General features: G+C 39.7%; 4 protein-coding genes across 4 annotated transcripts in view; all 4 read left to right on the top strand.

The window, feature by feature from the left end:
* MMP2 (matrix metallopeptidase 2) overlaps window positions 1-5,916 on the top strand; it is a 29,544-nt gene extending 23,628 nt beyond the window's left edge. The window contains exons 11-13 of the mRNA XM_032121840.1: window positions 1,265-1,424; window positions 4,042-4,151; window positions 4,898-5,916. Coding sequence (XP_031977731.1) covers window positions 1,265-1,424; window positions 4,042-4,151; window positions 4,898-5,001 — 374 coding nt within the window. The 3' untranslated portion in view covers window positions 5,002-5,916. The remainder of the gene's footprint in view (window positions 1-1,264; window positions 1,425-4,041; window positions 4,152-4,897) is intronic.
* Window positions 5,917-30,736: 24,820 nt separating this feature from the next.
* Window positions 30,737-60,711, top strand: LPCAT2 (lysophosphatidylcholine acyltransferase 2). The gene is made up of 14 exons (XM_032121831.1): window positions 30,737-30,908; window positions 35,572-35,711; window positions 36,736-36,953; window positions 38,181-38,293; window positions 40,903-40,963; window positions 41,978-42,036; window positions 43,228-43,262; window positions 45,194-45,248; window positions 48,417-48,499; window positions 49,026-49,151; window positions 50,267-50,420; window positions 56,839-56,937; window positions 58,669-58,810; window positions 59,083-60,711. Exons 1-14 carry the CDS (start codon window positions 30,789-30,791, stop codon window positions 59,325-59,327), a joined length of 1,650 nt encoding a protein of 549 aa, XP_031977722.1. The 5' UTR covers window positions 30,737-30,788; the 3' UTR covers window positions 59,328-60,711.
* On the top strand, window positions 51,242-53,012 carry CAPNS2 (calpain small subunit 2). Its single transcript, XM_032121832.1, has one exon. It carries the CDS (start codon window positions 51,718-51,720, stop codon window positions 52,585-52,587), a length of 870 nt encoding a protein of 289 aa, XP_031977723.1. The 5' UTR covers window positions 51,242-51,717; the 3' UTR covers window positions 52,588-53,012.
* Window positions 60,712-80,147: 19,436 nt separating the features above from the next.
* Window positions 80,148-142,697, top strand: SLC6A2 (solute carrier family 6 member 2). The gene is given in 16 exon segments (XM_032121994.1): window positions 80,148-80,172; window positions 80,175-80,217; window positions 80,219-80,592; window positions 101,881-102,012; window positions 105,781-106,018; window positions 114,092-114,230; window positions 114,958-115,092; window positions 119,014-119,117; window positions 119,828-119,952; window positions 120,704-120,816; window positions 123,370-123,498; window positions 126,229-126,328; window positions 130,535-130,635; window positions 132,656-132,823; window positions 134,554-134,625; window positions 136,210-142,697. Coding segments are annotated over 16 exon segments (2,022 nt in total). The 3' UTR covers window positions 136,234-142,697.
* Window positions 142,698-144,179: the final 1,482 nt, after the last annotated feature.

The raw sequence follows: 144,179 nt of genomic DNA, 5'->3' as shown, positions 1-144,179 counted from the left end.
GATACAGGCAGCCGTGCAAGCTGCCTCCATGGGAGAGGAGGAGGACAGGAAGCTCTGCTCTGTCTGTCACACATATGGTTCAGCTGTAGTGGCCAAATGAGCAGAGCTGTGAGACTGTTTTCAACATGAAGAACTGAGCCAGCAAAAATGAGGCCCAATATCTACTAAAAACATGACTAAACATCTCCAGTCATGTAAAAACCATATGGCAAAAGCTGCTGTACATTTCTATACAGGAGAGAAAAAAGTAATGATAATCTATTCCACATGGCTCAGAGGCCATTTGCTTTAGTTTACATCGAGGGGGGGAAAAAACTTAAAGAATTCAGGCAAACCAAAACACTTCAAATATTGCATATATTATATATAATTCTATCACATCTAAACCTCTCCCTTTCTTTAAAAATTCCAGGAAAACGTAGCTAACCTGCTTTTTAAAAAAATAAATAAGAACTATCAAAAAACAAAGATTGGTTTGAAAATAACACAACTGTCTTAAAATACTTACTAGTTAGTCCCACACTTTACTCCTGAATGGTGAATCAATAACTTCCAAGAATCTCAAATGCTGAACTTTATACTTTTCTAACATTAATACTTTAGTTACTTTCTTTCCCACTAGCATAGAATCAAAGAAATGTCCTTTCATGAACAAATCTTTCCATGGCTTTCAGTGAATCCAGTGAGGGTATTTACTAAGCAAATTACGATTCCATGTAAAGAGCACAGAGCCACTACTACATAGTCCACTAGTACATATCTGGGGAGACACTAGAAAATGTTGTGTGACAAAGGACAACAGGAATTCTGAGCAAAAACTTCCTATTAATCACTCAATAAAATTGGTCAACAAAACAAATAAAGGGCGAACATGAGCTTCTGCATTTTAATATCAGGTGCCCCTGCCCAGTTTCAGACAATTTTCATCGTACAAAAAATTTCCTGTATAAACTACTTGTTTTAGCATAACCCAAATTTACCCACAACAGTGTCTGCCTCAAAGTAAGTCAGCTAAGAAGGTAGGAAGCAAGAGAAAAGAGATGATCTCTTTTTTTGAGGCAAAGAGCACTTCAATAGCAAAAGCAGTGGTAATCACAGTCCACTTGCATTGTAATCTAGTGCTTCACAGATGGCAAAATACTAGAAAGACCAGTGGTACAGTTAGTGCAATAAAAAGTCACATGGCAAAGCAAAAAAGAAGAAATACCCTTTTGTTAGGGATTATTAAACAGTGTTTGTTTGCTTTGTTTTCTCCCCTACTTAGGAAATGAGTACTGGGTTTATTCAGCCAGCAACTTGGACAGAGGCTATCCAAAGAAACTCACCAGCCTGGGACTGCCCCCTGATGTGCAGCGTGTCGATGCAGCTTTTAACTGGGGCAGAAACAAGAGGACATACATTTTTGCTGGAGACAGATACTGGAAGTAAGATGCACTAAGTGGCGGTGGGATGCCGTTAGCCGAGCTGTCTCTAGGGCTGAAAGCACGCTGAGCTTCAGGAGGCAGGGACCAAACACAGGGGGTCATCCTCCGGGAATGTAAAACAAGGGCTGCCAGGACAGTGCTGACAGCAGCAGGAAACTAGCACGTATCTCAGAAAACAGCCTCAAAAACAGCAATGGAAGAGGTCTGGGAGTGTGTGTCAGGCTGGCCACCACTAACAACTCATCCCTCTGCCCCCATGTACCAGCACCTGCCCCACATCAGTCCCTGGCTTTTAAGAGGGGCAAGTTGTCCATACTGTCAGCTCACAAATACTGAGGGAAAACTCTGCAAGGAATTCCTTATAAATGCACTGATCTCCAATCACTTGAATCCAAAGACTGACCAGATTGCCTAAGAAATTCTTTCACTAAGCCATCAGGTTTAGAGGCACTGGCTTTAAAGGAAAGAGCAGTGTGACTACCAAAGCATGCTGGGGATGACTGTAAATCCTTTCAGCAGCTGATCTACCATCAGTTACACCTTTGCTCTACTAATACAGTTGGCACTGAGGAAATCTGAACAAACCACAAGTTTATCTGTAAGTACTTTGAGAAAAATCTTAGCTTCAATTCATTTTGACAGTCTCTCAATCCTTTTCATGTTTACAGTGAAACCCAGGTGACCTGCTACCATGCTCTTATCTTCCTAGATTAAGTATGCCCTTAAAATGTCTCAAGGCTATTACTGTGGTAGAAATAAATATCCCACATTACACCTGAAGAGTATACTAATTGTATAGTTGTATTTAATAGAATTTCATTATCATAATTGCCAGGAAGATCTGGCACAAAAGACCATCTTAAAAAGCAGAGGAGGAACTTTGTGAGTTACCTCTGTGCTATCAAAATAGCATCAGAACAAAGCAAAGGCACTGACTCCTGCAGTCACTGTCAGAGGCCTGTTCCAGGAACAGGACTTTACTTCAGGAATGCAGACATTACACAACAGGCTGAAAGTGGACCCATTCATTAACTGACAATTTAGAGGAAAGTTAAACATCAGAAATAGCCACCAGAAATCTAAAAGATTCTCCAACCTGTAAGGGTTCCTTCTGAGAGATGTTCTATATATAAGATATCAAAAGAGGTCTCAGAATAATTGAGTCCATTTTATGTGAACATTAATTTCATGTTATGATTAAACTGAATTACTTACTTTATTATATCCTAACGACTGTGGATTCCTGTAAGTAAAAAAAATACCCTTTCACAATTGCCACTTGATCATAACTTTCAATTACTTTAAGGACAGTAATCTTCTCAATTATCTAAAGAAAAAAAGAACTAAAAAGCTAAAGAATGATATTCATTCTTTAATGTCTTATTGTGAAGACCATTTAAACATTTACAAGTAGTAGTTCTAATACAGCCATCTGCAACACTTCAGACTCCTACTAAAACCTACAGGCTATGAGTTAAAAAGCTGCTGGTCTGCTCTGCACCGGCTATTGTTTTGATTAACTGTTCTGCAGGGCCTCCAAGTAATTCATCACTCTAATCACAGACAGTATTTCCATCGAAGTACCTTATCAAGTGCAGTCACTGCAGAATGCATAATTTATTGTTAAGGAAACAAAATAGGATTAAGTGATTTCTATCTGTGTAAAGAAGAAAGCAAGCAGTTGACAAATATTTCAGAAAGAAAAAAATGCAACTCCATCGAACAGACTCTATAACCCTTAAGTATGTGGCTGTTACATTTTATACAAGGACTCTGTCAATGGAATCAAAGTAGTTACATACCATAGTCCTTCCTGTGCCATTATCACACTTACTTTAAATGCATTTTTTGGAAGCCTTCTCTCTCCTTCATTCCAGCCACAAGCTATTTTAGTGTTATTATAACAAGACTGTTGAGCATAGCAAAGTTTTGTGAGGGAGGGGAAAAGGAGCTGGCTCAGATTCCACAGCTGAAGTTTTAAAGCTACCCAGCAAGGTACTAGATTTTCTTTAAATAGCCCAGAAAAAAAAATAGTAAGGAATTTAAATGAATCATTTAAATTGCTTTTGACCAACCTACTGCTAGTTAGTACTGGTGTAATTTTGGGTATAATCCAAGTAGTTCCATAGAGCAATGAGGGAAGGCAACCTGAGATCCCTATGGACATGGACAAATAGAAAATGGGAACATAATTGCTTTTCTCCCTCCAGTACTAATCAAAGACAACCTCTCTGAAGTCTCCTGCTCCTGAAGAGGTGCTTGAGCACCTGAAGGGTCATTGGTTCAAACTATATCCCATGTCACTGCTGCTCAGTATGCCTCCACTCCTCCCGCTCAGCACCGATTCCCATCCAAATTACATTTCTGGAAAGAATTTTCCTTAGAAATTGTATTTTCAATTCAGCAATAATTGCATTTTCAAAGGAAAGATGTAAAATTTCACAAGATTTAAAAGGAATCAGGAATAATTATAATGAAATAGAAACCATGTTACGATCTCAGTTATTATATTTCTGTTTGTTTTATGTAGTCACATTTGCTGAGGACTCTCTGAAAAATTATATTACAATTTAAGATTAAATGCAGATTTGTAATGTAGAGATATAATTTCCTTCAGGTACAATGAAGAAAAGAAGAAAATGGAGCTTGCCTCCCCTAAATTCATTGCTGACTCTTGGAATGGTGTTCCAGATAACCTCGATGCTGTCCTGGGCCTTGGGGACAGTGGTAAGCTGTAATTCTCATTTAAGTCACTAACAAGTTCTCTTATTTGTTTGCTGCAAAACTTGTTGGAGACTAGTTTCTTGTGGTCTATGAGTAGGAGCCAAATGGAGCCACCCAATGCCTGATGCACAGGCATCAGGATGTCCTAACCCCAGGATGCATGACTGAGCCAGTCCTTGTGACTTGGACATTTCCCAGCTCCTTGATCCTCCCCAGGTTCCTCCACACCAGCACACAGTCCCAGCACCATTTCAGCACCATCCTGCTCTAGCACAACCAGAACTGAAGTATGACAATCTCCCTGATCACAGGCATGAATGGGTTTTATGTCACAGTTTTTCTTAACTTCCTATCAACTCCAGCTGAGATCCTGGCCCATGGTTTTAACGGGCCTTAAATTTTGCACAGATACGCACTAAAGTCTGAAAGCAGCACTGGTGTCACATGAGTCTTGACTCAGTCACGTTTTCAACATCTATTTTGCCAGCAAACATTTCATCCCAGAAAATTCTGGCTCACAAACTAGTAATCTTATTAAGGCTCAATTTAACAAGAGCCCTCTTCTACAGGATGGGAATTTTAATGTCTTTTAAAATACATCTTTTTAATAATACAAATACACATTAATATTTTGGGAAAATAAGTCATCCGGTTCATTAAGCTTCATGAAATCACAAAGACAAAAAAATCTTTGATCAAGAATTATGTGCTCCATAATCTGAGCGTGCTTTTTTAATTTATTTTAACAGGATATACCTACTTTTTCAAAGATCAGTACTATCTACAAATGGAAGACAAGAGTTTGAAGATTGTTAAAATTGGCAAGATAAGTTCTGACTGGTTGGGTTGCTGAACTATATGAGATATTAATAACCAAATATTTACTTTTTTGTTATATGCCTTATCTGTAATTAGAAATAGATCTGAATGCTAATTACTGGACCAGTCTGGTACTGGCACCAAAACACTAAGTACCAGTACTGTACACATCAGATAATTTAAGAGTCTTTGCCTCCTCAGTATACAAAAGATGTTTACGTATATATTCTGGTACAATTTTCCCGTTGTCATGCTAGTCAGAGTAGTGCTATGAACAGAACAGCCATCATTCTTTATTCCCTTGGTGCTTAAACAAAGCAATGGAACCTTTGGAGACTGGATCATGCCCCTCTGTTATTCACATACCAGATAGGCTCAAGTGAGATGTACCAGCAGTGCACTTTGATTTTTATTTTTTTTAAATACAACTCTGTTATAAATGGATGGTTTGTCTTGATGTTTTTCACCCTCTTATGAGTTTGAACATTACTTCCATTTATTTACATATTAATACAGAAAGACTGTCAAAGGCACAGGTTGCCTCAGGATCTGCTTTGTGTTGATGCATGATAGAATCATGGCAAAAAACTGTGTTAAAGTATTGTTTTAAAGTACTTTTTATTTTAATACATTAGTTAAATTTAGCAATTTGCTTCATGCACTTTGTTACTACTATATAACTTGTTTATATGGATGGAAACTACTCCGATTTTTGAAGACAATGCGTTATACATAAAAGTCAAGTATTGTTTAACATGGGGGTTTTTTCTGTTCTTTATAATATTGGGGGGTTTGTTCAATTAGGCTTTTTGCTTATGCATTGGGCAACAGAAAATGTTCTTTTCACAATCTGATAGAATGTTTCTCATTAAAAAATAAACCAGAAAAGAATGTTCCACACATGAAGTGCCAACAATACCAATAAAATCAAATTACACTGTCAACACTACTCATGGCCAGGCTTCCTTGTATCACTTGAAATTATAAATTCAGTAGTATGTTTCAGTGCAGTACCTGTCAAAGGCAAAAACATTACCCCAGTATATAAGTGCATAGAGGGTTTATTTAGAAACCTAGGTTATTTTCTCTGTTGGTTCTAAGGTGCAACTGCAGCAATTTAATTGAAGAGATGATACAGCTCCACGTCTGTGTCAAAGCCCACTACTCTCCCTGAACAGTTTACACTCCTGTTTGTCATCCACACTCTTTATCACAGGCTGCCTCACCACAGCCCAGGCAGGAAGGGAGGATGTAAGTATCCTATGAGGATGTAAGCTTGAGAAACAGAGATGCAAACCCTTATCCTGCCCATAAGATCAGACACCATCTGGCCAAGGCTCTTATCCAGCTCCATGCACATGAAACACTTCAAAATCCTCTATGGACTGCATGAGGCAAGGTTCTTCTGAAAAACATCTCTCACTTTGAGTCCATGATTCACAGAACTGACCAGTAACGACCTGAGCCCATGATCCATTGGTTTCTTCTCAAGTCCTCTACAACTTCATGTTTGTTTCCACTCAGCACTTTCCTGTTCTAAGCAGAGGTTTTCTTACTGTGATATTCTGAAAATATACTTCTTCTAAAATGGCTGCATTTGCCAAATCACCTTTCAATTGCAACCATCCAGATATAACTCCACTTTAGGAAGCTGTCAATTACTACAGACAATCCTCACCTAGATAGGCCAGCACTATTTTTACTTATGCCAAAAGAAAAGATGGCTTATCTCCTCCTCAGAATACTCATTCTCTTTAGAAATCATTAATCGCCCTCACAATTAGTCTTGCACCAGACACAACAAAATAAAGCACAAAACAAAGTAGCTGTAATTGCAAAATGTTAGTATTGCAGTTTTTACAAACACCTGGCAACCTTCCCACCATAGCAGGATCCATTTCAGGGCTGTATGACCTGTCCTGATCATAAACATCTTCCTGCACTAGTGCTAAAAATATTCTCTAGCTTTAATGACTGCCAGGCATTCATTTTGAGCACTACAATAATTTAAGCTCTGTTTTAAGAATCCCCAATAACCATCCCCTGAAGATTTTTATGTTCTTATGTCAGTACTCCCCCAGCATGCCTACCCTAGCATCTGTATTTAATATGGAAAGGGTTTGAAACATAGATATAGTAGAACATTTGCAATGGGCCTTACAGCTCTGAACTTGCTAAATCACATTTCTACTGATTACTGAAATAGTTTCCTTTTCCTCTACAACTTACGCATGTTTTGCAACATTGGCAAATCTACCATCTTACGTTCTGTAGTAATAACACCATAATCCTACAAAACTCTGCACATCTGGTGGGTTTAAGGAGCTCTGCTCAGCTTCTCCTTTTGTTCTTGCCTATGTAAACCCATTCTCCAATGACTAAATCACTGGCAGAAAACCAGAAATAAATTTTCTATCCTTAAACCAATGCTCACTTCTTTCAGTTCCGTTTCAGACTGGCGACTTTAAGATTAACACGAGTCATTTATAAACACATCTGTTTCTGTTCATCAACTGTAACATTTGCCAGGTTATCACTTACGTATGTCAGACAAGCTGGAAGAGTACACTGACCTTCTCATTAGCCTTTCACATCTGACCTGGGAAACACTAAGTTACAAAATGTGTCCTGAAAATGTCTTTGGGTCTAATTCCACTTATTGAGAGCCACTTCTAAAACCTCCCTCTTCTTTCCTGTTTGTAATGAGTTAACCATGAGATGGAAAGTCCTGCAGCTCAGCATATACCTGGCCATGTCCCATGCAAATCTGTCCCACTCACTTGCTTCCCTGTTTAACTCTAGATCTGTCCCAACACTATGGACTTTTTTGATGATCCCTAGACCCTTGGCTGAACTGGATTACCCTTCCTAGGCCTCTCTTTTCACCTCTCTTGGGCACTTTGAGACTGTGCCCTTGTCAAAAAGGACACCACCCTTGCCTTTCCTGCCCTCAACACATTTCTCCCAAGACATTTTCAGAACAGAACCAAAAGTCTTTACCTACCTTCTTTAAAGAGGAAAAAACAAAGGGGAAAAGCATAAGAGTTTATCTCAAAGCCATACAAACCCCAGTACAAATCAAACCTTTATTGAGCTTGTTTTACTTCTTTACTTTTATTAAACTGAAATCTGGTTCACATAGGACTTTTTGGTGTCAGGGTAGAGTTGCACACATGCTGCACTGGAGCTTGTTGCAACATGGAGACAGTTCAGACACTCTTGCTCCTTGAGTTGAAGGAAATCTTCTACCAGTTATGAGCAGGATGGGCTGCAGGCCCCCAGCAGGGCAGCTCCAGTCCAGTAGAGCAAAGGGCAGTGGTTTAGCAACTGCTCCATCACAATACAGAAAAAGCAGCCAAGGCTATAATGAAATGCCACAGCTTAACCACCCAATAGACAGAGCAGCCTGAACTGTGAATCATGCTCAACAGTTTGTGTTTCACTAACACTTTGTATTTGCTAAAAATACATTTTCTTCCTGCTACTCTGTCTTGATTTTACAAAGCAGCAGTTACTCATAAACTTATGCAATTGATTGTAACTGTGCTGTTCTTAAAATCGGGAAGTAGGTCCTTTGGGTCCATTTTGGACAAATTATTCACAAACTTGTACATGCATGTTTTTAGCAGCAAAGACTAAGTGAATGAACATACTTCTGCTTTGGGGAGAGCTAAAGTCAGCAAACAAGCAGGCATTGGGCTCTGTGGAATCACAGAGATCGATACGTGCAAGGGGAAACACTAGTTACAGACCGGTTATGTAAAACACTCAAGTATTAAGGTATTTCCAGGTAGAGAACTGTAGTAAGAACAAAAACAAAATCAGAAAAAACCCTCAAAACAACAACAAAGCCAACAACTATGTCTTCAGAACAAGATTCCTTACCTTTTCAGAGAATATCCTTCATCAGACATGTTATTTCTGGTGTTTTTTGGGAAAACAAATTCCCGGTCTGGACCAAGTGGGAATAGATTAAGCGAACCAATAGTCTCTTCTAGGCTTGAACTGCCTTAGGCCATGAAATTATTTTATATAATTTAAGAAGTATATATAACAGCTTTTTTCTAAATTACATATTAAATATATGCCTGTATGTGTACATGCATATGCACACACACAAAAATAGCTCAAGGCTATATTAGAATATCTTATTTAATATAGATGTCAGAATAGAATATTTGGGCTTTAAGGGACCTATGACAATCATCTAGTCCAAGTGTCTGAAGACTAATTGGCCTAAACCTGCTTAGCACATAACACCATTTGTTTCCTTCTCCAGAAAAGATATCACAGTCTGAGCAAAGAAAAACACAGTGAGATAAAATACAAATGTTCAAGCCTGCAGTGGTGTTCTTCCCTGGTAGCACTACTGGAAATAACAGCCAAGAAATCCAAGATTATCAGTAGTTCATTTGTTTTATTGCTCAAGCACTTTCTCCAGAGCTGCAATAGCTTCATGAGGCCACACCAGCACTTGCAGGTTGGTCAGCCTAACCAACACTGGGAAAGCTGTATCCACACTGCCTGCTTATGTTATCGCTGGATCATTCTTTCACCTCATTTTGCAAATCCCCAAACTCCCAGGATGCTTCTAAAGTTCAGCTTCAGCCAGATTCCCCATACTCATGCTCAGAATCTTCCAGACAACCAACGAGCCAGCCTGGAAGAGGGACACAAGAATAAAAGGCCCCATGACACTACAGGTCTGCATTTCCCTTGCAAACCCTGCTGCAGATGCTCTGCACAATGAGCCAGGGGGTGACAAAACAGAATCTGTTGAAATTTCAGCTGTCTTTTACTGCCCAGTCCTTTCCTCTGGGACTTCTCAGAATTACTCCCAAATGACTGACTGACTTACTTTGCTGTTAAGAATTTGTTAGCATTGCCAAAATAAACTAAAGCTGTAAGAGGATAATTGTTTTAATTTAGATTAGCCTGGCGTTTGGCGGTCTGTCTCTGGAATTATGTGGAGGTGGTCTCAGGAATTCACAATATTAAGCTATCCAAGTGGGCTTATTTTCCACGTCTCTTACCACTGCTTCAACCTTGGACTGCTTCATGCCTTTATTCTGCCTTGCCTATGCCTATTACAGCACAATACTGCTGCCAAAAGGGCTGAAGCTTGAAAGCAGCTTCACACTCTGCAGTTGGGTGCCAAGCAACGATGCCGACCCAGCACCTCCGCTGTGCAAATTTTCTAATTACCACGAGCCAAGGAATTGGGAAATTCAACCACAGGTCTCCCATCCAGTGTCACATCATACAGTTACTTCAGCCATGGAGACATTTCTACTGTGGTTGCACCTAAACAATTCCAGCCAAGGCCTCTCTCCACTGCTCTCCTTTTCAACTCCCTGAATCTGACTTAGTGGAACCCCCCCACAGCAGAGTTCACTGCCTCAGGACAGCAGCAGAGGAGTGAACAGGGCAAACCAAGTAGAAGCACTTTACCAGAGGCAACTCCTGCATACAAAAGGAAGACAAGGGCTCTGCTTCCTCTCTGTGGTCAATGCACTGACTGTTGAACCCAGGCCTCGAAAGAAAGTGATTTCTCACTAGCTGAAGACAGGGCAAGGCTCATTAAATCCTAGAATTTTCATGCTTTTCTTTTCCATTAAGAAAATGTATTTTTCAAGGCCACTAACAATTCTATTCCTCAGCAGCTCAAAAGAATGGAGTAGGAGGACCTACACTGAAAATCCTTTTGCTGTTGTTTCCCATATTGTCAAAGGGGCTTCTAAAGTCCTCATCTGTGGGACTTCATCCATTCTTACATCTAGATGCCTTCCTGTGTAGCACTGCACAGCATTGTCTCAGTCCTCAAGCTCTTGTCTTGTATCACTGGTTATGTGTGTAGAATTATGGCTTGATGCTCAGATAGGTAAATTCCAGTTCCTCTCACTTTCATGCAGTATTCTTCAAACTGTGAACATCTTGAAGCTAAAAGGGAGTAAGTATCCAACCCAAAAGGTAGGGCACCTGCCTACACAGATCTTCAGCTTTTACGTTTTGCTTCAGCTTTTGCTTCAGGCAAGTCCTTTGAGAAAATGCATAATATATCAAAGCGCTCATGGCCTTTACAGGTTTGTCTCGGTTTCAACTCCACTTTTATCACCTCTTCTCTCGTTTGTTCTTTCAGCTTTGTTTTTTACATAAACAACTAGACACTTGGATCAAAACAAAAGAAATCAGAAGAGAGGAGTTAGTCATCACCTGTAAAGGGTCAGGTCAAAACTACTCCAGGAAACAAGAACTTTCCCCCTTCAAATATTTTTTCTATAGACACTCTTCATTTTTGCATGCAAATTCTGTACTATGGACAGAAAAATTGGGAAATATCAGACACCAGAAGTTTCAAACAGATCCTGTACTTAATTTATTGTGGTTTTCTTAGTGAAACCATGAGCTTAAATAGAGCTTTTCCATTTAAATCACAGCATCTCCTTGGAAGTTACACATCTGCTACACAGACTTTTCATTTCTACTTTTGATTTCAAGTTTAGAAAAAGCTTAAAAATACTAATGTCCCAGCATACTTTACACAAGGGTGACCAAATCCACTGGAGACACTGTGTTACAGACAACGTTCAATAAAAAAATATTTGCACCCTGTAAGTAAGTTCAGAGAACTTATTTGCAGTAATTGACAGAATGGATGACTCCAGCCTGGATTCAGTCAGGGAAAAATCCCATAACTAGATTCACAAATGTGAGAAGTACCCAAAAACACAGGAAAGAATACTGCTAAAATTGAAAGCTGTGTGGATGCTGAAACCTCACAGGGACTCTGGGTGTGAAAAATTAAAATATTTTTTTAAATTATTCTAGTCCATGAAAAATTCTGCTCCATAAATTCTAGCTAAGCAAAACTCAGTGTGGTCTCTGAAAATTAAAACTAACATCACATAAATATTGCTAACATATACTCTGTTTCTACGGCACACTGGCAGCTTTAAGTATTCCTGAAAAATTTGTGTCTATTCAAAGGTTATTACACACTGGTAGTGAAGTCCTGAATTTATGGGGAATTTTTCTTTTATGAAGTTGAAGTGGTCTAATGTCAAGGGAACACATCCTTTCTCAGATTTTTTAACTTTACAGGTAAACACCAAGCTCAATTCATCTTCTTCATCTCTCTTGGGAATATTTCATTCCTCCTCATTAGTATTTTAATCACTCCTGGCAAAGGCTATGCTCTATGGAACCTCAAGGGCTTAAGAACACAAATTACAACATCCATTTAGTTGCTCATTTTTGAAATTAACTTGAGCTTTCTTCATGTGTTGAACTGGCCTTGGTTTCTCTACTGACAAAATTAAAGATAATGATTGGCATTTTGTCTGCAACTTTACCATGAATCCTAACTACATATTTTGCTATGTAAGTGCCAATATCTCTCAAAGCCATAAAAGAATCCAAACTCCCAATTCTGAATGCCCCCTTCAGCACACCACAACCCCATAGGAGAACCTACCTTCCTACATTTCCCAATCAAAATTTTATGAGACTATAGGTCCTCTTGGGTTTCACACTCTTTGTGGGAATACATTTGAGTTTTTCAAAAGTGAAAAATCACACTAAATAGACCAATGGGAAATGCACTGTTGGTTTGGGGTATATCTGGAATGTTATGATTAGCAAATTATTCAGAATTTCTATTCCATTTTCTTGGAGAGAGATACGATAAAATTAACTGCAGCAGAGAAAGCTCCTTGAAACAAAAACCAGTGTTTCAATACCTCTATCTCCATATAAGACTGTTTGCCAAAGCTAAAATTCTTAGGAATGATATTTAAATAATGGAGTATAATCTGAATAACTGTGACATGAGCTGAGCTGATGTAGACACTACAGGGCACGCTGTGAAAAGGCAAAAGGACTCTGCAAAAATTATAGTGGAAATAATACAGCCAAAGTTCGTGAGCCTTACTTTCTCCTAAGTTTGGAATTAGGCTCACTAGCCCTACATACAATCCCAAAGTAGGCTAATTCAGAAGAACATTCATGAAATGTGGATGTAAACTAGAACCATTCCTGGAGTTCAAGGGGATAAAAGCCTCTGAGCCAAGTGGCTTTACAATAACTGAAGGCTTTAAGGCAAACCGAGGGAGAGTTATTGCCGTTGACACAGCATTGCTTCCAGTTGGATTTTCCTTCCAGACTCAGCAGGCAAACATTGGGAAAGGGGGGTTATTTTGAAGCTCCCCGCTGTCGGTGCGTTCCGCGCTGCCCGGGCTCAGAGCGGCCCCTGCGGGCAGCGCGGCCGCACCGCACCCGCCCCGCGGAGCGCCGGCCCCGGACCGGGACAAGGCTTCCCCGAGCCCAAAGACACTCGCTCCGCCCTCCCAGCACGGCTCCAAAACAACTCCTGCACCAAAGGCAGCACAGAAAACTGCTGCTTCCCTCTGCGTCCTCGATAAGCTGTAAGAGACTGCCAAGCAGGAGGCTTGAAGGATTTTGTTCTCTTTATGCCCGTAATTTTGGGGTAGTACCAAGCTATTAAAAAAGATAAAGGGTGTTTAAACATCAAAAGGAAAGCATGTTTCGTTGGGAATAAGTGTGAAAATTCTTTTACAGAAGCATTTCTGTAAAGAGAGGGAGAACTGTTGTATCATGTCCCACACCTCTCATACCCACTGCCATATATACACTCCGTATTCCTTTAGGGGAAGCTTTTTCCCTGAGTTTGTCTGTCTCTCCCTCCTCATGACCCTCAGGCTCGGCATTTTAGTCACCATCCCTTAAAGCCAAAGGAGGAAAGTCTTCCAAAGTGGCACAGCCTTCAGCCAGGACAGGGCAGGAAACGATTGAGCCAGGTTCAAGGAATTTCCTCATTGAAGGAGGTAAGTCCCCCACAGCAATTCCTGCCAGTCTGAAGAGCAAATATTGTCTTTAGAGCAGCACAATGTGCTGCCAGTAGACCTCTGGCCACATCTCAGCGCTATCTCAACCACGCACTATGGGTATTCCAACCTATTATCTATATTTTTTCCAGACTTGCTAAAGTCTTTGTTCTTTAAACTGATACCACCTGAACGTAATTTTAACAGGTCACCTTAGTGCAGTTCTCTGGTATAATTCAACACCTGAAATGGTTTATTTAACTCTAAAATTTTCTTTAAAAAGTAATTTTTTTGAGCTCTTGGCATGTGACAAGTACATCAACTTCCCCGCTCAGAGAATGGGAAATTAGGCAGGCCTTGCCTCTATGGATAAAACGTATGGCACAACTATGGTGTCACAGTGAAAATATAGCCTGAAATATCTTGGTGTGCTTGAGAACACAGGAGATGAGTGAGAAACCTTGCTAATTAGGAGTGATGACTGCTGCACACTAACACCCCTAACACACAGCTTTGGGAGAGTGAACAAGGAGGATGGGCAGTGCCACCCAGTCTCACATTAACAGTGCAAATACAGAGCTACCAGCCAGTAACTCCACAGGATTAACCCAAATGTGAGAATGGCCACAGCAAAAGAGCAAGGGAAATGGTAAATGAGTAGGTAAGTAGCCACATGGTTCATCTTCACAGAGATTATGGCTCTGTTTCACCCTTGGGAAGCCAGCACTGGCCTCACCTCTGCTGTGCCATACCACCTGAATATCACTCAGCACTCACTGTTGGAGAGGCAGCAACACAAAGCTACACTCTGAGTCCAAAAATTATTCTTCTTAACCAGACAGCTGTTACAGCTGCTACTGCTCTTAGGCAGATACCAAAACTTCAGGCATCATGGAAATATTAATGATGTATTGACAGTACAAAATAAATATGCAAGCAGATCAAAACTCTGAGATGAACTACCTTGTCATTAGAGAAGCAAAGCAGAGGTTTTCCTTCTGCTATTATTTACAGGGGGGAAGGGGAGGGATCACCAGAAGAGGAATAATCATAAGCAAGGTAACAGATAAATTATTACTAAAGACAGAACTACTGAACTACTGAATTCCATTCCAGCACCTGGGCATGTTTCACACAACTATGGAGAGTTATCAGTATATAAAATCAATTCAAAACATAGACCATGCTCCTGGCAGGCTCTTTACTGCAGCAGATGCCAATAAACAGAAATTTAACTGTACCTCGATGGCATTTCATTATCTGGAGCTGAAGAACACTACTAAATACTTCACATTTATACAGATTAATCTATTCTCACTTACTGTCTATTATCCATCACAATCTAATCTACGTTGGCAAGACCTCTTCATTTCCCTGATGGGATGGGTGTGTACCACTAACATGAACAGGTTTTATCTGTATCATAGTACTGATGGCTATTCATAAACACACTTGCAGTTTATCAAAACATGAGGAGGAGTAGTAGTAGTACTAGTAGCAAAAAACATTGACCTGGAGATAAACACAACAGCTTTGTATTGTGGATAAAGAAGGAATGTTCTTTTCTTCCTATTTGCAAGGCACTTTAAAATAGCTCAGCATTCATGCTGTTTGGGGAAGGGAGGGTTAAAGTGAAGGCCCCTCCTCCCCCCTCAGAGTGTTTTAGAATAATAGATACTCTTTTCAACATAAACATGGTACCTAAAATTCTGATTTTGCATGTGCTCAGTAGTGCTTTTGTAGCTTTTACTTTTGAAGGAGCATTGTGATAATTTAGCCTCTTCTCCTTAAACGTCCCCTCAGATTTCAACCACTGATTACTACATTGATCCCCATCACTTTTACCCTTGATTTACGGGCTATAAACAACGGAAAATTTACCACATTCAATGACTGTCTCCTTAAGTAGTTCCGTTTCCACAATGCCATGAATGACAGCTTATTTTTCATCCAACATGAAGGATATGAGGAAACCACAGGACATGACTGGGTTCCAAATCATGCTGTTTACCAACTATGTGCAAACATACAAACCCTGGTATCCAAGTGTCTCTCCAAAGCCCTGTATCAGACCTCCAGAGCCCAGGAATGGCACTGTTTATACATATGCACAAGAATTTCATATCCAGTATAGAATATGCTTTCAACGAATTTGTCCATAACACTCTTTACTCTTCAAGATTATTGACTGCAGATGTGTTTTTGAAAACATGCTTCAGGTTTGTTCATTGATGGAAACTTTGTTTTATAATATTCACTAACTCAGGCTAACTCTAGTGCCCTAAGCAGAAGCTAGAACTACTTGGTCCTAGAAGCAAAGTATTTAAGAAGGTTAAATTCCCATTTTCAGAAGTTAAATTAGAATAAATTAAGTAACACAGCTATTAATTTTTTTTTTTTTTAATTGTATCCATGATATTACTGTGTCCATCTTTTCAGGACACGTTTGTGGTCTGGACTTGTTAAGTTCCAGTAAGACTCAGAGCCAATTAAAGGACTCCTCATTAGAGGAAGAAGGAAAAAGCTCTTGTTTTCATCAACTTGCAGTGTTGCATGTGATCCACAGACAGTGAAATGCAGAACTTTAAAACAGACAGACTATGAATTACTCCATAGTAACACACGTTCATTTTACCAGTTACATCATTTGCCCACAGCAAAAACTACTTCTAACCTGTCCAAGGCTTCTGACACAAAGCAATGCAATAAACTTACATATAAGTTGATTTACACTTCCTTTTTCTTAGAATTATTTGTGAAGGCAGCAGCATTTTTTTTCCCAAGTTTCTGTACCACATTTACTCTAAAAAACAACAAAACCCGTTTTCATTAAGCACATTATAGCCAAGCAACAGAGACAGACAAGGAATTTCCTGAAGAGCTAAGCAAAAATACAAATACAGCCTATTGGCACAGGCTTCCTCAGTCTAAATATTTTCAGTCAAAGCAGTGCTGTATGCAATTAAAAGTAAAATCAGAATAAATCTAAATATTTTTATGTCAGGCAACTTCCATTCTAAATTTTAAAAAAATATTTTAAAATTATATGTTCTTAAAAGTCAACTTAATGGTAACAGGAAACCATGAAGAAAAAGTCACTGGAATTCAGAAAATGGGATTATTATTCTCAGGATACACATTTTTTGCAATTAAAACTCTTCTATCTCTTTATCAAGAGGTTGTTCAAGAGTTTTAAGTAATAATAACAACACTTTCTACATCAAGATATGCTATACACGTGAACTAATTAACCTATGGGACACTTCTGTAAGGTGAGGAGTTTGTTGTGGAGCTGGGGAGTCAGCTGGCATAGGAAGAGGCACCAGATCCAGAACGTCACCTTCTCTGAAGAACTGCAGAGCAACCACAGGCATCTGCTAATCCCTCCCCCTTGGAAGATTTGTATGGCCAACAACAGGCAGGGCAGAGTAAAAGAAAGCATGACTGTACTCATAATTATGGAGCTTCTTCATTTTGGTGTAATTATGGACTGCTAGTGGTACACTCCTAGTGCCAGCCCAAAAGCCAGCAGCACCAAAGAATCTCACTGGGGTCCTGACTGCCTTTGTAGGAGGTGTAGGAATAACAGAATACAGCCTCTCTTTCAGAAAGACAAGATCAGAGTACCCAGTGTACGGCATTACTGACAGAAATTACACAATTATTTATGGGACTTCTATCCAGAAAACATGATAAGAACTTCTGCACCTGTGGCAGTATGTTTTACCCTATTACATAAGGCATTCCCAAATGGGTAAGCCAATCAACCCAGAGTGCAACTGTGCGGCCCAAAACAGCAATTAGCTTTTTCTGGATTTCAGTAAGACTTCAGCACTTGCTGTACCAGAGCTCTGCCCAGTGGCATTTGATTAGACCATGTCACAGGACATCAGTAATCCTTTACATTGCTCTAATGAAGCACAACAGGCTTCATGCACAACTGTGCATGCTAAAATCCCCAGCCTTTTATCTCAAAGTTCTTTAAACATGTTTATTCTCCCCTCAGGTACTTTTAAACTCAGCCACAAACTTTGTGCTCAACCATGCTATGACATAGTCTGTTTGTTTTAAGCTATCTAAGGATATTCAGAGGCCTTGACATCCAATTCAGTTTATTTGTGCAAAGACAGAACATTTACTTTGGGACAGAGAACAGGAAGATAAAATCTCAAAAAACGCAAAGAGTTCTCCAATGTTTCCATTCTTCCACCATTAAACTACTTTCTTCCATGACATTATCTCCATGGGAGATGTGCCCTAGCTCTGTGTTAAAGCAAGCAACTTTGCTTTCATGGGTAGGCATTTCAGTTTCAGCCAGAGAGAAATGTACCTAAACCAGCTTGAGAACAAATCCAACCTCACCAAATAAACCGTAAGCAGATTTAAGAACACTGCAACTTCAGCCTTCTTCTAGTGCATGCAAAGCTAAACAATCACATCACTTAATGTAATTCAGGTAGCACTACTGTTACTGTACAAGTCCCTTACAGAGATCCTCTTGAGAAAAAAGGAGGAGAGAAAGAGAAAGCTCTGCATGACAGATAAAGTTCTCTTGCCTGAAAAAACTACGCAAAAGCTCTCCGGTGACGTGGAAAAGAGCAGTACAAAAGCATAAGCAGAATATAAAACTGGAGACTCTGCCTTTCATTCTGAAAATAGTCAAGGGGTATTTCTGCATAGGATGGAGTCACAAACTAGTCCTGTTACAATCTACCCTTTTCACTTGCTTCCTGCTTGGTTCCTAAACTGGCCCCTAAGAGATGCAAAGGAAACTTGCTGAAATGACTACTCAGGAAAATCAGTTGTATTTGCAGACATTTGTAAAAACAGTTACAGATACATCTTCAAACTTTCAAGACTTTAAGCCTGATATCTTGGGAAACTAAAAGTGGTGACTGGGAGAGTTGGTAGAATTACTGAGGAAGACTTCAGTCAAGAACAGTGCTGGTCTGGCATTAAGGTAAGGAAGTCCTTTGACATAAGAGACAGCAGCTCTGAAACACAACTGCCAGCAAAGCATTAACACCTCCAGCAGCCAACTTTAATGCATTAATGGTTACACTAACCCCTGCCAACCTCTGAGCAGCCTTCTAAGGTATACCTCAGGGTAAGGTAAGTGGATAAAAATGCTATCAAGGAAGATACAACTAGAAAGCATTCTTATGGAGAAACGTAAATGCCTTCTACTAAAGAGTGGTAAGCGCTCAGAAATAAATCCTGTGCCCTACCATCTCTGTTGAGAGTGAAGCTATAAAATCTGGGGCAAGGCATAAAACAACGAAGAGGCAAAATGAGCTTATTAGCACCCTTTCATGGGTTTTGGCTTCCTCCCTTCTCTCTTATTTTCAAAACTTGAACATACATAAAAACATAGTGAAAATCAGCTCTCTAAGGCACTCTTGCTGGATGGCCACAACTGGCAACCCAGCAAGCACAGAGAGAAGTTTCAGAGATTTTATTCCGTATCTCATGGCCTAAACTGTGTTTTAGTTTGCTTGTAGGATTTACTACTGCAGTGGAAAACAGTTTTTAAAGAAAAGGCAAACACTGCTATTTACATGGAAAACACATCTCTCTGCCTACTGAAGCACAAGCTCTTAAGAAAAGTGTTTATTGAAATTTAAATACAATAAAAGCAGTGGTTCAGTAGATTTCAGATATTCATGGCAGTACATTTTCTTTCAGAGGTTCTTGGTTTTGCTTTATCATTCCTGACATTTCATACAGCACGTTATAAGCTTTTGCAGGGGAACAGCACTTTTATCAGAGCAGCAAATTGCACAGGTGGAAGAGGTTGATGCTAAACATTATTAAAAGAACTTCCTTTCCAAAACAAGAAATGAATGCAAAAGCATAAAATCATGTGGGAGCACAAATTCTTTAGAAAAACATCAGAAATAAATATGGGATATTCTGGTTTTTAATAAGAAAGTCACCTGTGCATCTGCCTGTTAACTCTGCTTACTATACATGTCTTCAATGGTCAGATGAAACACTGCACTGTGATTTAACAAGACAGTACATGTAGTTTAGAAAACTTCCCAGATTTCTGTCATTTATATGTCAAAAGACTCCAACTGACATGACTACAGCACAATTTTCCAAGACCATTTCCACGGAGTTCTAAGGCCCCATAATAAAATCAAAATCAGATTTTATTTAAAATACAGACATTAATATTCACTTTTGTAACAACACTGAGATTACCACTACTTCTAAATTCTGATAATGGCAGTTTCTGGAAATGATTTGTTGCTCTGCCTCTCCAGCCCATTTGGTGACTGCTTTGATATATAAATTGTTTGCAGAACTATACATACTGAAATTCTTCAGAGAAAATGCCATCCTTCTTGTTTAAGTTCATAACTGTCACAGGCATCTCCCAAATATCAATACATTTTCAACTATTTACATTGGGGTAAATCTCCACAAGGTTTTTTTTTAGTTTGTGTTTGTGGAGATTTTTCTATTTCTTTTTCTGTTGGTTTCTCCCCATCTATTGTAACTTTTCAGTTTCCACAACAGTGGTGCACTGTGTTTATTTCTAAGTTCTTTCATGGGCTATATGAACTATTTTACTGGCACACATCCTTTTGAATTACTGTCCTCTGTTAAATTAACACATTTTATGTTCACTTTCTGCCAAAATGCCTAGGGTATACAAACCTTCTTCACTCTACATGTTTTGTTTGCAGACAGCAATGAAGCTAGCAGTTTCCTTAAAATTTCAAGTTAATAAATCTCTGAGTAATTAACTGACAAAATGTCTACACTATACAGTTGGACTACCAAGGCGAGGACTGGCACTGCACAATTTAGCTTTCCAAAAATCCCAGATCCTTAGTCTTGGAAAGCCTTGTGTTTACCTAATGCCTCTTGATAAAGCAGCCTGATCCTCTTCCTGCTGAAATCAGTGATGGACTTGCCAGTGACCTCAATAAGAACAAGGTTCCAACACCACTACCCCAAGGCTTTATTATTTCCAATTGTCTCGGTACACATCACAGGCATTAAGAAATGTGTCTCCACCTCAAAAGTAAATCCTTTGGGTGTGCAGCAGTAGATAAAGCCACTTTGCACTGAGATAGCACTTTCTGTTTCAATACATTTTACAACTGATTATGCCTTTCAATCCCTTCAGTAAGATAACCACTTCATATTACAGACTGGAAAACCAGCACGGAGTTGCTGTCGTTTGCCCAGTGAAGCGTGGGTGAAATTCCAACACCCAGCCCCTTCGGGTCCATGCCCCTCTGCTGCTGGGAAGGAAGCTCACAAGTCTCTGTAACTAATCACCATTTCTCTTTATGAGAACTGAGCTACAGCTCCATAATCCTTTGTTAACATCCACATCTGTGATCTGATTCCACAGAAGAAAAAGAGGTTATTTTTACTGTTTAAGGGCCCAATCTCAGTTTGTTGAGCCTGTCTCACATATCAGTGTCCAAAAGCTTCTCCAAGCCAGCTGGGTAGACCTTAGGCAGTGTTTCTAACCCCACAGCACATTTCCAGACTCAAACCTTCTTTGAAATATGGAATGAAAAGCTTGGGCAAAGCACCTGCAATCAGCATCTGAAATGTCCCTGTTACATGCACACACTTCCTCAGAGCTTCCTCTGCCTTTTGGCTGGCCACAGACTTTGGCTACAGTCAGCAGAAAAAGCAGAATGTTTATTCTTCAGGCACAACTAGCAGCACATCTCTGAAAACTGCCAAGTTATAGTATTCGCTCCTTTTTTTTTTTTGCAAGACTCATTGTTTCCATCCTTCCTGCCCTTTTTCTCTAGAAAAAGATTTCTTTTAACCTGTACTCCAAAGCTCAAAATAGATCTCTGCTTTGGGCTTCATAGCAAATTTCTAGGCTGGTCTCTATGTCAGATCAACCTTATTTTATGAGTACCTGTGCAGAAGAGACACTGCTGTGGTCTTCAAGGGTCCTGACTGCTAAACAGCAGGAATACTTAGTCTTGCTTTAAATTACCCAGTATCCTCACCTTCAACATTTGAAAATGCAGTGTGGCTCAGGGCAGATTATATTAGCATTAACTGAGCTCACACACCTGAATTTTCCTGCTCTCTTTAACAATCTTGCAGCCACACCTGTCATATTAATAGCATTGGGATGGCTTCAGTGTTAGCACTTAAAAAAGCAGAAACAGATTTGAGTAAAGCACATACCTGTTACCACTACAGAAGGAATAGGTAGGAGAAATCTTCCTCCAGTTGCTAAATAAAAAAGGCTTATGGCATGCCTTCCACTCCCCCCTTAATTCTAGTTACCAAGTTCTTACTCTCATCAGATACCTCAGCTGAGTCACAGTTAGTGGGTTGGTTGGAAATGCCTCATTTACTCTTGCTTGTTCACTCTCAACTCCTCTTTATTTCTTGAAATTATATAAAAAAAGAATTGACCCACCTGCATACTTACTCTCCTACTATTGTGGTGTACTTAAAACTTTAAATAATATGACAAAAATATGACTTAAGTATCTTTCTGACATATGGATGGAGTTCTGGAGGGCACATTTTTGTGGTAAGAAGAGTTTGTTTTCCTTAGCTGGAAACACACGAGTTATACATTAGCGTAAGGCAGATTATATTTACAATTGAATGTGCCCTGTTAAGATTCTCATACTCCCAGATGCACAGCAGAGCCAGGGCTGCATCTGCCAAAGCAGTCAGGAGACACTAATGAAGCACACAGAACTCTGCTGCTGTCCGGAGGAAAGCTGAGAGTAAACCAACAGACACAGTCACATGGGCTTGTTATATAATTTTGGTCTTTACTAAAATAGCCAAAATGCCTGGCTGTACTGAGAGAATATCTGTGAAGGAGCTTGTGTTTACAATGGCGCTCCCAACCTGGGAACTGCTGACTGTAAGACACCCATTAAAACACCCTGGTTTTGGAGTTGATTTAAAAAAACAGTGAAGAGGCCATAAACCTCATCTGGTGATTAGGAAAGGGACGGGGCAGACTCTTAATTTCTTAAGCAGGGCAAATTTTTCTTCCCAAAGCTCCTATCTGCATCTCTCCCCAGCTGTGCCTGTTGCCCAGTCCTGCTCCTGTTTGCATCACAGTTGCCAGAGCACACAGCCAGTGCTGTGCTCAAGGACAGCTCTGCCCTTGTGCTGGTGCAGCCCCTGCAGGCATCACTGGAGGAGGGGTGGAGGTGAATTGTGAAGGTTGCTACAGGCAAGATAATATCAAAATAAATAAGCTATCAGTAGCCCTGATTTCTAACAGCTCCTTTGTACTGCAGGCCTGAGGTAATCAACAGCCGGGCAAGTGGCCAGGCAAGACTGAGTCTCTGCAACCAAAGACAGCTGAAGTTGTTGAAAGACAATATAAAGGTGTTTTTGTCTCAGGTATCTGAGACAGCCCCAGAACTCCACTGAGATTGCAGAAGGAACCTCAAGAGTCATGGACTTGTCTTATTATTTGAAGATGTCACAGTAGTTGATGCTCTTAAACTCAGTTGGATGCTGTACTAACACACTGAGCAAATGCCTCAGTGCGTTACTAGAGACTTTCGGCATTTATTTATTTTTCATATTAAGATACAGAGTGAAAGCATTCTTCAGAGGCCATACTACCCTGTAAATTATTAAGAATTTGTTCTAATACTGACAGCTTAAAAATTGCATGGGCTGGGTCATGGAGCTTTAGAGCTGAAAGAAATCCAGTTCCTTCAAACACAGGAGCTGGAATGAACTCAGATAACATCAAGAGGGACATAAAATTTAGTACACTGAACCAGTTGTTCTTTTTTCTTACTCCTTATTCCATGTAAGACTCCTGAAATCATTCTTATTATACAATCTGAAACAGAAACTATTTAAAAGAGATAGTGGATATGAAAGTGAAGAAATATAAATATTGGAAATGTAATAGCATGTTAATAAACTACAAAACTGTCAACGCAAATAGAGAAATCACAGTTCTTACGGCAGCTCTCCATAGTGATATTATCACCACAAAAAGGCTTGTATTTAAATGAAATAACATTGTATTTAAAGGGGAGGTTCAAGACAATAGATACTTCAATTCAAGAGAAAGATTAAAGTTAAGAAACGGAAGGTTCTGGTTACCAAAGAAAGTTTCATTATGAGGAAAAAATAAACATACAGAATGTTTAGGCTATGGGAAATTCTCCTGAATGCTGTGTTCAAAATCACTTTTTTATTCTGTGCTTGACATTTGTCTGAATTTAATACCTGTATGTGTACCATGAAGAAAATACTGGGGGGGGGGGGGGGGGGGGGGGGGGGGGGGGGGGGGAGATATTATAAATAACTTTTCGACACCTAGTTTCTACTCATGGTAGGATCTGCAGTGGCATGAAATAAACAGAGCATAGCTTAAACTTCCCATAAACCAAAACAAAAGACATCACAATATTTTATACAGATCATATACATATATATCAGTTTTCTGACAGCAAGCTGGTCTTTATGACATTTTGCAGTGAGGTACTGAACACTTACTAGAGGCTGCATAAAGATGACTGGGGATTTATCGCCCTCTTGTGAATAGAGGAAAAGTTACAATCTTCCTGAAAGTGAACGTGCAGTTGTTGCTGCTACTAAAGTAGTAGTAAAAACAAAGCTGTATAATTAGAAAACAGAAATTCAGATTACTAAAAAGATAGGACCGCTGGTTACTGCAATAATGTATAATAATTTTATCAGAAAAGGATAAATTGCAAAATTAAAAATAATTCTAATTCAAATCAGAACAAGCAAGATATTTTTCTATGTAAGCAGGAAGACAGTAATCTAAATTCCACAAAATCACTGCCTAAAGAACTGATGTCAGATGCACAGACTAGCTCAAAGGTGTGTTAACGCTCCCTGATTGCAACCCCAAAACATCCTTCAATTTCAAATGGAGCAGGAGGATGAAAACACCTATTTTTGCCATGCAGAAGATGTGGCCTTTTAACTACAAAGAATAACCGTGGGTGTAAATCCAAATTTGTTTGCAGAGGCCAGTGATGTTTGCAGTCAGGAGCAGGTGTGTTTTGGTCCAGCACTCCACAGCAGTTCCAAAGAAAACAGGCTAACTCAACACTGGGAAGCCATCACACTTCTACTGAGTTATTTTTACAGAACTTCCTCTTTGTGGTACTCCTTTCTTCCCTGTTGCTCTGCACCCACTCAGGGTGTCACTGCTCCTCTCCTTCTTCCTCTCTGTCTCCTGTCCCTCTCCTTTCCCAAGAGACCATTGCAATCATGGCAAAAGCCATAAAACATTCAGGGAAAGTCACCTCCTCGCCTTCATCTGACAAAACTCCAAAGCCAAGGAGCTGCTGGACACTAGGGTTTCCATTTCACACCCTGCCCTAAGTATGGGCAGCTGCATCATCCCTTCCTTCTACCCTTCCCTTCTTCACTAACTAAATGCTCCAAAGGCAACCCTTCCAACCTAAACAACTCTGCGACTGCCCACTCCCACACACTTCCCTACGTTCCTCATCAGAGTGTGACCATGCCCTACCAGTTTCCTCTCAGGCTCAGCCTAGGATATAACCACATAGCCACAGGCTCTCCCAGGCAGGCACGGGCCCTTCCCGAGTGCATGCACAGCACACCCTGTGTGTTAATACAAATTCATTCTGGTCTTCTGTCACCACACCTAATGACAAGATGGCTCTCTCCCGTACATCTGCAACTAAGAAACCTCACCAAAACTCTCTCCTGAGATTATTGTCAAGGCACGGTATCAAGAAGCCAAGTGTCATTTGATCACGAGTAACAGAGGACCCTCACCTTGAGAAGCAATAATAACACTGTCTTAGAGGAATCTGAGAGCTTCTGTTTGTTTGTGCTGCCTTCCCTAATTTAAAATAAAGCAAGCATAAATCCTATACAAATGAAGGCATCACCGAGTCCTACTAGCACAACATAATAACCATTTCCCTGAAAAGCTATGTATTAATACCACTTAGCATAATAAATATTTAAAATGATACTGCAGTAAAGAATATAAATTCACCTATGTCTTTCCTCTTCTTAGTAGTGACTGTTATTAAACACAGCTTTATAGCTACTATATTTAAATGCAATTAGTTCCATACATTTCCAGCTTAATAAGAAATAATACATATTCATTTCTGCTCATTAACAGTCAGTATATAACTCTTAGCTAATGAACATTCAATTATGTTCTCTGAATACATTGTGGGATAAATTCTCTTTTTGTTGCTCATATCAGTTCACTTCTATTCAGTTGCTGCTAATTAAAATTCTTTTGCCTCATGTAGACAAACCTGGGTTTTTTGGAGTCCCCAGAGACTTTTTTAAGAGTTCTGTTTTATCTTTATGTACAGTCAGCTCCCTAATTAATGCTTTAAATAGAGTAAACTTTACTGAGGCTCCTGGGTTCAGTTCAAAGGAAAAAAAACCCCAACTGTTAATTTTATATCTCATTCTCACACAAATCACTGGAGTCTCTCTTTTTTCTTGTAAATCTACTTTTTTCTTTTGTTTTTTTCAAGTGAATTCAATAATCAGGGAAGGTGCCAGTTTGAGAGCACTGGGAGTTGGAGATGCCCCATCATCAGTCTAGAGCTTTCCTTACCCAGAGGAACAGAAGAGAAATTCTTGTCAAGTTGTCTAGTTCTGCAGCCAGCTCAGGTGAGGAAGGAGGATTCTCCAAGGGGACATACCCAATGGACTCCCTGAGATAATACCACCTTTATTTTCGCTCAGCATCAGCAAGAGCCAATGCTATTTTTTCCTAAGTTGTTATCAGAGCTGCCTCAGCAATCTATCTGCCTGTCTAGGACCAAAAATCTAAGCAAGTCCTACCTACTCCACTGAGACTAACACCACATAAGCTAAGCATTTCCTCAAGTGCCTCCCTTTGCAGAGGTCATTATCAGGTATGACTTGCTAAATGAAGCTATTAAGTTCTTGCCTCTGATTTATTAGCCTTATGTCCATTAAGCATTGCAAAGAGAAGGGAATTCAGCAGAAGAAGCTTCAGGGAACTTTCAGTGTGAAGTTTTCCTCTTTGCTGCAGCACACTAGGACTCTTTTACCTGCACTTACGGGCTGGCATGATTAACACACTGGGGACAGCAACTTCTCTCTGATAAAAACAGCTAGAAACAACTCTCAAATTGAATGAAGCATTTGAAAACTTACCAAGCAAACACTGTGAATCTTATGTGCATCAATATAAGGGACATAACACAAACACAGAAAGTCTAACATTTAAGGAAGAAGGGACAGAGGCAGAGAAACGAATGTCTGTAAGAGAAAACATCTAGGAATACCCAAGAGAAAGATTAGCTTTAGGGGTGTTTCAATTCTATTTAACATTAAATGGAAACTCCAAGATACATCTATCTCTGCACATGTCTTAGAAGAAAAGAAAAGGTATGTCTGGGTTTGTGTATATATGCATGCCCCATGTGTGCCTGCTTGGATGGGTGCATGCATGCAAGTCAGCACCTCCTCCAGTCCCCAAGTGCCTGAGCACTGTGAAATGAACAGTCCAGAACTGCCTTCCTTGCTTGAAGTCTCACTAAACCTGTGAATTCTACCAAGGGATGTGCAGAGCTGGATTCCCAGGAGACTGAAATGGATTGACAGAACCCTAATGAATTCCACCTTGTGTTCTTACCACAGTGCCATTTACGTAGCATGAGACTGAGGTTGTATGTTGCATGGTCAGGGCATAAAGACCTTTGAGGATACACAGCTTACCAGGATAATGTTGGAAGACTATCCCAGGTGGAGAAAGACAAATTTCATGTGACTTGTATTACACTTTTTGGCTGCCCTGATTGCTGGAGAGAACTGTGCTGTCAGCTGGGCCCAGATGGGCACTTAGGAGGCTGTTAGTAGACATTGTTCCAGGAGGGAGGCACAAACTGAACTGGCATTAGGGAACCATGGCCTAGACAGCAAGCAAGCAAGAAAGCAAGCAAGCCAGAAAGAATGCCAGAAAGCCAGAAAGCAAGCAAGCAAGCAAGAAGTTATTAAATTGACAACAGAAACACACAGCAATCTATTGCTGTCCTCGTACCCATTACTCACAAGTACTTCACATTTAGTACCACAGAAAGAAATTGGAAAATCAGAATAGCACCTTGCACAAAGAAGGTTTTTAGCTAGTCCTTGAGAGAAGTTGTTTTTCTTACAAGCAGTGAACAGATGCTCCCCAACTGCTGTGTGCAGCAGCATTACACGGCCGGGCCAGGAGATGGCAGATTTTTGTCAGACACCAGCAGGGAGCAGGTCAAACCCGAGCAGGTTTTCAATTTCTGTATCAAAAATGCTTTCGTACACATTTTTTATAAAGGTAAAACAACAGCCCTGATCAAAAGAGTTAAACAGATAAATGTTAAAAAGGGCAACTTCTTTTAGACTCTGGTTCAGATTGGGAATTACTGACAGAAGAGTTTAAAAAAATGTTTGCAAATATTTCATATTCTGCAGTATATGCTTTTGCCTACCGCACATTTTATGATAAGAAGGTAAGCTGCAGTATATTTACACAAAAATGAGGAAGAGAGTAAACTGTCCCAAAGGCAGCTACAATAAGACAAATGTCTTAGTCCATTTAAAACTGTATATATACAATTTATATTAAACACTATAAAGCTGTGTCTGTTTATGAGAGAGAAAAAATCCTGTCATACACTATGGAAATGTGTACTGGGTTTTCATGATTCATTTGGATTGTATACAGAAGCTACACCTGCTCCAGAACCACTTTTCTACAGTTTCTAAGCAGAATCAAGGTATAGGGTAAACTCTTGAGGAAAAACATACATTGTCCTAGTGACCTGAAGAACTAAAGCTGTAGCTTCAACCTAGAAAAATAATGAGTAGTAAGCTAACGCTACTATTCCCTTGATGTCCATCTTCAGCACTGTATGAAGCTTTTGGTGAAAGAAAGATTCCAGATACCAGCTTTGCAAAAGCTTGGTGGTGTTTTATGTTAGTGCTCCATTGATCCAGATTCAATTTACCACAGATTCATAGACTAGAAAGGAATTATTATTCAAAAGAGATGCTGACTCCAATTTAGCCAAAGGTTTACATATGGTTGCACCTTCACACATGTTCTGAACATTGAAGCATTTTTTTCACTGTGCTTGTATTTTGGTACATGTGATGTTAAGCCTTTTAAATGGTGCTATGGCTAATCAGGCTTAGAAGAACAAAAAGTTTATAATCAATATTGTTGTTTTTAACAAATGTACAAGTCACCAGAATCATTAATCTACATATGAAAAGCATCATGTCTGCAAAGCCACAGTGTGAGTCATGGGATCAGGCTAGTGACAAAAAAACCCCAGACATTAGTATATAGTGATATAATAATATAATTTGTCAGACACAAATTAATCCTTCCTGCCCACTCAGTTGCACTGGTCAGTCCTCCTAGCAGTAGTATTTCCAGTTTGGGTACCTCAAGAAAGATGTGGATTCACTGGGGAAAAGCCAGAGGAAAGCTTTAAGAATACTCAGATATGTAGAAACTATGACCAGGGAGAGAAAATCTAGGAACATTAGCATGGTGCAAGCATAAGAGAATCATAACACTACACAAGTGTGCAAAAACTAGCTGCAGAGAGGAAAGGGAACAGTTCTCACATCCACTGAGGATGGATATCATCTGCAATGAGAGAGATTCTTCTCAGATACAGAAAAAAAATCATTCCAAGACTTTACCAAGGAAGTGCTGGAAAGGATCAGCTAGGGAAGTCATGAGGTTTTAAAAAGAGCTTGTAAAATCATCTGCCAAGAGTGATGGAAGTAGAATTGATCATTCTCCTCTGGAGCTCCCCCCAGCCTTACTTTCTCTTATGATTGTGCTGATCCAGTTTGTTCACAGCTCTGGGCTTTCTCAGAGGACAGTGCTGGTTTCAAGGACTGGCTATCACAAGGAAATCCTGGAAACCAGCCAAGAGAAATCCTACACTCATCAAGCTTCCATCATAGGCAGGCTTCAGTTAGTCCAAATATATCATTATGACGACTCCTTAAGCACCTGCAGTTGCAAAACACAAATAATAGTTTTATAATAATTAAGTTTTATGAATGCTGATGGTATCTTTGTGGAAGCAGAGACGTCAAAGTGGGAACTGAACTATGTGACATTTATAATTAGTTTCATTGCAGCAACATGAACAGTCCAGCAACCAACAGACAACTGTTGTACCAGGAAGTACCAATATTTTTGTGGAGAAATGGAAAAGCACCATAGCAGAACAAAGTGTTTGAACCAATGTCACGCAAGAGGCCAGTGGCCGGAGCCCAGCACTTGCACAGACAGACTGGCGGCTCAGCCCCACCAGTGGACAGGATTTCTGTGAGAACCCAAAAGCCGGCTTCCTGAATATGAGTCAGGGTGGAACTTCCTCTTGGGTTGAAACCAGCAGCAGCGGCATTTACACCGCCAGGCAGGCCGGCAGAAGGTGCCGGAGAACGGCGTTTTAGAGCTGCTCCTGGAGCATCCCTCAGGGCAGGCGTGCGGGAAGGGATCCCACGGGCATCCGGCGCGCAAAGAAAGGCTGCAGCGGATCTGTAAATCTCACAACCAGAATTACTGTACCAGCCTTATGCAGTGGTGAAAATGCACTATTCTCCTAGGAACGACTTCTGCCGTGTGCCATGACTGCGCTTGCCCCTCTCCCCCCTCAGATAACGGCCCGCATTGCTCCCAGTGCTTATGAACATCGCCCTGCGATCGCACCCAGCGAGCGCGGCACAGCTGCGCTGTCTGCAGCGCGCACAGCCCTGGCCAGCGCGGGGCAGGGCAAGGGCAGGGCTGCGCGGACAGGGACCCCAGGGCCGGCCGCCGCCCGCCTCGGCCGCAGCCCTCAGCAGCCCCGCGGCGGGGCCGGCGCAGGCCCGCCCGCCCTCACCTGCCCGAGGCGGGGCTCCCGCGGTGGGCAGGGCCGGCCGGAGCCGCTGGCCCCGGGCCCCGCCGCTGGCTCATGCGCAGCGGCCGGGGATGGCTGCGGCGATGGCGCCGCGGGTGCTGCCGCTGCCCAGGCAGCACTCCTTCAACCCGCCCACCGTCCCCAACCCCTTCGTGCACCCGGGCCGCCTCAGCGCCGGCGACAAGCTGCGGGTAAGGCTGGAGCGCGGGCGGGAAAGGCCGCCGGGGCCGGGCCGGGCTGCCCGGGGCTGGGATGCGAACGGGAGGGCGGCGGCGGGGCGGGCACGGCACCCCCGGGCACGGCACAGCCCGGGCGCGGCTCTGAACCGGCGCTACGTGCCGCGCCCCGAGCCTCCGCGGGGCTGTCAGCAGTGCCGGGTGGGGGGCACTGGTCGCTTTCGAGCCCTCCGTGGCAGGGCAGAGCGTGGTGTGAGCGATCGAGGTTTGAAAGTGCCGCCGGCAGCCGGGGCTGCGGGGCCCGGCCTGCCCAGCACCGCCCGTGCCCAGCGCCGCGCCCGCAGGAGAGCGCAGCAGCCCCGACTCTGTTCCACATCTACAGCTCCTGGCTTTGCCGGGAACTGGCTTCTAGTGAGAACATTTCCTTCCCCTGTACGGCATAGGTTGCTTCCTGATGTAATCCAGAGAGCAGATACACGAAGAAGTTATGTAAACGGTCAAAGATGCAAAGGGTGATCAGCATAAAAAAGTCACTGTTTTTTGAAATTAAGTTCTTCAGCCTTTCACAGTCCACAAGCTGCATGCTTGCTCAACGCACAAACAGACGCTTATTGACTTCAAACTCAAAACTTTTAACACAAGATTTAAAACAAAAGCTTGCATTTTTAAGTTACTGTTACCATTTTAGCCATAATAATATATCCTGCTTTTTTCCTTCAGGAGAAAGGCTTGGATACGAGATACATTCCATACAAAACTCCGTAATGCACCTGGAATGAAAAGCACCCATCTGGGTCAGGGCCTGGTGCTAGTGAGCTGAGGAGCAAAACACACACAAGAGTTGTAAAGCAAAAACACACACAAGAGAGAACCTTTTTTTGTATTGTGGTTTCTGTTCTGTTCTTTTCCCACTATGGTCATAAGGTCTAGGATACTTCCTACTGATTGCTTTGTCCTGTAAACCTCTGCTCCTCTCTCGCTCAGCACTGCCAGTCAGACCTGCTGGGAATCAAGGCCTTACCAGACAGTGTTACTATAGACTTCAGAAAAGGGAAGTTTCCCTTCTCTTTCCATTCATGTCAAGTGTAGTGTTTCTCCATTCTTGCATGTTAAAGTATTGTCTTGTTATGTCCCCCCATTCTGTATTATTCCTTTAACATACACCAATACAAACATATGATTTCAAAACCCTCTTTGGGAGTCCACAGCACGATTTACATATGTTGGGGACCTGGAATGTAAAGGCTGCTGTGTGCCTGATGAATGGAGCTTGTAACTGAGACAGGGTAGCTGTTTGCATTTCATTCAGCTTTAAATATAGAAACATCCAGACTGAAAAGTGGAATGAGAAGATTTTACAGTTTCTTGCCAGTCCTTGCTAATAGTTTACAAGCCAATGAGATTTTTGTCATTCTTTCTAATGTGCAAAGCAATGATCAGTTGTGCTGTACTAAACATCTTCATGTGCCAAACAAGATTTTAAAACAGTTGTCAAATACTTCTGGTTTCCATCCTCTAATTGAAGTTGGCTGCAATTCATTGTTGAGATTTTTTCCTGGGGCTTAGTTTTAGTTCTTTTGTTCCTGATTGCTCACTTGCTGTCCTGCAAGAGCACCTGCAAGTGCAAAGCACAAATTCTAGTTAAGTCATTACTGGATTCCAGCTTATTCAGAAGAGACGTTCAGTGGACTTCTGCAGTGGTTAACTATGTAATAGCACAACCAGCATGCTAAAAGCGGTACTTTAAACCCCGTGCTTGGAAGCAAGCAGCTGGACTGCCTGGCAGAGCCTTGACATCCTCTGGATGCTCATGGAACACAGTCTTGCCCTGTGTCCTGCTGTGGGGGACAGTCCATCTGATCACATCTTCAGATGTCAAAGTATTTCAGTGGGAGTTGGGCTTCATTCCGGTCCCCAGCCTGCTCTGCTGCTGCTTCCTGGGTAATTTGACAGCAGCTGTACAGAATTTCTAATGGAATTCTGTGGCTTTCTGATAGACCTGCTTTTCCACTTTCCAGGTTCGTGCCATCAGTGGAAGTATAATCCCATCTATTGATCAAGGGTCTGTCAGCAATGGGAGCGGGGCCTGGACTGCCAGGACTACTGCAGTGACAGGATATGCAGTTATTGCAGACACAATTAGCAGAAAGTACACAGGTGATTCAGTACATGGGAAAAAATTCTTTGGATGACTCAGAATAATTCTATCTTTGTGATTACTGTACAGAAACTGGAATGGCTTTGATCCTACTCAGTAGTTACAACTGTATTTTCTTCTGTATGTTTTTCTCCTATACTTTTCCTTTTCTAGTCTATCTTGACCTTTCTCTTTTCTGTCCTCTTACCCTACTCTGCTGCTGATGGAGCAGAAACCAACTCTGCCTCATTACAGTCACCTAGGAAGCCAATAGCTTGCATCAGCAAATCAGTACCACCTGTGCATCTGCCTAAAATAGATTAATGAATTTATTAAAGTTTTGAAGAAGGAATTCTTTTGCTTTTGCTAGTGCATCCTTTATTTTTCATTATAGGTCACTACATATATACTTTTTTTTCATAAAGAAAAACATTATTTTAAGTCAAACCACACTGATTTATGTTTACGCTGCCCATTTTGGATAACTGAATGCAGCTGAAATGTTGAACTGGACTACAGATTCTAGTAAAAGAAAATGCACATCGAGGAAAAAAAAAACCCACATCTGATTTTCGGAGACAAGCAAGGAGTCTTTGTTGGTTTATCTTCCTGCCTGACTTTTCCAGATTTGCAACAACTGGCACCAGAGTGAGTGGGAGGAACAGATCTCTAGGGTCAAACCTGTCATGCTCATTTCTGTGATCAAGAGCAGTTGCCTGTTGTCCATAGTTATGGTTAAAATTCCATAGCTAGTTATACAAAACTGTTACATAAAAGAAAGAGCTAGTCAGACCTAAGTGTTCAGATCTCTCCTGGAAACATGTTGTATGGCAGTGCTTGCAGAACATAAACATCAACACAGTGTACCTGCTTATCACGCGTACCTTAATTTACTCTGTGTATCCACTCTCATGTTTGGTCTTTTGTCACTGTGCCTGTGGTAACACAGAAGCGAGTCCTGAAGTCCCCAAATTCATCTTAATCCTCGTCAGTGTCAGAGGGTTTAGAGCCAGATGGCAGAGCCTCTCCTGAATATTGACAGGAGGAGGGTGGGAGGGCATTACATGAAGATGGAAGGGATTTGGTGAGGAGGGAAAGGAAAATTAGAAGCAACTGACTCTGTCAAAAGACTGGATGAAGTATACACTAAGATGCTTATTTTCAAATATACTACACTTGTTCCTTCTTAAAGAGAAGAGGTAAATTAAAATCCACTGTGATGTTAATAATCACAGCTCAAGGAAGCTGCAAATTATTTTGTAAAACTGACTTCCAAAAAAGCGTTGCTTTTTCTGTACAGTAACAGGCCACTGTTAAAGAGCTGACCAGAAAGGTTGATTTTGAGAGAGGAACACTTGCTCAATTTTAGATTTTCTTTAAAAACAGTAAAGTATAAAACGTAGTAAGCTCACAAGTAGATGTTAAACTCACTTAACTCTCCTTCAGCAACTTCTCCTGTATGCCTGAACTGGTGGAGCTGTCAGTCTGTGACCAATGACACACTCTCAGATAAGTTTCAAGGGACTTTAAGAAACAGCTCAAATAAATTTTTAAAAATCACTATTACAGTTCTTTTGCGGTGTGTTTTGTTCTGTGCATAGGTTTACACACAAACTGATCCTCATCAGTGAGTGGCAGCTGAGCTGGATTAGTGCCAAAGGGAATTGAACTCTTTACTAGTTTTCCAGGAATGCTGGGCTCTGACCTGCTCACACAGCTCACCTGCCTCCCAGCCCTGGCCTTGCTCAATCTGCACAGTGCTTGTTGCACCATAAAGGCCAGCCTTCAGGATACAGTTTCTAACCTAATGTGCTGGAGTAAAGCAATTAAGAATTTCTTCCTGCCTTGCCCTGTGCAGAGCTGCCTGTGGTACAACATTGGGCCAATACACCTGTTTCCTGGAGCTGTGCATGAAACTATGCAAGCTAAAGATTCCTTTGGGAGGGCTGGGGATGATGTTTGAGGATTATTTGCAACTAGGGCAACTAAAACCTTGGTTTTGCTTAAGTCCCAACTAGGGGAAGTAGTTGTGTTGTGTGTGCACGGCTCCCTGAAGCAGTAGTGAGGATCACTTGTAGCAATATTGTGACTCAACATAAGATTTGTCATTTGAAAGGGCAAGAGTACAATTAGTCATCTTTATGATCCCACTTGACTTCTAGATAGACAGCTAGTGATAGAAAGCTCTGTAGTGGAGATTTGTGTCAGCTAGGCAGACTCATCTGAGCTGGTTGTGTGCTGCAGACCGGGACCAAATATAGACTGGAGCTGGAAAACTTGGTTTACCCTCTGTGTCTGGCTACATCCAAGTCAAAAACTTAAATACTCTGATATTCCAGTTCTACCTGAAATGGGAACTCAAAAGTGAAAATGAAATACCGTGAATGACTTCCCGTAAGAGCACTGGAGTCATTAAAGCTTTCCTTACTAAATCACAAAGCAATAATGGTAGTACTTTAAAATCCTTGTAAAGTAGCTACAGATAGCAGTGTCATTTCTGTTGATGCCATTTCTTAAGATTTTTCACCTCTGTTTTTCCAGTCTGTGCTCCAGGGGATTATTTTGCTTCCCCTCCGTGCCATATGCATCACATTTATTTTACTGCTAGCTTGGCTGGTCGCATCAATTGCAACTTCCTGGCAGCCTGGAAGAGGATTTCAGCCACTGGAAGGATGGAGGAGGTAAAAAAGTGACGAATATTTGTGAAAACTAAGCTTTTTTTTTTTTCCTAATAACACAAAGCTAGGGTCTAAAGCCTTTTTTTCCTTTCACTCCTGTTTGTGATTGAAGAGGATTCCTCAGTTTTACCCATTTATATGAAGCAATTTTTTAATGAGTGTATTTTAGAATAGTGGAGCTTTATAAATAGGTAGATTTTCAGTTGTCTTGAGGCTAAAAAAAAATTTGTATTAAAATATTTGTAGACTATCTGTAAGCCAGGACTTACTTCAGTAATAATACTAACAGGAATATTTGAGAAAATAAATTCATTAAGCAAGTATTTTGTAACATGACATAGGCTGAGCTCCTGTGTAACGTTTGTCATTTCTGCTATGCTATGATTCTATGACAAAATTAGCTTTGAAAGCTCTCTCAGCTGCATTGCCCTTGAAGTGGTATTCCCCAGCTGCTTCTGTGGGTTCTGCGTTTCAGTTGCTCACTTCTGACCTCAAAGTACTGAAGTTCCCTTCTAGCCACTGCACTGCAGCAGGAGGAGGAGGAGACACAGGAGGTGAATTCTAAGAGCAAAAGGTTACAGAGAGTCCCATGAAAGGAACATGTCCCCTACTGTGGGAAAATGTTCCAATAAGGCAGCATTGTCATTTAATCTTTATTGTTTAAAACTGATAGTAAAAGAACAGTATCAGTTACCTAAATTCTTACAGAAAGGACACTAAATCTGCGAATTACTCCCCTCACAACAGTGTTATGCTACAATGCCATAAAATACAGCATGAGAAATGGTGTACCTGGCAGGAGGGTTTCACAAGGTGGTGTACATTGCCTTATCTTTCATCAGGACAAGGTGATGTCCCCTTCCCCACTTCCCCTTTACCCATACATTCTCCTGGTGAGTAGTATTGCTTCCCTGTGTGGGACACCAGTGCTGGTTAGAACTAGGAAATCTGTTAGGGGATTTTCTTTTAAAGTAAAAATAAATCCTGACTGTAAACTGGATGATATTTTTGTGGTTTTGTTTCCAAGGAGGATGATCCAGACAACCCTCTCCGGCCTGACTCGTACCGCATACTTTGTGATGGGATTCCAAGTTAAAGTGAAAGGGAAAGTAGCGAGCCTACCAGAAGCCCCAATCTTTGTCGCAGCTCCTCATTCAAGCTTTTTTGATGCCATTATTTGTGCCCTAACTGGAATGCCATCAATAGTGTCTAGAGCAGAGAATTTGTCAACTCCAGTATTTGGCAGTAAGTATTTATAAAAAACAATTTAAAAGTTACAAGTCAACAACTTGACATGGGGCCAAAAAATTTACCTCCTGAAGTAATTCAAGGGCAGACTTTTAACCTCCATAGGTTCCAAAGATACTGACAAATTATTTCCAGTGAAATCCCTATGACACATTACCTTTCTGAATTGGTAAAAATGCCTAGAAATTATGCTGTTTCTTTTCAGGTATGAAATATAATATCATTTTAAACTTGTTTTGTACTGAAAGCATGTTTTGCAGCTACTCAGGCTGGAAGCTTTCTCTTTAATTCTCCCAGCAATAGCTGTTCCACTGCTGTCTTTTAACAGTATGGCCCACAAATGTGAGTGAAGGTTATTTCAAAACAGACCCAAACTACAGTAGTCTGGAAAACACCACATTTATAAGATTAACCTTGCAGGCACTGTTACGGATTTTTTTAATGGGAGCAAGACCAGGAAGGAATAAAAGAGGAGTTACTCAAAAAGGAAATGCAGGGAATGGAAAAGATCAGATGAGTCATGCTTCTGTTATTTTCTCCTCCTTTTGGCACAAAAGAATCCCTGTTTGCATTATTGCTGGAATCAGCTGTAGACTTTCTGCTGGCCATACAGTAACCCCAAAATAAATACAGTAGACAACACAGCAAAGTGTCTTTGTAGAAAAGAAATGAACAGAGAATATATTGATTTTAGCTTAAAAGCACAGGATTGGGACAGAGAAGATAATTCTTGGCCAGGTTTCCTATCACAAAGGCCCACACATTCTGATGCAGACTTCTGATTAAATGAGGAGGTTTTTTTTCTGTAATTTACATAGAAGCTGTGCATGCTTTGTAACTGAAAAGGGATGGCTAAAACTACATTTTGGGTGCAGTCTGTATGAGTTAGGCTTGAGCAGACACAGTCAGGTCACTTTCATAGAATTGTGGGGAAATGCTTAGTGACAAATAACAGCAATATTATTAGAATGTTGGGTGAATTTTGCATGCTTATATCTACTGTAAAGCTCCTCAGCTGCCAGGCTGGGTATGTCTTCTGTGTCTTACTTCCCATTTTGCAGAAAGAGGAGAATAATAACACTCTTATTAATTTAGTTTGAAAGTTGTTTGTGTGCAGTCTGTCTGTTAGTATATGAATAATAAGTTTTTGCTACAAGGAAGCCTTCAACCCACGTGTTTTCTAAGCACTAGTATAAGACAATTTTTTTTAAATCTGTTTCACAGCAATTTTAAGTTCCCTTCAGCCTGTAGCAGTTTCTCGTCAAGACCCTGATTCACGGAAGAACACGGTTGCTGAGATAACCAGGCGGGCATTATCAAGAGGCCAGTGGCCACAGGTAATAAATACACTACTTAATTCTCTTCTATCATGTATTCCTAGTCCCTGTTCATTGTGCATCACAGTATCACAAGTGCCCAGCTGGATAGGATTCTTAAAATGTACAGAAATAAAGTCAGCTCTCAGGTATATTACTGGGTTAAGAAAGGAAGAGGCTGGTGCCCAGAAGGAGTTTTGTTGTGACAAATGGATCAGTTAAAATCCAGCCAGTACCAATTCCTGTTGCAAATGCAGATGCTCTTGACTTTCTGTTTTTCCTTTTCAAGTCTTAACATGCTGTTTTCAGTGTAGCAGATGAATTGCATTGGTATGTGTGGATCAGTATTCTGAAGCTAGACTATATAGCTGTGCTCACACCAGGTAGGGGATGAGCAGTTGATGAGATGGGTAACTCAGATTGTCCAAGATCCAGTACAAACAGTACTTTAGCTCAACACATCAGTTTCTTACAAAGAGTATAGCTGAGGTGAGGCTTGGTTCTCTCTTTAGGTTAATAATGCACTAAAGCCAAGATTTTCTTCACAGTGTTTCTTTCCCATGGTCATTCCTCAGCAGCAAGCTGCTGTTCTGCTTCCAGGTTGTGGATGGCTTTCCATCTGGAAGAGCTAATGGGGCAGGGGCTGATCAGGAGGGAGGAAAGTGTTGAGGCAGCAGCTCTGCTGCTTATATGAAAAGCAGAGGGCTGGGATGCAAATCCACATCCTTTGGAAGAAGGAAGGCTGGGAGTAGTTGTGCAGCTACTGACATCTCATTTGGCAGGGCCTTTCTGCTTTCTTCTTGGTGCATTGACTCTGGTCTCACACTGCCTTCACATACTACAAATACGATGTCATTGCCATGGTGCTGGACAAATCCAGTCAGTGATACACGACCTTTCTCCAAACATCTTCTGTGCAGATTAGTGTATAAACTCATGCTTTGTGTTTTGAATTACTTCTTGACTTGTTTTCTTGGGGGTTAGTTTACTTAAAAACAGTAAGTGACTGGTTGAGTAGCTGGAGTTACAAGGTCTCTTTAGTCATAGTTGGATACCCCCTAAACGACTAGAAAAGTTAACTTTTCTTTCACTTTTGGTCCACTGAGTGGCTTTTGAGGAAAATTAAGTGGAAAGTGAAGATACTGGACTTCAGTAGCAGGTACCTCTGTGACAGTTAGACCTGCTGTTTACTGCTCTACTTTCTGAACAGTCTCTAGAAACAGAGACCATTCAAGCAGGGAAGACAAACACTTGCCATTTTTTTGTAATGGCATTATTTACACATCATACATTTTTACTTCGTAAGTACATTACTAAAAGCTTTTTTAACATTTAGGCCACTTTAATTTGACTCATAAGTGCATTTTTGTAAGCTGCTGTAAATAATATTAGAGCCTCCATTATTTTTTAAAATTTGTCAGTTAAACATGCACATGCCAATTTTTTTTTAATACTGGGTTTACAGACTACACTGATGCTTATGATTTGCTGAATTGTTATGGGTGAATGCCCTGGTAGACCTAATCTCTGCTAAAAGCAGCATGGGGAGGAAAGGGAAATGGGCTCCTGCACCACTGCTGCACTTGGGATGAAACCTAGATATGTATTGTGGCATAAATAGATTATGAGTCAAGTAATCTGGGAATCTCAAGACTGAGTCAGCAGTACAGCTGAGGGTGTCACTGGGTGATTCCTAGTCCTGTGCCCTGGCCACACTTTCCGATTACAGGATATGTAGGGGCGGTCTGGCTGTAACTTGCTGTGTGCAGCTGCTTCTGTAATACCCTTGAACAGTCCCTGTCCCTTGGGTGTGACCTACTGAGGCCTCTTTGGCAGCTAGCCTTGACCCTTCATTCAGACTGAAGTGGGAGCACACACCTTTAACACTTGATCCAGACCATATTTTGTGCTGGGGTGTTTTTAGAATGCTGCTTATGATGGTGTAGTGATATGAGAAATACAGAGCTTTCTTGTATTCCATAAGGGGCTGGATTCAGTGTGTCACATTGCAGTGTACAATGCACTTAATGTACTGTCAGACACGAATTCAGAAACCTTCTGGGTGTTGGTGTGTCTGAGTCACTGACGTTCAGAGGCTGCTGTGGTGTGTAAATGCCTTCAGAGCTCTGCCTCACAGCACATGCCTTCTCTGCCTTTTGCTCTGCTAATCAAGCTGTGATCTCATCACAGCTGGCATCTCACTGATAGGAGCTCCGTCTGTAAATGCCCAAGTACCTCATGCACTTCCTTTCAGCCCAGGCTCTTATATTTATACACCCAGCAGCTCAGTAAGGAACTGCTGTCAGAGGAACAATTTTATTATTACCAACAATAAAATTACAAGTGAAACATTTTTGTATCATATTTCTGAGCTGATAAAGGCCTTTCCCCAGAGCTCTTTTCTTAGAAAGCATTGGTTTCCAAATCAAGATGGACCAGGTTAATAATATTGTGAGCATCCTTCATTAATATGTTTGTTTCCTTCAGAAATGGTAATGATATTCTTGTAATACAGTACAGCAGGTCACAGAGCTTGCATAATGTCAGCTTGTGCATAACAGATACTAGAGTATAATCCTTTTATGAAATATATGTGTGTGTATATATATTTCTCTCTCTTTAAATCCAAGATACTGATTTTCCCAGAAGGCACCTGCACAAACCGATCTTGCCTGATCACATTTAAACAAGGTGAGAGATTTTGTCCCATTGTTGTTGGAAAATAATATGTGATGTTAATTTGATAGTTGTAGTAAGGACTGTACTTGTGAAGGTACATCATCCACAACAGCGCTGTAGTCATCACTTACATTATTAAAGTTTCAGTGGCACTAAACCCACTCTTTTATATTAGTCAGCTTACTTCTCTGGCTTGTGCTATTGTGTTGGATGCAAAATATCTACGATGTATATGGTTGGTTAGTTGGGGGATTTTCTGGGTACAGTTTTCATCTAATTTATTTACTCAGAAACTCAACGGTGATTATTATGAGATGAATGTATGAACTTACTCACATGATGTTCTTTTATCTCAGCTAACAGTTGGGCTGTCTTAGATTCCTCTAAATTATGCCATGCAAGACTTAGAAACCAAGTTACGAAATGTCTTTGCATAGTGCTTAGGAAGCCAGGACAACAAATCGTTTTTCACACAGAAGCATAATTCATTGCATGGCTGATCATTAGATTGTTGTGCTGTCCTTCAGTTAAGAAAGGAGAACATGACTTTAACTGTTTTACAGTATCTTGGGTAGAAAAGTTACAAAACCACTACTACATGCTCAGATCCATATCACTTGTGATGATCAGAACACAGAGTGAATCAGGAAATGCTCAACAGCCCTGTGAGCATCTCATCCTTTGAAATTAATGCCTATCAGTGGGGAGATAATGCACAGAAAATGAATTTCAACAGTCCAGGAATCTTAGGCAGCTTTCTCCTTGAAATGGAGCCAAACCCTCTTCTGTTGTGACATCTTGCTAGTTGTGCTGCTGATCTAAAATAAAAAACCAAAAACCCAACCTACAATATACATAAAATCCAAACCGAATAACAAACAAAAAACTGAAGAAGAGCACTTCTCATTCTCCTTGCATTTTTAAAAATGTCTCCTTCCAGGTACCATGTCTGAAATAAATCACTTAAAGCTCCCAATTGCTGTATTAAGCTTAGTTGTAACAATCAGTTCTAATTTGTGGCTGCAGGCGCCTTTGTTCCACAAGTCCCTGTCCAACCTGTGTTACTCCGATACCCCAACAAACTGGTAAGCAGAACATTCTTCTCTGACTCACTAATAATACAGAAGGCAAAAGTCTGACTTAAGTGGTACCCACAATAAATACTTTGCATTGTCACTGAAGAGTATATTGTCCTGAGCTTTAGCATTGAAGAGCTCCTGGAAGCAGCCAAGCTTCCCAAGTGTTACCGTGGTGTAGTTGCTATTCTGACAGTGAAAAAATTACTGCTGGACTTCTTGGCTAAAGAGGGGAGACAGGAAAGTATTGCAGCGGAAGTTGGAAACTTCCTGCAGTGCCATGGAGCCTGTACTTTGAAGTCTGAAATGGACCCAACTTCCCTGTTAGTCATCATTTTTGGTTAACCTCAAGACAGTCTTACTGCAAAGGGACTTGCAGAGTTTCTGAACAGAGGCAAAGCTGAGCCATGCAGTACATCCAACACCCCTCCTCAGGAGGGCAGCTTTGCAGATGTTCTTTTCATGCAGCATTCCTTGTGCGGCTCCACTTTACTCCACGTGTAAGGCTGGGACCTTTTCAACTTTTTTTAAATTATCTGGTCATTCAGCAAATCCAGGAAAGACCAAACTTTCACTTCCTAATGTTTTGTTAGGATTAAAAATATGGTTGCTATTGTTGTTATTTGCAAAGACTCCTTTGTATAATCCTTTTACAAATGAATTTCAAAAATTAACCACTCAAGGGGATTGGTATCGCATTTCACTAATAAGATTTAAGGATCTGCCAGTACACACTGTAAAAATAATGTATAAGAAGTAATAAATACAGAGTGAGAAAAAAAAATTAAAAAAAAAAAATCAAAGAAAAAGCAGGATAAATTATGCAGAAATGTCCTTAGGAAGTAAATGAGACATATTTATGGGAATGCCTCTCTAAAGGGATGGGTAAGGCTCACTGAAAAAGTCTTACTAATTTTTCTTTTCCCTACTTCTGTTGTTTAGATCAGAGTGAATGATTTACAATATCTAACTAACTATAAATGTTATTCCCAATTGTTTATAAAAGTCTGCCATGCTTACTTCCAAATTTTTAAGGCAAGGAATCCTATCTGCCTTAACACCTTTATTTATTTTCACTACAGGACTATAAAAACATCATCCACTTTTACTGAACTTGTGCCTGTTTTACATTGTAACTTATCTGCTCGCTAACTTTCATCTGGTTTTGTCATACATTTCTGTGTTTTATTTTTTCCTTAGGATACTGTAACCTGGACATGGCAGGGCTATTCATTGTAAGTTTCTTAATCCTACTGAAAATTACATACAGAAATTTTTCCCCTGTTGCTAAACAGTCTGCCAAACAGATTCCACTAAGCCAAGACACATGTTCTTCTAGATGTGTTTTTATGAGAGGGAAATACCTGGGGATAATGCTGTCATGCAGTAGATTTCATATCTGTATGGCTAGAGAAAGGGTTAGCAAAGGAAAGTATTATTTCCAGTTCTGCCACTCTTTTTTTTTTTTTTCCCCCTCCTGTTCGTACATTGCACTAGACCAGAGGAAAGAAAAGTATTAAAAAGCCTTCATAACTGCACTGAAAATACGTCAGGAAAATACTTTTCAAACATTCATTAAAATGTGCACATTCAGAATCCATATACCACATTTTCATGTGGAATATGTAGTGTACCTAAGTACAGTAGTTCCAATTTACTAACATTTATAAGGTAGCTAATTTTGAAACATCTGGACTAGTGGAGCAGATCATAAACACCTTCTAAACTATCATTATAAATATATATATAAAATCCTAACATCTGCACACTTAGACAGTGGACATGATGAAAATGTCCATTTCAGTTTCCCAAGATTTTTTGCTGTTAGTACTACTGCTGTTACATTTATCAGCATACTGGGACTAAGGAACATTGCAAATTCAGTACATACTACAGATTTCCTCTATGGAGGATTTATACTGGAATATTAAAATAGAGCTATATCTTCAGTTATGATAGATGGATAGGAATTGGCAAAGAAAGAAATGAAATCAGAGGTATTCCCATGGGAGGGAGGAGGCTGCCCATTCACTCAGAATGGAGAAAAGCTCTAAGCCTGGTGGCTGGATGGTGAAGGCTTAAATCAAAACCTGTGAGCAGGTGAAAGCAACTGCTTAGCAAAATCATGAGGAGAGAAGGGATGGATGGAGAAGAATCTAGAGATTCTTAACAGAACTAACTGGAACCAGGAGAATATACCCTGCACAAACATGCAGATCACAAAATGCAGAACTGTCTCACTCTTTGTAAACCTTCCGGGACATTGTGGCCAGGACGGGACAGTACCAGTCTCCTTCTCGGAAACCTCCTGACACAGTTTCTGCTTTTACTTACTGCTTCTGTCTTACTTTTGTGCCTTGCTGGGAGGAGTACCAAATGTTATGTGTTAGAAAATCAAGCATTAAGAGTGGACTTGTGCAGAAGATAGACAGGATCCCATAGGTTCTCTTGCCTTTTCCCTTTCCTTTTTTATTTTGTCCAAAACAAGACCAAGAAAGACTGCCTGAAGGTTTTCTACTATAATATACTTGATATAAAGATCAATGTGCATTACTGCTTAAAAATTATGGTGAAAAGAACAAGTCAGAAGTAGAAGTGACTGTGCTTAACCTCTTTAGCAGTTTCTTCCTCCCCCTAGCTTATCTGTTGATCGTAAAATTTGTGACTTTTTTAAAAAGCACTGATGGTCCTGACCATACTGACACTTCATTAACACATCTAAGTAAATGCTACTGTAATTTGCAAAATGACTAGCAAATACTAACAAATCCAGTTCTGCATAAGGAAATTACTGGTCCTATTTTGTAGCTGAGGGAATAACAGATCAAGTAAAGCTACTTCTCAGAATCAAAGCTCTTAAAGTTTAAAATCCAGTATCCATGGACCTCTTCAAAGAGAGGGAGACATTTTAGTGGACAAAGAGCTGTACAGAGTTGTTAATGTGCATGAGAGCAGACAAGTTGCCTGTGAGCAAGCAGCAGCTATATGCAGAAGCCCTGTAGAAAAAAATGTGAAAAGCAACTTTTTGGGGAACTTCACTGCAAGGTACTTAAAAACCTTGCCTAATATTGGCTTTGGTTTTTTGTGCTTTAAAAAATTTCATCTACCATGGAAATACTTTTGTTTTAAATAAGTAAAACTTACTTTTCTTCCTCTTTGCCTGCAGTAAAGAGCTGTGCATAATGACACTGTGTCAGATCATCACAAGAGTAGAAGTTGAGGTAAGAATTGGAAATATTTTTGTACTAAGATTCAGCAACCAGGGAATTTCTGCTTTAATATAAATGCATTATTCACATTATTAGTCACTTTTAGTGAACAATAAACAAATGTCTCAGAAACAAGAACAAGAATCACAGTGAGTAATAGATTTAATTTGTTGTCCACATGTATGTATCATTCTGATGAGTTTCTAAAAGACAGCTGTAAGAAATGTCTTTATTCTTAAAGCATTATAGAATGACTGTTAATTATCACCACATGAATTCTACAGATGTTAAATCTAAGAATTAGAATACATTCTGTTAAAGGTAACATAACATCATCTTTTTCCCACCTCCCCATTTCTCTGATTCCTTAAAGGAACCTTCTCTTCCTCACCATCTTGCCACACTGGACTCTCATAGATTTCTACAACTAAGAGTTCATTCAAGTACTTGTGCTAAGCCTCATATAAGGAACCAGTTCCCGTGCCCATTAAAATCCACTGCACAGCACAGAGACAGATGAACGACAACTGAAACAACATCCACACTTCTTAATGTGAGCACCCACACTCTTAACTGCTCCCTGTCAAAGAGGCAGCGTTCAAAACACATTCCTTACCAGACAACAAAGGATTGTCAGTGTGGACTAAGTTGGTTTAGGAACCTGAGGAAGGGGAGAAAATGACACGTTTTGCTGTTTATTTGCAAAACATAGAATGTAGCAAACTTGTCCAAAGCTTTGTGAATACAAGCAAGTGTTGTTACTGCTAACAATTGGCAACGTAGTCTGTGTTGTGGAACAATGAAATTCATTTTAAGGGAGCATCCTGTTACTGTATAGCGCATGCATTAGACACATATTTGTAGAAGGTGTAATCAAGAGATATTTCTCCTAATAATTTTCTTCAGAAGGGCATAGCTATATGATTTATATACCTGGGAGCAAGAAACAGTTAATGTAGCCCTTCCAGTAGAAGGAAGAGCTTCGTTTTCCCCTACCTCAGAGCTGAACTCAGACTTCTCTGTTAGAAAATAAAGTTCATGTTCCAAGAGATGAAACTGAAACACGAAAAAATTTGCAGTTTTCACAGCAGCATGTGTCCTCAAAATGAAACTAATTTCTTAGCTTCAGTGCTAAAGCCTTTCAGTTTCTAAAAAGAGAAGGGGCAGGTTTTCTTGGGGAAGGAGGGAATACAACTACTCCTCTTAGAAGTGGACATTCTGTTGCTGTCCCATCCTGTGAGCAAGTAGCCTCTCCACTCCCATCAGTCTTGCACTGTCTCTACCCACTGTGCAGAAGCAGTGATGGGCTCCAGGGCTGTAAGTCCGTGTCCAGTCCAGCTCTAACACACTGGGATATTGAACATGAAACTGAACCTGGCAGTGAGTTTTAGGGCTGCAAAAGATACAGCATTTGGCAAATTCTGTAAGAAGACAGACTAGGTCACAAGCAGATCAGAGAAATATTTTTGCTGCTGAAAGAGGTGAGAAGAATTTTTCTTACAGGATTAAATTTGACTGGGAAGGTGTACTTGCAGATAAGCAGCTGAGGGTATGAGATCATGCTGCCAGTGCAGGAGGTCAAGAAACCAAATTCTTGCTCCTTAGCTGTTGTTTCTGGCAAACAGGTTTTATGAGTAATTGTAGGGGGGTGTTTTGAAGGGGATGAAGGTGGTGTTTAAGCTGCCAGGAATTTACTTTGCTCTGTGAACAAGACCTCAGCCACAAGTGAAGTAATGACCACTTTCAAGACCATAACCATGTTTGCATAGATAAACCTGGAGTTACGACTTCATCTCACCCAGTGACAACAGAGTTTTCTGTGTCTGTACTGTGTGCCTGTGCTTTCTCAGTTTAAGAGTTACGTGACTTCTGAAGAGGAGTTGGAATAACCAGGACCCTATTTCAGACCTTGAACAAAGCTGGCAACTGCTTGCAGAAGGAATGAAATCTCAAATATTCCTATGAACAGCTGGACTCCCCCTGTCCTTACAGGGGAGACAACTTTTAATTATAAACATAAAATTGTTATGGTTATTTGACAGATAACCAATTCCATAAACTCACTGGTTTTAGTCATGAAGAGAAAGCATTCCTTAAAAACAAACTTTAAAAGACTGTTCAGGATGAACTGTGCTTATATGGGACAGTTATCACTATAATAATGCATCCACCAGCAACTGCAGTATAACTAAAGCAACATACTGACACATAATTATCAACTGTCTTCCAATGAACCATGAGCAGCAGCTTATTTTGAAATTGTTGTATTCTAGGAAATAAGGGGAGGTTGCAGAGCAGCAGAACTCAGATAAGTGATAACCATAGCTGAGAAAAGGCACAGTAAACAGGGCTGTGAGCAAATACTGTAGACTGAAGTAGAAAGAGCAAAGCACTCCTCCACACACACTACTTTGCAAACAGATGCTGGTTCATGCCACAATTGTTCATCTAGAGGCTATTTTAGTGAAAAGGTACTTCCAGCTTCTTACATATTAATATTGAATAAATCCTCAGTAGTAAACATGTTGCCATTTAGATATCTGGGGTATTTCCTCGGTGTGGGAGGAGAGGGGGTTGTTGGGATTTTTTACCTTCTGCTTGGGAGTTCCAAAATTTTACAGTATTGTATCCAGTTAGTATGCTACTTACAACTCAGAACTATGATTCCTTAATGTTTTTATCATGGAGGAAAAATGTACAGGAAACTTAGCAGTCACATGCTGACAGATACAGTTAACAGGTTCAAGGTAGGACTGCAGTGCGTATTTAAAAACATTAAAACTCTTACATACACTAGTCCAATATGTAACATCACTTATAAAGTATCTTTGAAAAGAAGTGTGCAGTATTTCAAACTCACATTCTTACCAGTGCAGCATTTAATCTTCTAACTAATTATGCATTTATTATACTTTCCTTCTTTGGGGGGTTGATTTTTCATATTAAAGAAGCTTCTACCAATCCTTAAGAGGTAGTTTTGCAGTAAATCTTACTTGTGTGGGGAGGGCAGAAGAGCCAGAGCAGTTTCTAAAGCGGCTGAGACCTCTAGCGCCCAGTCCCTTCATTGCATGGCTGATGTTTTTCTCCTGTTTTTCCCAACTCAAACAAAAATAAAGAAGTTGCTCATGTTCCTAATGACGTGGTAACTGTTGAATTGATTGGATAACTCATCCCTTTCAGTTTCTGCCTGTTCATGTTCCTACTGAGGAAGAAAAGAATGATCCAATACTTTTTGCTAACAGAGTCCGACAAACCATGGCAAAGTAAGTAATCAATCATCAATAAAACCTTTGATAACTGTTCTTTTATATCCAGCAATTCCACATATAGCCTAGCCATAAAATACAATTTAGTGAAGTCCCAGGTATTATATATAGGAATTGCTCTAGATTTTCACTAAGAGGTGTCAAACTCCTATACTAGATTACCCTGATTGTTTTGACACAGAGCATAAAGAAGGTTGTCTTACACTGGAATATAGTATGTTCAGTTCATAGAAAACTGGAATAAACTGATCTCTTCTTGCTTGGCAAGGCTAAGTGGGTGGTGGTTTGTTCTCCAGCATAACTGGGCTGCATTTACAAGATGGTAAATGCTAAAACCTTGTGATGCTGCCATAATGTAGTTCAGTTGTGTGGTTTCACAAAATGGTGTGTATTGCTTTGTCCTACTTGCAGCAGGGCAAGAGTGAATTACCATTCGTTTCACATATCAGAGAAGAGAAACAGTCAACAAAAAGTAATTTTCATATAAGAAATTGATTTTGCTTTTTCCTTAATTTTATTTCAGTGCTTTGAATGTGCCAGTCACTGATCACACTTTTGAAGATTGCAGACTGATGATTTCAGCAGGGCAGTTGACTTTACCCATGGAAGCTGGGCTGGTGGAGTTCACCAAAATTAGCAAGAAACTCAAGTAAGGGAAGTTTTACCTGTTGGTAGGGTAATTACTAAAGTGCTGCAGGTGTTGATGGCCATCTGCCAAAGGTTAAATAACCAGAAAACAGACTTGGCCTTGTATAATACAGTGTATTTATGCATAAAAATTACATAAAGTATAAGGAAATCAGAGATGAGGAAAATCCCAGTAAGGAGTAATCCCAAGTAATTTTTGTCACCAGTGTTGCAGGAGGAAAGATTGTTCTAATCTTTTATGAACTTATCTCACCAAAGGGTGAAAGAAGTAGAGCAGCACCTATTTTAAGGACTTGATGGTAATCTTGGTGCAAATTTAAATTGCTTTAGTGGTGAGGCACTGGCAGCTTGTGGCAGGAAGTAAAAAATCTTATTTCCAGCCTGAAACTTCAGCTGACTGTTCTTAGGTTTACTGTGTAGCCATGTGTCAGTAGTGATGTCAGCTTTTTCTGTCTGGATACAGTGGAATTTGAGGACTGAGCCATGCAATTATACAGTAACTCCATCAAATAACCTGGCATGGCTGTGGTGAAATCTGGATGTGTGTACTAAATCTTGACTTATTATTTATGTGCTGTATATCCATTTATAGAACTCCATCTGGAATAGTTACCTGGCAATCCTAATTATTCTTACAGAGGTGCAATGGTGTGTTTCTGCAGAGATCAGACACTTCTGAGGCTCTAGCAGTACTGCTGTTTGGGTAGAGAGTTTGCTAATAGAGCTGAGACCTGCTCCCTCTGTCAAGGAAATACTTACCCTAATGCATGATGCAGCAAAATATTGCTACACCTGAATTTATGGTAATAAAAAGCTCTCTGCTGGAGTAGCCTAGTAACTGGACAGACAGTTCTAGGTTTGGGAAGTTACTCTATGGAAGTTTGACATACCCAAGCATAGAACTGCCTGCTTTTGATATTAATAACCAGAGGAGAGCAGTCCTTAATTGCTGATTTAAAGTAAAATATCTGGTCTGAAGTAAAGCATTAGAAATGCTGTACCCACATGCCCTGTTTGGCAGTTTTCATCTTTGAACACTGTAATAACGCCTACTGAAATTCCATGTGTCCGAGAACTGCTGTATAGAAATATCTCCTCTCCCTCATGTTTGCATAGCCTAAAATGGAATCATATCAGAGAGCAGTTGGATACTTTTGCTGCTATTGCAAGTGCTTCCAAAGGGGGAAGAATTGGAATTGAGGAGTTTGCCGAGTACTTGAAGCTGCCTATTTCAGATGTCCTCAGAGAGCTGTTTCTACTTTTTGACAGGGTGAGTAGTTGGTTAACTGACTTTTTGACAATATTTTGTTAGAAATCACATCCCAAAATGGTATTTATTATAATTCATTATGTCCAGCATAGTAAATGATTCTTGGTTAGCAGTTTCTGTAAGCAAAGTAGGTGACTCTTACAGTTTCGTTCATAAGTTTCGATGGAAAAACATTTATCAGTTTCTGCCTTGTGAGATGGCAGCCATCCCTTGGACCAAGTTGCTGCAGCAGTATCAGACAATAATCTTTATGCTGGTAATAGCTGAATATTTTGCCTACCACAGATTTTGATCTTATGTACATTTTGATAGCTTAGTTAGCTGTTGTAATTAAGTAGATAATTTAAGGCAGAGTGAAGCTAACTGGAGTGTTAACTAGAACACTGGTGTTTCCCCCTAGTCAGTGCTAATCTCTCCAATTTTCTACTTCTCTCTGAGGATGATAAAAATGGCTGCATTTCTGACTATACCAGAAGCATCAGTGACTAGAACAGAGATAGAATTCATCTTCCTTCTAGGCCTCCACATGTGCTACAGTGCACACAGCCTGTTGTCTTGAAAGTGTCTGGAAAGTGGACTGGAGGTTTCCTCTTACCGTAAGAGCTTTCCCAACTCACCATCACTCTTCCTGATCAGTTAGCAATACACCTGTCCTTGGGAGGCCACAGTCTATGCTGTTTAAAACTGTTTCAGGATTTTTCCAGATAAAAAGTTTTTTACAGGCTCTAAAATAGGGAAAGAGTCAGATGTATTTCCTGAACTGCTGAATGCCTTGAAGCTGTAGCAGAGCTAGGTACTCTTGCTTTTGTCATTCCTGGCTCCCCATCTTGGACCATTGGCTCCCGAGGCACTGAGTCCTGAAGCACAGTACATACATCAGAAATGTGCTGTGGCAACCATAGTAATTAAGGGCAATCAGGACTCCTTTCACTTTCTTTATAAGGCACAACATCAGTGAATAGAACTAGTGAAGTAATGCTCAATTCACTAAAAATTTAAGGGAATAAAAGACTGTAAAAACAAACAAGTGCAAGGCTGCATTCACCTTTAAGGAGATCAGCACAACTGAGGAAGAGTCACGCTCATGTAACAAGGCTGTTTCCCAATTGCTTCAGGTATGAGCACAGGCATTCTGAAACTTCTGCTTTGTGGCTTTCAGCCTCATTATTTTTTTCTCTAAAATGGTTCCTCAAATCACATAAACATAACTATGCAAAGAAGAAGAGAAATAAAGGCGTATCAACACCTGACAGAAACTAGTGAGACTTAACTCTGGCAGCCAGAGACATGCACAGACATGGTGAAGTCTAAGCATGCAGATAAGTTGTGTTTTTCCCACGCCCAAGTCAGACACAAAACAGCTTCAGAGAGCTACAGAAGCACTGGATCTCTGAGGAACTCTCTTCAAAAAATCTTCACCATGTTCCTTGCTAAAGCTTTGCTGAGCGGAGGAAGTGGTAGTAGTCGTGGAGGGAGCCTTGCACGTGGGCTTGGAGGTCTCCTAACAGGAGGTGGAGGTGGAGGGAATATTGGAGGACTTGTTGGAGGTCTCGTCAACCTTATAAGTGAAGCAGCAGCTCAGTATAATCCAGAGCCACCTCCGCCTCCTCGCAATCATTTTACAAATGTAGAAGCTCAGGAGAGTGATGAGATCAGACAGTTTCGGCGCCTGTTTGCCCACCTGGCTGGAGATGATATGGAAGTGTGTGCGACAGAGCTAAGGGACATCCTGAACAAAGTCCTTTCCAGACACCAAGACTTGAAGACGGATGGCTTCAGCTTAGACACCTGCCGTAGCATGGTCGCCGTCATGGACTGCGATGCAAACGGCAAACTGGGCTTTGAAGAGTTCAAGTATCTGTGGAACAACATCAAGAAGTGGCAGTGTGTGTACAAGCAGTACGATACTGATCAGTCAGGTACTGTCGGGAGAGCTCAGCTGCCAAATGCTTTGAAGGCTGCGGGGTTCCACCTGAACGAGCAGCTGTGCCGGGTGATTGTGCGCAGATACGCCGCCGAGGACAGCAGCATGGATTTCAACAGCTTCATTAGCTGCCTGGTGCGGCTGGACAGCATGTTCCGGGCCTTCAAGTCTCTGGACCGAGATGGAAGCGGGCGTATCAAAGTGACCCTTGAAGACTGGCTGCAGCTGACCATGTATTCGTGAAGGCGTGGCAAAAAAGCAGCTTTGTCTGGAAGATACATGTGGAAGACTACAATCCTCTGCTATAGAACTGTAGTCTTTCCCTGTGGTCTTTCTACGGCACATGCAGCTAGTGGTAGATGGCTCCGCTTCAACTGTAGTGATTGCTCTTGTGCATGCACTAGTTTGCTTTTCTGAAGGGTTTATGTAGGTTGTTGATTGGGCAGTTGCATAAATATGTCTTCAGAACACTAATTCTAGACTCTAAGGTTAGGGGATATGTTGGAAAGATCAAAGCTTAGTTGTTTTTTCATGTAAAGTGGCTGGTATATGAGTATAACTATTGTATAAAAAGCTCCTAAGTTTGGTGTTGATGTTGCTGTTCTCATTTGTCAGCAGTCACTAAGCTGGAATAAAGGGCACTTTGCCTGAAGGCAATCACTGGTAAAGAGTCTTACACAGTTATTTCTAACAAGGGGAAAAACATTAGAGTTGCAATAACTGTAATGATTAGAGAACTTACATAATCATTCCATTTCCTTTCTACTTCTGCTTTTTCATACTTGGCTGCTGAAGCAAAACCTGAGTGGTCCTGTCAGTTCTATCCAGTGGCCAGGACGAAACTGAACACTTACATGAGGCTACTTTAGCAATGATATTCTCCTTCCTACAGTTCTATGAACTAGTCTTTTCTCTCTTTCCTTCAAGCCTAAGTATAGTTACAAAGCAAACAACTTAAAATACTCCATTTATATTTAGAGGAACTTGAAATAATTATGCAGTCACATAGCAGACAGACAGCCAAAGTCAGCCTCTGGCTATCTGAGTTAAATTTCATCAGGGTGCAGCATGCCACTCAAGGTAGTTATGCAGTTCTGGCTAAGATGTCAACTTTTGAGTAAAAAAAATTTTAAAAAAAGTTGATCAAAACAGCTCTTGAACAAGGCAGATTTCTTGGCAAGGCTCTGCTGCTTTAAACGAAAATTGTCTCGGGTGTGTTCAAGCTGGCTGGAATGTGAAAAGATGAGTTAAATAGGCAGCCTGGCACTAGAGGCGGTCTCCAGATGTGAGAGTCCACCCAGGGACACAGCAGTGACTCATGGAGAAATACCACACAATACCTGAAGGCCATCTGCATGTTAATGGGGTGCTGTGGTTTGGTTTGGTCTGTAGATTTCCATAGCTTTGTTTTCTAAATCTTGCCCTTACACTTGGTAAATAGTGTTTTCCAAATTGATGAGATATCCTCCCTGGTATACTTGCAGAAACCTTTTACTTGAAACTAACTTAAAAATTTTGCCCAGACTTATTTCCTCCTGTACTTTGTTTAACAGCAAGCTGGGTAACAGAAAAATATTCATATTGTCCCAGATCAGAGAGGTCAGTTCCTTCCGAACAGCATTCATCCTTCTCCCAATTCTTCTGTGTGGAAAAGCACAGAGTTATCCTTTGTGCCACATAGTGCCACTTGGGCTCTGAGTAATAGAAAAGTGAGCACGAGGTAAAGTGAGATACCTCCTCAAAAGGATTGATGAAGTAATACTTTATACTGCATCTGGCTTGCAGTTCCTGTGCAAATCTAAATGGAGAATGCTCATGACAATGCAGCTTTCTTGTTTTCCAAAGTCAGATTTACTGTATTATATAAAAAAACCAACAACAAAACCCCAGTTACCATAGCATGCTATAGTGAAAATAGTAGCAGAGAGCTGGCTTCCTTAAAGAAAACAAGAGTTGTTAAGGTTACATTATGTTTTGATTGGTTTGTGTAGCATAACTACAAATACCCAAATTCTGATGTTCTACTTTGCCATTTAGAGAACTGGAGCTCAGCTCACACGTTGCTTCCTTAAAATGTTCTTGGGTACATAGGCTGCAAACACAGTTAGATGTGTGTAGAAAGACAAATGCAAATGTTTTTTGCTGTGGTGTTACACAAGCACTGAAGGTTTTACTACATTTTCAGTTTAACTCCCATCTCTTTTTCCAGGCAGCAATCCCATCATTTCTCCTTAACCAGAATGCCAGAGCATTTGGAAGTCAGCCAGCGTCCTAGAGTTTAGTAGAACTAGTCACAACATGATCTTGCAAGCATAGTAACTGTATTTCCTACTAAAATGGCTGAAGTTCTGTCTATCAGACTGCACTCAGTTTGGATTACTGAGTTTTAGCACTTTAGTGAAAGTAATATGACCCTTATTTTGTCTTTTTTCTTCTAATTTCCATATGCAGCCACAGCTGTGTTAACTTCTTTCAGAAGTTGTTTTTAATAAATTATTTTAAAGTTTACTTCCCAATTCTTTTCCTGTGATACGTATTCTTAACTTTAAAACTAAATTTTTGAAATATTCTAATCACATCAAACAATCCTTTGCTAAGAATACAGTGTAAAAAACTGTCCAAAAATAATATTCTATGGAACTTTGAACAATTATTATCTACACTCTTGCTTCAGTTGTTTTAAGACTTTATGTTTGTAATGTTGCACTTCAAAGTTAGATCTATTATCTCTGAGAACTACAATGCAGATAAAATACTTAAAGTCAAACTCTGCACCACAAGAGCACAGATTTGTAAATAAAATTACATGTATTGGGCAACGTTGTCCTTTTCAATGATTAAAAAACTGTCAAAAGTTATAACCCTTAGACACACATGAAAGTAACTTGAAAGTTCATATCTTTTTCATATCTTTGCTCAAAAGTTTCCCTGAAATTCACAAGTTTCTGAAGTACAAAATGTTCAGAGGTTGCATGTCTTCAAAAAAGATTGGTTAGACCATCAACAGAAAGAAAATAGCAGTTGTCTATGCAAAAGAGTCCTGCCTTGGTTTTGAAGGCTGAATAAAATTCTATCTTAGAAGTTTGAAATCCTGTGGAATGTATAGCTTGATGATGACAAGTTAGTAATACTGATTTTGTTACATTACTACACATATTTTTTTAATCAAGAACTATCTCAAAATGTAAATTCAATTACTAAAATCCCTGTTTCATAGCACCCAAAATTTTCAAAGTGCTCTACAGAGCAGCCTTAGTATTCTCCCCTGGCATATTGCAGTGTTCAGCAGCAGAAAACCAAGAGCAGAAAGGTTAAGGTTGGTATGCTCAAGTGGGCATTAGAAGTTGGTAGGAGAGCCAGAAATAGAATCCTGGTCTGGCTCTTTGCTGCAGATTTACCCAGGAGATCAACCCTCTCTCACTTGCCTGAAAAAGTTTTGTGCTCTTCTCAGATGTAGGGACTCCACTTTTTAAGAAAATGTTTTTCTTCTTGAAATGCACAACACATTATCCACAAAGGGAACTCTGCTTTACACTTCAGTTTGCTTTTAAAACATTTTTGATGAATGCCCTTATTGTGAATACTCAAAACAATGAACAACTAGTCATCTCTGTTATGCATCATTAACTGCTCTGTGTCCCACCACCTAAGATTTGCAGGTGACTTTTTCCCAGACAGATGTTTCCCAAAGCACTCAAGAAACTTCCAGTGCGGTGACAGAAACACTGCTGACATAAGCATAGATTTCATCAGGCATCTGCCATTCTCCCTATCTGCAAATATAATGTAGCTTACACAGAATTAATCACAAATCCCATCAAAGCAAGCTTCAAATGTTTTGTTGATGTAGCTTTGTAGTTAACACATTGAAATGTTTGTTCAGATCAAAACTGGAATTATTACAGAGGCTGTTCCAATGAATTCCCTGCCTTTCTGGCTTAAAAGGTAGGACAGTGCATTGGCTCCCAAATAGCATGTGGGGCAGTGCAAAGGCTTCAAAGAAAAGCTTAAGATAAACCAAGTAGATTTGGTTGTCCTTTCACTGACATATATTTTATTGCTGAAGGTTCAAACTCAAAGCAACAGCCTCACTCTTGGCCTGTTGATTCTGGGCTGTTGCATTGGTCTCTGAACTTCAGCAAGTGCCAGTGCTGCATGCAGTCCTACAGTTAACCCAAACGTGGATTCCAGTTATTCCTAGAGCCTTCCTGAAGTCCTTGTACTAAAGAAAAACTTTTAAGTTGTTTTAAATCTTTGTTTGTAATTTGTTTGTTCATAAAATATAAATCGATATCCAGTTTGTAGCTATTAAAAACATGTATATTGCTACTCCAGCCTTACCTATTTAGTGAGCTGTTAGGTTTTTTCCAAGAAGAACAAAAACCTCTAGTATTGTAAACTGTCTTAGTGCATGTTGTGTTTGATTTACAGAATAGCTTTTAAAGTGATTTGCAGTATTAACTGTAACTACTGCCATGCATGTTTGGGTTACAGAATGGAGATGGCACCATCGACTTCAGAGAGTATGTAATTGGTTTGTCTATTCTTTGTAATCCAGCCAACACAGAGGAGACTATTCGGATGGCATTTAAGGTAAGTTCAATTTAGTGTAAATCTACAAACCTGACAAATCAAGACTGACTGTAAGTCTGTTAGCTTTCAAATCATAAGTTTATAGCTTCAATCTGTTATGCAAATGTGAGTAATTCTCTTAAACCAATTGACATTTAGAGTGTGAAAGGGAGGGGAAGAATTGCAGGCATCATAGAAAAGAGTTTCAAAAGCCATCTGAAGGCACTAATGAATATGTAACTTGGCAGGCTAACTCCAAAAATGATTCAGGAGCACTTGCAGGATTTTTGCCTGAGGTTTTTTTCTGCTGTGATTCTTCAGTGTCACAATAGATGGAGTAATATCCTCTTGTGGGTCAAGCCTCACTAGAGTCATTGTTCTTAACAAAGAGGAGGGGGGAAAAAAAATCAAGGGCTATTCAGGACTGGCACATTCAAAATTGGGCTGCATCTAAGAACTCCTGGCTTCTCCTGTGGTGTCCAGTCGTACAAGCAGTAGCTGCTTTTCCATCTCAGGTACATGCAGGCAGTACATGACCAGGGATGCCCATGTGGTGAATCCTTGGCCCTTTTTTTAGTAGCTCATTGACACAGATCCAGTTGTTTCAGCCATTAATCTGTTTTACGAACTCTGTTGAACAATATATTGCGCTCCCGCTCATGTTCTTCATGAGCTGGGTGCTTCTTAGTACTGATGTATACTTGGGAAATACCAGAGATTTTGTGGCAATCCATTATATCCACTGGCTTCTTTTCATATAAGCACTAGAGCTGTTCAAGGTGATTTGTGGTTTTTTTAGGGATGTTTTATCAGTACAGATTCCTATGAAGAAGCAAGCCTAGCAGCTGTTGTTGCTGTTCCATTGTGTTGTTTCCTAAACTATACTCTTCAGTATCTTAACAGGTGTGCTGATTATAAAATCAGTAATTTGTTTTAATTTCCAGTTTCAGCACAAAACAACTGGTTAAGCTGGTAAAAGCCTGTTTCAGTCTAAAATGAAACTATGGGTTCCTTTTGCTACTTGTTTTCTGTGCCACTAAATGTCTTTTCCTCCACAATGGCAGAGTTTGCTTGTAGCAAGTACTTAAGAATTACAGCCATCCATCCTTTGTATTTCTCCAGGGGCAGTTCATAGCAGATGTTTACTGTCACTGCACTGGGAATGATGGGATGATCAGTGTACATCAACTGCCTGCATTCCAGGAACCAAAATTCCTTGTTAATTACAATAATTCCTTAGTGGGTGACCAATCACATACACTAAAATTTAGATATATTATGTCAGAACATAAACTATGATAGCAAGTTTAATCTGAGAACAGATGTGCCATAACCTAATGAAAATGGAGACTAATATCTTAAGATGTTCCAGTATAGACTGGCTGAATCCAGTGGACCCTTAGCATAGCTCATGAGGACAATATACATACATCTTTGTTTATGTTTTATCAGTTTTGTATTATTTTGACCACTGAACCAACACTGTGAGGTTTGTTTGTTTTGGCAGAATGTTCTATTCCCAACTACAGCATGGACATTGCTCTGCTAAGTGTCTGCTTAGTCTTATTCCAGGGAAAATGCCCAAAATGTTTTGCAAGATGAAGCAGCTGAGATGCAGCCAGGCTCTTGAAATCCCAGGCATTGTTCACAGAGCTCCTGAATGCTAGAAAGCCACTATGAGTGGCTAATGTGCACAGAGGGTTCATAGGCAAAATGATGCCAAAGGACTTCTACACATTCTGTCTCTTCCAGCTCTTTGACATGGATGAGGATGACATTATAACAGAAGATGAGTTTGCTTCTATTATTCAGTCAGCACTGGGGCTGCCTGAGCTTGATGTTTCCTTGCTCTTTAAAGAAATAGATGCAGATGAAACTGGAAAGCTTTCCTATGGTAAGTTATGTCCTTTTGTTTTGTCAACAATACTCTGATAGTCATATTGACAGGAGGTTTCTTTTTTTAATTCCCTGAAATTCCCTGATAGTTCTCATACCTTGTATCTGGGGAGAACTGTTCAAGCACAAACCTAGATACTTTGTCTGATACTCCTGGGTTTTTTTAGAGGGAACTAGCTGGAGATCAGCTTCAGTAAAAGAAGCAGGCACTGAAATTTTCTTTGATTCTGTTGCTGCACTATAGCATCTGTGTTTTTTAATGTTTTTCAGAGGAGTTCAAGAACTTCGCACTCAAGCACCCAGAATATGCCACGTTGTTTACTACGTACATAGATCTACAGAGACACCAGTTAGGTATGTTTGAGGAGAATGACACTGAGCCACTCACAGGCAAACACAGCCCAGTTAGGAGTACAGCCCTAGTCTCAGAATTAACACCACTTGCAAGAAATAAAGTCTGTCCTGAAGGCAATGAAGAGGATAGCTCAAGTACCTCTGACAAAAAGGATGATTGAGAAGAGTTAAATAATTCAGCTCTTGAATTCTACAGGATTTTTTCCCTAGCTGTTCATAAGCACAACTGATGTAAAATATAGATGGAAGTTACAATTTTTAAAAAGTTCCTTTTTTTATACTTTCATGTCAGGAGGAGTTATTGCTGTTTGATTGTAAGGGGAAAACCACTGTTCAGTCCTTAATGTCAGTATCACAGTACTGGGAACGTTGTTCAGTGTCTTCCAAGTTCATGATTCCACAAAAGTAACAGGTATGCTAAGAGGGGTACGAGGCTCCAGCACTGCAGTGACCTCTCAGAATGGAGACTAAGGAATCCACTTGTCTAAAAACAAGTGGAATTTTTGGTGCTGCTCAATTCCTCTACATCCCCACCATAAACTAAGGGGAAAAAACTATGCCAGTGTTTTAATTTGCAGTATCACTTAGCCATTCTCAAGTTTCTGAGTTACAGAAACACAAATGAGTTACAGGAAGCTGAGAGTTGAAGATAATGATTTTTGGCTGTCCTTAGATTTCCCTTAACTACTTATGAACCAGAAAGCCTAAGCTTCTGAACAAGACATGCTGGTTCACTGATGTTAACAGACACCACTTTAGGCCTAAGGGCTGGTGACAGATGGAAATGGCTGCACTTCTAACAACAAAAGCTAATTGGAATTCCAAGATAGCAGCTTAGGGTCTAGAGGAGAATGCAGACAGTAAGACCCAAGAATTAATGGACTATTTCAAAATAAATACAATGTTGTTTACAGTAACAACTGTTTAGGATCACATTGGGAGGAGCATTTCAAACTTCAGCGTATTTTTTATTCTCGCAATTATCAACAGAGGAATGTGACCTTGCTGTGCAAAGCTCAAAAGGCAAATATGCTGTCAAGCCATAGTTCTAGTACTTAGTATCTACTCTAAAGTTGTCTCCTAGAAACCATGTTTGCATTACTGTGCCATTACTCAGTGTGTTCTTGGGGTTTGGTTCAAAACCAAGCTCTGTCTAGTCAATGATTTGAGTATGTTTTGCCTCAGTCCTCTCTGGTGCCCTGGAAATTGGGCCTTTACCTTTTTGCATCCTTCCTCTAAATGCACTTTCTGCCGTATTTAAAATACGTAGATACTTAGGCAAATACTTCTCAATAAAAACTTGGAAAGGATGAAATGAGATGATATTTTCAAGTTAAAACTTAGATGAGCAAAGCCTAGACTGTCTACTACCAATAGTAACCAACTTGCAGCAGATTTTCATATGTGAAATGGTAACCTCTGCCTCTAAGTTACTTCTTGCAGTCTGGCCACAAGCTCATTGCCATGTTTTACCTTTCTCTGTTTATAATTGTGCCTCTCCTGATGTTTCATGTGCTTAAAATAAATCTATATTTTTTAAAAGACTTTACTTGAACAGCTGTGTCTTTTTAGTAGAGTGGGAAGGGTAGAAGGGTACTTTGTCTACCATAAGGGGCTGGGGGGAGGTTTCCAGGAAATCGTGCTTAAGATGTCTTACCTTGGTAAACTCAATGCCACCTGAAGTTGGCATTTTCAGTTCTTTGTATGATGGCACTTTGCTTTATGGTAGGGCTGGAACAATAGGACAGGACCAATGCTCCTCCAAAGAGTTACTTCTGGTGGCTGCCTCAACAAGAGGGAATATGATACGAAGGTCTTAAAATTCATGGAGAGAGACCTCCATTTTTGGATGGAAAATAAGACAGCACCATTTACATATAAAATGAGTGACCTCAGCCACAGCTGAGATGTAACAATCATGGCTTTGTGTATTGTGAACATCAGGAGAGTATTTTCTCCCAAGTAGAGAAGGAGAAACAGGAGTTACTGTACAGTTAACTGGAATACATGTTAATTCTTAGGAAGGATGCTTTTTTAAGCAAAGTCTCAGCTTTTCAACCAGCACTAATCTTTTCAAAGATGACGTCTATCCCAATGAGTAAGAAAAAAGATGGGTGGGCGAAGATGACAAAGGAAACCACTTCAGGGTCTTGGGATGCAAAGGCTGCCTTAGACACACTCCTGCTGAATCCAGCCACATTCAGCACCAGGAGCTGTGCTGCCCAATAGGCTCATCACCTTCAGTGATTTTATAAAAATCTGCAAGTCACACAATCCCTCTGAAGCTAAAAATACTATGTATATAAATCTACCTATCCCAGTAGTTAGAGGAAAGGCCACAAATGGGTTTGGTATGTAGCAGTGATTCAGGCATGGTCTGAGGAGAAATTAGCTAAACACTAGAGACACTAACTCAATAGACACACATCTGCTGGATGTGCGGGAAAGGAATACATTAATTTCTAGGCATCACTGTGCCTCAGGGAGCTTTTAAAAGGACCAAACTAAAAGCAGTCTGCAATAAACAGGCATTACATTAAGTGGCAGAGCAGGAACTAAACAGAAGGAGAAGGTTAAAAATACTGAACAGAAAATGGCTCTCAATCAGACATTGAGGAATGACACCTTTCTGCCTGAGACTTCCTGAGGTGTGAGTTCGTAAGTCTACAGGCTGCTTAAGGATCACTGCAAGTCCTGCACAGCATAAAGGTATATTTGGTCCCATGTCACCCTAGGAAACATCATTTATTTAATCAGCACTTCTCTTTCTCTGACATGGATTTGATGATAAATCCTTCATGGATACAAAAATAAGACACTTTAAAATATGCAGAAACTCCAGCAATCTTAACAAGGGTAAGAATCAGACATGGACAAGTCTATTACAAGAGGAAAACACAACTTACTCACAAGAATACAGGCCCATTGGGATGCTGCTATTCATGAAGTTTGATAACTATATACACTATGAATAAATCTCATTTACTTTTTTTTAACCTAGGCTCCTTTCCTGAACACATGAAAGGCAATGTTGGGTCACCTAGAAAAGTGAACCTTCTTTGTTCACCCTGGAACAAGGAAGACACAGATACTGTAAGGAAGGTGAATGAACAGGGTCTCCACTGGCCACACCAGAGGTTTATTTCTGAGACAAAGATCTTTCAATCCAAGAAAATTAAAACTAGTTATACTTCCTTTGCTCATCAGTGTCACTGCCTAAGTAAGTGGAAACAGAGATGACACATCCAGGTTTCATGTCAGGTTATACTTCTATAAGATCTGGTCCTGAACTGCCAAAATCACTTAATTCCTGGCTGGTTGCTGTCCATCAGCAGAACTATAAGGAGCAGTAACACTTTGATGGAAAGCATCTGAAAATGGCTCTCCTCACAGTCAATAGCTGTGCAGCACCAGTCAGAGTCACCAAACCATGGCATGACTGCTGCTCCTGAACTCTTGTGCTCATCTGCATCGGAACAAGTGAGGTGCCAAATCATGTTCCCACAATGTTCCTGTGAGTGTTACATCCTCTTCCTCATCAGCTTACTCCATGGCATGGGGGATGCAGGGGAGGCAAAGTTCAGTGATTCCTAAATGGTTTGCAGGGGAAATTTTGCACGACAGTTGTGTGCTCTATCTGCCTGTTCATCCCTTCTCAAGAACCCAGCAGGACTAAGAGCCCCAGGCATCCAGCCAAGGGTTGTGTTGTCTGACAGCTCTAATGACCATTCATAGAAGAGCTGCACAGGGTGAGGGCTGCCTGGCCACATCTGCCACCTCCCTTGCAATTCCCATCTAAAACAAAGTATTCCCTGGGCATCAGAAGTCTGAGAAACATTTGTCAAGACCTTTCTTCTATGGTGGTCATCCCACCAGGGCCCTATTCCTGGGTAATTCCTCAGGCACCATGCCAGTGCAAATAAATACTCCATTCTGCCTGAGCAGGCTTCTGGTGGTGTTTGCATAGGTGCCAAGATCTACTCAGAGCCCATGGATGTGGAAAATAGGGGCCTGAAGCTTAGAAATGAAATGTAAAAAATGACCCTACATACACAAACACACCCACACTCTGGACAATGCTGGGAACTGTTTGACCGCAGCCTTCAACAAGGAATGCAGCCTGAGATTTCATGCTGAGAGTTACACTGCTCTCACTTTGAGAATGCCATAGAAGAAATTCTAAAGAAAGGCTTGGGAGGTTGGTAGCTACACTCTGTGTGATTTGCTGGAAGACTGGACTATGGTCAGTGCCCTTTGGCTTACCTTTTTCCCTTCTGTTTTGCATCTCTTGAAACAACCTACCTTTCTCTCCACTTTCTCCCTCCACATTTCCACCTAAAAATAGCTACTACCATTAAAAGTTACATTCCACAATGATTAAAGTTAAATGGGAAGATTAAAAAATAAAAATTACCAAATTCGGTGGGATTCAGGGGCACATGCAGCATTCAGGTAACTACTTTTACTGGCCTGCAGTAAGAGCAAACTTGTCAAAGGTTACAAGGGATTTTAATGACATTGAATTAATTAATTTTAAATCTTTACTCAATGAAATAACATTTGTTAGACTGACTACCAGTAGGGAGACGTTTGTCAGCAGTGCTTAAGTTGGCAGACTCTCTGTTACTATACATAGCCAGAGAGGCAGAAAGTAAACATCTTATAGGATTAGCAGCTCTGTTCATAGCTGAGATGAAATTTGAACATTTCATTAGTATAAGATTGATTCTGACATTTCATAAAGCCAAAATGCAAACAATAAAATGTGTCTGATATAAATACAGTATGCAGCACTTACTCAGATAAAGTTCAAGAAGCACAGCAGGTTTAGTGCCATGACAAAGGAAATACAGAAGGGTCATTTAAGGATCCAGCTTCTGCTAAGCACTTCAGTGTATGCTTAATCCTGTAGGTATCAACCAGATACTTTGTACTTATTAAAAGCAGAAAACAATACTAATAATGAGAAAACAGGATTTTCATGGAAAAACTTTCCATGGCTAGTTATTGTAACCATGGTGAGAACAGCATCACGGTCATCAAGAAACACGACATCACAACTGATGAAATTTTATTTATTGTGCCATCCTCTTAGTTTAAGATGCTCTGTAACAACCACAGCTTGACTGATGAGACTTCAGAGACACATGACAATGTTATAATAGAAAATACTTCATTACCTTAGCTAGGCACTACTTTTTAAGCCCCTTTCTGCTGCAACAGGTTGAAAGTAAATATATGCCCCTCCTCTATTCTCACATCATGGTTATTCTAGGTTTTCATGGTATTACGTCCTTTACCATGCTGATTATAAAACAATATTTCCTTTTTTCATCAGTTAACCTTTATTAGAAGTTTTATTCCAGAAAATTATCAGTTGAAAATCTTCTTTTGGATGTAAAATGAGGTTCAAGCAAGGCTCATCTCTAAAGCTACAGCTGCACATGCATTGCTTTGTTCTATACTGGGCATAGGTAAGAACATTCATTTGAAGGAGTGAGCATTCACTAGATTAGACCTGCCATTAAAGGCCTCCACAGAGGAACACTGCACAGCCTTCCCCATCTAATCCATTGCTCAATAATTTCTGCTGTTAGAAAAGTTTTTCTTTTGGTCTAGCCTGAATACTTTTTGCAGCTGAAATGATGTGTTTGCCTTACTCAAGGAGAATTCATTAATTTCTATTTCTCTGCTGGGTAACTATTTATATCTGCACATACCTGTATCCAGATCTTATCATCACGCCTGTTTCACTCTTGCCTCTCCCAGCCTGCCTCTCTTAAGCAAAAAAGCAAAACCTCTTTCTTTTTTTTTTCACAGGTTGCACTTTCTAGACTACTGATTATTTTCATTTAGGTTCTCCAGAGAGAGAAGCTCTCAGCTTCAGCTCCAGATCTACCATTCCTCAGTAGACTAGAAGACTTTCTTTCTGTAGTTTGCAGTCAATGTTCCTGTTCATACACACACAGTGTTAAGTTTGGCTTTTTTAGAACTCAGCATTGCCCACTATAGAGCTATCTCCAATCTAAAGAACTGCCCCCTACTTTCTCTCTTCCTACAGCTGCTCATTCCTGCCTATTGCAGTATCTTAGTTTTATCCTTACAGAATTTAAAAGACCCGTTTATCAATAACATTTTGATCAGCTCAAATTATTGTTAAAAACAGCTTTCTTATTTTACAAAACTCTTTATTTCCCTTTTGTTAAGGACATTATCTTCCTAAAACTTCACTAAGCATTTGACAGTGCACTAGAAGCAAAGCACTACAGATTAGAGAGACATGATGAAAGCTTAGAGGCTATAGTTCTTCAAAAAGAATAATTTCCTTTTCAAAGGTAAACATCAGCCTTGCAGACAAAGATAAGGCCAAGTGCACAATTAGATACGCAAGTCTGTGTTTCTGCTCATATCTCCTGATATCAAAGATTGCAGGAAAATTCAAAGTGTTTTCTTAAAATGTAAAAAAGAAATGAACAGGAAAAAGTGTAGGAGACTAGAAGGAGTCGTACCAGAACTGCCAGCAGCTTTTAGAAAAGCTGTTTTCCTCAATGCCGGAAGTCTTTGAAACAGGAGATAACCAGCCATGAACTACTGCAGCCATTCAAAGCAGAAATCATTTGAAATGTTTACATTTTGCCCACTGGCCTTTCGAATGAAAGCATGCCGAACTCCATAATGTTATTTAATCAAGTCTTTAACAGCCCATCTCTTGTAAGCAGAAAAGTATATTGTCAATATACACAGTGGGGATAGAAACAGTGCCATTTTCACCTAAGTGGTTTGAGTTCAGGTTTGAACTATTATTAACTCAAAGCTGCACTAAACCTAAAACAACCTTTGAAATAAACACAGGCAGGAGCTATTCTTTCTACCTTTGGTATTACCAAATTTAAGGGAAAAGTCTACACTTTATATAGTGCAAATTTCTCTTTTAGTAGAAAAGATATTTAGTGGACCAAAGAGAACCAGCCCTTTGGGCAACAAGTACTAGGAGAAGTTTTTGAAAAAACTCTCCATTGTAATTCATTTTATTAAAATGGACTTTGTAGCTTTAGCAGAAGAAACAGCCATTGAAGTAAATATTGTATAAAGCGCATAAGAGTTTCTACCTTTCCTGGATATTTAACAGTTTATAAACAGACAAAGCAAAAGGAAAGCAACTACCCTGCCAAAGTTGCACAGGAGGGCACTGGTATAGCAGACATAGAAACACTAGAACAAAGAAACACATAGAAAACAAGAGAAACACAACAAACACATAGAAACAAGAATTCTGACTCCTGAATTACCCATGGGTGCTCATGGTGTTCCAAACCCTGTAGTCAAATTTGACATCCTTTGTTTTAACACTCCCACTAATTATTTTTTTCAGAAGCAAGAAGGTGAACTCAGCATCAGACCATGAAAAGTATAGATTAAACAGATTTGATAGTTATGGCAAGATGGTGCATTTAGAGTCTTTTAGCATCTTTTTCCCTATCAAAATACTTGTGCCTCTTACCTGCAGCTATCTCTGACTTGTTTGCTGTCACTAGGCATTTTTGTGATACCAAGCCCGATTCTTTCCACCATGATTCAGGGCATGCCAAGGTGCAAGAGAAAGAGATCTCAGTTCTCTATACAGTTACAGGGGTACATCAGCAAGCTCTGGCCCAGCAGACAGGTCAGTGTCTGACCTTCTGGTGGAGTCAGTCAGTCTCCATTTACTCTTCTTCCAGCCTAATGTGAACAATTTCACAGTAGACAAAAAACTCCTCCCCTCCACCTAATCTCTTATTATCTTCCCTAGTGGAGTCCATCTAGCTTACATCAAAGAACTGGTCTCGTTAAACCATTGTTTTATAAATCTGCTAATATTTTTCCTATCCATAATACAGAAGACATTGCTGATAGAAATATATCAACAGGAAGACAAACAGGCAGCATTTGACATGCTATTAGTCTAAGTCTGGGTGGATAAATAAATCGTAGATCACATATTCACAAGGGGGAAAACACTGTTTATTTCCACTGGATTTATTACGCACACATCTCCCATACAGCACGGTGACAAAACACACCCCACAAGAAAGAATGTCACAGTGTACCCAAGAAAGAACTGTTGATGAAACCAGGACAATGTATTCTCTCCTTAGAAAGTGCTTTGGTCTCTTGGGAATATATCACACTGGTCACACAAAAATGAAGCCAGCTGGAAGTGTCCTTTAGCTATACCACTGTGTATGGCAGGGTAATTCATCAAGACTGAATCATTCCTAAACACTGGATGTTTCTCTGGAAGTAATTTGTTCTATAAGTGCAATAAATATTAAGTATTTCACCCCTTTCTTTAAAATTTTGAAAATTCCCACACTATTCTTAGCTGAAAAATATAAGCTAATCCTAGTCTGATTCTGAATCAAGCCTACCCATCAGTGTATCCCACCATCTCCTAACTGAGAAAATACAAAATAACTTCATGATGTTGTTAGCCATCTACAGATATTTCAGCTCACCATGCTCTCCATAATAAATGATACTGATACAGCAAAACTGAACCCAATTTATTTTGGTGACACTTCCTAATTAAGAACAGCAGTAAAGAAAGCACCTTGGCAATTGTTTCAGATGCAACCTTAACTATAAAAAAAGCCAGGATGATAAGGTTAGCATCTCTTCTCTCTGAAAAAGGGTGTTTTGCAATCAGGTCACCCAGACTCTAAGGAATAAAACACATACGGATGTAGACTCTTCAGTTTGTCATTACACAGGTGCCTGTAACCCACTGGTGCCATCCACTTTCAGACAGTGGGGAATGATTAAAAAAAAATCTAGAGCTCTTTTTTATTTTTTCAGAAGCAGTTGCTTCAGAGGCAGTGTCTCAGGTAAAAATTTACCTTGATCTCTAGATAAATGCTGTGTGGAAGTATTCAGAGACAGAAGGTCATTTTATTTAAAGGGCAAAGGTGCCTTTGTGCCTAATGCACCATGTTCCAAAAGCTGCCTACAGCTCAGAAGACCAAGTATCAATAAAATACCTTTTAAGTCTGTTTCTTCAGAAAACACAGTGCAGCTAGGCACTGGGCATGAAGACGGTGTGATAGAAGAGAAGAAAATTTCTATTAAATCCATTTTAGTTGTGAAAATAAGCTCTCGGGAGGACCTAAGCACAGGACTGGTAAGAAAGCACAAACCTCTCTTCCTCCACTGCTTTCTTAGGGCAAACAAAGACTGAGGAGAAGCCAGGCATCCTTCACAGTCCTGGTGGAAGAACAACTTTCATCCTGGTAATTAGGCAACTGTAACCACAGGTACAGCAGAGCAGCACGACACAGACTTGTTGGCTTACAGGAGTAAGCCAAGTAATTTCCAGTCAGCACTGCAATGGGGGTAATGGAAGGGCTTTGCCACCCAGTGCAGCGAACCCCAAGCATTTTCTGTGCTGAGAGCCTCACTTATGCACAAGGAAGCTCATCTCATTTCTATGGCACAGTCCCACACTGAGCAGGTCATTGCTGCTAAGGGTCGGGGCTGGCTCACCAGGCAGCTCTGTGTGTGCTGGCTCTTTTCCAACAATGGCAAATTCTGTTCAATTCTTTCATTATTCAGGGCTGGGTGAGGGAGCACTGCCACGGTGCCATATTTTGCTGTGACCTCCTCTTGCTTACAGGCTTCTAGTGGAACTAGTCAATGTTCATCACCATACTCATTTTACAACTCTGGGTTCTCATTCATTGATAAATGGTTCAAAGCCAGGGCTGCTGATCTCTGAATCCACTCATCACAAGAGAACATCTAATGAATAACTTTAATGGAACACATTCAGCCCTGGGTTACACCACAGACTGTCTTCCACAGCTCAAGCCTTACTTACCAGTCTTGCCACATAGCTGCAATCCCATATTGTTTTCTCTACTCCTTAACTGAATAAAAATATTTTTAAAGATCCCACATCATCCTCCTCCAAAAAAAAAAGGAAATACAAACCACTAACCTAAACCACAGCCTTCCAGGAAATATTAATGCTCTTCCAGCAATATTAATGCTAAAATCATGGTAACTTCAGTTGCATAATTATTTCACTCAATGTCTGACCACTAGCAATTTCTCAGAAGCAGATGAAATGAGATCTCCTCACTACAGGAAAAGGTATCCCTCATTTTTTTGTTTTAGATATCATTAAACAACCCTGAAACTCAACTGCAACCCTCTAGGGAAAAGTTAAAGGTGATTTTTTTATACATATTAGAGGGAAATGCTTACCATTACAAACAAATGGGTGGGTTTTCCCTAAGAAACTCTAAATAAAATCATACATTAATCATGTTGCCAGGATCATTCCCTTACTGCCATTCAGTAAAGGCTGCATTCCCAACACAAGACAACATAGCAAATTTTAACAAATTCAGCAAACTTCAAGGAAGATTAAAAGAATGGCTGCTTCATTCCTGCAAAGGAGCCAATTAAAAGCTCAGCACTAAAAGGAATTTTGAATGTATTGCTCTTGAATGAAACAATGTTTGAAGAAGGAAATGAATTTGTTTATGAGACACATTGTTTGCTTTGCTGAGTTTTACTACCACAGTTTTCCTCCAAGAGGAAATACATTATTAAACAAGAAAGAAGAAAGAGTCTATCAATCCCAGTAAAGCAGCCTAGTGTTAATGTCAGCAATGACATGGCCAGACTTCTACCAGAGTTTTATTTGGTATTTTTAATTATAAATCTTCCAGAGTTTCCAAGATCCAATCTACATCCAAATTCCTTCCAAAAGGTTTGGATTTTGATGTGAGCTTATTACATATTCTTATCTGATTATTTTTTTAGACTTGAATTCTTTAGGGTTTGGACTGGCCTTTATTTTGGGCATTTTACAGAGCCTATAACAACAGGGGCCAAACCCAACCAAAATACAAATAATAATTTATTCAGCACAGAAACCTGACCTTTTCATGTACATTTTTGGAAGATGCATTATCAGGTAGATCTGCCAAGAAACAGAACCCAGAAAATAGGTCCTACAAACTGTATACCAGAATCAGAAAATTACATTGTGTGATAATGAACTAGGCACAGTTAAGGAAGCATCAATACTGCCTTAGTGGTTCCTAAAAGTAAAAAACTGAATTAGTGTGCCATCAGAGCTGTGCTATTATACCACAGAAACACAGCACGAAGCTTCCAGCACTTCTCTGTTCCTGGCCTCAGACTCGTTCCAGTAAGAAGACTGTGCCCTGCTGCTGCCTCTGTAGCTCTGACCCATTTTCTCCTTCTCCCTGTAGGGTCTGGAACAAAGTTTTGCTGAGATCAACACAGAAGAGGGAAGAAAGAATGAGGATAAGAGAAAATAGGGAAAAGTATAAGATAAATAATATGGGAGTCATCAGTGGTCAATGTTAATTATTAATTGATTGAGAAAGAGAATACTGAAGTGCTGTCGCTGCATGAAACCCTGCTTATGCCTCCTTACAGACACACAGATCAAGAGCTGCGGGGGATGAAGCCCACAGGAAAGGAGGATGTTGAAGACAACTGCAGCAATTCTGTACCAAAAAAAAAGCAGACAAACTAGTCACTGACCTAGATGTTGTAAAATATGGATAGTTTTGCTTTCAGTAGCCCTCTCCCTGATGAAGTTATTTGCCATATCAACTTCATTTCATTCTATCTTATTTTTTCTCTTCAGGTCAGCATATACTGGCCTAACTATGTACACAATATTCCTTCAATGTAAAGTTTGCCTTCCAATTTTGACCTAGGGTCTCCTAGAGCACAGCTGCGATGAAGAAAAAAAATATATGTAGGAAGAAGCTTCCCACTCTCACAACAACTCATCCTCCCATCCTCAAACTCTGCCCTCTGATTCCCTCCCTGCTTTATTGAAAGGATGACTATGTGTTTACCTACTGGTTACATCTCAGCTCATTTATTTGAAATGAAGTAAGAAACAACTGATTCTTCAAATCAATGTCTAGCTTTGAAATCAGAATTTTCATTCCTCTTTCTTTTATATCAAAGATTCCTCCCTGCTTAGGACAAGACACAACCAGACAAAATTTGGTTTTAGCTTCAGCAGATCTGTATGGAATTAGTAGATCACAAAAGTACCAGTTCCTGGAAGTGGCAGGAGACAGAAGATGTCTGATGTACAAGAGGGTGGCTGTCAGAGGAATGTCACAGGCAGAGCCATGTTCTAGTACCAGTTCTTCTATTCATTTGTGCCACAGCAAAATATTAATTAAAACGTTATCTTAACAGCATTTCCTAAACTTTGACTGCTTGACTTTGCATGCAGGACTGACCTTTCGCATTGCTATTCACAGGTCTCAAATACATGCTTTAAATCAGCATATTTGCTGCACCATTAGGGAAGTTTGGATCTTCCTCATTTTCAAAGCAGGTGTTTTTAGTTTCTGTGGAAAACTGCTGAGCTCTAGTCTTTTCGGAGGTCTGGAACAAGAGCCCAGGCCGAGCCCAGACCCGGCTGCCCTCAGGGACTCGGCCGCGGCTCCAGGCCCCACAGCAGCAGCCCGAGCCGCGGCTGCTGGGCCCTGCCGGGCAGCCCAGGGCCGGGGCTCTCCCGTTCATCCCCGAGGCTGCAGGCAAGCACATCCAGCAGGTGGAGCTTTAGGGCAATCCAAAAGGCCGCTCTCCGCCTGTCCTGCCGCCGATCACGGAAAGCGGCTCTCACCGGCATCCCCGCAGCCAGCCGGGCAAGGCTTCCTGCCACAAGCGCAGAGCGCTCAGAGCCGAGCACGGGCACGATTTTCTCTCTGAGCAGCCCAACAAAGCCAGTCTGGACAAACCCAACCCCCCCGGGCACCTGGTGCTCCTGCTCTGCGGGACACAGGGAACACACCCGGCTCCAGCAGCCCCGCCGGGGCCAAGCTGCCTCCGCCACCTCGTGTGCCTCTTTCCTCGGCTCCAGGAGCCGTGCGAGCACATGCCCGCTTTAATATATGCACACCCAAAGCACAAGAGTCATGCAAGTTTGAGTTCACTTTCCTAAACGTGCACCCGAAGCAATAATTCATTTTTTTTTTAATACATCTTTCTATTCTTTGCAAAACAAGGTTAATTCCTAATGAAACCATTTATGCTTAGTCCAGAAATGGAGAAATGGAATTAGGAGTTAAGTGAGTAACATCAGGGAAATCCTATCTTCTACTACCCTGCAGTATTTCCAGCTATATTAAATACATCCACAATTTTATTTGAAGTTGCTCTCACCTTGTAAAGTTTTCCTCTGACTTTTCAAAGAACACATTTAACTAGAAAAGTATGTTGTTCTTCATTTTATAGCCTCCTCCTCCAGAACGTCTGCATTTGCTAATGTTCAGGCACTGGGTGTCTCCAGAAGAAATTTACTGTCTCCTACATTACTGGCCAACATTTTGGGCTTACCTGCTTCTTTTAACACACATACATATGCTCACTGCACTCCAAAAACCTCAGCTGCTCGGTGTAATGTGGTTGTTAGGATGCAGCCTTCCCTCTAAATCCTTGAGCTGAAGAGCAGAGATAGATACAGGTACATGTGACTGAGCCCTGTAGGTCACCTGTGTTTTTCAGTGATGAATGGCTGTAGATGCACAAATTAACACAGAGGTGGCTAATTATAATTTTGTTTCTCACGTAGAAAATGCAACCCCTCCTCTACCCTCCCCCAACACTCCTCAGGACTTTGCTGATTTAGAAATTCATAGCACTGTACTTAGAGAAATCAAGTGTCCATAGCTCCTACCATATTTAGGATCAAAAAGTTAACTTGTTTTACACAGCATTGCTTTTTTCCAAGTCCACCTTCCTTCAATTCAGCTTCTTGCTTCTAACCTTTCAGCTTATCAGCATTGATTTATTTAATATAAAGTAGTGAGGTTACCTTAGATCAATTATACCTTTTTTTCTGTGCAATTTCCAATGCTTAATACATCTGTTACTGCTCAGCCGCAGGGACAACTTGTCCAGCTGGATCCTAAATTATTTCAATCCTTAATTCAATTGTATTTTTGCCACAGCCCAGCCAATGAGCATAATTCTTTTATGGCTAAGAAGCCTCTTTAGAAATAATCCAATAGCCCATATTAAAATATAGGTCATTGTGAAAACTGCCAAGTGCCTGACTTGTCATAACTTTGAAGACAGGCTCTGAGTCTCCTTTGGCATTGCTGATTCTTTCAGTGCTTGGAGGCTTAATTTTAAAACAATCAGCTCAACAAAAACAATTTACTTAGAACTGTCCAAACTACTCAGTGTTAGCTGGGAAGCTAATTTGCTACTTGGTGCTGCACTTGGATAAATGCTACAACTAAGGGCAACTGGAGGTTTCCAAGTCCTAAACCAGTTCATGACTTGATGTGCCTGTTGCTGTAGAACGGCAAAGGTTGTGGACAGTAAAAGCAAGTAAAACCCACTCAGACCTATATATGAGGTGAAGACAAATGTAAGATGAAAGTGTAAACTTTCATAAGGCAAAACATACAAAAAGTTCTTAAACTTTGAGGAGAAACTGTTTTTCACTTTTCAACTAATACCCATTATGAGAATTGAATCCTTTCAAAAGTTTATATTTTAGAGGTTCACATTCTCTTTAAAAGAAATAAATAATTGGTCTTGTCCAGTGTTTTTGAGGAGACCATTTTAATTAGCTACTGGATTTTTCTCCTTCTATCTCAAAGACATGGAATCATAGCATCAAAAGTTTAAGGAAATGAGTTGCCTTAGGACCACTAACAGCCACAATGATCCTTTCTCTCAAGCAACAGCAATGGAAAGCTCATTGCTTCTAGGCAGATAAGATGAACCTAACTTTTTTCTGTGCTTGTGGATGTCCAGCATCTAGCACAACAGAATTCTGATTTGGATATAGCCACAGTTTAAATCTTGGGCAACTGTAGTGTGAGCTTCTGCTTGCACACCTTCTCTTAGTTAAAAAGCAACTTTATTCAGCATAAATTTATTGTTTCTGAGTACTCATAGAAAATGAGAATTCTCAAAAATGAGAAATAGAACTTAGATAAGTGAGGCTTTCATTTAGACAACTCCTCTCCACGTACCATTCTCACTGGCCACAGAGAATTCTGTTTCTGTACCAAAGGAAGAAATTTGACCCCAAACATTAATATTAGGCCCAGTAGAAAGCACCTACCATTAATAATTTAAATGCTTTCACTCTGTGTTTGGACTTTAGTGTAATCAGTGAAATCAGCTGGTTTGCATTTGGAAAAAGAATTTGTCCTATTTTCAGATATATATATATCCTAATTTCAGATATAGGTGCATGATCCCTCTTAAACTGAATGAGGCTACATAAAGATTGGCTTTGGTGATCTGTATAGTACTCGATACACTTAAGATCAGTAGCCTGTATGAAGGTACCTATTTCTAGTTAAACAAGATATCAGGCTCATTCTCAGCCTTTTTTTGCAGCCTGCACAATTGGACATATTTTACTTGCTGTACAAGCAGAGATATCAGCAAGAGACTGGCAGCAAAAGAAAGGACAGGTCCTCCCAGCAAGTAAGAACAGATTGCTTCTGGCTTTTTGTTTAGTCTTTTCAACAGAAAGAAAATAATACCCAGCACCTTGCCATCAGCAGTGCAGTAAAAAAAATCATCTTAGGATTATATGAAATTCAGCAGATTTTTAAATCACTAGATATTTTGGGTCATCTCTCAGTCTAGCTTTGGATATTGAGCAAGGTGTCTTCTTCAGGGTCTGCAGATGACAGAAATGATGAAGTATCTTACAAAAGCCTTGATTTAGGCAGATGCAAATAATGCTATGACCACATGGAGTTCCAAGTTAAAACACTTTTCACGAATTCTACCCACAGGTGTATAAGCACAGAAAACTCCTACATGCAAAACGAGCTTCCCAAAGGAAGACAGATTAATCTGGTACCTTTTTCTCATAACTGCCTTTTACAAAAGCAAGGAAAATGGAGTAGATATTCATCACGACTTTACAAAAGTAGCTGTTACAATGACATTTGTAATTGCTAGTCTGAGCAGAAGACATGGAGATAAATATAATTGTTAAGACAGGAAAAGAACTGACTAAAGAGGATATAATACTATGTTGTGCTATAAGGATAATTACAGGCTTGGAGTGAGATTACCAATCTTGAAGGATCTGTTAGTGGGAATGATCTTATTAAATATTTGCATTAATAATATGCACCCAAAAGTTTGTGTTTGCTAATGAAATTTGGAGATTATGAAGTTGGCAGGCAACATTTAATCAGTGAATAATGGGATTCACACATGGAAAAAAAGGAAACCTAGCATAACAGAAAGGGGATGGAAGCACACAGAATAAAATGGTAAATCTGGTCTTGAAGAATTAGAGAAGCGACAGAGCAAAATGACTTGGGTGTTTATAACTTGTCTGTGAACAAACATTTAGTACAGGTGTGAAAAAGGCAAGTGAGATCCCCTTCTCATTAAAATCCTGGCTGGTAGTCGTGGGAATTATTACTATTTCACTAAAAGTTGGTAAGACTTCATCTAAAATCCAGGCCATTTTTGCTCAAGAAAGGTTTATTCCAACCAGAAGAGAGAAAGATTACCTGGTGAACCCAGAGGAAGGACTACAGCAGAGCCAACTGTACTGGTTTCCTATTGTTCAAAGCAGAGACAAGGTCAGTGTGTGCCCTTGCTCCCTTTTGGACCCTTGCACCCTTTGGACCCTGCACCCACTTTTCTCTTGCAGAAACCGAGATAAGGGAGGAGGATGGTGTGCACATCATGCACAGTCAGACTGAAACTGGGAGTGCTCCCCGTTCCACCCCACTTGTATGCAGCTTTGCAAATTGCTCTCATACAACTATCTCTGAGATAGAATAAGCCTGATGCTAAAGCAGCAGCAGGAGCTAGTGATCCAAAACAGGTAGCAAGAAAAAATATGCTGAAGCTGAAACTTAACTACTGTGTGAAATGTTCCAAAGGAGATTTAAATCTTTAAAAGACATTAAGTGCTAGTAAACTGGAAAGAGGCCAAAGGGAGGTGAAGAGGGTGTGCCTATAGAGAAAGAGCAGTAGTGAAATTAGGAGGGATAAAACTCCTAGACTTCAACATCATCCTCTCCACACATGCATATTCCATACATATAAAATGATAAAGATGCCATGGGATAGCTTGCTTGGGTGACACTGATGGTCTCATAAAGGTCATCTGGTGCCAGAGGTAGCAGATTCCAGGTAAAATGAGCTTTGAAGGTGTGCATTTGTGACAATCTCAAGCAATTTGATAAGGAAGTTACAAAAGCTGCTATAATGAGAAACAGGGAGAGGCCTTGTCTTCCCCTAGAACTTGGCATTCTTGTATAAACAGAATACCAAAACACTATGAAGTGTTTCTGTAATATTTATTTTCAGTCTGAAGACAGTTTGTAACATGACAGACGCTGTCAAAATGCAGGGTTGGACCAACCCAAACAGGCCCTTCTCAGTGAAAGAGATGCATGTCTTTAGCTCTAGGGAAGAGATACTATGACAACAGCCTGCTAACAATACAACGAAGAGGTTTTAAATACTAAGTAAACACTACATTTGGAACGGCATTGTGATTTTAGAGACACTGTGAAGCAAACCTGCCCAACCCACTCATAAAAGTCCAAGAAGCTGGGGCTGATACCTACTATCATTAAAAGATGTCCAGTATAGTCTGTGGCATGGCATCCTTTACCTGCTAACCTAGAAAGATGGGCACCCCTGCCAAATGCCATGTTCCTATCACTGTGAAATCCCTTTAACATTGATTTAGTCAGAAGGCTTTGTTCCCAGTTCCCACAGCAACTGGCTATTCCCCAAGTTTCTTCTATTACAGAATAACCAAACCTAACTTCATTCAACTTACGTACTTTCTTTGAAAAATGTTTAGTCTTTCAGTGGTAGTGAGCCTCAAGGCCAGAATGAACTTCTGTGGATGTACCAGGACATGCAATTAAATACTTGGTGTAAATATCCATTGCTCCTTTTACTCTTTTCATTGGATCTTGGATTATAATAAGAAACTGATGTCCCAAATCTTCAAGTCCAAAACAACTTTGTCATACAAACCTACTCATAAGAAAATATCCTAAACTCCAAGTCTTTAGTTCCCACTGCATTCACTGCTTTGATAGTTAGAACTCTTTTCATTTTCCCACGAAATTTATCATGATTCCTTTGGTTTAAATGGTGATAGTTTTTTTTCTCAGTGACATTTACCTCAATTTACTTATAAAGCAATCATATCCTCTCTCAGTTACTGTTTTGTTTGGCTCAGCTGCCGAGCTCTTGCACCAAGTGTATCAGAGACTTCATGAAGCAAGACTTAGAGATGCACCAACTGTAAAGTGTGAGTTCCAGCATGTTTGAACACTGTTTGATACCACCCTTCTCAGAAGATGTTCCTAGATTCATAAGGACAGTAGGCAGCTCCTGTAGTATCAGTGGCAGAGGGCTGTGCTGCCAGCACCGGAGAATTCAAACCCTGCTGCCAGCAAGCACAGTGAGCCTTCACACCACCAGCAACTGGAGCTCTGAAAGCACAGCGAATTGTTCATTGGGGTTTTTTCTTCCTAGACACTAATGTGTGAGTGACAGCCTCAGTTTACTGTTACAGCACACAGTATATTTTCCTGTGCATTGCAAGGAATGGCAGACAAGAATTTGAATAATTGATGACTAACCTAGCAATACTTGACTGGTTTCTGAAGTAAATTACAGCCTATTTCCCAGCCAACAGTGGAATATCACTAACACCCTGCCATCTTGCGTGGCCCCATTGAGGCTTCTAAATACAATATTCTCTTCTCTGACTTCAACTCTACCCACTGTCAGGCTCCATTAGGCATAACAAGATACAGACAGATTCAAGATTAAGCAACTTTTTTATAAAATCCAATTGAGGACTTTCTTACCTTGAGGGTGCAGCAGATATTACATTAACCAGATTGTGCACACTTTCCATGCAAGAACTAAAGGCATATATATATATGCAGAGTGACTTAATTCTCTTAGAAAATAAGCGGGGGCTTTCTAGATTCCTCCCACCATAGACATCATGATCAAGCTCAGCTAATTGAGACCTTGTGGGGAAAAGGGTGTTCCTTAGCAAGGCCTTATTTTCCAGAAGCAATACGGGAGTGCCGCTGTCTAGCGTAGGAAGTCTGTGCAGATCATTAAGGCAGTAACAGTCACGTGGAGAGAGAGGAAACAGGTTTAAAAAGCTCCTTACTGGCTAGGCTACATCTTCAGCTTCCAGAGAAACTGCAGTCCCTGAGTGCTGGAACCAAGAAGGAGCAATCCCCCTTCAGTCATCTTCCCCCTCCCCATAGGTACCAGGGAATGGGACAGAGACACCCCCAGTGCTATCTGGTGAGTTTGTCAACAAGATGCCTTCAGGGCTGTGCAGCTGAGAGCAGAGGCTGCCTTTGTGTCTGGAACAGAGCGTGTCCTTTATTTGCTGTGGGAGAATGGGGGTGCAGACTCACTCAAACAGGAGCACTGGGCATATTTGGGGGCAGTGCATGGAACACAGTTTGTGTTTGGTGTATTGGGTGCATGTGGTGGAGTGCCTGATGGGTGGTACAAGGAGGAGGCAGCAGCACAGCTGTGCACGAGCACAATCCTGAGGGCTGCACTGCATGGGAGAACATCAACTGCTCATAGGGCATTATGGGATGACTACAGACTTATGGCATGTATGGCATGGAGTGTCAGAAAGAAGATAAAAAGGTCTTGTGTGGTGTATTTGAAAGGGATGAGGACAGGAAATCACAAAGTAACCAAAAGAGACCGTATGAGCTGCATGGTCTGAGCACCCAAGTGCTCTGGAACAGTATAGCTACTGCTCAAATACTTCACCTAAATGAGGGATTCAAGTCAGAGCTTGGATGCTGGAGCTTGAACCAAGAGGTTTTTTAAAGGCATAAAATCTGTATTTTGTCACTAGCTGTCTTGCTAGCATCTTTTTAGCTGTGGCCTAAAGAGAGATGGGGAGGATGTGTGAACTTTAACTCTGAGGTGGTATTCTTTTTCAGATTCCAAGTTTGCAGAGAAATCTGGTATTCTTTATGAACTCTGACTAGCACCTCTTTATGTATTACAATACATGTAATACTGTTTTATCAGCCCTAGCAGAGTGAATGAGAATGGTAGGCTGTAACACCTTCAAGAATCCTCTGTGACATGACCTACTCTCACTGATGCGAGGCAGAAGGGAAGCTATTTAATACTGGGGAGGGAGAGCTGTTTTCTGCCTTTTGTGGTCAAATTTAATTCCCTTAACTGACACAGAACATAGAGTTACTGTTCACAGCTGTAACAAGAAGAATCCCTGAAAACCCCTTTCTGCAGCTGTATTTAGCCAACTTCTGGCACCAATCACTATTCTGCCAGATAATTATTTGCCCATTTTACATGTAAAAGACTCAGGTTCCATTTGGAATAGCAGCAAATAGTTAATGTCCCACAAATACCTCAGCCTGACAACTGAATTCTACGAACCTCATGCTTGCCATGAAAGAAAAACCCTAGACATCCACCAGTCCTGGCACAGGAGCATTAGCAATGTCCAGCTCTGCCATGCAGCCTGCATCCCACCGGGTTCTGATGTCAAAAGCCAAATTCTTCTGTTTAACTAAAGCCACACTAGCGGACAGGGGAGACCAGCCAAGAAAGAAGGGAAGTGGCCAATCCAAGCAGGCTCTACCTGTTGCCTCTAACGGCACTTTCAGCTGGCTGGACGAGGGATGCTTGTTTTTCCTGGCGGGAAGGAGCCGCTCCGAGCGCGCCGTAGTCTGAGGCAGGACGGAGCCGACCTGTGTAACTCGGCGGGGAACCAGGGGCGGTGCGGGCTCCGGGCGGTGCGGGGCGCGGGTCGGAGCTGGCGGGGCCGGGCGGCGGCCCCAGGTGCGGCCGCTCCCCGCGGAGGAAGGCGCGGGCAGCCCCGCTCCCCGGGGGCGCCCCGGCGGGCGCGGGCGCCACGGTCCCCCCTCTCCCGCCTCATTTGCATGGCTCTTATTACGGCCGTGCCTCGCTCCGCCGCGCTGACACCGCCGGGCTGAGCGCGGAGTCGCCTCCAGCGGGAAGCGCACTTCCGTTATCTGCGCTCCCGCGCCCCCTCCTCAGCTCGCTCTCTCTGGATGTTTAAGGCGAGGATGAACAAACAGATCCAGCCCGAGCGCAAAGTGTCGGTGGTGGCCCCCTTGCCGGACCGCGCGGGGCCGCCGCCGCCGCCGCCGAAGAAGGACGTGGAGCTGATCCTGGTGAAGGAGCACAACGGGGTGCAGTACACCAGCAGCAGCCTCCTGCCCGCCGCCCCCGCGCCGCGCTACGGCACCCAGGACAGGGAGACCTGGGGCAAGAAGATCGACTTCCTCCTCTCCGTCATCGGCTTCGCCGTGGATCTGGCCAACGTCTGGCGATTTCCATACCTCTGCTACAAAAATGGAGGGGGTAAGAGCATCGCTTGCGAGGTCTTTTTCCCCGGCCCCACACCCCCAGGCCGTACCGCCGCGAGGGCGGCATCCCCCTGTTCTTCGCGGAGTTTCTGGGGCAAAGCCGGGAGCCGGGGCTCACCCCGCGGTGCCCGGGCGCGGTGCCGGATGGCGAAGGGAGGAGCGGCGGCACCGCCGCACTGCCCCAGAGCTTCCCGCTCCTCCCGGGCAGCGGGGATCCGCCGCGGCCCCCAGAGCACCCGGGGCACCGCTCAGCCCCTTCCCGGGAGCGATTACTCGCACACTCCTCGAAGTTTAACTTAGTTTTTGAGTACAGATGTATTTGCCTCCTGCTGCCACTCCAGGCTGCTTAACACTTTTTTTTCGTTCGCAAAAAATAGCACCAAGGAGGGGGGGGGGGGAAGCCCAAACCAAAAACACTCGAGCAGAAAAACAGCATCTAGAAGAGCTAGCGCCAGACCACTGAAAGGTTTTGTGGGAGCAGTTTTAATGTAGGATCGGGATTTCTGCTCTCCGTTCTGCAGTGTGGGGGTTCTCCCCTCCTCCAAAGTAGGTAGGAGACTTGTTACAAACGAAACCTCACCTCCTGCACAGTTTGGCAATGACAGCAACAAAAAATTACACACAGTAACCATAGTTGGCTCAGATTGTCTGCCATGTCTTCAGTAAGACCTTAACTCCATCATCCGCTTTCATTTCCCTGAAGTACGCTGTGTTGTCAGTGATGACTCCAGACTGCGATGGAGTAACACCATCTGCAAGCCGGGCAGGTGCCTGGAGTGCTTTCAAATCACACACCGAAAGAACAGACCCTGCCTGGCAGATGGAGAACTGTGTGTGAACGGTGAGCCATACAGACAGAACCGATAGATAGAAAGCACGTTCTGAAAGACAGTTATGTATGTATATAGTGATAGTGTGGTTGCCTGGTGATAAAGGCTAGTAGTTCACACTTGTAGCATAAAATAATTGCCTCCTATTAAAATAGGAATGCAGGATGAATGGGAAAATCCCTATCAAATAACATGGAATTATACCTGTCCTTGGAACTTAAGAGGATACTGGCGCTAATGAAACACTCGGTCGAGCTTGGTACCTCCAAAACTTCTGAGAGGAGTCAGAAAACCTCTCTGCTCACCACCCAGACAGACTGAAGAAAGTACTTAGCACTGAAAAATAACCTCCATCCTTATTTCGTTATGCCCAAAAATAGTCCTAGCCATTCACACCACAGCAGCACAATGCATCATGAACCCAGCAGGCTCCCGCTGTGTCAGGTGCAGGTGTGGCAGCAGCATCATTCATAGCACTCAGGACAGATGCACCATTGCCACATCTCCACGTCATCTAGCAATTTTTAGGAAAAGAGATACATTCCCCTATCTCACATTGCACAAGGTGACACCCAGAGTGCCTGAACTCTTTTCTGTTGTAATTTAGGTCAATTAATTTCCTAACCTGCTTCCTTCATAATTTACTGCCAGCTCAGGCACAGAAGGTAACAGTCTGCAACTCCTGCATCTTCTTTAGCCACCATGTATTATCTTGTGTCAGTTCAGCTAGAAAAAAATGGGTCTTCATTAGCATCTTCCAATTCGAATACTTCCAAATGGCAGTGAAGAGAAAGCCAACAGCTACAAGAGGTACATTTCAGTGAAAAGTTTACATTAACTCTTCAATATCATCAAAGTAAAATCAGACCTTTACAAGCAAAGGTGGAGAGGCCCTTTGCTACCAAAGTCTATAGAATAGCTGAGAACTGTTTACCGATACAGAGATCATTATGGTATCTTAAAAATTTTCCATCCATTGCCTCTCATGTTGGACATACATATCAGTTGTAGTCAGTAGAAACTCTTGTAAGAGATTCAGGCTCTAAAAGTACTTTACTGAGTTTCAAGCCAACTCAGTCCCTTCTTTCTTTGAAACTGTGTTTGGGAGCTTGTTTGCTTTATATTTTCCTACAAGATCAAAAAACATAAGACAATAGGCAGAGCTGTGGGATATCGTTGGATTTTGTTGAGATCTTTCCAGTCATAAGTCTCAGATATTCTTAAATACCCTTCCCCCCCCCACCCCCCCCCCACGCTGCTATTGCATGAGGGACCCTTTCTAGCACTAATTTAACTTTTGCTGCCTCAAAAGGATAACACAATGGGTTTCATATAATTGCTATGCTTCCCCATGCAGAAGTTGGTATGTGGATATAGACATGGCAAAAACTTCATTTCACTATCTTAGTAGTTTTTCTGGACTGCTGAACGAATTAAAGGGATGAAATCAGAAGCTGTTTTTATACTTGTATACCATGTTCAGACTTACCCTATAAAAAAAAAATTTCCAGGATGCTCATAATAGGATTACTGTTTGCTTTTTGATATTTATAAGGAACTGCAAGGTAAAGAAAAATCCAACAGAATAGATGAAACTTGAATTGGATGGTATGTATAAAGCAAAGCAGTGGAAGGTAAAAGGTTTCCTTTCCTCTTCCTCATGCAGTTCTCCGCAGTTTCTCTGAAAGCTTCAGCAAATACTCAGCCTCGGTGATTTACCTAGAGCTGGCTTTAGACAGTGTGGGTTATTAACATGTTATCAATAGATTGATACAAAACACTCAGTGAAATGAAAGCACGTTGCAATGTCCTAAATCCTGGGTTATCATAGCTTGTGCTGCCTAACAAAAAGACATTCTCCTGTATTTTACCAAAAGCTACACCCACGAAGGTTCTACAGAAGTTCTTAGAAGTTGAACAACAGTATCAAGGACATGGAAGTGGTAGAAAATGGCATCCTCCTTTACATTTTAAAAAAAGTTAGGTGGTTGACATATGGACTGTGTCCTAAAGCTAACTATGATTAATTCAAGATGCCTGCAGACACACTAATGGCCTTTCCATATTTGTAAAAGTAGGTGGCTCTCAAGAAAGCATGGAAACTTACAAGAACTGAGAAGGAAAGTATAAATACACACTGTATTCCCCCATTCAAAGTTGAATTTGACATGGATGTATATACACTCCCTTCTTTTTACCAGCCAAGTCCTGGAGTTTCTTTCTTTGATAAACAATAGGGAAATTTTCTAGAAAAAAACCAGACAGAAGCTTTTGAGTTAGATCTGGAAGTTCCACTTATACAAAACTCTGAGAGTTTACTTTAGTGAGTTTTACTTACACAAGGCATACACCACCCAGTGGCAGCTATACAGACTTTTTTTGTTAGATAACTTCGGAGGCAGCACTGGTGGTGGTAGCAAAAAGAAACATTCATATTTTAACAAGCTCCCAGTAACAAAAAGCTAGAGAGTAAGAAGCATCCAGCAGAACTAAAACACTGAATGAATAGCCAGAAACATCTGTGTTTTGGGAGTAGCCTGCTGAGAGACCCCAATGGGATTTCTGCTCAAAGATAGATGGCAGAATGTAACCCTTCTGTAAACAACTGTAATTTTTGGAATCATTCTTCTGCTATTAAAAAAATCCCCAGTCTTTAGTAAGATCTAAAAATCTAGAGCATTTATTTTTCTGTATCAGTTATCTACTTTCATAGGACTTGCCTGCCTTACAAGGGCAGAGACAGATCCAGCGGCTGTATTGTAATACAAAATGGGCCACAGAAAGCTTACAGTACAATTTAGTATGAACAGACTGAAGGAGTTCTTGCCCTCACTGACTTCTTGGAAGCAGGATATGTCCACTATGTGCTCTAAAGCATTTATCAGGTGATAGGGTAGGCTCTGAACAGATGGGAAAAATCTGCAAGCTCCCATTAAGTAGATATGGCAACACTCCAAAAGGGGGAATTCTCAAACATCACCTTGTCAGTCCAGCTGATCAAAAAATACCACAACTTACATGTATTTGACTGCTGCTCACAGCACAAAGGAAAAGCACTGTTTGCAGCAAATGGAATACTTTTTGTGCAGTGCATTTTTGAGAGTTGCAAGGAGCAGGGCTTGTCACTGGAGAAATCATCAACTACAGTCATTTCTATTGGCTAATCTTACAAGAGCTATATCCTCATTATAACTTATTCCTGGCAAGAACACTTTTTTTAAAATTATTATTTTTAAGAAAAAGATTTCCTAGCTGTATAACTCTTTCTGTAAGTGGTCAACATCACTGTACTCCAAAGAATTCTTTATAATGCAACCAACCTTTTAATTGCTCCCCAGCTCTACAAGAGGCTATGTTGAATTAAGGAAGAAGACTACTATTAAAATTATACTCTCATCAACGTAGGGAAAGATTTACCCTGATATTTGGATTACATCTAAAATTTTACTGATGCCAAATGAAGTTGAGTAATGCCTACTATGATTAACTGATGTGCTCACAGTGGGGGAGGATGATGCTCAGTCTTAGTTAACAAGCTATTGTAGTTTTTGTACAAGACACTTTCAGTATTAATGTTCATTTTTGTTTCCTGTTCCTGCATAGTCATAGGCAGAATTAATATTTCCCACTGAAATTTGGGGAAAAAGAATTTACCAACATGAAGTACTTTTGTGAGCCAAAGTATTTGCAAGGTCAGTCATGTTCAGACTACTCATTAGGAAGCATGTAATTGTCAGATTAGTCACTGGAGACTTACTGTATCATAAGAATCAGATTAAGTTTTTAACGAATTTAAGAATAGCAGCAGATAAATATTTTAACAGTACTCTAGCTATCATAATACACACTTTTAATCTCCCCTGCAGCATTATTTTTAAGTGTTTTCAGACCACAGTATTTCCAGAAGAAATTGTTTGCTTCAACAAACAGTTTGCCAGCAATCAATACACTTCAGAAGTACCTTACAATTTATCCTAATGCTCCCTGTCCTAGTCATAGTTCCATAAGCTGTAATGCAGGACCGAGCAATCCACAGCACAGGTACCAAAGACAGCATAAACCAGATCCAAATATCCCTGAACAGGCCCAGCAAAAAGTCAGGAGCCAAGAGCTGTCATGCATCGAGAATGACACCGTGTAGCTGTCACCTCCCACAGAGCTGGGAGCCTGGCCACTGCACCACTTCACTGAGAGGAAACTGTGGTGCTGACAGCACCACCTTGTCTTTCTAGTACACTCTGCCTCCTCAGTTTTGCAAAGTGTCTGTCACCAAATTTAATCCCTATTTTGGGGAAGAATATAACCCAGCACTTTACAGTTCAAAGGTGGATGACCTTTGCCTTACAATATCAGAGTTTATATTTCAAAATAGCATTGATGATGATAATAATAAATCAACTTTGAAGTAATCTCACTGCAAAGCCTACGCCAAGAGTTTGACTCATCAGTCAATCAAAGCTCAGATGCAAATCTAGTGATTTTGGTTTCCTAAAAAGGGGTTTTCAATTCCCATTAGCACATCAAACCACTGACCTCAGACAGGTTAAACTGTTATGCTGATCTCCTTGCTATGGCCATGAGCTCTGGGTTCTCAGCCGTAGTGTGACATTAGGGACACTGCTCAGTTGTGTAGTGTGGCAGTACCTCCTTTGCCAGGGTCAGAGCCAGTGTCCAGCTCCCAATTGCTCTCTTCCCTTTCCCATTTCATCTATTCTCTCTCCTTTCCTTGATCAGCCACTAATCACCTGGTGCATGCAGGGCATGGGTTCAACCCAGGCTCTTCAGCACCGGAGCTCACATGCCAGTTGCCAGCTGCTTCTCTGAAAGCCCCTGTTCTGCTCTACATGGCTTGTTGGCTCCACAAAATAAATCTTCAGAACAGGAATGTCTGCAGGGTTATAAGCTAGTGCATTATACACCTACTACATACTAAGTATTAAGAATAGCTGAGAGGGAAGAACTGAATCTCTCACCCAAATCTTTCATCAGTTGTAAAGTTCTTGTTTCTGACTCTCAGGTATGATACCATAAAATAGTGTATGAGTGGCGCACTACACAGACTCTCAGCTAAATACCTGCCTGTGCAGAGAAGTTATTTGTCTCTGAACAATTCTAGCAACTCTTAGCTTGACAATTTTACAAAGGTCTAGAGATACACCAGCATATAAAGGTTCTAGACAAGATCCATAATATTTAGCTTGATGTTACACTTAAGAGTACCATCCTGTGGCTGATACAGGGCAAGTATTCAGAACTGATCTAAGGGGTGCTCCAATCAATTACCAAAACTGATTTTCAAGCTTTACTGATAATAAAAGAGCTGGTGTGAACCAGCTGACAAAGCAAAGATACATCTTTCTAAGTACAGTGGATGCGTATTTTGATTCCCACTTGAAGTACTTTATTGTAAACTAAGAGGCAGAAAAGACATCAAGTACTAAACAGTTCTGGTTAAGGTCTTCCCATCCCCTGCCTCCCCTCCAAGCTGTCTTCATTCCTGTACACCCTTCTCAATTCTGCCAAGGAACAGAAGTACTGAAATACCCCTAGTAGGCCATTCCTGCCCAAGTAAATTCTGCAAGTCACATTAGGGAGCCTTCAAAGCTCACATTAACTCCTATTAAAATAAATACAGGACTTTCTTACAGTTTGACCCGGGGTCCTGGGTTTGGGTACTCATTCAAGATGAAATAGCAGTTCGTGGCTGCTTTCTCACTCACATCGTCTTAAGCTCTGGGAGCAACAGAAAATAGAAAGGCCAGGTTAGGAGTGTAGCAGCCAACAGCCCTTCTTTACTGAAGAAACCAAAATACCTCTAAGGAGACTGAAACATGGCCTACATGGTTTGGGGGCAGAATTTCCCTTTCATCTTTAAGCAAAATACCACAAACCTGTCTGTCAGTTTAGTGAATATGTGAATACAGCTCCAGCAGTCTAAAGATACCATTTCCAGACAGATACCTCCTCCCCATGCTTAGACCAATATGAAACAGAATGTTAATACAACTCCTTATACATGAGATCAGGAGGAACATAGAGCTTTAGTGAGAGTTTAGATATGCTGTGAGGGGAATGATGGATTAAATCAGTCCATAAATTACTGAATTTCTTGCTATGTATTAAAATGGAAATGAATGGTTTCAAGAATTTTGAGCAGTTCTGAAATGCAACATCAGATAGCCCATGTCTTCATTTTTGCTGTGTCTGATGGTAAGCACATCAGTAACTCCCAGTTGTAAAGCCTTTGTCCCAGTTTAACCAATTGATTAAATATTTAAGAACTGTAGTATGGTTCTCTGATATCAGTCTGCACTGTAAACTGCACAGAATTTACATATATTGCAGTTACTACATGTAGTTATTAGATGATGTTGTACCTAACTGCTCTCAACGTTATTACAAAATAGTAAACCAGAACTAATAAATTCTACACTTGGAGATATAGTTACACTAAAATATTGTAATTCAGAAGTCAAGAGACAAATTTAAATAATGTGTTTTTGTAAAATACTTCTGGGTCTTTCACTACTACCTCACTCTTAGTACTTTCCGTTTTCTCTGTACATACAGAATCATAGAATTATTTGGGTTGGAAGAGACCTTAAGGATTGTCCAACCCCCCTGGAATCTTGCAACTGACTCTCAACTTCTTGACTTGAAATGTGACAACAGAAAAAATCGTTATAGTTGTTACTATTATTATCATCATCATTATTAAAGTTGACATAAATTGTATTCAGGACAAATCCACTGTCCCAATCCATTTTCAATGAAGAGTATGTAGGGAATCCAGGAGTATCACACTGGTTATAAACCTTGTGTTTTCCTTCCTCAAGGCTTTTGGAGACAAAGGATTCATGTTAGCAGCCCATTACCCATGTCTTGACAACCTGTAATCACCTCCTCCAACTACAACTCCTTAATCTTCTGCTTTCCTTCTCCCTACCTTTGTATCAAGTCTTGAACCTTTGATGCAAAGGTTTCATCCTAATTGTGCAGATCTTATATACTGGTGCAAAGTCAGAATAGTTTCAAATTAAAGGCTTTATCGACATTCAAAACTTGATTTCCTAAAGATGGATATCTGAGTCCTTCAGGAAATCAGCACTGAAAGTGACTAGATCCCCAGTACTGATGAATAATTCCTGTTCTCATGGAAATTTTGGGTAACTGTAGTATAGTTCAGCAGCTTAACTTCTGTATAGATTCAATATACTTAATTTTAGCCACAGAGCTTTTGAAATCTTTAATCCATAAAGAGGGGAAAGGAGGTGGGAGGAATGGAAGGAAAACAGTTAATTTTCTTGCCTTGTGACATATTCTTCAAGAAAGCCATAGGAAAGAACCTCTAGACTACTTATCAAAACCATCCTTTGTTTTATTTTCACTCTTCCTTCTCCTTTCCCCTATTCTCTATTCAAACAAGTTTTGCAATCTTTCCTGAAGCATGACAAAGGTGACAGTACAGAATAGCAATTTGGGAACCAGGGTCTATCATTCAGAAGCAGAAAATGCCACCAGGGAGATCTGGCTGCGTAAGTCACATCCTTCTCTACACTCATATTCATCCAAAGCACACTACCAACTGTCCAGACAGAATTGTGTGATAACATATTGCTAAGCAAAATTCAGGCAGGATTGGGCAGGCAGTTGTCTGCTGCCAGTCCATAAATGTTTTTTTATGACAAGCATTCTGACTGCTGGTATGTAGTAAGACAAGCTGCCCTTATTATACAATAAGTCTTTTTATAGAAGACAGTAATTTTTCCAGTGCTCCTACTCCTTAAGGCTTTATGAACACAACCACTCACTTCCAAAAGCACAAGTGATTGCAGAAGCTGTGTTCTTAATGTAGGTATTAACTGATATCTACAGTTTGGCTATTAGAATGGTCTAAGAATATATGCTAAGTGTCCAAAATAGGATCCAACCCTCCCAGGCTGGTGGTGTTAGACTACACAAACATAAAGCCTTTCTTGGAATGCTTTGTTTTAAACTGCTTCCCTAGAACAAGCCCAGCATCAGAAGAGCAGTACTGGTTTGATCCCACCCCACTGAAGTACACAGGAATTGTGATTTCAACAGCAGAAGACTATTACTCTTTTGCAGTCTTTATTTCAGAGCTGGAGAAAGTTATTGCATGATTTCCAAGCACTGGGTGTCCTGTCTTGCTATAGCACTCTTGCTAGTTTGAGAAACAGCTTTTGTGGCATTGATGTAGGGGAAGGATTGTGCCTGGGCAATTGCACAGCATTCATCTTTACTGAAGACTGCAGGACTGTGGGAATGAGCTGTTTTTCTGGCCCAACAGCAGCATGGAAGAATGAACCCTCTGCAATTGCTTCGCTGACCATCCAAATCAGTGTTTCCTTGGGCCCGGTGTATGTACTGAAAAAAATGGCTGAGTATTGTGCTTTTTTTTTTTTTTGCTAGCTATTTTTAATTTATTCTGCACCTCCTGAAGTATGTGGGTATGTCTGTACAGCACTTTTCTCTTCACTGGTATTTTCATTTCTATTTTTCTCTTCTGTAATGAAAGACCTCTTGCAATGTCTTTCCTGAAGCATGCCAAAGGTGACAGCACGTTACGTGCCCTTACGATCCATATCTCGAGCGAAAGTATGATACTGGTTCAAGCCAAAGTCCAGTTAAATAAAAAAAGGGGAAGAGGCTGGATTTTTTCTGGCACAGCACTACTAGAGAGTAGAATAACGGGAAGCGTTTTTCAGACCACAAGGTGGAGCAGTAGATCCTCACAGGTCTGGGGAGATCCCAACCTGATAATTAATGTAACAACATTTACAGGAAAAAAAAATAATATGGAATTTTAGGGTGGCTCATCACCACCCTCTTTAAATACAGAGCCCAGTAATAACAAAGATCGTTCCCAAGCAGACCATTCTTGGATTTCCCACTTTATTTTATTTATTAGGATATTGTAGGAGTGGCAGCTTTTAGCGGTGCCTAATTCACGTGTAGGACCTCACTTATCACCATAGCCACAATGACAGCAAGGACAAAATCCATTGATAACGAGAGGTTACCCCTGAACACACCTTTTTTTAAGAGAGTGCAACAATAAAACGGAGATACAGTCTTTTTCCCCCAAGGATTGATACAGGAGGAAACAATTTCTCAAATCCTAAATTTAGAAGGTGCTCCAAATACCCTCAAAAGATTTGCCTTTAGAAAAAAACCAAGCTCCACACAGACTCTCATGGGTATATTCTACAATTGAAAGATTTCTTTTCTCTTCTTCAATGTTAATGTAACCCACATTTCAGGAGCTCTCAGCACCTTTCCTTCTTGGCAGAGGAATCCTTATTTCACAACACAGTAATTTCACAATTAAGTATATTGGACTTACTATGATATTAGAAAGCTCAAGGCCGAAAGTTACCAAAACACCAAGTTCACAGCTTAGAAGCCACTCTCAAAAGTACGTTTGGTACATGACTCTTCATCAGCATGCAGGGCTGTATCTGCCTACTGATGTGCAGTAAGACTGATGCTTGAAGAAAGCTCACAAGCTCATGCCCTCAAACTGAGGGGAGATTAGATCTGTACACAGGCATCTTAGTTCTACAGTTTATCACAAAACTAAGGAATAGCTTGTGCTGTGCAGTCTCCTTTCAGAAGAGAAATTCAGATGTGTAAATGAGACTATGAGAGAGGCGAGATCAAAGACAGTCCAGGACTTTGTTTGGTGGAAGAGTTTGATCATTTGCTTCTTTTCTGGAGTTTGTTTCTCATGTATGTATGGCTCTACAGCCTTAGTTAAAATCAATAGATTCGTAAACCCCATGGGAGAAATCCTGACCCAGCTGAAGTCAATGGGTGATTTTTTTCCATTGACATCACCAGAGCCAGGATTTAAACCCAAATAACAGACATCTCTCTCTTAAGGACTCCTAAGACAGAATTTCTAGACAAAGAATTATGAGAGAAGAAAAACAGAGTAAAGTAATAAAAAACCTATTCAGACTAAACTGATATAGAAGACTTCCACTGAGTAGTAACTGATCTTCACTCAGTACAATAGCTCAGTACTTTACCTAATAAGCAAACTGTTAGGATCACATAGATGATGGTCATTATTACAAAAAATAGATTTACTCTCTGAGAGTTAGACTATGACCTCAGCATTCTCCTATGTCGGGCTCAAGCAGTAAAAAAAAGTACTATTTTAAGAAGTGCCTTTTACTCTCACAGTTTCATAGGGACAAATTATTAGGCAAGAATCTCTTTCTAGCTTTCAAAGCTGAAGAGAAAAGCTGGAAAAGTACAAAGTAAATTCAAAACTAAAAGAAAGCAGGCAAATAAAAGGATTTTAGTAGAAGATCATACATTTTAAAGTATTCTGGGGCCTACTTCATGGTTTTTGAACTTTTGAAATTGGTGGTTAAAGGAATACAGTTGGCGTAAGTTACTCTCTTAACTCTACCCTAAAACAAAGAGGCAGATACCAGTTACCAGGCTCTTCCTAAACAGCCAGTTAATCCTCTATTGACTCATACAGAAGCTGATGACAAAATCACTGTCTCTAACCCTGAATTAAGAGATTTTGATATCTTCAAGATCGCTTATATTTTTCTTTCTAAATACCGTTTTACAGTCATGATGTATTAATGATGTTTAAAGCTATTTAGAAATAACAAAAAAATCTCCACTGTGCGACAAGCTGAAAACACCAGACTCAGCCACACTGATTTATCATAAGGTCTGAGTAATCAGTGAACAAAACTGCCCCACAATCTGCCCAAGCAAAAGTTTGCACTGTCATGAAACAAGAAGGATTTTGCTTCAAGCTGTTAATGGGCCTCTGCTTCATCTTGGCAGGGAGCTATGATGGGCCCTGGGGTAATTTTCACATTCTTCCATGGAATTTCAAGCTAGGAGGCCTGTGCAGAATGGCAGTGACAAAGCACGTACTGGACAGCTTGGACTGAGGGGACAATTACATTGCTTGAAGCCTATTAGGAAAACAGTCCACTAAGAGCAAACATGAGGCTCAAGTTGCAAACTTAAATAAAAACTTTTGTCTTATCAATTCCCACAGAAGAAGCTGAGTAGTTGGAGGACAGAAAGAAGGGTGTTACTAGCTGGTACTAGTCTAGTACCTATCTCCTACTAGGTAGATTTGTGCAGCACTGTGATTTCATACTGGTATAAATGAGACTCAGTTTACCCTTTCAAGAAAAATTATGTTGAGAAAGTTCTTACTGTCCTCCTGCTGCAGAAGTTTCACTTTGTGCTCATGATGCCCAAATTCTCAGAGACCCCCACCTAATGGCTGGCACACAGAATATTACCACCACTACCCTGTGCCAAATACAGATTTTTTCCAAAAGAAAAAGTTTTCAGTGAAGAATGCTGTGACAGTTTTTGGGAAATGCTTGTGTTCAGTGCTAACAGAAAGGTGCAAAGTAAAGAAGCCACACTCACTTGGAAACTACCCTTGCCCAGACCTTCCAAAACATTAGCACAACCCAAGAATAGCTATAATCTTTGATAAGAGTACAGGATTTTCAATTTTTCTAGGCAATTATGCAAATAGTAGACATGACTAATGGTAAATTTGCCAATATCACTGTTAATAGCACCACACACAGCCATTAAAGTTTACAAATAAATTATTATGATGCAACATTTGTCTTCTATAAGAAAATATTCTTTATGGCTAGATAGCATACTATTAACTTCAAAATATGTCTGATATCTATACTTTGTAATTTAGAAAGCATGTCTAAAAAATATCAGAAAATTGCACATAAAGAGTACTTCCCATCAGTATTGACAGAAAACATAGGTGGGTTGTAAGAAAACATGGAGAATGGCTCTATAGGGTATGTAACTGCTTGCCTTCTGCTTTAAAGCCCTGTTTAAGCCTGCATTATATGCAGTTTACAGTACAGTTACTCTACTTCCTTTAGTAGCATCAGAAAGAACATTCATCCTGAAGACTTCATTTACAACAACGGGGAGTAAAGGTTAGATTGACTAGAATTCTTATAGATAGGAACTTTGACTGTCTCACACTTCTGTCATAGAAATAACCCTTTACTGAGAGGAAGAATTTAGGGGATTCCGTTAGTTAAGAGTTTGTAAAGATTAAGATTGTACAGAAAGTATTACACTATTAAAAATAAATCTCTAATAAAGACTGGAAGGAAAAGGAATCTTTTGCTTTAGTCATTGAGTCAAAAAATTGAAGTTACAACTTAGAATGGGATTAACCACCAAATGGTAAGGCAAGTTTTAAGAGTACCACAGACTGCTGTACTTGATTCTTCTCTGCAGAATTTCAAGGCATTTACCTCCTATGGGTTTGTACATTAATCCTCTTGAAAGCTGCTTGGCACTTGTCTGGAGCTGATTTAAGATGTCTTGGGCACTTTGTTTTACCCTGGCACAGTTATGAATCTCATGCTGCCTAAAATGGGTACTGCATCCTCCCGAGAGGGTGCTTAACTTGGAGGCTGGAGGCTGGTTTTTATTTTGACAACGTGAAAAAGAAAAGCAGTCTTTAAGAGAAACACCCTCCATCCGAGATTGCTGAGAACCAGGAATTGCCCTGTTACATGGACAGCACAAAGCACATTTCACATACCCTGCCTTGCTGTGTAGCTACTGCTGTGGCTCTGATTAGCTCTGCCAGGGCAGTTCTACCCCCCCCCAGCACAGGGGGCATGGCTGGGAGGGGAATTTCCTTGTGTACAGTGGTACAATGTGCAAGGACACTGAGCAGCTCCCACAGGGACAATCCTGAAAATGTCAGAGAGAGTAGAAAGCAAGGACTAATACTGCCTAAATGAGGAGCTAACCTCCAGAGGATTCATCCCAGACTCTTTGCTATGCAGGTGGAAAAACATTTCAGGGATATAAATTTGGCATTCCTGATGCATCAAATGCACAGCTCAGAAAGTGGACACCATAATTTAATTTAGGTACCAAAAGTGTCTACACAGCTCTTCAACATGCCAACGTATGAATGTGCTACACCAAGAAATACCTGTAGGGTGGCAATTTCAGACAGAAATGCAGGTATCACTATTGCACTGTAATTAATTAGTTTGGTTCACTCAGTCTCTATAGATTATAAAAAGAAGGCTGAAACAATTCAAAAACAAAGCACAAACAAAACAAACAAAAGAATCCAAAACAAAACAACACCAAAACCAACCAACCAAAAAAAAAAAAACAAGACAAAACAACCAAATAGCAAAAGATCTGTCTAGTATCTTCCAATCAAGTTTGTAGGTTTTTCTGTCTGAAACTCTGGTCTATGTTAGACAGCAAGTTAGTTCAAAGTATCTAACAAGCCATTCTGGCATCAAAGTCAGATTAATCCATGAATTTTGAAAACATTCATTTTAGTTCATGGCTGACTGAGGGGAAAAAAAGCCCAACACAAATGAACATACAAGTTTTCTGAGAAGATGAGAAAACTGTGACTAACAGTCTGTATCTGAACCAAAGTAGAACTGTAGTTGCCAAAATCTCCCTGGCACCAAGTCTCCCTACATTTAAGAGACAGCTAAGCTGATGAAGTAGTATTTCCTTTCATGTACATGATGATGTTCTGTATATCACAGAAAATATCTTTTCAGTATTTAACGGTTCAAGGAAAACTTACCACGTGAGGTTATGCTGTTATGGATCTAGTGCTGGAATCTAGGAAACCCTGCTTATCTTGATCCACAAGTTTACAGAAAATACCGTCTGATATCCTCATTCAAAAGTATTTTTAGCCATGGATGTTCTGCCACCAGTAAATCAGGGTACATTTTGACAGGCACCTTGCTCTTGTACATCTGAAGTACAGCCTATGCCTTACATGGGTGGTTTTGTTGATATGCAATTGCAGGTGAATATAGCCTTGTGTCACCCCTAATAATTGCAAGGTTGGGGAAAAAACACGAATAGAACATTCCTATTTATAAAACGCTAGTATAGTATTTTTCCCTCTTAATTTAATATCTCTTAAGCTTCCAGTCATGTCTGTTGTGAAGCAGCAGTGTTCTCCAGGGAGGCATCTGCATGCTGACCCAGCAGTCCAGTACTATACATCTCCCCTGACTAGGACCCTCTGAAGAGTTTGTGAACTAGAAAGTTTGCTGGTTTGCTCCCAACAGTGTTATCTGTCCAGGAAAGGATACTACCACTCCTACAACCCCTGTCCTATTGAACATAGCAATAGGGATGGCATAAATAACAGTCTACAAGCTGTCTCTACAGTCCTGCTCACTTTCTCTCTCATTTCTTGTTTAAACCAGCCAGGTAGTTAAAACAGAAAAAGGCACAAAATCAAGCCAGTGGATTTGGGCAGGAATGTTAGCAGCTAGGCTTTCATATTGTTACAAACTCCCATGTATTTACTTACCCATCTACAGATAAAACTCTCCTTGTTGCATTGATCTAGAAACAAAAGATCCAACTCCAATAGCATCTCTGCTATAGAAGCACAAGGTTAAAAGTTATCGCTGCAACCTGTAAACCAGATTTTTTGGACTTTCTATGGCCACACTCATGGCAAATGATGGGAATTGTTCTTTTCCTAAGCCACCCACGGTGAGTGTGGCGAAGATCAGCAGCAGGAAACCCCTGCAAAACTCCAGAGCTCCTCACTGCCATACTGTCCATCTTGAATCAACCTGATTTATATTCTCTCAAACCCACCATGTCTCTTCATTTATTCTTTAATTTCCTATCAAACAACACAGGCCAGAGTCCTGTTCTTGTATGTGCCTGCAATTATCTTTAAACTACACATTGTTGTGAATGTGATCGTTTCATTAATTTATGTAAATAGGACCTTGGCCAATGACTTGGCTGTTATTTGTGAATGAATCATTCTGCTCTGAGTGGCTGGATATATTTAAATCTCATTAATTTGTTCAAAATAGCTACTAATGGGTTTCTTTAGCTCATGATTCTTGTAACAAAAGGCAAAAGGATGATTGGATTTGCACGGGGAGGGCCTAGGTAACCCTTTCTGTTACTATCCAGTGACCAGCTTATAAATACACTGCACTTCAAGTTACTTCAAGTGATTTTAAGGCAGTAGCAGGTTAACAGCTCAAGACAAAAAACGCAGGCTTCAGTTGGCCTCAGCCAGCAGCACTGAACCATTTCTGGAAACTATTTGTTTTCACTTTCTTTTGAGTGAAAGGAATGCTGTTAAAATTGCAATTCTGAAAAAACTGAAGGCTGTGAGACCAAATTGAGAGTAGTAATATAAATAGGTTCAAATCTAGCAACAGTTTGTTAGAGGGAGTAGCTAAATATAAAGGCTTCAAGAGAAACATGCCACTCATCATGGTATAGATCCACTGGTTTTATGATTCAGAAATACTTTCCATCAAAAAATGTTGCATACTTGGAAGACTTTATTGTATACTTGGAGAATTTTATATGTGTAAAGTACTGCTGAAGTTTTTATAGTATGTCATGCGATCTGTTTTGCAGAAAAATGTTATTTTTGACAACTATACTCTCTTACTAGCTGGGCTCAACGTCATCATATAGCAGCTGTTAACATCATCATCATCTTGTCTTTGACCTGAGGTTACTTCATGCTCCTTTGTAGCGCTGACTTCTCTTTGCTGTACCACACAGACCCTTCTTCCTTTAATCTCAGGTCAGTAAGGTCTTAGTGTTTCACCCCATCTTCCCAGGCATCAGCAGCAGGCTCCAGCTCCCCTCCTTCAGAGGTGCCCTTGCAGGCTGTGCAAGCTTGGTGGGCTGTTTGCTGAAAAGCCAGATAACATTCATGCACTAGAAACACCTGCCTTATCCCAATTACCTAGTTTTCTACCCATGATGATCTCATACAATCTGGATTTCAAGATTTCAGAGCTAGTGACTTTGTTTTTCATTCACAAGAGTCTGCAGAGATTAGACTTTCTACCCATTTTCCTTGTTGTCCAAGCAAACGTACTACATTCTACCAGCTGTTTGTTGATATTGTTTGGAGTACTATTTTTTTTGTATGGAAAAAAAGCAGTGTTGATCAATGTTAGTAGAGCTATCCACTTGTATTTCAGTTCACCAACTGGGAGATCTCTGCTTTTAGACTTTTCCTGCACAAATACTGGAAACACTCCTGTTGGAAAATATACTGCAATATTTGCTCAAAGTTTGTTGTTTTAGCAGACACCCCTGCCAATATAACATTTTGACTAGAAATAACCATGGTAACAAATGCAGAAGGCTAACAAGCAGAAAGAGTTCAAAATTGTTTCAACTACCCCTGTCCTGGCCTACTTCTTGTACGTGCCTCAAAAATCCTTTTAGGATAACCACAGCTGTTTAAATTATCTTTTTTCAACCATTAGTAAATTAATGCTTCTTTCTTTCTGCGATTTAAAAGCGAGATGAGACCTCCCGGTAGGACTGAGAAGAATATTTAGAGCTTTTGCTTCCCACCCCTTAGGATGCTGGGAATGCTGACAAAGAAAGGAAACACTCTGTGTGGATTCTAGTATACCAAAATTAAGAAATTGTTTTGGCACAGAACACAGGAATGCAAAGTCTGTCTTGTATTTTTACATTAAATTAATTAAATGTAATAGTTTTTAAAAAGAATTCTGTGTAAGTTTCCACTTGAAGTTTCACACAGATGGTTCTTGTAGAAGATGAGGGTTTGACCCAACCTAGTTTTGCATAAGACATAAGGCTGTCTTAACCCCATATTTGCACTGGTACCTTAAAGGGACATGTATGGATCCTGTGAAACCTGATAGGAGAGAGATGTAGCAGCTCACAGCAGTCTAAGGCCAACCTGTGGCTTTCGAGCTGCATGTGACTCAGTAGAGAGTCAAGCATGGCTCTTGTGCCAGAGCTGTATTACAGATGTTAATTGCTTCAGATTCTTAGCTGTAGAAGGAAATCAGGAGCCATTAGGGATTGCTGAAACTAGTGTTGCCTTGTGGGATGCAGCTGTGTGCTCACACCGGGGGGAGTGGAATCCCCTCGAGTGCTATCGGCGTGTTACTGCCAAAGCAGCGATCGCACAGATTGCGTTCCCTCAGCGAGCTGAGGTAGGGAGATTTTGGCAAGCTTGTCTGAAGTGTTAGCCAAGCTCTGCTTCCTAAGAGTTCAGCTGTCTGGCCTATCCAAATCTGACATTGGATTCAAGCAATTAAAGCACTGCAGTTTCTGTGGCCAGAGGCACAGGCAGGAGGGACACAGCTGACATCATGCCACCCTTCCTAACACACTCTGACTTCCTGTACTGGGTAGGCATTAACAGCAAGTGCTCCTGCAGAGAAGTCTGGTCTGATGCTTCAATTCACACCATTGGATCTAAAGCAAGAGGCCCACCACAACTGCTTTGCCTCTTCCCTGGCCCAAAGGATGCTCACACAATACTGGACTGTAAGAAGTCTTCCAAACAACACCTCTTGTTCATAGGAGACAGTTCCAAAACAGCCCAATGATGGAGACCCTGTGACACTGGTCAGCTCTCACACACAAGCTGTTCACAAGAATTTGCAGACTATTCTATTCTGTATCTACTTCATGTGAAAATCTGAATGATACTTTGACCATCATTTATTTTTCTTTGAGGGGGCCTTGATCCCAGAAAGGGTTGAGTGAACACTGTGAAAACGGGTTCTGGATATTGCCAAGGAAAATAAGAGCAAATATAAAGATACTTACAAAAATACCTGACTTTTTGTTATTTTTGACCTAACCAGAAGCTGCTAAACAAGAAGTTTCTAGAAGACTCCAAAACATTAAGTCAAATTAATATGACTAAGCACCCTTACTTTGGTATTTATTTCAATTTCAAAATACTTCAATCACTTCGCACCTGAAAAGTAACCCAGCTATGAAGCCCTGCCATACTGTGTAACTGCTCTTTGATGAAAATTACACCACACCTTATTAATCCCTTGCGGGGGCAGGGCGGGGGAAGAAAAAAAAGAAAGAAACCTCCTTTAACTAAAGCCTGGAATGACTCGCAGCCAAACAGATGACACTTAAGCAAGTATGCCTAAGTACAGTGCACTTCACAGTTCATCTTGGTATTAGTCATACATAAAAACTGCGTATTTTAAACTAGCATTTAATAGGTATGTCCACTACATATCCCCAGGATTAATCTTCTCAAATAAAAATTTCCCTGAATAGGCATCATGTTTTCCACAGTCTCATGACATTAATCAAACATCACTCCATACCTCCCAAATACAAGCCAGGTTTGTGAGTCAGCTCCATACACTGTAATACGATCAAAGCAAGACAAGTATGGCACTTCAAAAGCTCACTTGCAGGAAATCTGACAGTAAAACCACCTAAAATAATTTTTCCAGATACTAGATAAAGTGAAAGCAATATGTAGTATCCCAGACTGATTTTGCTGAGTATGTTGCAACATTGAACAAAGCTCAGAATTGCAGGGTATCAAGTATCTGTTGACTACAAATTTTTTTCTGTACAGTATTCAAACATACAACAGTTCAACATGACAATCATAGAAAACAGATTACAAGCAACACTAAAATATTACCAAAAATGTATCAGTGATACTCTAGTAGCTTATGCAAATGCAGGTTGCATTTACATTACACTCCATCATGAAGAAAATTCTTGCCCCCAAAGTGATAAAATCAATATATTTCAATTTTTAATATGCATTCTCAAAGCTATTATTCTTAGCTATTCTTTCTTTCTATTGATATACCTTGTCTCTGTTTCATTGCAAGGTTTCAACTTTCAAATGACTAAACTTACTACTGAATGCTGAATACATTGTCCTTACCATTATGTTACAGCACGTTACTTTTAGAAGTAGATTGGTGGTATGACTAAGAGAGCAGAGTTTGTTTTTCCATTCTATTCTCCAGTATGTAGTCAAAATTCCCTTTCTGAGCAGTTTTGCTAGGCACCTTACACCAGTAATATCTGTGAAAAGCAAGCTCAAAAGGTAAAGGAACAACCATTCAGACTTTTAAAAGCACAACAATAGTTTCAAACATACTTTTTAAATATGCACTTCATTCTGCTTACTGGCATGTTTTAGAAAGCTACAGTCATGCTTTCAGCTTTTTACCTTCTTTGAGTGTATAAATTTAGGAGCCATGTAAACTTGCTTCCTTTTACAAAGGAAGTTTTCAAATTTACTAAACCAGCACAACAGATTTTAAAGGTTTGCAAAAGTTTGTACTGCTTGCTATTGGGAGAAATAGACAAACTGCTGTTGTTTTTCCTTTGCTGAAAAATTCAACCATGATATTCACAATCTTTCCTTTCCATAGGTAACTCCTAGGGACATTAGTCAGTTATTCAGGGTATGTAATTACTCTGTCAGCTCTCTAGTTATTAAACCAATCCAATAATGGTTTTAATACAGGCAAGTTTCATATTAATTGAACTGTTCTTGACCAAGCAAGCTACACAATATAAAAAAAGCTACTCTTTGCATGTACCACAAAGCAGAGAACTGACAGAGTACACTGTTATTAAACATGCCACCAGCTATAATTTCTTTACAGTATCACATGTAGCCAAGCACTGGGACAATCTTCTTTCTGTGACCTGGATCATGTAAAATAACTAAGAAATTTACAAATAGTTTCTACATTAGATGATCCTTTTGTATTTCAGCTGGCAATACTTTTTATGCTATAGTAGCTCACACACCAAGATTTTTCCAAAGGCAACAGTTTCTCAGTGACAGTAAAAACTCACAGGAGAATGCTAAGCCTTGTAAAGTGATGCATTCCAGCAAAGTGTCAGCAAGCCCAGCACTGTCCTGCTGCAATATCAAGATGCTGTACTTGGGCCTAGCAGGAACCTCCACATCCTCCACAGGATGGAACCTCCACATGAGCATCAATAGGTTGGAACGGGGTGTGTTGTCTGACCCATTTCATAGGAATATGGGAATTTATTATAGCAAAATCCAAAATAGGTCATGGATGCCCAAATTCTATATAATTAACCAGTAGTAATTAATTTTCAAGCCAGCAGTTCCTGCAGACACTTCACACAGTGGTTTAAGCTGCAATTACAGGATCTCACATTTTTTTCATCTGTTACTGGTTCCATGCTCCCTTCTGAACATAATACACTAAAAAAAAACTTAACAAAATTTTTGATAGTCCCTTTCCCTTTCAGCTATGCAAGTGTGTTCAGCGTCTTTTCTTCTTCAGTTAGCAATTAATTTGCAGGGACACATTTTTTTTCTCTTTAAAGCCAAAAAGCAGAGGGGAAGCATTAGGGGGAAATACGAGTTATGGCGTACAGCTTTTTTCATGGATTCCAGCTCTGAGACCTTTAAAAAATACAGACAAGGAATGAGAAAACAGGGGTTACTCCTTCCTGATATTTTCTTGCTATTTCCCAAAAGCAGTGGTTTTGTCTTTAGCCAGTAAAAGTAAGCAACAGAGAAATAAAAATGCAACAAATACAAAGACTATACTGTCTACTTACTGTCTTTCCAGGTGCTTTTCTTATTCCCTACATTCTCTTCTTAATCATTGCTGGAATGCCCCTGTTCTATATGGAATTAGCACTGGGACAATATAACCGAGAAGGGGCTGCCACTGTGTGGAAAATCTGTCCAGTTTTCAAAGGTAAGTGTCCCTCTGCTCCCTTGAACAGCACCTGAGGGTGCCACATACGCGTGATCATAAACAATGTAAAGATCTCTCATCTTTCACAGACAACCTGGTACTTGGTGACCTTTCCCCAGCCCCTGAAGTCAGAAGTCTTTATGTTACCGCAGGTGAAGCACAAAATGGGAAAAGCCAAAGAAACAATCTTCAGGGTGATTGCAACAGAGGCCAATGAGCAGGAGCAGTTCAGCCCTGCCCTCCCTCTCCCCTGTGTACTGGAGTGGGAGGAACTGGGTATCTCCAGGTGGAGGGAGGGGTTTGCCAATCCAAACATTGGAAATACCAAATCCCACCCAGGTCAGTTCAGCCCTATCCTCCCATTGACTAAGATAATCACTACTCCATTCAGGGCATGGAGCTTTCTCTGCAGAAGTCAACATACCACAGTGGCTACAACACTAAAATGGAGTTGTGAAGACTGTAGGTTTGGCCACTAAACTTGTAACATCACAGCAGTTTTCTGTGGTATCTCTGTACCTCAGTTTTCCTGCCTTCAATAAACTGGGAGCAATGATTCTGATAGTCTTTGTAAAGCATTTTTCAGATTTAGCAATGAAAAACACTTACTAAAATCTGAACATTATTACTATTGTGTGTTTTCCACTAGGATTAACTCTCCAGCATCCCTGAATAAAAGGTTGTGGCGTGTTGTTTGTGCACTGAGCTACAATCATTCTGCAAGGAAAAAAATAGGTTAGGTGCTTCAGGGTGCTTGGCTTTGATCAGGAAGTGATCAGTGTGTGAAAGAAGCCATATGTGTTCTGTACATGAAACAAGCATTTGTTAAGGAACCTCAAGAATTTTTTTAAGCATTCCTTGCCAGCAAAAAATATAAGTTCCTTTGTATGTATACCAGATTGTATCTAAAATCTTATGCAAAAGCCTTTTCAACACAGAGATATCTGAAATTAAACCAGGCAAGCTCAGCTGACCTTAGAACCTTAAAATTCAGATCATGTTCATCCTGGGACTCAGGAAAGCTGAGGAGCTTAACAATAGCAATCCAAACTTGATGGATCCGCTGCTTGGATATAGGTTACACTGAGTAAATGTTAGTCTTCTTTCTCAAAATACAGCTTTCCTCTTCAAGCAGTCTAGAGCTACACAATAAGAAAAGTGAGGGAGGTTTTTCTTCCCAGTCAAACCCAAAACTCACAGCAAAATCAGCGATATAACAAAAAATAAATAAGCAAGCTAATAAAATAATGTGCTTCAAAACTTTAAAATTAAATCATGCAGATTTACCCTGCCCTTCTATAATCCCATCATGGGAGATAAAATTCATCCCAGCACCCGGGAACCTGAATACCCTTGCTCAATAAAAATTTCTGTTGGTATTATTTATATACCTTTGGATGACAATGAGGATTTTGAAAACCTAAAAGTGAAAATTAGACCTTCAGGATCTCAAAGCATTTGAGCCAAATACCACCGTGCTCAGAGGTACTCCTTGTTGACTTCAGGATCAAAAAGATTATGAGAAAGGAAAATAGAACTTATTTCATGTATATTCTTGTTGACATTCCAGCTGAGTTTTTAAGCTGACATTTTCAAGGTAGACTAAACATACATTACTGTTGATTTTTAAGGTTTCATATTACAAGGATATAGAATAGCATAAGTTATTTGATTCTCAAAAAGTAATAAGTATTGAGACATATTTGCCCCTCAGTATAAACTCAGTACATTTAAAGTTTTAACTAAAACTTCTGATAACATGCAAACACATTTTACTGCTAATGCTTTAGAGTTGTTTCTGGGACAACTCAAATCTCTCACTCAAAGGAAAAGTACACAGTCTACACAAATTTATAACAGCTTCTCTAGATGAACAGCACTATAGTACTAATTTTAGCTATGAATATTATTGCTATGAACTCTAAGTACTCTACTTCTAATGAGATCCTATCATAACACATGCAATTACAAATATACCCTGTAACCTTTGTAACACAGTCTGTTTTCATCTCTGCATTTTTTTTTCCACGGTCTATTTTAGACTGTGGGTGGTGCAGCATTACTTTTAAGAAAACCTAGAAACATAAGAGCAAATTCATTCCTGAACATTCTTAAGATCACAGAGAAGAGCCATTTAAAACACATTTGATCCTGTATTTTTTAGTCTTGATATGAAACATCTCTCACTGTCCTCCTGATATGGAGGAATTTCAGGAACAATTTTTTTAAACAACAATCATCTAATTTGAGTACTTCATATATTATCCATACTTAGTGTTTTAGCATTCACCTTAATACTTAAGAATTATTCCTTTGGGGGATTCCTCCCTCCTCTCCATTCTATTGATCATAGTGTATCACTAGAGTTTGAGTGTTCAAGTACTAGATTCATTTAAGAACCAAGGATTTGAAAATACTAGTTCATCTTTACTTTTGCAATTATTTCCCCATTGTTAGGGATGAGCAAACTGGTTTACAGATTAAAAGCCTCCTGCAGAGCAAAGAGTAACTTTTGTACATGCAGCAGTCTTTGAACTGCCAACTCCTTCAGGGTCAGCATCTGTTCCTTATGCAAATTTTAAACCAAGGATTAATACCCAGTGTTTGCTACTTCCTTATAAGTAATAAGAAAAAGAAAAGCCTAATAAGAAAGCCTAATAATCTCCAACTGCTAGGCCTCCAATGCAAAAAATTAAACTGCAGAAAATTAGAATTAAAGGTTTGCACTTAGTCACTGTGACAGTACAGTGATGACATTCATAAGATGTAGTCTCTACCTGTTATATGCAGTACATACAACTTTGAGGGAGGATTCAGAGAACAAAGCTGCATACACGGTAAAGGAGGAATGATTGAAGTCAAGGCAAAGCAAGATTCCTGAACAATTCTGCCAACCAACTTTTACTGGGCTCCAACATTAGTACCAAAGCTTCCTCCCAAACCACTGGAAAATGTCCATTTTCATGAGGAGAATGTGCCCTTTCTGGGGCTGTCTTGCTAAACGGGCCCTCCAACCACACTTCATGATATGCAAAAACACAAAGCAAACGTTCAAAGTCAAAAGAGAATGCTTACACTCGGAATTCTGTAATCCTGGAGAGACAGTAAATAGGACTGAATGTCACACACAGCTTAACCCCAACCTGATATTCACCAAGATTTACTGGCATGCCCAAAAACCACCTGGAGACCCTCAGTGGAACAGCACAGACTGTTTCACGCATGATTTGGAGCCAGTTACATGCTGATGGAAGCCAATCTAGAGAGCAGTAATGGGAGAGAAACAAGAGAGGGATCAGTGTCTGTTCCAAACTAGTTCAGGGTGGGAATGTGAGGCATAGGGAAACTTCATTTAAGTGTCAAGCTTTACTTTTCCAAGAGAAGTTGCCAAGGTCTCTGACGTCATGAAGATGAAATTACTTTCGCTCCTAACATGGGCTTGCAATCTTCTGCATTGGAAGCAAATCAGCAATGGAGTTGTACAAGGACAAATTTTGACATTGCACTGCTTAATTTCTTTTTCTGACAAACAACTGGATTTGATAAAAGCCAGTCATTTTCCAGAACCATTTCTGTAATTTTTTGTTTAGAGGTCAGGGATATTGTGTCCACATATGTGTATGCAAATATCAAAAATTCCTTTTATTGGTGTGAAGAGCTGAAATGAATTTGCAATAATGTGTGGCTGAGTTTAACTCCAGTGTATACTGTTGTGTATACTGTTGCATGTCAAATGCAATGTATAATGCAGTTTTCCTTTTTCTTTAGGTGTAGGCTATGCAGTGATACTCATAGCTCTTTACGTGGGTTTCTACTACAACGTTATCATAGCTTGGTCTCTGTATTACCTATTTTCATCATTCACATTTGAGCTCCCCTGGACAAACTGCCACAACAGCTGGAACAGCCCAAACTGTACAGATCCCAAACTCTTCAACGCATCAGTGCTTGGCAATGGTACTAAATACTCAAAGTACAAGCTCACTCCTGCAGCTGAATTTTATGAGTAAGTGTTGACTTGACTTTGCTATTTATTCAAAATTCTGTGTCCAAGGGAGTTTCCTCTTGAAGGTAAAATAGTTTATATTCAACCTCTAGAATGAGCATCAGAAGACTAAGGTTAAAATGGAGCTGTAATGTTGGTCTGTATTCCTGGGTGACTAAGGCTTTTGCCTCTGTGAGTTTTGGTTTCTCCTGTACTAATGCAGTGCTTTCTATTGAGCAAAATGGAATTGGACAAGACACAAATCTGCTCTGATGTGCCACTTTTTCTTGCACCAGCTTTGCCAGGGCAAGGAAACACAGCAATATTCTGACAGAGATGACTGCATGCCAAAACTGAGCTGAGTTTAAGGCTTTAAAATAACCATTTGTTCAACAGATTTGGACTGTTTCTCTACTTGCAAAATATTTCAGAGCAACAGCAGACCTCTGTGTGTTCCATTGCTTCAATAGTTCAATGAAGTGGGATGAAACACTGAGCAGGAGGAAAGAGCCAAGTTATAGAAGGACAGGCTTTTACCAAATCCTAAGCAAAAGTGTTCTACAACACGGGCCAAGACAGGCAAAGGCACACTCAAATCAAACAGTTGGAATCACACCCAACAAGGTATATAAATTAACAACCAAACTATAAAACAAGGACACCAATCTCTGTGTAAATATTTTCATTGTGGACTTATGGGGGAAAATGGGATTTGATTAGGAGAAAGAAAGGGGGATGAGCATCAGACTATTGAATCAGCTGTTGAATTAATCTGAATAATCAATTAATAAATATTTCTGTGTTTGGAATAGAAGGATATCAGGGCACGCACCTGCTAAGCAGATAGTCCAACCCTGTAGAAATAAAGGGAAAACACTGTTACTATAAATAACCTAGTGTATGTTACACCATGCCTGGTTACAGTAGGGATCTGGGGGTCTCTTTATAGCTCTTTAACATTTGTGGCCGCTGTTTCTTCTCTGAAGACAGCATGGTGAAAGATCAGTAGTGATACACAAACTGCTGGCAGGGGTTTGGGTAAACTAAACACAGTGCTTTGAAAACAAGATGGGGGGTTGAGTTCAAAGGAGCTCACTAGAATGGCAAATAATGACAGCTGTAAAATCTGCTGCCCTTACAATGTGCTCACAACACAAATGTAAAGACCGATCATTCCTAGCAAAAGGTTATATATGCCTCTAGTCAAAGAACTTGATTTGACGGGAACTAGAAGAAATTATTCATTCAGCATCTTAAGACTAAGAACTGCATCTTTAGAGAATATTAATTTGAACGGCACTTTAAAAAAGGGTTTCTTTAATTTTCTTGTGTTTAAGCCTTAGTAAAGTAAAATGCAATCCCTATATTCTTGCTTTGCCTTTTTATTATTTAAAATGGTTCTGTGCAACTTCTGCTATCACATCATACTTGGGTAATGATTTTAACTTTGTAGTGGGTGAGGTTGTGGTAGAATCAATTCATTATGTTTTGATTTAGTTCCACCAGCCTGGGGAACAGCTCAATTAATGATTGTCTGTACACTGAAACTTGAAATATTATGGTTATTTTCTCATCATTAAGTAGATTCAAGGTGCAGTTTTCAGAAGGCAAAAATGAAAAGGGAATTTGACGTTTCGTTATGCTTTGATCCCTGAATTTTGGGGCTGTAATTAAGTCACTAGGCCCTGTACTTATTAGCGACTAGATTACACTGCAAAAGTGAGAAGAGTAACCACTTACTTAAAACAGTCTACAACATCTGTGTTCTCAGCTGTAAAAACAGGGAATCACAAGGGGCATTATGTTCACTTAGCCAGTATTTGGATGACCTCATCAGGTCCAGCTGTACAGCTCAGGTGTGGACCCAAACTTGTACAAAGTCTTAGTGTATTCAGATCCATCCAATAAACAAAATCAGAAAACAGTTTCTTTTCTTATATCAAATAACCTAATTCATGCCCATGGTCTTCTTACAACAGGGAGAGTTGAATCTTCAGATTATAAAGTTTCATATTTAGTGCCATAGTCAGGAAATGGGAAGTGATACAGCTTAAACTTGGTTCTCTAGGTTGTGTAGTTACATCAGAACACTCACACACGAATTTTTGGCCTCTGGTGGGCAGGCTGAGGGGGAAGCAGGGAGACCAGAAACACCAAACATTTCTTTTGCAGCTGGAGAGTTACTGAAAAGAGGTACTTCCAAGACAGGCCTCAAGGAGAGAGCTGGTGTGATTATCCTGAAAAGAAGCAGACACTTCTCATTGGGACATAATTCCTTCACGCTAAGTTGGCCTGACCATGAATTTAGAGTTGATTATTTCCTAAAGCCCTGTAGCTGCCAGAGCTGACTGCCTCTATCTCCACCAGCACAGGGATAAACTGTAGGAGGAAGTGGGAGTACTGTGATGTGACAGTTCATCAAATACTACAAGAAAGATACCTCAAATTCAGCAGAAATATGCTGGTTGTCACTACTGATATTAAGTGAGAAAAGGGAACACTTGCAATCTAGGCCAAATCTATCAGCTGCCCAGTATCTGGCCGTGAGGAAAAGCAGAGAGAAACTTCTAAGCTTCAGACTTAGAAGTAATCATTTGAAGTTGAAAATTCCATGCCAAAGCAACAACAGGAGAACTTTGAAAAACATATTTGGCATTTGTTTTCAAGCCTCAAGAGCTGGGCAGAACTTAAGGTTGAAGTGCTTCTACACTGAGGCGTTTTAGAGAGTTTCATTTTACTAAGTCTGGTTTCAGTTGTAGAGGTTTAATTCAGGCCAATGTGTCACTGATGTCATGGGGACAGCTTCTTACCACAGGAAGAAATGGGATCTCTGCGGTACTTCATTAGAGATGGATAAAATATTTGTACACTGTAATCTTGGCAAACCAAGCTAAAATCTAATAACAACTGGTGCCTTTCTGCTAAGTAATAGCCAGACATAAGAGAAATCCAGTTAGGAATAAAATGTCAACTCCACATTTCTTTAGAGACACCCATTACTTTAATTTCTTCCCTCTTCAGTGGTTTGGAAAAGAACCTTCTATCCTTTCCACACATGTTAAAATAATTCAATATAAACCTCTTTTTTGGAAGAACAGAAGTACATCACTGCAAATAAAGTTCCCCTATCCACTCCATATTGCTCCTATTTAAATACTTTGTCTGAACACAAGCATACTTTATATTTGTTCTCTCCATTCTTGTGTCTGGGAAAAGTCTGTTACCATTTTGCTGCATTTATGCTGACAATTAAAAAATACCAGTTTGGAGGAACAAAAGCACTATTCTTCTCACAAGGTACTGTCCCTGCAAAAAAACATGATCTGTTGTAGGAACAAATCCTGGCAATTTTTTAGACAAAGCTGTGAAATAGTCAACAAACATATTGGGCTACGGCCATTTCCCTCTGACAGCACTTTTTCTCAGGGCTGTAATCCATTCTTTCTGCATGAGAAATTTTACACAGAAATTTTCATGCCAGACTCAGTAAAGGAAATTCACAGAATTCAAAGTCTGCCCAGCTGTGAGCAATTGCAAAAAATCTACCTAAGAGCAAGGAATAAAACCAAGATTCAATCATGGCAGTTTACATTTGTCATATTTGTGAACATCATATTTATGAAATTTATGAGTGTGTGAACCAAGAATGTCCTTGGAAAAAAAACCCATTTGTCCTTGAAAAAAACCCCATTTTTCCTTGAAAAAAAACCCTCACCCTATACAACAAAGGTTACTTTTATGGACCAATAGGTTTGTGCTTTGGGGTACAAGTCTTCGCTGGAAATGTCACCCCAGGCAAAGGGTCCACATAGTTCAGTATCACATCAAAGGAGTGATCAACACTGTATGCTCCAAAGATGCAGGAACCTGTCCCCATTAAACAATTGTGAAGCAACTTCTCCCAAAAGAGAAAATACCACTTCAAAAGTCAGCATAAGCAACTCTGCCTGTAAATGCTTACAAAAACTGAATCAGGCAACAAGAACTAACAAGAGTGGATAGCCCTATATTCTGCTAATCACATCTGGTCTTTCCATCCAGCTCTTCTGAAACAGTAAATTTTGGAGAGCCATGAATGTGCTGAAGTGGGGCACAGTAGCAGAGGAGGTCAGAATTGCTAAGTTAGTGAGAAAATGAAGTTTTCAGTGCATTGAGATAAACATTCTCAGTATTATCATGATTCAAAAAGAAATAGCATTTCACCTGCAATGAGGCAACCCTGGATGTACAGACAGACTGGGACATGAGTCAGCAGTGCCCTGGCAGCCAAGGAGGGACATCCATGTCCTGGGGGGGAACAGGCCATCAGGGGGCCAGCTGGGCAAGGAAGGGGATTGTCCTGCTCTGCTCTGCGCTGGGGTGGCCTCACCTCGAGTGCTGGGGGCAGTTTTGGGCACCACAATATAAAAAAGATATTAAGATGCTATAGAGCATCTAAAGGAGGGCTATGAAGAGCATGAAGGGCCTTGAGGGGAAGCCATATGGAGGAGTAGCTGAGGGCACTTGGTCTGTTCAGCCTGGAGAAGAGGAGATTGAGGCGAGACCTCATTGCAGTTACAACTTCCTTGTGAGGGGAAGAGAAGGGGCAGACACTGATCCCTTCTCTGTGGTGACAGTGACCCGAGGAAATGGCCTGAAGTTGTGTCAGGGGAGGTTTATGTTGGATATCAGGAAAAGGTTCTTCACCCAAGCTGGTACCTGGCCACTGGAACAGGGTTCCCAAGGAAGTGATGACAGCCCCAAGCCTGACAGAGCTCAGAAGTGTTTGGATAATTCTCTCAGGCATGGGAGATGTGGACATCTCTTGGAAATGTCCTGTGCAGATGTAACAGTTGGACTCAACTGTCGTTGAGGGTCCCTTCCACCTCAGTATAGTCTGTGATTAAGTACAAATAATAACTTATTATATGCCAGCCAGGGTGCCACTAGTAAATTATGTGATTCCCAAAATCTAGCTTGCAGTCCATTACACAGCTCCATTCTCCAACACAAGAGGGAGCTGAAATATCTAGAGAAAAACCCAGATGCTGTTGCATCCCCCTGGCATCCCCCTGGATTGTGCCCAGCGCTCCAGGGTAGGGGTGAGGCACACAGGGCACATGCACTGCACCTCAGCTGACTCAGCTGCTCTCCTGTGTGCTGGGCTGTAGGACAGCACTGTCCCAGAGCCAGGATATCCTTCAGAATTGCAGCTGTGCCTACTCAGAGCTCTTTACAAAGCACCCAGAGGCACCCAAGCAGCTCAGACAGCAGCCCCATGTATGGCAGAGCTGGGCCTGAGCCAGGCTACCCTGTGGCACTTCATGTGGAGCCACTCTGCTCTCCCTGCACCGCACCCCCAACCCAGAGTCACAGTCAGGAGACCCTGGTGTCCAACCTGCATGGAGCCAGCTCAGGTCTATGGCTTTGTACTACTAGCTCTGCCCCACTGCTGTGTGGACACAAACTGCCATGAAAACTACAGCTGAATGTAAGCAGTGCTATTCGTGAAATAAAAATACCTGGAACCTGGCAAACTCTGCAAAAGGGCTCTATCCACATCAGCTGGATAAAGATATCCTAACCTTCCACAGGTAAAGGAAAAGCACATTTCATGCTCTGAAGAAAACTGGCAGCAATGATGACTGAACTATGGTTGCCCAAATATATAACACAGAAGATGCATGTAGAAGATCTTTCTAATTGAGCACAATTATCATGCTTCAAATTGCCTTCTAAATTGAGTATGCAATTTAATTTCTATAGATTGCACATTGTATACACTGACAGTTCTTTTAGCATCTTCAATCTACAACTTGCATTAAGTTTTAAATCATAAAAACATAGTCTAACTACCAGAATAGGGAATACAGCTTGGGACACCAGGACTATACTTATTTATACCTTATCCAGTTTGCTGATTCTTAGTTTATGCAAGCTATTTGGGTTTGATCTCATAGATATGACTACTAACTTTTAGAAGTACTTAGGCATTCCTAGAAGTACTTAACATGTTAACTAACAAACACATTTGTTAGTTAACATACTAATTTACTGATAATGATGACGTTTTTGAAATCTGACATCGCATCTCAAATTTATATAAATGACACCCTTCTATTGAACACATCAAATTCAGGCAAGTAACTTTTGCTTCTAATAAAAAGAGAAAGAATGAACCTATAGAGTTGTGTAAACATATTTGGACTGAAAATGAAAATTATAACTGATTTTGGATTGAAAAAATGAGGTCTACTCCAAGACCTTAAACTTAATCTATTTATGCAAAACTTTCTAAATTTCTAAAAGACAATACTGTTAATCTGACTAGAGATGAATAGTACATAAAGCTCCTTACCAGTCTGACAAAAACATCCCAGAGAAGTCTACACCTAAAACTCTTAAATCGTGTTTTCTGGCTATAGATTAAATGGTTTGGATTGAAAATGATACAGAGTAATTTTCAGACCACAACCCTTGGCATTTCTTTTTTCCTGGTTTGGTTCCCTGTTTATGTGCAAATATTCATCCCTTCCATAACAAATCTGTTCTAAATTGCTCAGAGTAGAGACAAAGCACACATTTATAATAACCCTTATTTTACAGATGGGAAAACCAAGACACAGAGAAGAATTTATTGGTTCCAGCATTTCCTATTATTAGAACTATGACTGGGTCCTTCATTTACTGAATCCCACTGAGCAGCTGCCCCACTGCCTCCTTAATAATTTGCTCTTAGTAGGGCTTATGTGTGAGTACCAAGCAGTTGAGCTGCCTGTTGGCTGTTCAGGGTCTGATGCCATATTAAAGGGGACAAAGACTAAACAGAGTCAGTGGCACTAACAAACAAATCGCTGTTTGCAGATTTCGGTGGAGGTGAACTATTTCCCTTTAGCTGAATGCAGTGTGGAAGGCAGGAACTGCTGCCAGCATTCTGGGGTGACTAGGAGAATCTTCCCAGCAGAGAGCATAGGGAAGGAGAGAATGAGAAGAAATTTCCCAAGAGAGGAACCAGAATGTCTGAATGCAGCTTCAAATTGAGAGCCCTTCACATTCCTGCCCCTCCTGCAGATAGGCAGAAAGACTCTTGGAACCCAGATGTACAATCTCAGAGTCATTGCAAATGGCATTTACACTCCCTTACATGGGATGCAATCTTAGTATAAACCAAGTTCCTTTGCACAAATCCCTGATTTCTAGATGTCTGGTTGACACTAGTGCATGTTGTTTGATTCTTGGTGCTGTTTTAATTAAATATTTCTAGAGCTCTGACTAGAATAACAGAAAGCTTAAACAATTTATTAGCTGCTCTTGCATTTTGTTCAGCATAATAAAATAGATTCCTGTTTTACTGTCAGCTCTGTTAACGTTTATTCTGTCTTTTCCCCCATAACATTCTCTTCCCATTTTTGCACGTATTTCTCAACTACTTTCATTCTTCTCAATAACAACAATCTGCAAGAAAAACACTAACTCTAGTTGTCTTACTACCAGTGATTTTCCTTTCTTTTTGACTCATGTGAATTCTGAGAGTTTATTTTGTTAGCAGAATTGGACAAACTTCTGTCTACTTATGAAGCAAGAACAGAAACAGTTCAAAAATACAGTACTTCTTCTTAAATGTGAGAAACTAGAGAAGCAGGAAGTCAGCTGTTCACTGATCTAGAATCACAAAATAATATAGGTTGAAAGACATCTCTGAGGGTCATCTAATACAACTCCTTAACCAAAATCAAGGCTATCTTAAAAAGTAAATCAGTCTGCTCCAGGTCTTCACTAGCCAGGTTTTAAGATCTCCAAGGACAGAGATTCTGCAGTCTCTCTGGACATCTGTTCAGTGTTCCGAACTCCCCATACAGTTCCAGTGAAGGAAAGGGTGTTATCATTATGGCACTGTGGTGTAAACAGACAGCAATGGGCCCGTGAGACCATACAGGCCTTTTGGGGAGAAGCACAACACAAAGCTCCACAAAACACCTTCACTGACTGCCACTGATGCCAGTAGGGCAACTACTGCTTCAGTGCAGCACCCATTCCTGCTGCCCACAGCGTGGGAAGTGCAAAAGCCTTTTTCCCCCAGTGACTTCACTTTGTTTCTGTGTATCTGGTATGTAGGCGAGGAGTTCTGCACCTGCACGAAAGCCGTGGAATCCACGACCTTGGCTTGCCTCGCTGGCAACTTTCCCTCTGCCTCTTGGTGGTGGTAATCATTCTTTTCTTTAGTCTCTGGAAAGGCGTGAAGACTTCAGGAAAGGTAGAGCTAATATTGTCCTTCTATCTTGACTACATTTTTTTGTCTACCTTAAGAAGTCTCCTAATTTTAGAAAACAAGAAAATAAGTCACTGATTTTGAGGGATTCTCAAGGACCAAACTATCACATTTTTTGTGTGATATTCCAACTGGAAATTTTATTAATGCATTATTTTCAATTCAATATTAGAGGTTTCATCCAGCAAATGTTTTGAAATACTCAAAATTATCTTAAATGTGCATCCTATTCTTAGCCAAATGTACTAATGTTTCAATGCTGTAAGAGGCTTTGGTTTTATTATATAAAATGCCATGTCAAGAGAAATATTTGATGAAAGTCATTTGAAATCACTCTTTGACATCCCTCAGAAAGTATCTCAAAAGAAATTCTAGCATTGGATACACCTGGGAGCTTTTTGTACATTTTCATGAAAGTATCACCTAACATCATGCAATGACTGCACTTTTTAGTAAACAACATAGAGATGAGGAGCTAATCAGCAGTCTAACACACACTGACAATGTCTTCTGTCCATCAAAACAGTCTCCTACTCGTATCTGTAAACCTATATATGAAAAGATTCATGACACATAACAGCATTTTCCCTCATGTCCTAAAAAGAGCTTCTCCATCAAACTGAACGGACTGAACCAAGAAAATGCCATCTGTACTTACTACATGTTCTTAACTCTTCTGTAACAGCTGATTTGGGATCTCTGTTGTCTGCAGGTTGTTTGGATAACAGCCACTTTGCCTTATGTTGTATTATTTGTCTTATTAATACATGGAATAACCCTGCCAGGTGCATATAATGGAATAAATGCATACCTGCACATAGATTTCAGAAGATTAAAAGAAGCCACAGTAAGTGTACTCTTCTGTTCTCATTCCCTAATTATTAAACCTGTTGCCCTTGTTACTGAAACTGAAACTATTACAGGTAACTTCTGAAATTAAATAGCCATGCTTCTGCTTAAGCACTAGTCCACTGTCTCTAACAGATTAACTTTCCAATACTCTCCAAAACAGAACTACCTCACACTGAACCCAAACAATTCAGACCACAAAACACCTGTGTGAAGGCACTTACAGGTGTGGCAGACCCTAACAACAGTCCATGCTTTGACTGCACCCAGTAAACTGCAATATCCTTTATACAGCAAAACGGAGTCATGCAAAAATTTTGTTCTCAAAAGGCTAAGAATTCCCTCAAGAAGAAAATCTTGCTTTCTGAATTGCTAGCTTAAATATTAACCTAGAAAACAAAAATCCTGGCCTATGCAAACCTTGCTAAACATATGAAGTCAGGACTAACTCACCTAATCAAACCATGGTTCTTCATACAAATAAGATTTTCAATAGTATGGTGTTCTTATCTTACTATTGAAAGTAATGTACATTTCACTGTGTCATTGAAAAACATTAACATTAATTAAGTGTATCCAAACCAACCCAATTTGTGGAGTCACTTGGAACTAAGACTTACTTCATACATTGTAAAGCAAAACCTACAAGTATAGTCACTAATACATGAAATTAGCAGCATTTCAGACTACAAAGAACAAAGACTACAGAGATATTTTACCCCTCTACTATTCTAAAAACAGCATAAATAATTTACAAGACAGTAGTATCTCTATGGATGGGTCACAAGGCCATTCAAACGGTTATAAATCTGAAAAGAGACAACATCATTTTACTAGAAGGAAATGCATCATCTTGAAAAATTGCAGCTTTCAGAAATGTCTGCAGTCTGTCCATAGTTGCACTGTACCTTTCCTATGAATCCTACGTTGATTTTTCCTGAATTATTAAAAGACCTCAAGTGTTAGAATACATATATTTTTTATATTCTTAGCCAAAAAATACTTTCCTGATTTTTTAATAATAAATTTGAAAATGGGCATTTCTTCTACAGCAGAACTAGACCCCATGTCTATTTTGGAACAATCAAATCAAACTTCAAATATGGGATTTTCACCTACCTTTGTCACAAGGAAATAGCCACCCCAGTAATTCACATTTATGCACGCACACAAATACAAATATGCAAAGATGAACAAAACAGGTGCTTATATTTTTCTTATATATTTTATATAAAAACATCACAACTTCAACTAGATGTCTGTGGAGCTGTACCAGCTTGTACCAGCTCAGAATCCAGGCCTCCATATCTGCCTTCTGCTTCTGAAAGGGTATTCTGTGTGCTGCTTTTTCTTGGCTTAATATTTCTGCAGCTGCTATTTAGATGACCCTAAAGTTATTTATTTGTAAGACTAAATTTTTTGACAACAACAACAACAAAAAGTTACACTAGAATAATAAAAGACTGAATATCACTTATGCTGAGAAGTGCCACTAACTGCTTTGTCATGTCAGCCCTTCCCCTCTTGGAGACTGGGATCCCTGCTGCTGCAATAGCCTTGTGTGTTTAATCTTTGTCCTCAGGCTCCAAAGAATGTAATCCCACTCCATTTCTATGTCAGTGCATCCCTGGATGTGACTGATGATTTTTTTATTTCTTCCAAATGAAGAATCTAACAAAGAAACGTCCTAAGTCACAAACAGTAATGACCCACAAAGGGCTTTGCCAATGCTCTTCTAAAAGCCCTTAGATCACTGTCAAGGTGTGCCCCACTTACTGGAGCCACAAACTGCACTGCACTGAATATGCACAAAAGTTAAAATGGCATAAACGCTGAAGAAAGCTGGAAAGACTGATGACTGCCTACTGTAAAATGTTTCTATTTGTTTATTTTTAATACATATAAAACCAATATCCTATCATAAAATATATTAGACTATGCATTGATCAGAAGCCGTGAAAATGAGAAATATGAGCAGGAACTGCAGAACGAGCCCTGCTGTCTTACATCCTCCTTGGTTAGAACAAAGATAATGTTTTGCATTTCATCTTAATTGCAAAGGAATTTCTGGTTTCTGCCCTTCTTTCCCTTCACCTTGATCATCTCAATTTGTTTCCTAATCAGCTACTATGAGCCAAGACTCTTACTCAACAGATACTTCAGCATGAGCTTAAATCCTTTGGGAGGCAGCAGGTGCTCTCTTACTCAAGTCAACAGGACTTAAGCACATGCTTAAGGGTGCTTGAATAGTAAGAAAGGGTGAGTACAACTGCACTGGCAAGATACAAAAGACATAGAAGCACTAAAAACAAGTGCCTTATGGTGGCAGTATGCAGATCTGGTTAAACAAAATTGATGTTAAAAAATTTCAGGAATTTTGTTAATAACAAAAGTTACCTGATTCTTTTTAAGAAACAAGAAAAAATATAAGTGGCTTTGCATCCCTCCTTCTGCATTCTTATCCACATAAATGCTTTTCAGAGAGTACAACCCTATTTGATTTCAACCTTTGTGTGAAAATAGAATATTAAGATGTAACTGGTATATAAAAAGAACGAGTAAGTAATTAATGTTAAAGGATTGTTTTGTTATTCATTGAAAGAAAAAAAAAAACCTGTATGAACTACAGTTTGAGAAAATCATATCCTCCCATCCACTGGTTAGCAATAAAGACTTCGCAGACTGCTCTTCATATTATCTTTCAAGTAATCAACTCTCCACAGTTCATAAAATTAAGTTTTTCTATATACCCAGAGTACCATAAGTGGTTCCCAGTCTCCAGCAGGCAACAGTTGAAAGCATCTATTGTCTATGTTGAGAAAAGTAGTGATCACCAGCCTAAGTGCTTTCATGTATCATGTCAGCATGGGATAAGGCACTCTCTCTTCCTTTCCACGAGGCCAAATATGAAAGTGTAGCACTAAAATCCCCATGCAGATGGAGCTCATAAGTTGCTTAGATCTGTTAGAAAGCCGCTGCTGAATAGATCTAATATATCTGATTTTGTAGAGATGGGTGAATGATGAAATCCAGAGCTTTTCATAGTTCTTTCAGAGTTCTTGGCAGATTTAATCAAACATTGCAGATCTCATTTTGAGAAATGTTGAATATTATTCACACCACTGACCTCTGTTGAAGATGCTCATTTAAGTATTTCTGTGTAAGAAGAGAAAAGGGGAAACCCTCATTAACCAAGGTAGGCTATTTCAGGTTTCTGGCTCAGGGAACCAGGACTGTGGCATTGTTCCTGACTGGATGAATGGATTTTGGTATGGAGGGACACTTTAGAAAATGTTATAGCTTTTAAAATGTTTTCCTTAGTGGACCATCCTTAAAATGATCAAGCTGCATCTAAACTGAAATTTAATGGCTATCACAGAAATAACTCTTTCTCCAACTAAGCGAGAAAGCTGAGAGATCATCTGCATGGTTCTGTTCACAGCACATCAGTCATGCTTCAGCTCCTGAATCAGGAAAGTATTGTGTAAAGTGTACTAACAGTCACACAAAGAAAGCTCTGGTATGGGAAAGAAAATGTCCTTTAACTCTTGACCCATTAACTATTTTTGGTTTTCTGGTTGTACATTCCAAGCTAACTTGGAACAAGAACTATTGGAAGTATATTTCTGTCACCCCAGAGAAAAACCCTGCAATCGTTTCAGTACTGGGTAAAATCTCAGAAGTACATGTCCCACTGCACAGCCCACCAGGGCAGCAGTGTGTGTGTGCACTGAGGACTTGCCCACTGCTCCAGCCCCACCACCTCAGGTTCGGCCATTCCAGACCAGGGAATGCTCCATGTGACACACTCCCATCAGCATGAATGCCAATTGTTTTCCAAAAGCCAGTTGTCTTGCTTTTCTCCTGATGTATCCTTGTGGACTGAACTGACACTGGCAATGTTGGTGTCATTATGCAGGTATGGATTGATGCAGCTACTCAGATATTTTACTCCTTAGGAGCTGGGTTTGGCGTTTTAATTGCATTTGCCAGTTACAATAAGTTTGACAACAACTGCTACAGGTAAGAGCTTATTCTTCCATTACTGCTGCAAAATTATACTATTTTATTCTGACTGCAGCTGAAATAAGTATTAAGCTATCTTTTTATCTTCAGTCATATATTAATGATGGTGAGTCTTGTGTAGACATAGTAACCAACCCAAATCTTGAAACACTGTCTTCCCGACTGAAATTTTAGTAACAGGAACCTGCCAAGATATCTGCTCCACTGCAAAGCAGAATGGGATTAGGTCTGGACTTTAGACAGCTGTGTAAACTGTGCTGGTGTTTGCCTTTCAAAAGTACCATTAAGCGCAACAGTGAACACAGGATGAAATCTTATTGGTCCAGGAACTAAACACAGAAAGATTCCAGCTTCCAGAAGGGTTTCTGTGCTTTGGGATTATATTTCTGATATTTTACATTGCACTCCAGTTTGGGAATGCACTTTAAATCAAGCCAGTCTGTAAGTGTTTTGCTGAATCACCACCATGGAAATTCAGTCAGAATCGCTGTGCACCTTCAGAGAAATTCCAACATTTAGATGTTCTCTTAACATTCCAATTTGGAATGAAAACAAGCATCACTTTTCCCATGAAATATAAATTCAGAAAGTACATGTATTATAAATCCATTGTGAACTGAAGGATCGGGGGAAAAAAATATTAAAGACAATCCCCATCTAGGTCTCAAAGATTTTTCTTACTGGGCTGTTCTTCTCTCCATGCTTAGGGATGCTTTGCTGACTAGCACCATTAACTGTGTCACAAGCTTCTTCTCAGGATTTGCAATTTTCTCCATATTGGGCTACATGGCTCATGAGCACAAAGTTAAAATTGAGGATGTAGCTACTGAAGGTAGGCAGTTAATTTTATATTAATTTTACCCCTTTTTGCCCACCATTTGTTTGCAAATGTGTTTATATTTGTTTCCAACAAGTGTGTGAAAATCTCATGGAAGTAAACTGAATTAACTTACTTGAAACTAGAGCCCTGTGTTTAAATCCCTTGTTGAAATGTGAACTCTAAATGATTTTGATTCACCTCACCTCTACTGAATTGAAGTTCCCCAGCTTCTTGCCACCACAGGTTTTGCCCATTCAACAAACAGGTATTTACCACTGGATAGTAACTTAGAAAAGTGTTGCTTTTCAGTGCCACAGGGACTGGTTTTGATGGTTCTGCTAAGCTCAGCTCTATAGCCCTTTCACTGGGAAAAGGTCACCCATGGTCTCAGCTCCTGCACCTCTCATCACATCCAGGAGTTCACTTGCGGAACAGTGAACACAGTGAACAGTGCCACATCCACATAATTCCTTCCCCACTACAAAGCTGAAAAATAACTAGTAAGGTTTTAAATCCCATAAAAGATTATTTGAAGTGGAAAAGAATAGGACAGGGGTTTTTTAATACCAAACCATCATGAGTAAATAATTAAAAGCATTTTAGATATATTTTGGTATAATGCAAATTTTGTTTTAACAGGTACTCAGAGTGTGACAAGGACTGAAACAAAACTTAGCCATGATTTATCTTATTAAAATGAACACTTTTTTGAAGATGAGAAACATCATTTAGTGACACCTTTTTTTCCCCATTCCTATTCCAGGAGCTGGTTTAGTTTTCATCCTGTACCCAGAGGCAATTTCAACTCTTTCGGGATCTACATTTTGGGCTGTGGTGTTCTTTATCATGTTACTTACTCTTGGCATTGACAGTTCTGTGAGTATTTTTTCTTTCTAGCCTTTACATTGTTCTTTTCCTGTTATATTCTGTAACTGCAGAGGCATCAGAGGGTTACATTTCAAATAAACATTCTGTGCATTCCCAAAATCTGTTTTCACAGTCACAGACAACACAGCAATACTATTACTCCATGTATTATAAAGACTCTCAATCATTAAGAGGTTTAGGAAAAGATTAAACCTTTTACAATCCAGTAAATATTTACTCCCTGCTACTTTTTTATGACCTTACAGAGGGGCTGTTCATCAACAGTTATTATATTTAAAGATATGACCCAACTGAACTATTACTACTATAAACCTGCAAAAAGGTTTGGGAGCCCTGATTGCAAAACACAAGACATTGAGTAGAGTGGTTTCTAGAAAGGATTATAGTATACGTACTGAAATCCATTAATCTGCTCAAGACAGACAATGCCTGAAGGTACTCCCATTGTTTTTCTACAAGCCATGATACAGAATTTCCTGTAAATTTAATCACAATTTTAAAATCACGCCAGAATATTTCCATAGTGGTTTCATTTTCCTATAATCTTACTGTTAAATTTCTAGTCTAACAAGTGTATTTTCTCTTTCCATAATGTGATAAATTTTACCCCACCATGATATTCAGGATCACAGAAACTTCATCCCAGAAAACATTCCAAGTCCCCAAACAACTTTTGTACTGCTTTGTTCTTGCCAAAGAGATATCAAGACATCCTGTTATATTTAGCTTAAAGGTTGATTAATTTCTGGAAAACCAAATATGGTCTTCAAGGAATAGTGAACCATGGACAAACTTTCATCCTCTATAGTAGGGTAGGGGTTTCTTACTATTCCAAAGCATAGAAGTCTCTTTTGAAGTTCAGAATGTACAAAGTTGACCTAGGAATTTCTTCCTGGAAATGGTAAAACACAGTGTTTTCATTGCTTACAACTTCAGGAAAATTCATTCCTTTTCAAGGACAAAAAAGGGAAAGAATGAACTGACCTGGATAAGAGCAAAACTAAAAAAAAAATGAGGTTGCAGCAGGAAGCTTAGATAATCATTGGCAAATAGCTGAATGAGATCTTGTGGAGTGAGAGCTGAGCTGTAAAGGTCAGATTAAGGTCTAAATATTTCCAAAGTGTTTGGATTTTTGGATTCCAGCTGAGGTTCAATGAAGTTTGTCTATATAGACTAAGATCTGGATCCTTAGACAAAAGTTTGAGTGAGGATTATATCTGGGACTGTAGCTTGGCCATTTTTCAACTGTGAGCAAATATGAAGGATTGAAATGAAGGCTTCAATGAAGGGTTTAGCACAATGAAAGGACATGAATGACCAGTAGGAAAAAGGCAGAATGAAGTAGAAGAAAATTCATGCTCAGAAGTGTCTAGATCCACAAGACTTAAATTTGCAACTGCAGTAAATGTAGGGCAATGTAAAGAAACATTTGAGTGTCAAAGACATGGGGCTTTAGATTGCAGAACACACTTTTCCTACAAGTGGAGAAAACTCTTTCTTCTGGAGCTAATTAAAATACAGTGAACTAGTGAACAGTGACCAAGTTTAGTTCTTTCCTTCTAAATGGGGAAAGATTTACTGGTTCAAGATCTATCAATTTCCCAAAGAAAACTCGGGTCCTGCAGTACTTTTTATGGTGAGAATTCTCTGTTACTGATTTCAACCAGGAATATTTTAATCAAATGCTTATAGGAAAGGGATGGGCTATGTCAGCACCTGCTTGCCAACTGTTGTACTGCACCAAGCTCTCCAGGTCTTGCTGTGGTCTTTTAGCATCACAAAAAGCATAGAATTAAGCCTCTTCAAAATATTAAATAAATTTGTTTACTATGACAAAAAATTGAAATTAATTTTCATAGCTTTTTGTTGGAGTGGGGGCAGAATGTTTTCATTAATGGAAAGAAACTAGAATTCATAAACACCTACATAATCCAGCAATTTAAATGAAAACTTGGAAAGTACCTTTCCTGTATTGCAAAACAGTGGCTAATATTCAGCATTAACTTCTAGAAAGCAAAGTAAAATTCTTTCATGTTGTCACCAAAAAAAAAATTACATCAAGCTTCCTTTGTAGTAATTCTTCCAGACCTGTAAAAACTTCTGTCAAGCTGGATTTTGCTAATCAATGGATAAAGTGAATCTTTGTTCAGTATACTTCTTTTACATGCTTGTTGTGCCTGTCTTTATTTAAGAAATATCTTAAGGAGCTTAGTTACTTATGCTAACGGCTTTTCCCCCAGAGTTTATTAAAATGTGTATTCTTTTCTCCAAAGTACTCTCTACTTATTGTTCTGTTGAGTCAGCAAAGAGGACCGACAGAGGATACAGCTATGGAGGCAACAACCACTGCTCTTGATGCCCAGTTCCCCGACTCAGTCCTTTACCAGAAGAAAATAAAGCCTCATAACAGCAGTGACTTACAGCTGAAATGTTAGAAATCACAGAGTAGTTGGGAATTAATTACACAAACTGCTTTGCATTCTTCAGTCTGTATTTCCAACAGTCAGCATTTAACCAGACCTCTTGCCTTCCCTTCCTCAGATGGGTGGGATGGAGGCTGTCATCACTGGCTTGGCAGATGATTTCCACCTTCTGAAGCAGCACAGAAAGCTCTTCACCTTTGGTGTTTCTTTTGGCACTTTCCTACTTGCCCTTTTTTGCATTACCAATGTAAGTACAACAATTCCATCAAAATGTTACCCTAAAAATGCCATTAACCCTGTCAGATGAAATATGGATAGGTTTAGACTACTATTTTTATTATAAATTTTAGTTCTTAAACAACTTCTGTTCAGAACATCACTTTCAATCTTACATATATGAAGTTTCTCTGGTTTTTGGCACAAGATCATTTGCTATCAATCAAGCCTACAAGTCTTTGTTCCAAAGAACTGTCTGTGCTACTGCTGGGTTTGTTGGGTTCTGTGTGCTTTCTTCTGTGTTTGTTTGGGGGGTTTTTTTGTTTGATTTTGGATTTTTGAGTCACATTAGATGGAACTGTGTAGAGTGCTTATTCCTCTGTGAAGAGCTAACTATTTCAAGTGACCAGACCATCTGGCTGTTCTCTTCCTGAGGAAAATAAGAGACACTCACTTCTTGTGAAAGGAGTGTAGTGATGATAATGATCTCCTCTCCTCACCTTGTTTCTTAATATTCCTTCATGTACCTTAAATCTTGACATCTTTTAACACCATATAAAGCACACAGAAAACTTACCCTGAGCATCTAGTAACCTGTATTTATCACTGCCATCAGACTGAATGTTTTGCCTCATATGGTTTTTGACAACATACTAAGCAATGAGAATCACATTGTTCTAGGCTGGAGAGAACTTTCTCTTTTTTGACCATAAAAAAAGCAAAGGGACCTGTTAGCAAAGATGCCAAAACTGTCAAAAACATCTGAAACTTGAGGAATCCACCACAAAAGCAGATGTGCTGAACCTCTCTCCATTCCTAGAAATGGTTTCCACATCTATTATTAAGATTACTGAAATGGCATAAGTTTATAAATAACTAAGTTCTTTCTACATTCAAATACCTCAATATTTTCACTCCAGTTTCCTCAAACTGAGAAACATTTGAGACTCTAAAAATAGATATATCATTTAAAATACCTCTCCTTTTAATACCATAGTATTTCTATTGATACCTAAAAACTAAACATCCTCTTGTTTATTCAAAGTTTTGACTGGAATGAAAGTTCCTGAAGTACAATATCAGAATAAATTCAGTGTTAAGAACCTGAACAGGTGCCAGTGGGTGCAATTCCACTGCCTCCAAGTGAGTTATAGCTATTCAAGATAACGACCTAACTCTAGCTTTCAAATAATGGCACCTGTTTAGACTTCAAGTTTACCTCTCCAGCTGGAATTCACAAAACTGTCCAGAATTGTCCAAATGTATTGGTTCACATAACTGAGGAACAACATTTCTAATGCATAAAAAATAAAAAGAAAAAATCCTTGTGAGAACATCACATGAAATTAATTTGATTTTTTCCCCCTGAATTTTTAAGGCTGTATTTTCAAAAGCAGCTGTTTCTGAAACAAATATGTTTCTTACAAAATCATATTAGTAACTCACTTTGTTAAGTTTGATTGCAAAGGCATTCATTTGCAGCAGGTGTAGAGCAAAAACAAGAGGTCAAACTCAAATGTCATTCCATATGCAATATTTTCTAACAACCAAAGTTCATTCTATTTCCGGACAAGTCCCCACAGAATTAAAAACCTAGACATGGCCTAAGTACTGGTCTCCCTATTTTTGTAAATATGCACAGCTGTTTCAGAAAAACATCTTTAAAAAAAAAAAAAAGCAACTGATTACAGAGACTAAATCACCTACAGATCTAAACAGTACAAGTGCTATTTATACCACGGGTGTTAAAAAACACAGAAAATAATTTCTTTGTTCCTCTCCTTCTGAACAGGCATAATCAGATTAAGTTTGGTTGTAAAAAGACATTTTAACAAAAATCTACTGCAACCACAAGCATTTCAGTTGTTTACATGTGACAGAGTTTCCTGAAACATTTTACCGGGTTCATTTTGATACAAATCTGAATCTGATGATTTTCCATTCCTCTTTAGCCCAAACTCAGTGAAATGAGCAGTAATTTACACAAATACCACCACATTGTAAAACACAACAAAAAGTAGTCACATTGCAGCTAAAAGAAATACCAGTGAAACAAGACTTTAGTAAATGCATTTCCAGTTCTCAGTCATGAACCACTGAAGCATAAAATGTGCTGTTGTGCAGGAAGACAAGGTTTGCTGTCTCCAGTGAGCAAAGGTTTGCAAATACCACAGCCCAGAGACTAAACAGGGCACAGCAGCTTGTTGCTGTGCTGGTGACAGAATTAACATCATCTTCTGCCTTTGGAGGAGCAGTGGGCAAGAGAGATGCAAGCAGTCAGGGACAAGGAGACATCAGACCGACACTGCAGATTCACTGGCCTGCAGAACAAGTGGCCTTAGGAACAAACTGACTGATAGTGGCCTATGGAAACTCTTGGAGTGCCCCATGCCTGCCTTTAATTTAGGAAGTTTGTCATTAACTGCTGTAGACATGTCCTGCCCTACAAGCTGCTGATCATTTTCCCAAACTTCCACTGAACAGGAGTGCCAAGAGAACTCACTAATCTAAGCTGAGGTTTCTGTTTCCCAGTGAAGTGAGGACGTGTGTGAAAAGAAGCCTCTTTAGAAGAGTTGCAAGTCTGATTCCACTATTTTGTATGCAGCTATGAACCTGTGTCTGCAGCATCAGATCTAAATTTAAATACTTGGGTTAAGATAATGCTTCAAGTAAAGCAGATTTCTGTTAGGTAGATACTAAACTATGGAGATGATTTTATTTGTAACTTTGCCTTGTGGCATCTTTTAACTCCCTGTTGCAGGGTGGAATTTATGTGCTCACACTTCTGGACACATTTGCAGCTGGGACTTCAATATTGTTTGCTGTTCTAATGGAGGCAATTGGAGTTTCCTGGTTTTATGGTAAGCACTTCCTTTTGCACGTGCAAAAGCTGTTCTGAAATTCCAGGTGCTCATGACAGGCTTACACATTGTTTTAAGGGAAAACAGCATAGCCTTCTATACACAAAACCATAACAAGTCAGGTTTCATAGAGTGATTTTCACCTGATTTATGAGCAGTGACAGGAGTTCAGACATTCAGTGGGCCAAGCTTTGATACCCTGCACAAAGCAAAGCAAACAGCCTTGTGAAAGGTACTGTGATGGGATGGAAAATACTTTTGCCAGTATTTTACAACTCTTAGTATTGCTGATGACTTGCAGTAGCAGACTTAGACTTGGTACTTTCAAAGCACGAAGATTAGCCTAAATACAGAATCACCTGTTCCCACTTTTCATTATTCTGCCAGGGCCAGTCTCAAGCACTCCCCACACAATACAAATAAAGGTAGTGTTTAGAGAGTTATAATAATTCCTACATTAATCCCTTTTGTTTGAATCAATATTCTACTTCATTGTAAAACGCTAGTGGTTTATTTACCTTATTTCATAGAATGGTATGAAATATCCAACATACTAGACACTAGAAATTCTATTTTTAGTATTTGATACTAATTTATTCCACAAAAAGAGAGTAGTGATTTATTTTATCCCAAATATGGCAAGCTTTAGGAGTATTTAGTTGATCTCTGGCACTAGACTGGAATCACTGTGTGCCAGAGTGCAGTGATATGCTATAGCCACCTAAAAAAATATGACCTCTTCTTTCCCTTCCTAATCTCTCGTGCTATGCTTCCTGACTGATCACAACTCTTTTCACTATTACCAGGTTTCAATGTCATAGCAGCCTGCAAATCTTCTCTTTAAGGCTGTATTGAATTAGTTGCCCTGATTCCCAATAAAACTGTTCTTCCACTGAAAGACATCTTCATTTTTATTCAGACATAGTGTTTATAGCTAATGTATGATTCAGAGGGTCTTAGACATTGATTCTTATTGCTATTTACTTCAGTCACTTATTTGTCCATCCATTCTGCCTTGCCATGTTCTTCTAATCAAACAAACTCTTTATCTTGCAGTTAAAAAAATGTTGAAGACTGAATGAAGTTGAAATAATGGCATTCATGCATAAAGCTGTTCAATTTACTAAAGGAATAGTTTCTAGCTTTAATGCACTAATTCTGTCACCCAACATCAGCATGGAGCAAGCAGCACATATGCTGTTGTCTCTCAAAATAATGGAGGCACTTTATTTCACAAACAACTGTCTTTAATCCCTGTAAAAGAGCCGAATGTGGACGAGTGATCACAGCTTAGCTTGGAAGCAGAGGCTTCTTCAGTTTCTAAGGGCAAGTTATCTTCTGCTACTATTAAAACAGGATTTACTGCATTCTACAGTAGCTAGGCTTTGTATGTGGCTCACAAACAAGGCTAAAGTTAGTCAAATTTTATTTTACACCCTCTGTCATTTATAATTTTTTCCTTTCTTCCTCCAGCCTCCCCATAATCGGGAAAATATCTATTCATTTTTCTTAAGCAGCTGACAGATGTTTCTACTGACACAGCATGACCTGTTTCTTTATAAAGAACTTATTACAGCCCCAGGTGCTATTTAAACTTATTAAATCTGGCATGATATTGTCTGCCTCTTTTTTCTGATAGACCCCAGTTGCCTTAATGACCCAGCTGAATATTAAGCCAGCCTAAAGGCAAGCATTGACATTTTGGCACAGACTAAAAACATGGAAATTTAGTTCAAATTATACCTCTGACCATTTACTGTGAAGTTTCTTTTTGCAAAGGCCAACTGTATAGATAAGAGAAGGGACAGATAGTTGCTTTACTATGCAGATGTACCTTAGTTATGACTGCTAACATGTTACCAATTTTCCTCATGTGCAACCCTTATATCTTTCTTATGAATATTCTAAAAAACATCAGACACCTCTCCCAGTGGCACAAAACTGATCTTTGGTTTCACGTGCAGGAAAATCTCTATTCAGTCAGATTTTACTGTGAACATCTCCCTAAACAACTAGAACAAGCTCTGTATGAGCTTGAAATTATATTCATCCCTATCTGCAATCTCATAGCTTTCATTTACCTAAAAAACTTAAAAAAAAAGAATCCCTTAGACCAAAATTTCAGGCCAAAAAGCAGATTTTTTTTTTTTTTTTAAAAAGAAACCCAAAACAGCCAAAACCCAAAAAAAAAAAAAAACCCCAAACAACAAGCAAACCAACCACCCCCAGCTAAGCTCAACTGTTTGATTTTGCAGAAGGGGAAGAACTTAATCAAGCACTGACTGATATTACTCATCTTTGCTGACAGAGGTGTTTGAGTGGATGTGTGCCTGCCCTGAGAGAGGATGAATGCATGCATTCCCACAGAATGGAAATACAAGTGGGGCAAACCAGCTCAGAGAGCTTACTGCACTGTCATGCTGGGGAAACGTTTGCTACTTTGCTGCTTGCTTTCACAGTAGCACAATGGCTTACAAAGTTCCAGCAGGCAGCACATGCAGGACTTACTGATGGCTTGTAGACTTCTGTTCTGTCTGAACTCTCATCTCTGCATCAGTGAAAGGAAGGTTGACCCAATGTGAGGAGGGTAAATTGCATTTATAGCCAAATCTACTTTTCTTTTTCTTCCTAATCTGTTCCTTTTTGCATATTGATTTCCTTCCCTTGACAACACATTATGTACAAATTTTCTGTGCCATTTAATAGACCACTACATGACAAAATGGTAACATTCTCAGGCAGATACAGCGTTCATTAGTACAGAAATTAGAGTGAAAGTCTTTTGGGGTATTTAACCAGCTACTGATAATAAATTTTAAGTATCCCTGAAACCAAGCCCTACAGTCATCTATAGTTATAGCTGTGTTCTGTTTAAAGGTTGATTCTTAGAACTTTATTTGAAGACATGTAGTACTGAAAAAGCACATTGTGGAAAAGCGCAGTCTGAGAGCATGGCCTACTGGTCCCCCATTTTCAGCAGAAATTGTACACCAAGCACTGTCTGAGCTCCAAGTGCATCTGTCTGGAAACATATGAATAAAATTCTGATATACGTGGTCCTTGTCTCTGACCTTCTACACAACGATAAATTTCAGCCAGTGTTTATAGCAGTAAAAATTCAGTCACTTTAAAGTTCACAGAAAGCACTGCAAATAGAATCAGATTAAGTTTAAAGAGCATTTGCAGATCCTTTTTGGTTATTTCTCTTCACCTGGACATAATATTGGGGGCTGGAAATTTTTTGGAGACATTTACTCTCAAATGTTTAGATCCTGACAATATTTTGCATCCTCATTGCATATAATGGACTAACACAAGATGTCCCAATTATTTACATTAAATAAATTGTACTAAACTGATACCCATGAAATTATCTTTATGGAAAACCTGCACATTCTCTCTAACAAACAAATATTCATGGTAAAATCTGCATTTCTACTGTTTACCTAATGAGTTCATGGTTAAAAGTAAACTTCCTGAACACATCAAGTATAATAAATTATAAAGAGTCTGACATGACAGAATGCACAGAGCCAGTATCTCTAAGGTGTAAAGTCAGAGATTGTTTTCTTTTTAAAGAAATAAAGAAAAATCCCCATTTTATATCAGTGTTAATCATCCCATTCTAAAGTGACGTCATTTTTGTACATATTTACAATAAGCAGAAGAATTGCCCCAGTTTCCTGGAATAGTGATAAATATGAAATTATATTTGTAACAGATATAAAGAACATTCTGTGGCATTCAGTGAAAATTAAATATGCCTTTAAGTGGAACAAAAATCTCCTTTGATAAATTAAGAATCATATGAATCTACTTCATTATCAGCAACCAGTTTGTCTAAGGGTCTACACTTTCCTGCAGTGCACTCGTAATAACATGGAGGAATTAGGTTACAATAACTATTTTAAAAATGGAGTCCCATTTACAACTTAAATTCTAGATATTTGTGAAACACCTCTTTTGAGTGGTAATGCTGTTGTCTGCAACAAGCCTTAAGTTCTCACAGGAATTTAAGTCTTGGATAAAGTGATGTCAAAGACACATCTAGACACTGAGAGTAGGTTAATGTTGTTATTTCCTATGTCTTCTGATTTGGAAGTCATTCATATCTGCTTTCTGAAAAAAGTGTTTTGGGTATGCCAGCATCTCATCAATTTAGACAGAAGTCAGTCTCATGCTTGCATCCATTCACATCTATTCTAGGTGTGGACAGATTCAGTGAAGACATCCAACAAATGATGGGCTTCAAACCAGGCCTCTACTGGAGATTGTGCTGGAAATTTGTTAGTCCTGCTTTTTTATTGGTAAGTGTTGATAATTATTCCATCATGTTAAGAATATTAGCATGTTGCTTCCCAGAATATGCAATAGATACCAAGAGCAAGATACCTATTGCTGTGCCAGATATTGTTGGGATGAACAGAAGACACTCCAATTTAATTCTTTTTTCACTTTGAAATTATATGCAGATTATATTTTGTATAATACATTTAAATTGTGAAGGAGAAGCTAATGGTGGCTGTAGTCTTCTTCTGTTCCTTCATTTGAGCATGATTTTAAGAAGGCAGCTTTTCCTAGGGAACACTTAGGCAGTGTCCTCCCTGTCCCTGCAGCACCTGTGCATATTAAACACAAACCATTCCCTTGGGAAATAAGCTAGCCAGGGATTAGAGATTGTGTTAGCAAGAATGTATTTTTCGTTGGAGGATACCGAGATCCCCAAATTATGGAATGACACCTTAGGAAAACTAATATACAACTACAATAATTAAGTCTGTGAAACACTGAAGATTTGTATAAAATATATCTTGTAAAACTGCCTGTTGGAAAAAGGAAGTGTGCATTGCATTAGGGAAAAAAAATCCCACAGAGTGAATTTGGTTGCTTTGTGTAAAGGTTAGATTCAGTGTTAACCTACAGTTTTATATTGGAATCTCTTCCTATGCATATTTGTAAATCAAAACGTTGGGATAATAATACGGAAATTTGACCTTGCTATGATTTTAGGAGACAATTACTTGCATTAAAGCCGTTGCATTCCTTAAAGCTGTACTGTATTGAAAATATACACTGGCTAGGCTTTTAGGACTGGTCCACTTTTTCTTTTAAATATAAAAGTTTATGACCCCAATTCATCCATAAACACCTACCAAGCCTGTATTAACTATCCTTTCAAACATAGTTCTGTAAAGGAACTTGTATGGAACTCTATTCTGCAGCACTTCAAGAAGGCTCAAGCAGAATGGAAAAATGCTGCAGCAAACGTTCTTAGGTTTTGCACACAAGGAGATGGTTGAAAATTTAAATTTTATAATGAGAGTTGTAACAAATCTAGCTAAAGGTGCAGAGCCCATCAGTCTAACCTTCAGGTAGTTTAAGATGTCTTGGTGAAAGAGCCCTCCATACCTTCCTAGAAAAGCCTAAAAACATAAGGGTCAGAATAATCTGTAGATAATGTATCTCTCAACCATCACAATGCACACTTCTTTTTTTCCATCTGGAAGTTCTTGAAGGCTTCTTTCTTCCATATTGTCTTCAGCTATGTACATAATCCCAAGAAAAATCTCAAAATAGAATTAGTATTTTTCTAACCAGATTCCACACTGCCATCTTCCTTAACCCACACTATCCTGGTATAGTCTTTGAAAACCTAGGCTCAAAATATTTTAATTTGAAATTGAAATATGGAGCAGAACATATAGCCCCAAGAACCAAGTCAAGGAACTCTGCATGTTACATAACCCACATGGATTTAACAGGACAGAAGCAGGGCGGTACCCCACTCTTTCCTTCTTGCACCTAGCACTGGACAGGGCAGAAGAGGAAGAAAAAAGAGCTTTGTTTTCCAGGCCATAAGGCTGCTCTATCTTTCCTCAGTAAATGTATCATGCTGGAGTTTGCATTATGTCTCTCATTGAAAAATGGGTACAAAGCTTTTAAAGTCTAATGTTCCTGGAAAACAAAGAAGGTAAAAACAATAGATCCTGCAGAGTTTTTTCTTGACTACAGAATACCATTTTTACATCTGAAACACTAGTTTAAATGAGGCAGTAGCAGACAATCACCTTTGATTTTGATCTTCCCATCAACATTTCAAATAATCTGTGTCCAGAGTAGCTAAAAGGAACTGTTAATACTAGTAAACACATCAAGAACTTAAACAGCTTAAGCAGTAAGAGGCGCAAAGTAAACAGGCTGAAGATAAATAGCAAAGCTGGTTTGAGATATACCTTAGGGTGGTTGCCTAATAGAACACCTGGAATCAGTTTCCCAGTAAGGTTCTTCATCTTAAAACTGTGCTTCATTTTATACTTTCTTCTCTAGTTTGTCGTGATAGTCAGCATAATAAATTTCAAGCCTCTAACCTACGACGACTACACCTTCCCTCTCTGGGCAAACCGCATTGGCTGGGGAATAGCATTATCCTCGATGATCCTTGTGCCTGCCTATATCATCTATAAATTTATGAATGTGCGTGGGACCTTTAAAGAAGTAAGTGGAACACTAATCAAATGTCATGAACTGTTGCTGTGAAATGAAATGGCTGGGTCTAAGTTGGCAGTTTGTTTCTCTCCCAAAACTTATTACTTATGAGTGACCTTTTGAATCCATATGTCAGGTGGATCAGCGGTTTGAGGTAGGATTACTGCGTTCTGTTTGAGTTTCTAGATAGAAATTAGCTTTCCAGACAGCACCATAATAATTGTGAAAAATTATTTTTGATGCATGCAATTGATCCAATTGATGAGATTAGATTTTTGTTATTAACAAAGAATGTACAAATTATGGTATCTTCATATTCAGCTATAAGGTATGGTCTTCAAACTGTTCTGTACTCTTATTTATTTTTCAGTTCAAAATGGCACAGGATTAAGGTTCACTAACCATATTGTTTTTACCGTCATATTAACTTTACCTTCACTGTCTATATAGCCTCACTATTATCTATAATCTTAAAACCACTAATGGTGCTCAGAAGCCTCCTCACCACTATACAGCACTGATTCTTTTCCCATCACGTGTCATAATTTTATAACCTAATCTAGACCCACTGACTGACACCTAGTTCTACTGCTCTACTTTCCTACAGATACAGTTACACAATGGTGTAGCAAGGTATTGACCCTCTTAGGCAAATCACTGAACCAACGCCACACACAGAGTTAAGCAGAAAATAGGATCTCAACCATTACATAGGTGACGTTCCCCTCACAGTGACCCAGCAGACCCAAAGGAACAAAGGTCTTGTTCCTGAAACGTTACAGTCATCTCATGTAATGTTCACCTCAGAAAGGCACCCCAAAACTGGAATTCTTCAGCTCCCTATTTTCATCATCTCCAATACCTCAGTGTTGTGCACAATTTCTAGATCTCATTTCCAGCAGTTCTATAAGCTCTTTGTTTTGTTCTGTCCTGGGGATGTTACAAACCCATTTTCTACATGCATTTAAGTCTCAAAGATTAATTTGAACTGGCCCATCAGGATTTTGCCCTCTTGCTCAAGTTTACTGATATGGGGATGCAGAAGCCTTTGGCCAAAACCACATTCTCTTATTCATTTTGTATTGTTAGCAGGTTCTGGTTTGTCTGTTACTGATCCTGCAAAGAGCAATTCTCCAGTTTCCTCAGGAGCATTATGGCAAAAGGCTGATATATTACATCCAAGTAACTAGCACAAGATATGATGCCCTAAATTGTGGCTCTTAAAAGGATGGGGAAAGGTATGCTCGTAATCTAATGGGAACTCCTTAAATTGGTTGAAACTTCCTAATAAACCAAAATTTACATGTGATCTCAAAGGGCACAGCACGGGGTAAACAAGGGAGATGAGCTGGGAAATACCAATACCTCCTTCCTCTCCCACTCGGGGACTGGCCAACCCTCTTACAGCACTAACAGAAAAGCATGAATTTAGGGGATCTAAGGCCTGTGATACCAACTTGTTCCTGATGTTCTTTTCTATATGCACTTGCTAAATATTTGGACTTAGTATTTGCATAAACTTTCTACTGTTACTTCTTATATTAAAGGCTAACACCCAAGGGCTTATAATAGGCTTATTCTCTCAGTGACTGAATAAAGGCTCATGATGCAGAGATATTAAAGATTTAAGTTACCATTTTAAATAAAGTTCATGCTACTTCCCCACTATAGATTGGGGATTACATACATAATCCCTCTTCATATGGCTGACTTTTTCCTCTTCTTCCTGTCTGATTTAGAGACTAGCTTACTGCATCACACCTGAAAATGAGCATCAACTCGTGGCCCAAGGAAATGTCAGGCAGTTTAAGGTTTGTACACCTTTCACATGTTTCTTCTCCTGATACCAACCCTTTCCTGTCTTTAGCAACAACTACAGGTTTGCACCAATCTCCTCATAGTCAATGCCTTTGCAGGTCTGTAGTTCTTTATTTCTGCCAGCATGACAAGAGGCAGGAGGCTCAGTACCATATGCATCAACTCTTTTGGAAGGCCTTTGGGACCTTCCTTCTTTGACTGAGGAGAGCTCTCAATTTTACAGTTCACCTGAATCTGGTATTTTAGGTTGTGTCTGAATACAGTGAGATCTGTCTTCACAAAATACAAAGGTATTTCCAAATGATCATGTGCATTTGAAGAGGTCATGGTTTCTCACTCAGTTACTGCACAGCAACCCAAAGTCATGTTTCCAAAACTGCAATTATGTCCCACAACACATGGTAAACAGCAAAACAAATATCCAGTGTCAGAGCTTACCTCTAATGTCATAACATGAGGTACCAGGTCACATGGAATTGGCTTTCTCCACAGGACTAGAGTTGATTGAAAACGCTGCTGGAGACTTCATAAGCCATGAAAAATATGCTATACGTTTCCAAATATTGTTTTCCTTTTAGCAAATAAAATGAGCTTATTGAAATAAACTCCTTTATGTACAAGATAAAAAGGATGCAAATGTGAAGCTTGTTACACTTATCAGCATTCATGCTGGACCACTTTCTGTCTTCAAAGTTGAAAGCAACTGGAATTATGCACACCTCCACAAACCACGACCCAGATTTTATAGTGGTAGTTTGTATGTTGATACTGAAAAAATAAACCTGGCTTGTGCTTATTCTGAAAGATATTGTTTGAAGTAAATTTTGGCTTTTAAAGGAAATCATCTGCGTAGATTTATGGGATGCAGAACAAAAGCACAAACAGGCTTCCTGTTTCATGACCACAATTTATTTGATGTGGCCAAGAATATGAAATAGCATAGGACCTCTTCCTGCCTTCTCTTTCTCCTGTTTCTGCCCTCAGTTGTCAGTTGATTTACTGCTCCTGCTGTAACTCAGTGTTTCCAGGGGCAGGTGTTCCTGTGTGAAAGGGCTATAACCAGCCATTCCACAGTACTGGTCTTCTGAACACAAATCTATGACAAAAAGGTAGCAAATTAATTTCACATAAATTAGAAAAGGCTGTCCTCAGAAGTAAACTACTAAAGTTACCTCAAGCTATGCCAAACATGAGAGCATTTTAATTTGCTGCCATCTTCAATGAACAGCTAGGAATGGCTTTGTTAGTGCTAAACCATATTTAGTGTTTTGTTCACAATGTTTAAGATTGTAGATAAAACACTGTCTACTGTAACCAAACAAATACAAATATTTTATTCCCACATATGTCTGGCAATTCTGAGTTTTAAAACTGAATTAAGAGCTGACTAAGTATCCTTTATATTCAGTGCATTTCTCACTGCAAACTGGAATGCACAGAAATTTAGTTACAGAGTGGATAGTCTAGCCATCATTTTGAAACTTCTTCGTAACTCTAGATTTGTCAAACAACGTATCTGTTGGCATCACTATTTGAATCAACGATGTAATTTAACAACCACTTCTGCTTCCTTACAGCTCCAACACTGGCTAACAATATGACAACCAACAGATCAAGGAAAAAGCCCAAGTTCAGCTAAACTGAGAACACAGAAAAGTCAAGTTCAAAGCTCCCTCACTTATGCTTGGCCTAAGCTGGCTCAGAGCTTATCTACTGACTCTTTGAGGGAAGACATCTGCTCTCTGTTGTCAATGCCTCCCTTCTATTACTTGGCTTCAAATGATCTTTACAGACTTCATTTAATTTTTCTCGCATCCTTTGGTGCCATGAGATCCCTACATGACCAAAACTTGTGAGTTTTGCTATTGGCAGAAGTGGAGGAGGGAGGAGCAGAGGAAAAGAGCAATCAGCATAAGTTAAGTGCTTTTTTATTGTGAAGAAGTGAATTAAACTTTTCTGACAGTAATAATTACTTCAGATATTCATTTCACAACCTATTTGAAACTAAAAACACCTGAGCATTCTTAGATCTAAGGAAGGAGTACACCTCAGTTATGACAAAAGAGCAATTTTAACTATGTACTCATGTCATTATCTTCCTTGCCATACTGTCCTTTGGGATGCAAGTTTGCATCCTTCTGAAGTGAAGACTCAGTGCTTCATTTTCAGTGGTTTATTGTTAGTTCCTTCTCTTAGTGAAGAACATTGTCTTTGCTGTACACGTCCATGCATTTTCCTGACCAGTTTCATTACACAAGCTGAAGAGCAGCAGGAACAGAATTCCTGTTACAGTTACTAGTGCAGAACACAGCTTAATATCACAGTGTACTTCATGAAAGAGATATTCCCTTATATCAACAATTGAAATGGCTTTATCATATGATCCACACTCCACAGACTTTTCCAGCTAAGCATGAAAGTTACATCCAAACAGACAGACTCTCATCTTTTTGTTGTATTTTGTTCCAAATAAAGAATGCAAATACATAGGAAGAGATAATTTTTAGATCTATATAATTACCAAGTGGCACAAAAAACCAAACTGGCTTTATTCTCCTGCTGTGAACGTGCTATTATTATAATTTAACCAGGATTCACCTAGGAAAACATAGTGAGATTTTGTTGAATAATTTAGAAGTATATTTTAGGCACACTCTAAGCCTATTCCAGCTCTATTCTCTAGTAGTATTATGCAAAGTAGAAGATACAGAACAAACTCTGCATTTCGGTGCTGTTCTTATTCTGTGGTCACTTGTCACTGTTGTACCTTTCAAGTGATCACTACATCCAGTGGCTTTGAGTTAGTTCTTGTAATTATTTATCATTAGGTCTACAGTAATTTTCAGAGGCAGTAGCTTCTCAGCTGGATCCAACCCAGAGTTTACCTCTGGACATTACCTCTGATATTTTTTGTCTCTATACATTCAATTGAGCTTGTCTTTTAAATGTATGTAGTGCTTCCTCTTTTTAAAAAAGACCTTTTAAATGGATGGGCCTTTTTTATTTAAAAAACAATTTTTGTTGAGTTGTTTTCTTTTTTAAAATAGCCAAGTTTAAAAGTGCCAAGTGTTTCTGGGCTTTTTCTATTTAACATTGATTTCTGTTCAAAATAATGAAAGGGAAATTTCTCTCCTTATTCATTCTTTTCCTCCAACATATTCAATACTTCAGAACGAACCAAGTGTTGTCCTTCTCTTGAAGAGTCTCTGTGACAAACAGTAGTTTTATTTAAACAGGGTTTTAAACCCAAAGAATACTTTCTTCTAATTATAAAGGAAGTCTTATTTTCTGGCCCAGCTGATGGCCAACAGCTGCTTAAACCCTGTTATTAAATATATTTCAATAATAAAGGAATTCCAAATGTTGCAGTTCTAATGCTGTAATTACACAAGAGACTAAATAGTGAAAATATATTGAAGGCTTCAAAAAAGCCATCCCACCAACTTCCCAGTTAATCTCATTTTTATTGTTTGCCAAACTACATGAGAATCTTTCCATTGTTTTAAAGCCTACTTTTCAACACTACAGCTGCTTCAGTCACTGGCTTGGCATGGCTCAAAAGCTTCTTAGCATAGATATAATTACCAAGTTTTGAAATTCCTGGGGGCTGTTTGACATGGAGCTTTACTAGGTTGTCACAGATTGTGTGGTTGACTCATGATTGGAAATGCTAAAAACCTACACCAATGTTCACTCGTGACACACCCCATCAGCACCATCCCTACAGCATAACCCACGGAGGAAAAGTCACATTTCCTCACCACTCTGCTCTGACATAGGAGCAAAGCTACCACAGCATGGGAGTAAAATCAGCTTTACCCCAGTGTGTTCAGGTTTGATTATATTTTTATTACCAACTCCCAAGGCAATTACCTACTGCATTCTTTTTATTTCTGTTACTGTATAACTTTTTAGGTTTAGTGTAGTATTTATAGCTCAGGACTACATTGCACTATTGCCACCTTGTTCTGAGGTTTTATAGGTAAAGAAGTTGCAATCTATACAGAAAACAAAAGTCATATCATAGAAAGCAGGAATCTTATTACCAGAATTAGCCTGAATAAAAAAGACAATACACAGTGCATGACTGCATAGGTAGACTTTAAATTCAAGATGCTGCCCAAAGAAAGTCTCCCCCAAATAGTATGACTTCTGTTCTAGAGGCAAATGTCCTCAGTTCTCCACAGAATAAGATTATGAACTACCTCATGCCTCTTGGATGATGAATGATGCCATTAGATGCAAACTAGCATCTATTCAAATGACAAATACTTTTGTGAAGACCAGGTTATGTTCATTTCTTCCACTCAGCGATATGGTACAGACAGTCCAATAAGAAGCCATAGCACAGGCACCCACCTCCTCTTAGGCACCTGCTTTGGGCTCCCAAATATATTTTCAATATGGAAAATATCAAATGCCACAAAGATACTCATCTCCCTTCAGTTAAAACACTTGTAGTTAAAAGCAAAATACCAAAACCTCCAGTCAGGTCCCTATCATCCATATCACTTAACTGCAGGTCTTCCCCTAACTCTATCTTGACTTGCAGCCCAGCAGCTCACCCTCAGCTGTACCTATTTCAAGAACAGACTCTCTCTAGGGAGTGCACTGTCCCAGATATCCCCATGGAATGGCAAGTATATGCTGACTGAGTAGGCAGCCCACTTTTTAAAGAAAAAAAATTTTGGTACAAGCTGATTCAAGACACAGAATCATCTGCTTGCTAATTATGTTGGCTGTTTGGGTAACAAGCCCATGGGAAGAATTCAGTGAAGAAATTAAAGAGCTCGTTTGACAGTTCCAGAAAATATTTCCTCGAAAGCCTTTTCTTAATCTGGTAAAGGAAGCAGCTGTCATACATCAGTATCTCTCTTCTGACCTTTCTTTTGACCAGTGAAAAAGACCTGCCTGTGATCTATAATGTTTCATCAATCCACAGAAAGTCAGTTAGCACCAAGGAAAGAGATCCTCCATTCTCTCTTTTTACCCTTCCCTGCTGTCATTCAGCCAGATAATTCTTCACATCCTTGGAACTATTCTAAAGCTACATTACCAAAACTCCACGGATTTAGATTTCTGGAAGAAACAGTGGGCCTTTCAAAGCAATAGTCCAAAAAGCACTAGTGCTATTTAGGATTGGGCCCCTGTTTGACCCATATCTTTTTTCTCAGTCCTTCTTGTGTTCCATGCTGTCCTGAGACATACTCTGGCAACACTTGAAAGACACCTTACCACAGTGAGGGATTCTGCAGGATATCCAGGATCAAACATGATATTTTAAATATAGAATGTAGGAGAATTACTTGGCTGTAACTACTGTGCATGTTCCCTAACTGCACGTGCAATGTGTGTTTTATGTACTTGTCCCAGAGAAGATTTCCTGTACTTGGTCATTTCTTCTCAGCAAAATACCATTTAAGTGTTATTATTTAAAAGGGTCAAGCCCAAAGATTTTGTATATACATTCACTTCTTATGCTATTGTTTTGACATGAATTAAGTTTATTTTGTACTGTCAGGTTGTAGGAGGCCACATCAAAAGTTCTTTTGCTGTTAATGTCTCTTTTGCAGTTCTTCCCATTCATACAGCATTAATTAGCAGATACTTGCTTTTATGGGAGTAGATAGCTTTCATTCATATCCTGGACTGCTTCACTAAGTTTCATGAGGAATTGGCAAATGTTTAAGAATTTCTTTCCTAAGAACCAAATTAAAACTGTAGTTCAACAATTTCAAAAGAGGTGAGACTTAAAAATATTTTATTTGCAGTGCCATGTTAAAACATTTAAAATGAGCCTGAAGGACTCAAGACATTAGAAAACTATCACAGTTCAACAAATGACAATATATAGCCCTACATGCAGAAATTATGTGTGAACTCTGAGCCTCTTGGAGCAGTAAACTAGGACTTTTTTGTTCTAACACACTTTATTTTCTCAGTACTAGGAATATTTATGGTCCACAGATCACCTCATGTAAGAACCTGATCTTCTTAATGTAAAGGCTAACATGATGTTTCAGATTAGATCCCTGAACAACTTGGGAGACTCTCTCAGCTACCTTCCTCTGACTCATATCCATGTTCCTGTTGGTGACTGTGGGCTTACCTAGCTAATCAGTGGAAAGTGATTCATTTGTACAGTGGTAATTGTCAAATTTAGACCAAATTTAGGTGCATCTAAATTCATCAAAGACTACTACAGAGAGCTACATGGGCAATAAAAACATTTCAGTCAGTAAAAGAACATAACAGGGTAATAGTCACTTTTAAGTACAGCATTTGATTGGTTTTCCTTCAGCATTTGAAAACAGAATGTGCTTAGACAGAGTGCAGTCACTGTGTGAATGATGAGCAGAAGCAGGCAGAGAAACTGACCACCAGAATATAAATAACACAGATATGATTGTGTTCAGTGAAATTGTGCTCTTAGAAGGACATGGAGGTGTCTAGATGTGAATGGCTGAGAAGAGCAGAGAAGAAATGGAGAGGTTTAAGTCTCAGTCCAGCAGTGCAACCCTCATGTACATTAACCATGACTGCATTCATTTCCATGAGAACAGGGGGCCGTTCCTGCCCAAGCACTGACAGCAAGATTGAGTCACCTGTGTGCTTTGCTTTCCTCCTTTCTTAAGGTGTTTCTTTAGCTGCTGCACTAAACATGAGTTGCCTAATTTCATTATAAGGAAACAGAATAAATTCAGTGAATTAAGAGAGTTACTAAGCCTTTAGCTGGCTTTGTTTTGAAGGTGTCATACTGTTTCTTGGTCACTGCCAAGAGGTGTCAAGCATACAGGTGACCTGCATTTGCAATTTACCTTGCACTCTCTGTGAACCTTTCTGCAAGACTTAGCTCTCTTTTGCTATGGGCAATATCAGTTACAAAGGGAGAACCTCCAAACAGTACATTTTGAAAATAAATCCTAATAGGTCTGAAGAAGATTTGCCTTACAAATAAGAGCTTTACAGTGAGCATTTACTTGGTTTACACCAGTGTTTTACTTAATTTTTAATGCCTTTTTATAGCAGTGACTAGAATTTAACTTAGATAAGGGTACCTCTGTATAGGAAATATTTTAATATTTTTACCAGTTTTTTTAATTTTCATAGAATATATGTATATTGTAAGGCGAGAAATTCAACTTTGATGTAACAAGGTTATCACACAAGACCTATCTCTCCATCATAAGATTTTGTAGTCAGCCAGTCTAGTTCAATAATATGTTGGCCTTTGATTATAAATGTAAAAACGTGATAAAGGAGAATAGAACATTACCTACAGCTAATGCACATTGTAGCACAATATTCTCCATTGCTGCCTTAATCTCATAGAATGAAGTCATGTGTTTTTAATTTATATTCTAAGAAAAAAACCAAAAAAATCCAGAGTATCCTTTGGCTGGGCTGCAATTTTGTGTTGTTAGATGACTTAACATTAAACCAAGTGTGTAAGTGTCCAGTAGATCTACTTCCAAAGCATGAGAACACATTGCAGTTTTCAGGAATAAGTCTTCATAGGAGCTCAAAACTTGCCACTAGTAAAAATACTATCCAAAGTGCCCCAGTGACCAAAAGTGTCCAAACAGAGCCACCATGTTTCCATGCCTGATTCCATTAATTGTGCAATCTGCAGGTCAATTTTGCCTTTTTTTTTTTTTTTTTTTGAAGTCTTTGGTTATCTGGGGGAAATGGCATTTCAATTTTTTTTTTCATTAATTTTTGTTTTATTCAAAGGGAGACATCTACATGTCCATGTGTGTAATTAGAAACAGCTACATTTCTTATAAATATGGATATGGATGTGTGTGATGTGTGCTGGTTAACTATACTTAAAGTGCTGATAAGGATGGTGAATGTAAAGTATTTGTCCTCATACCTCTGTCTTTCTGTGATCAGTGTAAATAAAAACTGTTTTAAGCTGTGCATTAATGTAAGAGATTATCCCAATATTGTGTATAAAATTATTTAAATAAAATCTGAAAAATATGCACATAAAAAGAGTATAAAGAAAAGGGTTATGTACCAAGAATTTACTTCGGACAGTCAATTAAAAGCTGAAATGAAAGTTTTGCTTTTTGTCAATACTATTCGAGCTAAAGCTTCACAGGGGCAGCTGGTCCTTGGCTCAGCAGACAGCTAAAAACGAAATCCCAAAAGCACAAAACCTACATAGCTCTCAACCTTCAGGAGACTGCTCACATCCTTTAGGTGTCCAGTGGATGCAGTGGGCAGATTAACTTCTACATTTCAGAAAAGTAATTACAGTAATGCAATAAAGCTTTCACAACCACACATTGAAAGGAAATAATCAAGACCTTCTAGGAACATGAACCAAAACGCATAGCACAGAGGCCCTAATTCCCCAAGGCTACATTGTTCTCCTTTTTACGAGGAATTCTTTTTGCCTTGTTAATTTTGCCATACATAGTAATAGCCATAAGCACATTATTCTTAACTTACAGACCAGCTAGGAAAGGGTGACTCTTAACCCAACATAAATGAAGAATAGGTAACACTGTTTTTATTTTTTTTACTCTAACTTAAACCATCTTCTTATATTTCCACATCAAAAATGAAAAGCACTATTTCCAAAGGTACTTTTTGTTAGACTATCTCACTTGTGTCCATACAAATTTTATACTTGGAACATACAGAAGCTAATGACCTTCCTCAGTGCTTTTTTCTTTAAGCAGATCTCAGTATTATTAAGGTACAGCCTTCAATTGTTTATATTTCTTTCCTGCCTTCAAGTAAGAAAAGCATGGATTAAATTATTTTAATACATCTGAAAAACTGAATAACAAAATTTTTGCATGTCAGTTTTTAATCATTGAGTGTCAAACACTCAAATCCACAAATTAGTATTAAAACAATTAAAAGTTGGTTAATTTCAAGATACTTCAAAACAAATTTCTGTGAAACACTGAATCTATTTTACTGTTCAACAACAACCTCTTTACAAAATATTCATTTTACCACTACTCTTCATTCTCCATCAACAAGCTTCAGTCAATTGGCAAGTCTTTGAGACTCAGCATTAACAGATTATTATGGAAGTAAAACTAGGTAGGGATTACTTAAATCAATGGAATACTTTTGTCCTCCTGGAAGTGTTATTGAAACCAAGTTTTCTATCTGTTGTTGGATATCTAGGTCACCTCTTCTGATATCCCCCTAATTTACTCCAAAAACAGGAATTTAAGTAGCATCCTATTTCAACACCCAAAACCGAAGAGGCAGATGAGGTACTAGATGCTACCAGGAGTACCAACAACTGTGTCAGCATCTGACTCTTCAGCATCTCAGATTCGTACAAGTAAACATGAAATTTCAATTTCCTCTCTTACCTAAGCTAATATTTATAACCTAAGATAATTTAAAATGCAGAAGCACAACACAAATTACCTTTGAGAAGAAAATAGAAGGTTTGGAAAAGTCAGAACACATCTAGTTCTTTTTTCATTATAAGACAAATCAACACTGCTGCCAAAAAGCTGAAATATTACATTCTTGTACAAGCAAAGAGAACAAAGAGAAAACTCATATG

Source organism: Corvus moneduloides, chromosome 12 (genome assembly GCF_009650955.1).
Source record: "Corvus moneduloides isolate bCorMon1 chromosome 12, bCorMon1.pri, whole genome shotgun sequence".
In the NCBI taxonomy this organism is placed as follows: Eukaryota; Metazoa; Chordata; class Aves; order Passeriformes; family Corvidae; genus Corvus; species Corvus moneduloides.
This window is presented reverse-complemented; position numbering and strand designations above follow the sequence as displayed.

Excerpts from the sequence above, each read along its gene's own strand:
- LPCAT2 (XM_032121831.1), top strand. The coding sequence starts at position 30,789 with ATGGCTGCGGCGATGGCGCCGCGGGTGCTGCCGCTGCCCAGGCAGCAC. Across the intron at positions 48,500-49,025 it reads GTCCGACAAACCATGGCAAA|TGCTTTGAATGTGCCAGTCA; the intron begins GTAAGTAATCAA and ends ATTTTATTTCAG. Across the intron at positions 58,811-59,082 it reads AACTGGAAAGCTTTCCTATG|AGGAGTTCAAGAACTTCGCA; the intron begins GTAAGTTATGTC and ends AATGTTTTTCAG.
- CAPNS2 (XM_032121832.1), top strand. The coding sequence starts at position 51,718 with ATGGTGAAGTCTAAGCATGCAGATAAGTTGTGTTTTTCCCACGCCCAA.